The sequence below is a fragment of the Amblyomma americanum genome, chromosome 1, assembly GCF_052857255.1.
Source record: "Amblyomma americanum isolate KBUSLIRL-KWMA chromosome 1, ASM5285725v1, whole genome shotgun sequence".
Taxonomy (NCBI): domain Eukaryota; kingdom Metazoa; phylum Arthropoda; class Arachnida; order Ixodida; family Ixodidae; genus Amblyomma; species Amblyomma americanum.
The window spans coordinates 404,792,591-404,936,769 of NC_135497.1; the positions used below are offsets into that span (position 1 = coordinate 404,792,591).

A 144,179-nucleotide genomic window follows, 5' to 3' on the forward strand; every position below is an offset into this window, starting at 1 on the left:
TACCCGCTTCGCCGTCTGTGGCACTACACCCTTTACACTCCACGAACTAACTACGGGATACAGATGCTTAAATATTATCTTCCCGCACTACTCAATCGTCTCTTTGATGCAGGCATTGACAATAATAAATGCAGCAATGCTGACCTCCTGGCGTTCTTTCACTAAATAATTATCTTTTTTATGGTTTGTGGTTCTTACGTATGCGGTAAAAATATGCAGGCTCGTTGAATGCATATCGTAGCCCGTCAGCACGCCAATATCATGCTGTCTTCATACATGTATTTTGAAAATTGTTCTTTTATGCGCTCTCAATGTGTTCGCTGCTGTGAAATTCAGTGCTATAATCTGTGCGCAAATAGAATGTTTAAATATAGCTTTCAGTGCATGCTTTGAATTTTATATATTACTTGTTCTTTATGTTATATTGCGCGCTTAGTTTGTGTTTCCGCTGTTCGTTCGCAGACTGTGAATCATGCCTTAGGTTGATATATGCCTTTCTTGTTTGCACGTGACTAATGGCGCCACTGTTGCTGGATGTCGTGGGCCTCGGGAGCTTGTCAAGCTACGGCTCTTTTTCCCGGGGCCCACTGCTCTCTGGAGCAAGAAATGAATAAACTGAACTGAACTGAACATGTGACCAGCGGACACTGTGTTTGCAAAAAATTTCGTGCGCTCTTCAGGTGCTCAGTTGCTCAGAAATCGCATCTTCTCTCGCTGCTAGGTTTTAGAGGACGGACTTTTCCTGTTTAAGAAACAGGTATAGATTGCATCGGTTTGTCTGCGTCTGGAAGCTCGCCATTAGCTGTAAGCACCAGTGTGTGCTAATTGAAAATTAATAAATGATATTTATTAGCTTGCTAATAACCACTATTTTCTAAACTGGCGCGTTGCGCGGCTTTCTTTCTTTCTGATCACACTGTTTCTTTTTCACCACCCTGTATATGAGAAGTTTTAAAGATGTTCTGTGAAACACACGCTGTATTGACACATGTCCGAAACTATTCCGCAGCGAAAATTATTTTTTCAGAGGTTATAAAAATAAACCCTTCTGTCCTCAGTATCAAGGAGCTTTATTCGGGGTCATACTTTCACCTGACACGATCACCTCCCAATTCTAGAGGCACTGTAAGCGGTCGCGTAGAATCCTTCAAACGGTGGCTTCAAGAAAACCATTGCCAAAAGGCTCTCCCTGGCTCGTAAAACACATATTACCCATGCCCGCCTTGAAGGAACGACTCTAGTGAGGAGTGGGAGCCTTGCGGTTGACAAATTTGCCACCACATGATGGACACGTGGGTCTGCTGTTTGAAGGGATAACCTTTTTCCTTGCGCTGCTTACGCAACGGAGGCTCCGCAGCATCTGCTTGGCGTACGGCCGCCGGACACGAGACCGACCTCTGCTTGAAGGGTAGGGAGGAAGCGCCATATCCATGTTTACAAATGGTTATGTGTTCAGCAGATATGTCTCCTATTATAGCTTTTGGACCATGACCTAGCTTTATCACAGAAACTTGCGGATTAAATGTTCATAACACTCTACAAAGCAGTCCCAGCCATTCAAAACCTCTCTATTTCTTTCCATTACGTATTCCCCCCCCCCCCCCCATTATTTCATAACCAAGCGTCGCTGCTGTTCACTTGAAGCGTCCTCTTTTTTCAGATATAAGATTGCCAAATTTTCTATTGCCAGTTTAAAGGATGAGGTTGCGATTGCTGTGGACAAGTGTGTGATGGTAATTGAAGTTCGTTTTATAGTTCGTTGATGATATATGAGGCGAAATAAAATGTAAACATTTACAGAGCTCTCATGAAATATGCTGCCCATGTAGAAAGAACGCGAACTGGAGCTATGCGTTAGTTTCAGCTGATATGTATTGTTCAAAAAGGTTCACTCGGGTGGATATGGACTGCTGCTCAACTGCTTATAATTCACACCAAAAGATGTGCCCCAGTTAATAAATTTGCCATATTTTTTGGTACGGTGCGTTTTTGCTGCGCCCAAGCCTCAAATGCAACTTCCGCAGCGATAGTCCTTGTCCATAATACCTCTTTTTTTTACCCTATGTATACTTGAAGGCAGTGAGCAGTTGCTGCTGAACTCGGTGACTTGGGTCTGCACAGCGATGACAATAATAATAACCAGCCAAACTTATCCCACTATATTACAAACGTCACTACCTCATATCTAATTATTCCTGCCCTGTGCCAGGCGCGGGCTATTTATCTACAAAAACTGCCTAATATATTCCGCCGTCCTAACCTTCTGCCACAGTCTGCACTTGATATCTAGTCCGTTACACTTAACGATCATCGGTTATCTTGCATTCGCATTAGGTATCCCCGCAAATGCACATTTCTGGATTTCGACTGGAATACTGTAAATTCGAGTCAGCACAGTGACCCACTCTTTCGCTTTCTCTTAATGTTACACCTTTCATTTTCCACTCCTTAGCTCACTCTATGACATGAGTTTAGATTCAACCCTATTCGTTAGCTTCTAGATTTCTTACCCATAAATTCCTGTACCGGTAAGATGCACTTCTTATATACTTCCTTCATGAGGGATGCTGGTAAGCTGCCATTCATTACCTGAGAGTTCCTGCCGAGTAAATTGCGCCCTATTCCTAATCTCCTAATTTCACATCACCACCACCTAAAATAGGTATATACCTTTACTACCCCGACGCTTTGCTTCCTTTCGTTATCTGCAGCGCCCTTTTGAGGCAGATGAACATTAATTTCAACATATTACTTTTGACCCACCTTTTTCTTTTTTGCTGTTTGCTGCCAGGCGTCATCATTCATCTCGTAATTTACTTATTGGAGCAGTGCCATCAGCGAATCGAGCATTGTTAAGCAATTCTCCATTAACCTCAATCCTCACCATTTTTTCAGATGTATCTCAAAGCCGGACACTCTTCTTGATTCAGACTTTATTACTTTTCGGAAGTGCACTTCCTGTAGCTGTTAAAGAGAGCGAAAATAAGATTCTAATCCCGATTTTCATAACAATTTACCATCTCCAGGTTTATAGAGAACGTTTCCAGCCGCAGTTAAAACAAAGTTATGTTTGGATGCACACTGTGGCCCCCGCCTCGGAACTGTCATAGGCATTCAATAAAAAGGACTACACAACTTTGGAGAACAGTTTTTATAGCTAACGCATTAAACGGACAAGAAGGGCAAGATTTCTTCGTTAGCTATTCAATTCAGTTTTATTACTGCTTTTGCATATCAAGCCCCACCACTCAGGATCACGTTAGGCAGTAAAGAATAAAAATTAATGAATGGAACAAACATAATACATACACATTCATACACAATTGGTCGCTTCGGGCGCTGAAATAGAAGTCGAAGAAAGCGGGAATTCGAATGGAGGTGTCATTGGACAGCTCCCGCAGCGTATTTGGATCGCGGCATGGCTCCTTAAGATTCTCCGCGAGGACAGTCGGGCAAAAATATCGCATCTTGGGCGTCCACTCATCTGGGACGTTGTCCAGCGAATTGGGAGAGTCGAGGCTGAAGCACATGAGGATCACGCTTGCGTCCGAACAGGAACGCCTCCACTGCCGATCACTAGCTGCCATCATGCCCCGATGTGTCGAAAAATTCAAGCTCAACCTTTTTACCGTCGACGTCATCTGCGACAATGTGTTCACGGACGGTTTACTCGAAGAAATCAGAAAATTGATCGTTACTAAAAACTATCAGAAGACGCCCTTTTGGGCAGGCACCGTCCCTAGTTTTGTCTCGGATCGCCGCCTGCAGTGGTCGTTTTACAGAAAGAACAACGAACGGCACGGAGAGGCTCGGCTTTGAGGCTGAAATTCCGAACCGACTGGCGTGTTCCGAGCAAGCCCATAAGCTCCACGGAGGCGCCTGGAGTGAAGCAGCATGCGTTGAGTACGCTGCTTGCGAGGTGTCCTTCGCTGCATGCTTGTGAACCAGCGCACTGATCCCTGCACTTTTAAGGACGCCTTCGAGGATGTTATTCTGAATTAAAAAAAAATGACTTTTAGGCAGACTAAAGACTTTTAAGAAAATATTGATGTAATCTTTTAAATATTACCATTCAACGGACATATTTTATTCCAGGTGACATATACCACTCTCATGGCAATTTTCTTCCACGTGAGTAACGAAATGAGCTCTTTGTTTGGGTTTGACCAAGATTTCATACATCACGTGAGGCTGGAAATTTCAAGCTGCATTAGTCCCACCTATCCTCGCTTGTTGGTATTGAATACAGAAGAGTCAAACAGTCGGTTTCGGTGATGCCTTCTGGCATGCACAATACTTGTGCTCCTTACCTCGAGAGCCTACATTAAGGCGCCCGTCGTTTTTACAATGCGTAATAAGAATCAGAATACATGCTGATTTCCTTTGTCACCAAAGTTCTCCAAGCCTAGGTTCATCCTAAATTACAGATTCGGCGCTGTAGTTTTGAAATCGTTCCTAGGCCTTCAAACAGGAAGAGTAAATTTTATACACCTGGTTAGTATCAGGCTCTTTCATGGCTGCATACTACCAAGTGGTACTTGTGCGAAGTTTTGGAAAACTACCTACATCAACTTTTCAATATCTCTCCAAATAAGGTACCGCCTTTGTCAAAAATATAGAGCGCAAGGAGTTTCCTTACAAGTCGTGTAGCAATGCTCTTGAGTACTTTTCACAGACCTACGCATGCGAGGGTTCAGGACTTAAGCTATTCCTTTCATTGTGAGATTGGGACCACAAAACTTGCAAGAGAAGGAAGCAAGAAAAACGTTTATTGAGCTCTAGAGAGCAGGTGAGCAATTTGGCGGAGTCAGGTGTGTCGTCCGTCTCCTTAGTAATGGTCGTCTGGCCCTAGTCCAGGGCTCCGCTGGATGCCGCTGCCAGCTGTGCTCGCCGGATTAGCCCAAGTTGGACGTCCTGACGGTCGCTGGAGAGCATTCCTTCCCATTGCTCCGCACTAGGGTTTGGTATTTTTGGTGCCACTTCTATTTTCTGGCAGGCCCACGTTATGTGATAGAGCGTGGGTGTTTCATGGCACCATGGGCATTTGTCTGTGTATTCTTTGGGTTGTATTTTGTTGAGTGTATTTAGATTCGGGTATGAGCCCGTCTGTAGCAGCCTCCAGGCGACGGCGTCTTCCCTGGAGAGAGATTTATGTGGTGAGGGGTACCGTTTCCTGCAGCCCTTGTAGTGGTTTAAAATTGCCGAGTAATCTCTAAGGATAGGCTCGCCTTCCACGAGGTCGCTTGTGGAGGGAGCTCGGTAGAAAGTGTACCCTCGAGCTACCCTGTCGCCCGCTTGGTTGCCGTCCACTCCCGCGTGTCCCGGCGTCCATACTATAGTATGTTTTATTGGTTCTTCTTCTCTGCTTTGTTTGGGTCGGTCCCCACAGCGGAGTACGCGGAGCGCTCTGTGACCTATTCTGCCTAACATGAAGTTTCGACATGCCATTTGAGAGTCAGTTAGTATTGTTAAGGATCGCTTAGTCCCGTAGCCCTCCGCTGCCGCTAGAGCGACGGCCACTTCTTCAGCCTCGACTACCGTGCAGTCCCGTAGCGACGCGCTGATGATTTCCCGCATGTCCGAGTTTATCACAGCCGCTACCGCGTTGGGGTTGTTTTGTCCCGTCCTTCTGGGGTATGTGGCTGCGTCCACATACACCGTTGTTGTCTGGCGGGCTAGTGATTTTTGGATGTACTCGGCTCTCGCCTTTCTGCGTTCTTCGTGTAGGTTGGGGTCCATGTTCTTGGGGATGGGGGTCACTGTAATTGTGCCCCGTATGCCGTCCGGGATAGTCGCGGTTCGCTGGATTTCTTGTATTTGTTCGTTGCACCCCAACTTCTGCAGAAGCTCCCTGCCAGACGAAATCTGCTGTAGTCTCTGCAACTGGGCGACGTGTTGTGTCTCTCTCAGTTCTTCAAAGTTGTTATGAAGTCCTAGTGCTAAAAGCTTCTCTGTGGATATGCATTGTGGTAGATGGAGTGCTGTTTGGTATGCTGTTTTGTATTGGGTTGTAGTATGGAAGACTGTAGGTGACTAGGCTGATCACCAGGCTCCTGACCAGCTTTCGCGTGTCTTCTCGCATGCCCGAGCATTTATGGTAGACGCGCGTGATCATGCGGGCAACTTGTAGGGTGGAAGCTTTGAGTAGAGCAAGTGCATGTGTACACCGTTGGTTTGATTGTATCCACATGCCCAAGATTCTTATGAGTGTTTTCTCTGCTGTGGGTTTTCCCTCTAGGTAGACGTTGAGCCTAAGCTCGTCGCTGTTCGGGACTGTGAAGTTTTGTTTCCCTCTCCAGACTCTGAGCAGTTCTGATTTTTCGTTGGAACATGCTAGCCCTCTCGCGTTTACGTAGTTCTCTACGCTGGTCGCGGCCTCCTGTAGTCTTTCTACCTTTTCTTTTAGTGAGCCCGTATTTGTCCAGATGGTGATGTTGTCTGCATACATGGCATGGTGTATTCCTTCGACTTCCTTAAGTTGTTTTGCAAGGCTGATCATTGAAACGTTAAAAAGCGTAGGTGAGATGACCGAGCCCTGGGGAGTTCCCTTGTTGCTGCGCTGCGGCGCTCAGAAGCACATCTTGGAGTGTGTACTTTTCACAAAGACTGTATAGCGCCTTTAAACGGGAAACAGTTCTTTCTATTTGTCAGCTTTTGTAGGAGAGTTCTCTAGAAAAGAAGAGCTCTGTTCTGTGCAGACGCCTTTGAAAGGTCTGAAAGATGAATCAAGATCTGCGGCGTACCCCGCATACATAATTTGTTCCAGAGCGCTACGAGGAATCCACTACATAATAGAGTGAAAGTTATATTTTGAGTGGGTAAAAAGATTACAATGTCATGAAAACGAAGATACTGCGCAGGTGGAGTCGCATATTCGATAAATTTTAGGGCGCAGCTCTCAGACACCAGTTGCTGGGGTTGAACGGCGTCGGAATTGTAACGAGCTCTGCGAAAACAGAAGCAAGGCGGAAGGTGAAATTACCGCAATAGTGAATAGAACACGATAATAAAAGTAAAAAAGAAAGGTGCATCTAGAGCCAAGAAAACGTGAGGCGGAAACCAGAGAACAAAGGGACGGCGGCAGCGATGGAATATGGCATGCTCTGTTTCCGGCGGCTGCTGAGAAACCCGCCGACCGCAGACTAAGCCACTGCCAAACGCCGTCGCCGTTCGGCAGAGCGCATTCCGTGTACGTCTTCCCATGGTTAAAATACTTCACCCGTGTTTCTCAAATTTCATCGCAATCGTCCAATTAGTTTCTTCATGCGGCCGGTGTTAAATCCGGAAAAAAAAAGATGCCTGGCGGAACGACTGTACAATGTTAGCAGTGCCGTGACAGGCCATCTGCGCATCTGCTACGGAGGCTCCGGTTGTCAAGTTCAGAATAACACTTCCAAAAAAACGACCACAGAAATCACCTAGCGTAGGGAAGAAGGGAAGGAGAAAAATGAGATTTCACTCAGGAAAATACACCGCTTCTTGAATGTCGGTTAATAATAAAGAAGAAATGAAATATAGATAATTCCGGTTTGTCATGTGCTATATTTATTTTTACTTGTGTAACCTTCGGAAATTTGTTTGAGTTCCTGGAGTTTAGAGACTACGCAAATAACGGGCGTCATTTCTCATTGGCAGAAAGCCATAATTTGATCTGCATGCTTCTTTGCTATTCTGCCGTCTCTTCTCGCGTTGTTTCTTCGCTCCAGGCTATTCCCTTCCATCTGAATCAAAAGAGGAGAAAAAATGTGCAAATCTCGGGGCAGATGTCATTTCATGCTTTTCGATATCTAAAGCTTCGAGATGAGATCACAATTTTCTTTGCAAAATATTGCTATATTATATATTATCATATCTTGCCGCCCAATGAGTTTTCCGGAGTTAAAAATAATATTGAGGACGTAATTTCATAAGCTATAATGCTTGATGCACGAATTGTACCGACAATACTAATTTTATACTAAATGCCGCGATGATGGTTTGCTGTTGCTTGAATGCAAGCAATCTTTCGACGACAAGTAAATTAAGGCTAATATAATCTGATGTAGTGCTTTCATTTGGGCTAGTTGTTTCATTCTCAACCACGCAGCCTCCATCAATTTACACAGCCCGAACGGTTTGCTTCTGAATCGCGTATTAAGGCTATTGTAGGAGGCGTATATGTCTTTGGCATCAGAGGGCACTGGAGGAAAGCTCATAGAATTGCAGACGATCCTCTCATATTCAAGGCCTTTACAACGCGCCGTGTGTAAATCGAGTCCTAATACAGGGCCGAGAAGGCAACCTGGTGAGCTGTATACTTGCGACAAAGGCGGTACGTATTTCGATCAAAAGGAACGAGTCCAAAGCAGATAGGGGCTTTATGCGTGATGTGCTTTCGCATTCGTTCCCTCGTCTGTCACCATCTTTATGCGGCAAGATATGTTTCATCCAAGAATAAATATCAGGTTGTAATTGTGACAGCTGTAACTGGAAAGCTTACGTGTGCGGATATTTTGAAATGTCTGATTATAGTGAATGGTCTGTCTGAAAAACATAGCTTCCACCTAAGAGAACAGAAAAGCTTTATGCGCCTTTTTTGTGTGCCAGCATTATTTTTTATTTCTGTGTAATTATGCGATAATAAAAAAAATCAGCGCCTGGAAAGAAAAAGATATTTTCTTCCTCCTATATTACCCACTTGCCTTTATATTTATTTCGAAGTCATCGGCCCCATGCGCTTCCTGCTTTCCTAAGGAATTGAGGTCATTGATCTGTCGTTAAAGTTTTCCAGTCAATTACACAGGATATGTGGACTAAACAAGTACTGATCATTGCTCGGAAAAGCTTCCTATTTAGAGGAATTATGTATTAACCTGGTTCAGTTTATTAGTTAAAGACCCGGCTCAAGGAAGGTAATTGAGCCAGCCTTGTAATGTCAGCATTCCTACAGCATTTCATTTTATTTTACCCCCGGGCAGTTCTCGAAAAATTTCATCGGATTAAAAGGTCAGAGTGATGTTCCAGTCATTTCGGGGACTTAAATAATCGAAAACACTCAGTCGGTGGTGCGAGCATTTGGATTGCACGACGGCGTATGCAAGACACAACAGCTTTTTACGCTCTGAAATACCGCAAAATCATGCGTAGAAAAACAAATAACCTTGAATTTTTATTCATATCATTGTATTTCAACGAGACAGCTAATCAATTTTGGATACTATGATAACAGCAGGCTGACCACAGGGCCGGCCTACACTTTCCAAGGCCACTAGGAATCAATCAGCGATAAAAGCCACACCACTAATCCACGCGTGTCCGAAACGTACATCTTTGTAGAAGCAAGTCGTCCCAAATTCGCAGCGCATCAGGACGAAGCTCGCCAGAACTCTGCCTTCGTCCGCCAGCGCACATATCGCGGTGAAGGGGTCCGCATCGAAGATCCAGCAGAGCAGTTCGAGCAGCGACTTTTCGCTCACCGCGCACCTTGCAGGCAGCCCAACGGCCATCAAGTTGCGGCGGCTGAGAGAGACCATCAAGGCGACACTGGTGTATCGTGACCCTGGCGAACACTCGCGCCTTATGGGTCGGACTTACCCAGTACACCATGAGTCTTTATAGTGCCAGTGACGCGTCGCCCCCTTGAGCTTCAGACCTGCCTATCAGAAGCGTCTATACGACAGTTGTAAACGCCTAGAGCGCGAGCTGTTGCCGCCACGGCCGCACATCGAATTGGCAGTGTGCTCATGTGACTCACATCCGGGGCTTCACCTAATTGTTGTTGTTGTTGCCTCAGAAGCGATGGCACATACTCCTTTCTTTTGTTAATAATCTTTTTGTTAACTGCCGCAATCGTTATTGGTGCGAGAATTGGAGAAAGAAGAACGCGAACAAGCGTTCATTCGTGCAACCGGCAGATCTTGTTAACTGTGCTCGAAAATCTTTCAAATTGCATGGCGCTTTAATCTGTTTTTGTTTCAATAATTCCCCCAAATTTGCGTTTCAGTGCGATTACTTTGCTTTACATGTTTTAACAATGCTACGAGGGTTGCGGCCAATGCTCTAACGTTAAATTATCTGACTTTTTCACTTTTTTTATTATTTCTATCTTTGGCGTTTTTCGCTATACAGTAACAGCAGCAATGCCAACGCCGGCCTTTCTGCGCCATGGGCAATTACCTCTGTCGTCTTACTATTGGAAACTCAGTAAAATGTCTCACTGCACGCAAAAATCGATCTTATTCTTGTTATTGCGCTAACGCGTATACCCGCCGCGGTGGCTCAGTGGTTAGGGCGCTCGACTACCGATCCGGAGTTCCCAGATTCGAACCCGACCGCGGCGGCTGCGTTTTTATGGAGGCAAAATGCTAAGGCGCCGGTGTGCTGTGCGAATTCAGTGCACGTTAAAGATCCCCAGGTGGTCGAATTTATTCCGGAGCCCTCCACTACGGCACCACTTTCTTCCGTTCTTCTTTCACTCCCTCCTTTATCCCTTCCCTTACGACGCGGTTCAGGTGTCCAACGATATATGAGACAGATACTGCGCCATTTCCTTCCCCTGAAACCAATTATTATTAACGCGTATAGAGCCACCCTTGTCAGTGTCGTCACGTATGCATGTAAGCAGCGCCTGGCTGACTAGTGATGTTAATCAGTCGCTTTAGGTATAAAATGCTGCTCAAAATAAAGGATATGCTTTGCTTCAACATCTCTGTCGCTCGTAGTAGTGATTTCAATGTTTCATTTGTTTTAGAGGGGAAGCTCTACTCCTGTCATGGAAAACCTCAAGGTCATCTCGCTCCAAGAATGGCGTCCAACCGGTGGAGCGAGGTGTGGCTGTGACGTCATACCATGTGACTCGCTGCGCCTCGGTGCAGCTACGGCACGCGGGACCTTCACCTTCGCAACTGCGTTGAAACACGTGGTTGAAGGCTTCGCTCGCACTTGTGTAAAGCCACGTGACTCGACTTTCTTCCCATTAGATAATGAATAGCGCGAAGCGTTGCTTGACGTTCGCAGATAGCCATGGAGGAGTCGTTCGCTGGAACCAGCGTTTCTGCGGCGCATCGTAGACGGCTGATTGAATCTCATGATGTTATGATCAAGAACGCCGACAGGGTGAGCTGGCGAAGGCTAGAAGGAGGAAATGTTAAACCGCAGCAAAACTGTGCCTGGCCATGCTAATCGAACTGTTTAAACAAAGTTCAGCCGGGTCGAACTTCTGCCAAGCTTTTTTCGTGTCTTTAATGATAATGTTCAGCGACGACCCTCCCCGTCTGCCATTCAATATTGATATCCCCTTTGTGCCGCAATATTTTGCACCTGTGGTTGTTAGAAAGCTTCGCTATCACCAGGTACACTCCCTGATTGTACTGGGTGTTCCAACTTGCATGAAATATCACGTCGCCTTTGATTTCGCGGTGACAGTGCCCGCCGCAATTTCGACGAGAGGCGGCAGATCGAGTATTGATTGTCGCCTTGACGACCAATCCCCACAAGACAGGTGCCCGCTTTAGTGCCCGGATAACGCAGTTCGAGAAACACCGCCGCAGCGAACGCGCGGCACCAACCATGCCTCTAGCATGCACGCAATACACACTGGTTGGGCTCTCCCCGGAGCTTGACTGCAGGCCCCTGACCTTCCCTAAGCCTATTTCAGAAAATTAGATATGCACCGCTTGCGGACTGGTGCGCAAGACGACCGCTTTGCTGCCATGCCTGTGCGTGCTATGCGAGCCTTGCTACGACCATAGCGTCCAGCACGGTTCGCACTTGTGTCCACTCGACGGCAACAGCTACGAGAAGGGAGACGTCGACTTCAAACAGCTCCCTTCAGGCGAGCTGCTTTGCAAAGAGGAGGGAGAGAATGGAGACGAGAAAATTTATTGGCTGCTACCGTTATTGCCTGTTTTTTTTTTCTTGTGCCTCAGTGTTTGTCGTATAAAAAGCCACAGCATGCCTATGTTAGACGTACAAAAATGACAGCCGTTTAGCCCTGTTACCCTGAATCGCCGAGCGATAGCTATTCTTGCTTCTGCTGAGAGTTTGTCATCTCTTGGCTTAACTTCTTCCTCATGGCTGCTATGTGCACTCGGATTAAGTACTCATTTTGAGGTTGTAACCTTTTTGGAAAGATATGCTTCTTTTGGCAAACACCATGTTTTGGTCAGAGAAGTAATTAACTATGGTTTGCAGTCCGACTATGGTAATCTTTTCAGGGATCACTCGCAAGGATAAGATCATCTTGTCCAAGTGTTCAAATGAGCCTGTACATCGATTTATTTTATAAATCCGAGAAAATGAATTATCGGGGTCGGGGTCGGCCATGTTTGGTCGTCAGGATTTTTTGGGCACATTCAAAAAAATAAACCAGGGTATCAAATTCGTTCCAAATATGATTTGAAAATTTAGTACTGAACTTGCAGCTTATTTAACTTATCTCTAATGCATACAAAGCCAAAAGTGATTTGTGCTGCTCCATATTCGTGGTTAATGCAAATATGAACCTTATTAGCTTGCAAATACCATTTGACCTCCTATCTTGTCGTCCAAGCTTTCCGTCTTCGCAAGCTGGAATTGTTCAAGCTGCCGACGCGCGTGGTCTCCGTGGCCATTATCGCGCCTTCAGGAGCCTGCTGCATCAGTCGCTTTCCTTAGCTCGGAAGCGCGCTCGGCTAAATTCGCTGATTTCGTGGCGTTATGTACCGCTTCTTGACGCCATTTCTGTACTCAGTGTTGTGTAACGCACTCGGGGTGTCTTTAGTGCTCTCTGTGCCTGTTGTGGACGGTACCGACAGGATAGGGCAAGGTTTTTATTTTCAGAGCCCAACCTAAGGAATGTCGCTTACTTGTAAGACGTCGTTAGCGCTCTATTGTCTTAGCAAAAATGCGCTTCGAAGAATGTACGAACATTCACGAAAAGGCCGCTGTCAACACGAGAATCTATCCGTTATATCACGCAGCTGTAAACGCTGCAGCAATGACCGAGTGCTGTGAAGACATCGGAAAGACAAGCTGCGCTGATTGCGACACTTTTCTTTTTTTTCGAATCCTGCTCGGGCATTATTACGGTGAGGTGTTTTCTGCTTGATACTGTTGAGTGATGAGTTTCATATTTTCCGGAATAATTTGGCTTGATGGTGGCCTCCAAGTTTCGCCACAATTTTTTGACAGCGTTCGCTTTTCTGTGCTGAGAAGGGGCATTTCATTCAATTCATGCTTTAAAAGTCGCACTAATCAAGAATGAATTTATGGAAGCCGCGGCGGTGGCTGAGTGGTTACTGTGTTCGAATGCTGACCAAAAAGACGCGGGTTCGATTCCGGCCACGGCAGTCGCATTTAGATGTAGGCGAAATGCTACAGGTCCGTGTACTTGGTGATGTCGATGCATGTTAAAGAACCCCAGTCAGTAGAAATTTTCCGCAGCCCTCAACTACGGCGTTCCTCGTAGCGTTATAGCATAGAGAAAGTGCAAATAAGAGAGAACACTCCCATAGAACCCAGTGGCCCAATCGATTGTAGAGCTCATAGCGGATGGTGACAGAACTGGAACCATACTTCCTGTTTCAGTTTCACTGTTGCGAATTTCGAATTGCTTGCGGGCCGCTTAAAACGATTTCAAGGCACATAGCGACTGGTGAAGCTAAAGCCGCTAGATTAAGCAGCTGGCCCATATTTCTTGCTTAGGTTTCACTGCAGCGAATTTGAAACTGCTTACGCGTGACCCAATCGATTCTAGCGCACCGAGATTCTGGTGAAAAGAACTGGCACACTCTTCTTGCTTCGGTTTCACTGGCGCAAATTTCGAATTGCTTTCCGCGTTACCCACGTTTGGCTGTGGCCGGAGGTGTTCAGATTGTCTCGTTGAATCCCTTGTGCGAATTTCACCGTACAGAGGTTATTTGAGTGTAAGTTGTACAGACAACTGAACTGTAAAACAGGCAAGTTTGGATTCATGAATAAACAAGAGCTCGTTCTGTCTGGCGCGCTTGTCTCCTGTTGAGAGCAAGTGGTCAATCAACATTTTGTATTTAATAAACAGACGGAGTGTCGAAGAAACTGTTTATTCCTGGGCAATGAAAAGAATGAGCACATAAAGCCTGGACACAAACTGAGGCCAGGATGGTACAGAAAGGCTAGATAGAAATGTAACCCCGTTCCTTAATATAGGCAAATCTAAAGGTATTAACAGGGAGGACGAAAAAATGGCGTTGGTTTAGCACTTGTTAAACCTGGAGCAACGCCATAGCTACAGCTGGCCGAGTGGAACTTGGCCTCGTGACCAACCACGTCGCGAACCTCGTGATCAGCCACTGCGCAGCCCTGCTGGCAGCTGCTCTGCATCACGTGACCAACCACGTGGCAGCCTGGTGGCGCAGCCACAGGGTGGCAACGCCGCCACCGCCACGGCCCGGCCACGCCGAAGGCTCGGAATGCTGCCGCATTGTAGCTATCGCTACAAAAAAATGGTAGCCAACACAGCGAGAGAAAAAAAAAGGACAGGTAGTCAAAACATCGCTAGTGCTTCCAGCAAAAAAAAAACGATGTCCTCAAATCGTAGTGCATTGCAACTGGTTCACAAAGTGAAAAATAAACCGTGTCACAATGTCGGCATGGCGTTTTCCTTTATTATGTGCTGGCTTATCAGCAGTTTAGAGTATTGTTTGGCTTGACAGTCATTTTCTGCGAAGCAAAAGTCATGAACGAGAAAGGAACTGCAGTTCTCACACCTACTGAAAGTTAGTACCTTAAATAATGCAACCAGAAGAAGAAAGCGAACAGTTTGGGGTCTTTACTTCTTATTAAGGCTGTGCATAATGTGTTCTCTTTCATAAGCAGTGAGTAATACCAGGGAACCGCCTCCAGTGCCACACCGTAGGCTGCAAGTTTGAGGATTATTACAAAAAGTTTGACGACGGGTTACGTGGTCGATGCAAAGCTCGACCATGAGAAGAGCAACGAGATTAAACCTGTCCACATTAAAGTATGATGCTTAGACGATGTTTATAATCAATCAAAAACATTCCAACTTTCGAATTGATCTTGATGTCAATGTGTGTCTTGAACTGAAGCGCACATAGCGATCAACCTAAGCGCACCAGGTACCCACAGTTCACCCGTAAATACTTGAGATTAAAAGCAGGCACATAAGATATGCATTGCAATATGTTTTAAATGTAATGCAAAATGTTTTCAAGGTAACTAAGTGCTCTCGTCCTTTGGAGAAGGTACTACACCTTTGTGCAGAGCAATTTCTACCCTTTAAACTTGAGGAGTTGCACACCAGAGACCGAAGATACTCTATGCAGCAAAACCGATAGAGCCGACGCCCACAATTATTGCCGAAAAAAAGAAAACTCCGGAGCGTTTTTCAATAAATTGCCTGTTATTATATATGTTAATGCAGTGGCGCACAGGCATAACATAATTATTTAGCAGCAAGAATTTTTTATTCTTCAATATAAGAACATTTATTTTCGGGATTGCGTCCTCTGGCGTTCCGTGGGAATACTAGAAGCTTGCGTAGTGATGACGTACTTGTTGAGGCCAGTTTCTTTCGAGCGTCCTCTCTATTTTTTCTTTCTCTATGTTTCTAGCTTGAGTCAGTTTTGGACGCAAAGCACCATAAACTAAACCAAACAATGCATTTGTAAAGAAGACTGAAAAAAAACCGCAAAGATATCCCTTCTTTTCTTGGGGCCTGAACCGAGGAGTTGTATCATTCGTAGCTTTCGCTGTGGCACTTTGAAATGCTGCACCGACTAAAGTCATTGCAGCATCTCTCAGCACAAAATAATTACTCTTCTGAAGCAAATAACGTTTAGATTTGAAGGTGAAGTGCTGGAACGAAGGAAATGGCTGCCAGTACGCGACAGCTGCTTCGGGTATCACCCAGAAATTCCTGCGTGAATGTCAACACCACTCCGTCCTCTGTTTTAAGTTCTCGGCCACCGTTATTTTCCCAGACGTGTGCGTTCATCTGAGATCTGATCTCTGCAGCCCTTCCACGCCTCTTCCATCCGCAAGCAACTTTCCGTAATCAAACGCAAGAGGCTACGATTACGTCTTTCACATATGTGTTTTAGAGGGAGGCTGATGAAATCGCAGCGTATGTGAAGGCAATACTGCTTCATATATGCACACATGGGGATAGATTCAATGAAATTTCTCACGACGGGAACACACTCCAGAAGAACCTAAGACAAGGGTTCGAAATTTCAACACGAAATTCTGAGAGTGTGACAAGAATTTGAAATGAAATGGCCGCGTCCAATCTGGAAGTAAAACAGTCCTTTGCAACAAGCAGCGCTACTACAAGTAATAATTTTTCGAAGATTATGGGAAATTTACAGAAAACACTGCAAGATGAATTAAGCAAAAATAGAAGCAAGTTCTGACATGTTATGGCTGCCACAATGCAGATGAAAGCTCAGGTGGTGGATAAAGGTGAAAGGGTACTGAAGTGCGTCACCAGTGTGCTATGGTAGTGTGAACTTCTAGGTGCCCACCGCGGTTTTCTTCCACCAGACACTAACATTATTGAAGACACTGAGGAGGAGACGGCAAGCGCTGATTCTTACGGCAAGCCTGCATACCTTCACGGCTACTGCATGTCTCCCGGTGAATTCAATTTCAGTCAGCCTCAGAAAGCAGAATGGAGTTCTGGAACTTCACGGTGCGTACCTCATGCACAAAGTTGATATGGACGATGTTCTTCAATGGCCATTGAAGCCAATTGTAACGCTGACTGTGATTCACCCGACCGGAGGCGAGCACCGAGTGCTGGCTTGTGGAACAAATTCTCCCCACGTACTGGAGAGGCACAGATGGCAAGACAAACTAATGTGCTGTGAGGATAGTTTTCTTGCCTGGCAGGAACTCAACAACGGCGGATACTCAGAATATCACAAGCTTTGTGTGAAATGGGAGATAAGTCTTTGAATTACAACTGAGTGGGAGCAGTGATCCGTCTGATAATTTGCTTCCGTTGAGTACTACTTCTTTGTACAGTTTGGTCTTTCGTTCGGCTGGTACCAATATACAGCGTTATAACTTCTCAGTCCCTATCTTCTTCACAGTAGCGTCACAGTAGCTGTTTATAGTGGTCTATCGTTTTATCCAATATTTTTTTTTCATTACTTCAGCTCTCGCACCAATATGCATATGTATTTTCCAACCTGTTAAAAAACTACTTTTTTTTCTTTCGCTACAAAGATCGCAAGTCTTTCCTCTTCGATTTGGCAAAATGATACCCTATTCTTGAATCGGGATGTGGGTCAGTGGGAGTTTTTTCCTTTCTATCAACCGATTAGGCCTATTGCAAGTAACGGGGACACGAAAGAGAGCGCACAATACGTTGCGTGATACTTGTGTTCACCGACGTGGATGTGAGTTCGGCATAGAAAGAGCTCCCCAAGAAAGGTCTGCTATCGTTCTATAGTGCGCATATGGTACTGGTTAAGCGGGTTATTTGGGACTGGTGCCTTCAGGCTTTCGTAAGAGAGGAGCAACGCCAGGCTTTATCTACCTTTGATGGCCATGTATAACGCCTTTATTCCGCCGGCTGCTCACCTTGCCTCCTTTCTGGCCTGTGGAAAATTTTACTCCGGAAATTGAAGGAACGTAAAAGTAGCAGAAGAAAAAGAAACGTGTCGTAATCTTTCAGTGCTTCCAAAAACTGTCCCACAACAACAGAAAGGTAGCTGCATAGTGTGAAGTAAATGTAAATTGGACGGGCTGAAGTACGCTTACTATATGAATTTAATCGTATAACAGTCTCATGAAAAATAAACACTAATTCGATTTTTAAAATTCCAACTGAACACCACCACAGATTTTTAAATATAACTCTATGGTCCTTGGCTTCGGTGAGTGTCGACTTCCGTCAAGCATAATAAGGGTAAACAATAGAATACAAAGATAAACAATGCAAAACAGTCCATTACACAGTGCAACGCACCTAATTCGCATATGGCCTGACTGCGCAAATTGAATACCATATTTTTTCTTTAAGGTTTTTTTTAGCTTAAGCTTTGCATCGTGCATATCAATAACCAGCCAGAAGCAAAAACACACCTCGGCGGTATGAATTAGCGGTGGTTTTCAAGAATGATTTGTAACAGAGTGCAAAAGTTAACTATCTGATTTTTGGCCTACATGGCCCAAGAATAGTTTAAGAAAATGCTTATTTTCTACTTATTTAAATCCAACTTCTCTCTGCATACTGTCTAATGAAGACCTTTAATCAAGAATATTTGGTGATGAATTTTTTTTTTGCGCAAAGGCATCTTTGGCCAAAGAGAGCCATGGCACAAGGTTGTTTCTTCGACTCAAGCTGGGGGCAAGACTCGTTTACTAAACATTTCGCCTTAAAGAAGCCGAGCACCAGGCCGGGAAAAGCTTGTACGCATCGAATCACCGGTGGGTACCGGGCGCCACTGGGGATCGAAATCAGCACCGCCTGCATGCGAGGCGGATGTTCAGAATACTAGTTCACCGCATTGGTCTGAACAGCTTCAAAATTTATTGAACGCGTTTATAGCAGTTTTGAAAACATGTAAACGCCGTCGTGGTATCTCAGTGGTTACGGCGCTCGGCTGCTGACCAGAAAGACGCGGCTTCAATTTGGGCCGTGGCGGTAGAATTTCGATGGAGGCAAAATTCTAGACGCTCCTGTACTGTGCGATGTCAGTGTGCGTTACAGAACCCCATGTGGTCGATATTTCCGCAGCCCTTAACTACCGCGTCACTCAAAGCTTTAGTCACTTTGTGACATTATACCTCATAAAGCAATTAATTAGCGACCTAATAAACTTATTCTGACCTTTACTTCGTGCCAGCCGTATAGCCTGCAATACGACTCCGGTGCTAAAATGAATGTAAAGCAAGTAGCCTTTTGCTAAAATATATGAAGCCTCCAAAAGAACGCCGGGTATAGTTTAAGTAGTAAAAGAGAATATTCGGTGGCGGGTGGCACTCAGCCGTCCTCCAGCGCCTGTACGCCTCCCATGGGAAAATGTTAGAGCCGGAGGGTGCAACTGAGCTTCCCCCATGACTAATGCCCATTTTCGTAGCATCTTGCTAGAGCATGACGCTAACGCGACGCCAAATCTAAAGACGCCTCAAAAAGGTGATATATTGAAACGAACGATTCTAGTTTTAGCCAGCGCTCTCGGCCAGAATTATTCGTATCACTGTGCTTATATATAGCCTTGCCTAGTGTGCCGAAAGCGCGCGCATATTCAGTATTGTTAGATTTGAGATCGCTGAAGATGGCTAAGGCAGAGAGACATGCCTATGACTGCGCTATTCAGGGCTAGAGTCATCACACACCACTAGCTTCTTGACCTCATGAGGCCGTACCAATGCAGGTTCGATTGAAAAGGGACGCCGATTGTGCAGTAAATGTGAATTTTATTCGCAGGGTGCTCGGAAGGGTAGCAACACAAGGAATAAAATCGGTCACTCCTAAAAGTCTAAAGGACCAAAAGAAAAAACATTGAAAGCAAACACTTGCGCCAGACAGCACTGTGCATCGTCTCGAGGTTACATCATCTTAGTGCCGGTGCGCCGCAGTTCTTCCCGCAGCATTTCCCAGTAAATACCGAGCGGACAGGGAGGGATCTTGACGGGCGCCACCTCCGGTGGAATGTCGGCCACGTCCAGTTCACTCGGAGGCCCCCCTGGCAGCCCCGCATTTTTCATGGTTGGAGGATCCATCTGGCGGATGGGCACGCCGCCTTCCACCATGGTGGAGTTGAACGGACCGATGGCCTCTGGAACCGCACCACTGTTTTCGTTCGTAGCAGTACCTTCGCTGCAAGGTTCCTGCCGGCTGAACAGGAAGCACCCCATGCTCTCCTCCACCTTGACTGCCCCGCGTGGTCGCAATATCTTCTGTCACCGAGCTGCAGGGCGCAGAAAAAGTAGTTGGCTCGGAAAACGTCGGACAAGCCGTAGCTGCTGAGCCCTCACTTGGTGACGACAGCTCACTCGATGTCGACGCATAGGGTTCCGGCGGCGGTACAACGGAAGAGTGCGCTGCAGTTCCGAGACGAAGGCGCGGAGCTGGCGAAGACAGTCCCGGATGAAGACGTCCCCGAGTTCCTCTGGCTGCGGGCCCAAGTTTCGGTGCGGTGTACTTCGCAGCTGGTCCGAGGCGTGAGCGTTTCGGAGCCATCTTGTTCGCCGAGTGGGCTAGCGTTCTTCGTTTTCTTCGTTTTAAAGATGTGAGCTTGGTGAAGATGTGCCGGCACGCTTCCAAATAGAATGCGTTATCCTGCGGGTAACTTGAAAACTGCGGATTGCTTGGTGAACGCATGAGAACCACACAAAATGTCACGCAGAAAGAATTCGTGGTAGAAGCCGCTACCACTTCACTAGGAACTTTTAGTTGGTTCAGCAATCTGCCAACAATAAATGCTTGTCGCGCTGATGCGGGTAACATATTTTGGAAACATTGAGCAGTAACAGGTTTTTCGCAAGACTCTAGTCATAATTTCTGGCGTTGACGTATCGTCTGTTTTCGCTTGCCTCCAGCGGAAGTTACAGTACAGTCTGTGTGAAGACAGCGTGATGATCGAAGCGGTCTGTTTGTTTTTCTCAACGTCGTCTCCCTTTATTAAAAGAACAAAAATATTGAGACGGAAACAAAGTAGGTACAGCAGCCTGTATTCTATTTCTTTATTCACAATAATGCACTTCTCATAAGTGGTCGAAGGGTTGAAATTCTGAGTGCTCAAGGACACTTGAGTGACATATAGGCTTCCTCTGTCCCTATTTCAGTTACAGCCAAGCTGCATCTTGTATTGTGTGCCAGTTAACTGACAGGAGGAAGAATCTCTCTGCTCATTTTGGCCATAAATGTTTTTGCTATTGCCATGCAGCAAGCAGAGATATGAAAATGAAGACAGGAAAGGGGCATGCGTTACTGCGTTGAGGCTGGCGCAAGGTTGCACAGACCATTGTTCGAATCTTTCCTTTTCTCGTCACTTGAAGGTGGCTTGCTGGTGCTGCATACTTGAGGGCGATAACCATGGCCTGCAAGAGCAAGAGCAATTTTCGAGGAGCAAGGCGAACCAGCGGCGGCAGCAATCCTTACCCTAAATCGTGGCCTCCGCGATCAGCTCCGGCGGCGCGCCGTTGCTCCGGCCATTCCATTCGCACGGAAAGAGCGTAATCGGAGAAAGCGGTGTGACTGCTCCTCTCGCCGCACCGTGGCGCGCAACCCAAGGCTCGCTTTTCCTGATGCGGACGGGCGCAGAGGACGAAAACGCAGTTTTCGCAGTCATTGCGCGACGCCCACTAGAATATTATCCCAAAGCACAAGTAGCTGACTGGTGCAATTAGGCAATTGCTTTTTCAAATTATGACGCAGACTTAGGACCGGGGTGAGGCAAATCGTCATGAGAGCGTTCGCTTCACAACACACAGGCAATTTTCTTTATTTCTGTAGCCGTGCATGGTTTCAAAACACGGAACATTTTACAGTTGAGGGGAGAGGATTATTTTAATTCTTCAGTTCTTTTGCATATTCGTTTAGAATCTGAAATTATTTTTGATATATAGAGATCAAGGAGTTCTGTCACTTTTCTTCTTGAAATGGTACATATGTGATTTGTACTTACATGCGTGTAATATATTTAGCTTCCAATGCTTGCAGATGCCACTGAATGAATTGCCCCACTCAAATGTTGGGCTTCCTTTTTGTGGATGGCTCTTTTGTGACGTGTTCAAATGTATCATATTATACCCCAATCCTGCTACAGCCTCCAATAGAGGCTAGCAGTATCCACAAATAAATATAATCCTGCAATGCATATGTTTTTTTTACGTTTTGTATGGTTGAAATTGAGGCGAATTTAGTCTCATTTTTTTCTTTCGTGCGCGGCAAGCAAAAAAGAGGATTTAAAGCACCGAAACTACAGCTTGGCAGGAGGACAGATAAAACCATTTGAGGATAAGTGGCATTTTATTTACAAAGACAAAATCGGAGCCATATTGGTCAACATCCGTTTTTACATTTTTTTTTATTTTAAACACGGAGCACTTTCCTGTGCAGTGGCTTGCAGGCCAGCTTTTTGCGTTAAGCAGCCCTGTCTATCACAGTAACTGTGACGTTGGCTAAGAGTGGCCTCTTGAAATTATCAAACACTACAGATAGTGTGCTTGCGGCGTGGTCATCCCTTGCTGGGCAAACGAAAAGGGGGCACTGCTCTAGTCGAGGCAATAACTCTTCAGCCAGCTGCTGACGCATGTTGCTCTTTTTTATGTGCAGCAGGGCAATGTCAACAGCCTTCTTAACGATCACCAGGACCGTGACAAATTCTGACTTTGGGAATGTTAGCCCACCCCTTGATTGCAGATCAATACGCGCCATCAGCACGGGGCTGGGTCCATCCGACTGGTGGAGGGGCGGGCAGAAGCTGCATGTTCCCCGCTCTTCAACTGATCTCGCCATGAACCCTGCTATATAAGCGATGCTGGCATTTGCTATGGTTGATGGGGGCCGCTGTACTGAAATAGAGCATACCCATATTAGTGTATAGAGCTAGACATTCTGCAATGTATTCCCATTTGTGAGAGCACAAAAAAAACAGCTTTTGGCACTAACCTATGTAAAAGTTCCGCAGAGCAAAATTTAGACAGCATGTAGACACAAAGCTTGTGCATGAACCAAATATGACATATATCATGTCGCCACTCAACGTGCATTCCCTCAAAATTTTCAAATTTTCCGCATTGATACCACTCAGTTGTTATAGCCTTGACATAACGCGAAAAGATCGCATTTTGGTGGCACTTCACATGGGTGGAGTAGGTGAACGAGTGTGCACTCACGAGGAATCGCTTTCAGGGATGTGAAGAGCTCGTCAATGTGCATCACAAAATCTTCAGTTCCCGTGAACCTGAAACAAAAATATGCACACTATTCACATCAGCCAAATATATGTATTAGACAAATTGCTGTTGGCTGCAAAAGAACAGCGCTACTAGTCCAGCGAGCCAGCCAAGCGTAAGCTCTTGAGAAACATTTGCTGCAAGATATACCTGGCTGCGGCAACTTGCGCTGTCTCGGTCGAATCATGCGTGGTTGGCTGTGCTGTTGCTTCAGCTGGAACATCAAGTTCGGAGGACGTCACATTCATGGAGGCGCCATGCATACTACAATACGTGTAAAACAGTTTCCACCACTACTAAGCAGCAGCCACATAAAAGCAAAAGTGCTTGTAACACATTCCCCATCGGCACAGCAAGATATGCGTGCTCGTGTGTTCTGAACTGTAAAAAATTCGTTAGAAGGCAGGCTACAACACTAGTAGCTGCTCGCATCGTGAAATCTTAGTTGTGCAAAGGCCTGAAATGTGATAAGCTTTCTATTTTGAAATAAGAGACAACCTGTTCACAACTATGAGTACTCGTCCCGGAGCTCAAATAACATGCACCAACCTCAAAACGGTCTGTCAGTTTTCAACCTCTGAAGCTTGGGATGGAACAGGCTGCCAGTCCGCAAGATCCTCTCCTGGCTAAATGTCACGACTCTTGCATCCAGACAGTCGTTGCCGCCAGCCATTTGCCGCAAGGAACTGAAGAGGAGCTCGACGGGGTAGCTCGAGAAGTTCCTTATTAAAACATAAAAGAAGCCGCTCTCGAGGAGGTACTTAGTGCATAGTACCGTAGATTTGCTTGTCAGCAAGATAGCTTCGTAGGTTTCAGCACTAAGAAACTTTTTCCCGCTCCTTTTACAGGCATTGTAGAGAGTTTCGAGGTAGTCTGGGAACTCCTTCTCCAGCCATTGTAGGCGTTCGTCGGTAGCGCAAAAAAATGTGCATTTGGTCAGCCTTTCTCATATGCACACGTGCTGTTCGGTTGGCCACATTGTGGCTGGCAAACCACTTCTGCATCATCTTCATAAACAATATTGTTGCGTCTGCGTTCGTGAACTGTTCTGCCTGAGGGTGGTCACTGGGGTATTCTTTCAAAAAATAAAGCGCCGAGATAACTTCATCTGAAAAGAGCTGCACTGCTCTGTCCACATGCATCTTCTCAAAATTAGTTGGCTCTATGTGCTTCTGTGTCAGGAATCGAACTGGTTTCACAATCTCGTTTTTTGATGGACATAGAGCTGCTTCACAAACTCTCCAGTTATTGGCTGACTGCCATCGGTCATTTCCCCGTCCAGAAGAAGGCTTCGGACGTTTTTTTAAATATGACACTGGTCAAAGGACAAGAATAGGCTCCTTTCTGGATCACATGGATGACTGACCGGGAGCCATTTCCCAGGTGGCGCATCATTGTGACATTAATCTTGTGGTTATCCGTGATGATCCGGAAGGCGTAGAGGACACGCTTTTCAACTTCAGCGATCACTTATTTTGTCAGCTGATACAGGAGCTTGCCACTTAATCGCTTAGTGATGAAAAAGCCGCAAGGAATTTTGTACGACGTGGACAGGCCTGTTTCAACGAAACACAGCACTTTGTTGGCAAGCACGATGTTGTTTACATTCTCTCCTGTCCCAGCGTCTTCCCTCACAGTTTGCTGACCAAAAAAGCAGTCCATTTTACGATCGTAGATGTATTTGGAGCTTATAGCCATTTCATCCACAATTATTGAGGAAAACCGCGCATGCTCTTTCAGCTGCCCCATCTCTTGCTTTAGGCGTTCTTTCATTAATGGTGCGATCCCACTTTCACTGTGGTGGGCTTTGCCAAGATAGCGAAGTAGCGTGTTTTCTGGAGGCAATTTCCAGTCCTCTGTACCGTAAGCAACGGTATGCCTTAAGGGACAGGTAGTACAAAACTACACATTCCCGGACACAGTCTGGAGACCACACGGGCCGTTGCCTTGACGCATTGGCGATCTGTTCCGCTATGCAGTCTTCCAAGCAGAACTGTGATGTGCCGACCTTGTCCAAGCACTTTCTCAACGCCGAGTGGAGAGTGGTTTTCAAAACTACTGAGCTTCTTTTTTAGGCGGCTGTTTTCTCGCTGCAGTTTCCCGATTACATCTGCTTTCCTGAACAATCGCACTCTCATTCGGTTTATATTCCTTGAATCCGACTGCTTGCGCGGATGAAGGTCATCAGTAGTTTGCGTTGCGCAATCAAGCGCCTCACTAGACTGCTGTAATTCACCGACTGCATCTTGTGCACTTGGTTTCTCATATCATGCACCTTTAGGACTTGCTTCTTCATCTCCTAACAAGGGTGCATGAATCAGGCTATTTCATACACTACAGGAAACGAGCAGGCAGAAGTTGCCGAATGGCCCGTGCTTTTTTCGCGGCCACAGGTTGAACCAGCAGCTTCATCAGGGCCCCTCGATAAATTTGATGCCCTTTCTTGGTTTGGAGTAGAATTCTGCGTCAAGCTGTCCTACTTACGTCTTTTATGTGGCTGTTGTGGCTGCATGTAGCTTGGGTAACCCGCGAACACGCTCGGAACAGCATCCCGTTTCATGCACCGCAGCTTTGTGGACCGCAAAGTATAATCCGAATCTAAAAGTGAAGGCCGCAGACAACACTCCTAGCAGACTTTTCATTTGTGACAAACTCGTTTCTTGATATGGCCTTCAGCCGTGCTTGGCGGCGATAATCATTCGCGGGAAATTCGTGAAAACTTATTCCAAGTTTTTTTTGTTCTGTCAGAGTGGCAGAAAGGTACGCAGCAGTACATTTCTCTGAAAAATACAGAAGCAGATAGGATTGTGGTGCTATGCTCATGACAGAGAACCGATACAATTTTCATCACACAGCATATAATTTAATTGCGGGATCACATTAGCTACACGAAACCACTCGCACCTACCAGGAACACATGCAACATATCAAAACGAAGCCCAGCAAAAAGTTCTCGCTTGAAGAGAAAAAAGCAGAGCTCAGAACTTCTGTCTCTCGTGGTGGCGTATAAACAATGCACGAGCACTTATCGTAATTAATTCTGTTGTTCGAGCCAGAGAGAGCTTCGCTGTAAAGTAGCTGCAGAGTACATGAAAAATCGAGTGAAAGGCACAAAAAGCATACCTGAGTTTTGTCATACAGCGCGGCAACTTTTGCAACTCACAAAAAAGAACATCCAGAACGATGGTACACACTAAACACAAATCAACCCAGATGGGTGGTTTTGGCTTGTCCTCTAGCGTCCTCCCAAATCGAGGTTCGATATACACCGTTAGACTCGGGGTAGGTTTCAGCGCCAAAAAATACGGAGGACTTCCGGTTGGCGAAGGAAGCAGATTGGGTGTAAATATTTACACCAAAAAATGCGAAGCACTTGCGGTTGACTATGGGAGTATATTTGGTGTAGATTTTTAAACCAAAAATAAGATGCACTTCCGGTTTGCATTGGGAGGTTTCAACCACGGCGATACGCTGAGCGGTGGCTGCGGTGTCGTGTTTATGCAGGCGCCGATTTTGCAATGCCGACATCTAGGAGGAGGTGATGACAGCGGTCCGTTTTTCTATATTGCATTTTCGCTCTTTTTTACAGGGCTACTAGAACTGCTAACTATTTAGGCGGAACGGTGCTAGTTAGTTAATCACAATAATCAGGTTCGAATGCCCTTTGTAATCATGAACAAAGCCCAATCGAACTTCAATTTTGAGATATAACAACCAGCCTCGTTCCGTCCATGCCGTTACGAAGTAGTACTGTAAGGAACAGGGCAAGAACGCTGGATACAAAGTGCATCGGACCGCTGCCTTCACCTCCTCCTGGATGCCTGTGTTGCACGATCGTGGCGCCATGCATACACACGACGTCCCAGTCACGTCGCAGCGTACTGCCGTACATCGCGGAAACAAAACGAGACCAGCGGTGGCGGCAAGGAAACGTCTTTAATCTGATTCCGCTGAGTATACGGCACTTTTGTAACAAAATACACAAACCATGGCTCCGGCGCTAGCCGAAAGTATCTTGACGGGGTGGTTCGCAATGGGCAAGAAAAGCCGAGCTGGGGAGACGACAGGCAATTAAACTGAAAACAAGACCGTGGTAACGGGTCTACGTGCAAAATTCCTGCAACACATTTTTTTCTCGTAAAAGTATGCCATCTCTTCACTGTGGTCCAAAAACCGAATTCCTGAAGTTAAAGAACCTGAATGGTGCACAAGCCACTTGCGGGCAGCTCTACATTGGACAAATAGTGTTTGCCATCTCTCTGCCTTTAGAAGTTTTTAAAAGGAATGCATTTGTATATTGTATCCTTAAATTCCGTTCATTACTGTACTTACTTGTGCAGTCCATAATGGACCTTTTTAAAGAAAATTTTGAATCCCGTGCCCCACTCGCGCATTGAAAATATTTTTCGAGCACTATTTTCATCCAGTCTATAAGTCCTCAAAGGCGATAAAAGCAGGATTCGCCGTAAGGATTACACAAAAACATTGCATATAGCTTGTGCTCCGTGGTTTTATTTTCGAACAAAAATGTAGTTCTTGGATTTTACCTTCATAGTGCAAGGTAGCTGTGTAAGTTTGTAAAGACATTTTATTTCGAGACTGCAGTTTTAAGCACTTTACAGAACATTGTTACTAGCACGTCCTCAAAACCCTGTTCGCAATTTAACTTGTACATGCAACTTACATTCATTGCATTGGTTTTCGAAAATACTGAATTACAGAGACCACCGCTAGAAATAGCACTGGATTATCACAAATGTCAGTTACTAACCTACACACATCTGAAATATTAACACCAGCAGCATTAAAAGGCTGCTTCACGTGTCAAGCTTATTCAATTGAAAAGAAATTGAAAAGCCTGCGTAAAGTAAAGGTCACAAAGACCTGTAGATTACAATTTTATTTTTTTAAATGGAGGACAATAAACAACATTTCAAACCACAATTCTTCGACAGGTATTAGAGATGGGGACTAACTTGAAATCAGCACCTAAAAGCAATCAAAACGATACAATAGCAAATCTTGAAAAACAATGCAGAGTTGACTTGAAAACTTCTTCGCTACACTTCAGGCTAATTGGTGCTGTCAGATAAGATTTGCTAAAAAATGTTATGCACCAGACAATTCCCAGTGGCTAATTCCAAGTGGCTAACTTCAAGATGCAGATTACAAACTACAGTAAAAGAAATACTAAACAGACATCCTAAAGCAGCCCACTAAATCTACAGTGAAATATCACAGGTATCCAACCTCTAATGTTTGTTTGTTCTTGAGAAACACATAGGACGAACATAACCTTAGAAAACTTATACAATACATTCAAATTAACACAATAACATAAAAAGAACACAAAACAAAACTTTACACTCAATATATGGAGGCCTATGCTCTAGAGAAAGTTTATGTCCCCCGAAAGATATGTTAGTCACCCATTTGATGGAGCCTGCATTAAATAAAATGCAGCACTAATAACATATATAAAAAAAATTAGAATACAGAAACACATGCACACATGCTTTTCAATCTAGCTAACAAGTAATGACTAATGCTGAAACACAAGGAATTACTCAACCTGGTATTACGTGACTGTGCACACTACAAGCAAAGCAAAAACACATGGGCTAAGGTATAGCGCTCAGGGCACAGGCACTCTTTGATCGCGAGAAAGGCATTCATCGCCTTCACTTTAGGACGAAGTGAAGAAAAATTCCAGAAAAGTTCCCATGGCAACTGATCAGACTAAGGACTAGTAACTTTGTGATTATAAAAGTAATTGAATTTCTGAAGACCTGTGTCTAAGCACATATTTGCTTGAAATCTTAATTGTTCACGAAATCCATTATCACCATTATTATTTTCTAATTAAAGGATATGTATAAATGCTAGCAAATGTGTCATGTTGCAGAACAGGAAGTCTATTAAAAACAAAAAAATTACAAAATGCTGACAGTGCTCCCAGGAAGCTGTCCGAGCTAGATGCAAAATGATAAAAACCATGACTAGCCTATGCAGGGACAAGAAACCAGTAGGGTGATGATTCTTAGGGTCAACGAAATGTTGCTGTTCCTGTTTGTCATGTCTTTCCATGCTGTCACAAAATGCGAGTACAGCATTTGTCGAAGTTTAGAGGAATTCACTTCTGAGCCTTGTTGTGCATCGCTAGCATTCCAGATCTCTTGAAGGTACAGAAACTCTTGCCCTGGCCACCGTGAATGTTGGACATCTATGGATGCTCAGAGGCCTTATTACACGGCTTAGAAGCCAAACCCTTTGGCTCTGTACTTTTTGACAAAGGCTATACATCAGTTTTCTCAGATTCATGCTGATATTGTTTTCCTTTTTCTTCGCTCTGGCCAACTGTATCATGTTAACATTGATAAGTTAGAGCAGCACAGTTTGTGTTCCACTACCAGTATTCCAAGCAGTACTAAAAAACTAGACATGTAAACCATGCACAGGCAGATAGAAGAGGCAGCTGTGAAGGAAAGACGAAGTGGTTTTTAAAAACTGATGAGCTCAAAACCATCGAAGCGTGGTTTATTTTAAGCCAAATATCTAAAAGCACTCTCAAGAAAGGTCAGCAGACAGAGTGCCTTCTTTTGAGTTTCCAAACGGAACACCCAGAAGGCTGCAAACAGCAGAATCCCCACAGAAGCGATGAGGTTTTCACTACAGGGTGATGGCCCGTGAATAGGAAAACTGCGCCTTGATAGGTGAGGAGGCATGCTGTAAGTGCTTGGTCCTGCAAAATTAAAAACTAAATATCACTGACATTTTAAACACTTGTAGAAGTGCAAAAAATACTGTCGCATTTTATTATAATGCATATTATGACTACACTATCCTAGGGATGAATTCATGAGGGGGTGGTCTCCCCTCTTCAAAGTTAGAAATTTTACATAGAAAAACCATGCTCAACCCAATTTTGTCAAGAATAAAGTCAAATAAATGCGAGGTTCAAACATGTGACTGACCGATTTTTAAAGATTATATTAACCAGGCTAATGTACTTGGAGCTGTCAACACTGTCTAGCTTCAACTTAATTGCCCACCACTATGTGCAGGAAACCTTGGCGACAAGTTTTGTATCAAAACTTTTTCCTTCATGATTCGTTAGTATGGATGAATCACTTTGCGAGAATTTTGCTCGGAAACCAAAGTGTCCATATTGCAGAGGTGCAACTGTACATATGATTTGTCCATTAGAGCCATGATCACATTTAGTGGGCCACCACAACTATGCAAAAGTTAAACAAAATGCTGCAATGGCCTCCCTGCCAAAGATTTGAAAACCATATTCTAGCTAGACGATAACTGAGCTGCTCAATCTCATTTAATTGCAACCAGTGCAGCAACAGCCTAACTGTAATCTAACTAGAGCCTAAAGAAACAATGTGAGCCACTGCTCATAAGGGAGCGTGATACAAAGTGCGTATTCGAAAGGTACAGCTGCACACGAAATCTACCACTCTTGCTTTATCCCTGACATTTGATACATATGGCGACTACAGGAATTTTTGCTTAGCATTGAAGGAGCAAATGTTTTCTAGGGAATCACATTTTGAGCACCTATAACGGCCCAGGATGCAACAATCAGTACTCCCCATGAATCATATTTGTGTGTGTATAATGAAGACCTAAAAATACAAAACCGGTATGGTGTTGTTCAAGATGTATATCACCATTATACACAGCTTGTGAAGTAGCACTCCACAATGATTGGATGTCATCGAAGACTACAACACAAAACACTATTTTCCAACTGAAAATAAAAAATAGCTGCACCATATCCAGACCTCATTACCATTTGTCAATAAAATGAAAAAAATCCCAGTCACAAAAGCAAATAATGGTGATCGCCTCTCCATAATTTTGTGAAAGTCTAAAGAAACCACATCCGTCTCAACATTGGGTTATTGGTTAGTTGAAAAGAGTGGTAGTGAACAGGCGTGAAAATGAGACAGTCGCAATGCAAATCCCAAAATAGCAGCGTGTCAGTACACTGTATCTGGTTTAGTCATGAAATTACTCTATTCTCGGAACTGAGCATAGTTGCAGCAGTTACACTGGCTCCTTATTCCTACTATTGTCTTTTTTTTTAATTGCACAAGTAACTATGCCTGAATTTTAACGTAATTCCCTTGGTGGTCAGCAGCTCCTTACTGTCACTGTTTGCATCCCGCCTCTTTGCAAGATAACGAAACACCAGGGCTTTGTGTCAGCCCCATTCTAAAATAATCACAAAACCCAAGCTCTGCTAAGGCTCATGACATCAATGACTAAATTTGAGTAAATTCTGTGCCTAAAAAGGTAGTCATCAGATGCTCAGATAAATACTGAGCTGCTGTTTTCGTACAATAATTTCAGTTCCTGCCTATGTCCACCCAATAATTTGCACAAAAATACCTACAAGTGTTGCAGGGGGCATCTTTCTTTGCGACTTAACTCTGAACTGATGGTACTGCTTGTAGATTAAACTGGTGCAACCTTAGAGTTCTTCATAGATTAGAACCTGTATAGAACAATGCCCAGTCAGGTTTTATACCAAGCAAGTCATTATGAATAAAATGTATGTCGTTCGAATTACTGACTCCAATAATGATAGCTGAGCAAGGCAGTGAAGTATGTGATGCTTTGAAATTAAAGCAGCTGTTATATTTTCACAAATAGTGACAGCACGTTTATACTGCATCCATCGAAGTTATGCCGCAACGAACCGCAGAACATAAGGCAAGAACTGACAGCCGTTGTTTTCTCGCTTTCACTTGTGTTCCAGTGACAAAGAGATTGCACCATTGACTGAAAGCAACAAATAATCAGCCTGGAATTCTAAATGTGGCGGCCGAATCTATGACGGCAGAATACAAGTATGCACTTCACAAGCTTTGAGCACATTCATAAATTTGCTGCGACGCGCACGATAAGCAAATGTATGTTTTTTTGTGGGGAACCATGGCATTTTAGAAAAAGCGACCTGATTTTTTTTATGTTAATAGCGATGCCGCATACCTCGTTCTGCGAACATGCAAGAAATTAAGAGTGGCCAAAAATGCTGCACATATCCAAACTAAAATGACACAATTGCTTCGGAGGGCACTAAAATAACAATTCCGAAAACATACAGCCACTTGCAAGGTGTAATTCAGTGCAGACGCAAGCAGACGTACTACGGAGCGCTCGTGCGGTGCTTTGGGGAATGAAGGCGAACTTATAACGCAGGCAGTGGGATTGACTGACAATGCAGGTGCTCAAGCGCTGGCGCATAGTCATATAAAACAACCCATACACTGGCAGCGCGTCGTTTAAAAAACTGCGCTAATGTTTTGCTCCATTCCGCAGCACAGTGCTTCAGCGCTCCACACAAGCCAGCTCACGTCTTTATCGTACAACGATATTTAAGACGCAAAATCACTTACCATGACGGCGAGACGGATGTGAGACGGCAGGGATTCAAAAATATCCTTCCTGGCAGCAGTGTCGAAGTAGAAATTTCCCTCCCGCTGGCCAAGGGCGCGGCAAAGCCAGCGCTTGTCTCAATTCGCTCACAACGGCGCCATACTGCCATTCGCAAACCAGAGCGAGGGGCAAGCTCAGCCGTCGTTTACGATATCCACTTCAGTGAACTCGGTTAAGCTTCCATCTTAAGCAGCAGCGGCAAACGCACAGTCGCCGCTCACGATATCTGTTCCAAGGGAGGCTTCAGACAACCCGCCACGCTCAATTCTGCGACGCAATCCGAGACGGCCCCGCTGGCGCTGCTAGACCTAGCACTATACGTCGCTCACAGACTCAGCGTCCGCACTCGCGACTCTCTCGCCGTCATGCGTCATCTGAACCTTTGCGCCGCCTGCTGTCGATTGCATCTCGACCGAAACCAAAACTTGCTGCTTCGTTCCGGAACTAAGCGAAACCGATAAAAGCACTGTGAGCCGCCGCTTGCACAGGCGTCTTTTATTCGGGAACAGCCGGGCACACAGCGCGCGCTCCCCGGAGCCCAGGCAAGCGACGACGATGATGATGGGAATATACAGATGAAAAAGGTGAAAGTTCGCGCAAAGTGCTCACAGCGAGCACGGGCCTAGTAGAAAGAGCCCTCGCCCGCGCTGCCGATCGCGATCGAAGTGCCGGTCTCCAGTGGCTAAAATCGTTGCTCTGCTGGGAACGATCGGCTAAGTTTCGGGTGGCTGGTTGTGGCATTTTTTCTCTGCGTCTTTGCGCGGTAAGGCAGTAAGCCCGGACTATGTCCACCCAGTCTCCCGGCCAGGGGAGTTCCCTCTGGTCAGCTTCTATGTCCACTGATCTCCTACCGTTGGAAGCTTTTTTGCGCAGTGGTGTCGGCAGTATCCCTGCCGCGCTGGTGCCTAAGGATGGTGGTGCAATCAAGATGAACAACCCTGGTGCTGTTCCGGCTGCTCTCCTGTCGGCGACTTCTCATTATGAGTCAATCTCAGAGGTTCGCCAGTTTGGACGCGGCGGGATTCTGTGCAGATCGCCAGACATCGCCAGTGTAAGAGATTTACTAAACTCCTCATCCTTTTCCTCCCTTCGGGTAAGTTCCTTCATCCCTTCACATCTGGCGTGCACGAAAGGTATTGTACGAGGCGTAGACTCTTCCCTGTCTCCGGCAGAGACTCTTTAGCTTCTGTCGGCTGCAGGTGTTGTTTGCTGTGCACCGCTGTAGCCGGGATGTAAACAACTTGCGGATGCCCACTGAATCAGTGATTGCTACCTTTGCCGGCACTTCCTGCCCCTCTGAAATCAAGGCATGGCCTCTAATTTTTCGGGTAGACCCATTATCATCTCGGCCTCTTCAGTGTAACAACTGCTGGCGCTATGGACATAGCGCCGGCGGTTGCAAATCCAACTTGAGGTGTTGCAACTGTGGGGATGGTCATTCAACGAGCACCTGCACTGAGAAGAATGAGAAGTGTTGCCTTTGCGGTGGTGCTCACTCTGCAAACTACTCAAATTGTCCCTCTCGAGCTCAGGAAATTCAAATTCTGGAAATAATTGACAAGAAACGCTGTTCGCGCCGTGACGCTATTTCAGAGGTCAAAGAACGTGCCCACGGTTATGCCGGTGTGACCGCTCGGCAAGGTGTCATGTTAGACTCAACGCTGTCCCAGGCAATTGCGGCTGCTGTGGAGGCTTCGATGTCTAAAATGGTAGAAAAGATTGTCGCAAGTGTGTCGGAGTGCCTTACAAATGCTCTAGCGACTCAGCGCCTTTGGGACTGGGTTTCTGATCACAACCTGATGTGCTTAAATTCAGGATCGGCCACTTATCTTCGCTCACACACTCAATCTGTTTTAGATCTCACGTTCATTAGTCCTGGAATTGGCGTAACGAATTGGTCGACAGTTGATAGCGGCACCTCAAGTGACATATACCCATTCATTTTGATATCATATGTCGTGTTACTCCGGCGTCTTCTCAGTTGCGGTCACATGTAAAGTATGACAGATTTCAGACAGCGTTGCGCTCTGCTCTTGCTTCAGTGTCTAACATCGCCGAGGTCCACCAGTCAGCAAGCATATGTCTGGCTATAGAGGAAAGCCGTAAAAAGTCGGAGTTCCTGGTGAGGCCAACAAAAGGGAATTCTTCTAACTGGTGGAATGCGGACTGTACAATAGATTACAGGCGGAGGAAGGCAGCATGGAAAAAGCTTCTTCATAACCAATGTCCGAATAACTGGAGTGATTATAAATTTATGGCAGCCGCCTTTAAACGCGCAGTTTCTCGCGCGAAGGAAAAATATGACTCAGAACACTTCGATTATCTTTCAAAGGCGGGCAACCGACGTGCACTATTCGGTTTTCTCCGGTCTAGGAAACAGCTCATGTCCTCTCATAATTTTCAGACATTAGTTATGTCACCTGTAGAAGCTATCCAGGCGGTTGAATCAATAGCCACAGGCCTGCAAAAGCGGTTCTCGTCTTTACTACATTTGCGACCATTGTTGTTGGCACCAGTCGTGCCAAATGATAATGCCTCACAAGTAAATCTATCAGAGCTTTCACAAGTTGTCCAGAGATTGCCAGCTGCTGCTCCTGGTCCTGATGGTGTTACTACAAAGATGCTCAAGATTCTATTTGAAGAGTCTCCCAACTCCTTATTGCACCTAATAAGCTACTCTCTCAAACACGCTTGGATACCTTCTGAATGGAAGCTGTCCAAGGTGATCCCTTTACTTAAAAATCAGGGTGGAGGCTATGAATTGGATAATATTAGTCCAATTTCTTTAACATCAAACGTGGTAAAATTGATAGAAAGGGTGTTACTGATTCGGGTGTCAGCCATTGTGGACCGCAAAAGTATACTCAGCCCGTGCCAACTCGGTTTCCGGCCACGGTGTTCGATATGGAATGTACATGCTGATCTTGAGAGCAGAATCCGCCTTTTTCATTTTGCTGTACTGCCACCTCGCGTACAACGCTGGAAGCTCACTGGTAGGGTACTGCGCGCCCAACCCGGCCGGACTGAGTGCCGCTCTGGAGCACGTTTTGTTAGAATCTGTCGACGATGGCGTGTCCTGGGCAGCACCTGGTACCTGGAGGATTTCTAAGATAGACTGATGGCTGGGTGCGAAGTCCGAGGCAGGCTGCAGTGCCCACCGAAGAGCAAATTCTTCCGTATCTTCGATCATCCGGCATTCGATGCAAACACCAGCTGAGCAAGGGCCGCCACTTCAGAGATGAAGGCTACATTCGGAACATAATGTTCAATGAAATATCCCCAATCAGTGAGGCTGGCGTTTTCCGCTGTATATGCCCTCCATCCATGAAAGGTGGATACTACATCGTGCACGCCGTAGTACAGAAAACGACTGGGGACAATAGTTTCCTCAAGCAATCGTTTGTGCTCAAGCGCTGTAGAATAGCTACACGAGCTATAAAAGCACAAGCGTACTCGCAAAAAAGCAGCTCTGTTAGCATTTCACTGTATTTTCCCACAGCACACCGCTGCATAGGTTAAACAAGCATGCGCGTCCATAAAGACGAGCGTGAGAAGCGCACATTGATCCATTCCGGTGATACCTCGCAGAGCTTTTCATCATGGATATGATTGGAACACACGAACAACGCACCTTCTTCTGCCTCTTAATACATGGCCCATACCCACACGGGGGGATTGGCCGGGGTGTAGTGGCATAAACAAGGAAATTTCCATAGGAGATTATGGCAAAATTTTAGCACCATGCGTGCATGCTCTGGTAGCTTCTTTTTCGTTGCTCGCTCCATCGCGCGTTGAAAGCGGCTCACAGCACTTGCCCATTTGGCCTTCTTGCTTGAGAAAGCAAAAAACGTAACGAAGTCTGGGTGCCGCGGTGACATTCGAGGCCTTCCTGCCCATGAATAAAACACTTCGTGATAGGCTGCACATGCATTTAAACACAGTACCTCGTCCGTATCTGTCACAAAGTGATTCCCGCACAGTCTTGACGTGCTTGACAGTGCCTAAGGGCGGCCACAATCGTAGAGCCGGCAAATTGCTTTTATCCACGCTTCGCGTCGAAGGCTGTCCCGGGAAGCGCTCGGAAAGCGAAAAAATTTGAGTTTGCTTCCCTTTACATATTGGGCATTGCAGCCGCATGCAACATATTTCGTAGGTATAGCCAAATGCGTCGCGCTGAACGCCCGACGGCGGCAGCAACGCACCCCGCGTAGGAAGCCGGTTTATTTACATTTCCACAGCCGGTCTCGAGTGGAGCGCGCGACCCTTCCAATATGTTTCGCGACACCGCCGCCAGGAGATGGACGCATGCGCAGTCGCGTCGTGAAAAAGGCGGATTCTCCTTGCTCGTCGTCAACGCCTGGTCGCGGCTTTGGTTGCGTTAGACGTCGCCAAAGCTTACGACAGTGTAGAACACTCCATCCTGATACATAGGCTACAGTCTCTTCAATTTCCAGATTATATAGTTGCATGGATATCTGCATTTCTTCATAACAGGGAATTCTTTTGCGTCCATAATGGTGTTCATTCAGAGAGGTATAGACAAACGCGAGGTGTACCGCAAGGAGCTGTTCTTTCTCCTGTGCTCTTTAATATTCTGTTGAGCTCAATTCCTCTCTACCCCCATGTACGCACTTACGTCTATGCGGACGACATTGCGTTATTTGTTGCTGCGCCGGATTTACATTCTCTGTATGGTCTGTTGCAGTCATATTTGAATACACTTGAGCACTGGTTGAGCGCATTACACCTGAAGTTAAATGTTGGCAAGTGCGCCACTCTTGTTTTCCATCTATTCACTCCTGTAGTGGTCTCTCTCACTTGCCAGTTAAAAATAATACCGCAGGTTCAATCCCTAAAATACCTAGGGGTTATTTATGACAACAAACTCACCTGGCGACCTCACATTGACCATGTCGCGGCGAAAGGGGCTCATGCCGTGGGCATGTTACGGAGATTATGTCATCACCGGTACGGCATGCGCAGAGATGCGCTATTATTGATCTACATAAAGTATGTCAGGCCAATTTTAGAATTTGGATCAGTGTTGTTTTCAGGCTCGGCTACATATAAACTTCGCCCTCTCGTCCTTTTAGAGAGGGAAGCACTTCGCATGTGCCTCGGCCTTCCAAAATTTGTGGCTATCAATGTGCTGTACCTTGAAGCCCGCATTCCGTCTCTCTTATCACGACCTCGATTTTTAACTGTGCAAACTTACCTCAGGATCTATGATTCCCATTTCCACCGTTCCCAAAGCATTTTCTGTTCTCAGCCGACCTCCTTTTTTGGTGTCCCCTGGTCTCGTTTTAATTCCCCTCAGTTAGTGTTTGTGCAAAGATTGCTTCAGCCTTTAGATGTAAACATTTATGATATCCTTCCTGCGCTTCGCAATGGACCCGCTATCCACATTGTTTTCGACGACATATTCCCAAAAAATGCAAAACTTTTGCCACCGAGTATTCTAAATGGTCTTCTAGAAGATCATCTGAGGACCCTACCTACAGATATAGGAATAGCCACTGATACATCGCAATGCAATGAAAAAGCAGGTGTGGGAATCTTTTGCTCGCATTTAGACTGGTCCTCTTCTCTGCGCCTTCCAGATTTCACCCCTATTTTTCAAGCAGAGTTTCTAGCAGTTGTACTTGCTCTACGTAAGCTAGACCCCTCTATTACAGCAGTTGCAGTAATTACTGATTCTTTATCTTTGTGTTCGTCCCTCGCTGCACATGTTGACGGTACCATTTTAACAACTTTCTTATCCCTACTTCCTCCGCATTTGAGCCTTGTTCATTTAGTGTGGGTTCCCGGTCACAGCAGTGTGACAGTAAATGAGACTGCTGATAATCTCGCAAAGGCTTCCCTCAGCGGCCCCGTGTTGCCAATCATCCCGGCTACAGCCTATATTACAGCATCTAGATTTCGGCGACGTGCGTTTTTAAGCACGCAAGACACATCACTTTTAACATCGGCGGATTATGAGCACCTTAAATATTATTGGAACAGGAAAATTTGTTGCTCTCGGCAGCTTGAAGTATCACTGACGAGGCTGCGCTGCCGCATCCCCCCTCTAAATTTCTATTTACACCAGTCGGGTTTGGCGCTCTCTCCCCTTTGTGCATTTTGCCGTGAGCCTGAATCTATTGAACATTTTTGGCTGTATTGTCGCCGATTCAACTCTCTGAGAAAAAGGTTGCTGGATGAGCCCTTGCAGCATCTTGGCCTTAGTTTGAGCAGCCCGCTCTTGCTATCATTTGGCGCCGCCACATTTGGGTTCAGCCACAGATCTGTTTGTACCGCTGTTCTAAATTTCCTGATAGAATCTCACCGACTGCCTTGCTAAGTGTTCTAACCTTTTCTTTTCTATCAATTATTACATTTTGACTAAATTATTATTATTTAATCCCTCACTTTATTTTTATTCTTAAAATTTTAAAACCAAAACACTCATCCCTTTTCTGTTCATGACGAAAAATTCACCGGTGTTGCGCTCCCACGTGCTTTTCCTTTTTGTTAACTGCGTTCAGGTGAATAGCCACCCGATTCTTGGCCGATCCCTCAGTGTGGGTATGTGCCATCTTTTGATAGGCTAACAACAAGAACAAATAGTTCCCCGGCAGGAAAGCGGCCATCCTGGCCGCGGATTAAATAGAAGAGGGGCGACGGGTGGAGAGTTTCATCCGCGATACATGAACCACTTCTTGAGAGTGGCGACGGCGGTCGATGACGGGGTGCGAGAGAGCAACGGCATAGTTGACCGGAGATGTTTATTGGACGACAAGATGAGGTCCGATAAAGCGCTGGAGAAACTTTGCGCACAGTCCAGGCGTGCGGACGGGTGTCCAGAGGAGGACCTCATCTCCGGGTCGGAAGGAGACCGTACGGTGGTGCAGGTCATAGCGATGTTTGCGGTCTTGCTGAGTGGCTTCGGTGTTGACGAGGGCGAGGTGGCGACAATAGGCCATCCGAGAAGTGAACTCTTCGCCCAGAGACGCAGACGGAGATGCGGGAGCAGAAAAGAATGCGGTATCGAATAATGAGGATGGAACACGGCCATAAACCAAGAATAAAGGGCTGTGGCCAGTGGTGCGTTGAACTGCGGAATTTTAGGCAAAGGTGACAAAGGGCAAAAAGTTGTCGCAGTTCTTATGGTCAGGCGGAATGTACATAGATATCATGTCAGATCGGGTACGGTGAAATCGCTTGATGAGACCGTTGGTTTGAGGATGGTAGCTAGAACATGTCTTGTGGACAGTGTTGGTGGCGCGGAGGACCTCTTCGAGCACATGGGACAAAAATGTCTTCCCACGGTCGCTGATCAGGACACGAGGAGCACCATGGCGCAACACTATCGCATGCAAGAAAAAGTCGGCGACTTCCGAAGCGGCACCGGAGTGAAGCGGGGCTGTTTCAGCATACCGCGTGAGGTGGTCAATGGCGGTGACAACCCAACGGTGGCCAGCTGGCGTAAAGGGAAAGGGACCAAACAAGTCGATGGCGACGGTGACGAAAGGCACGGATGGGCAAGGAAGTGGCTCTAGGAGGCCGGCAGGAACGGATGTTGACCGCTTGCGACGCTGGCAAGACACACAGGAGGATATGTATTTGGCGACGCTAGTAAAGAGCCCAGGACAGAAGTATCGGCTCTTGATGCGGTCATACGTCTTCAGGTGACCCAAATGACCGGCAGAGTCGTCGTCGTGGTAAGCCTGGAAAACTTGAAGACGAAGGAAGCGAGGCACAACGGGAACCCACCGGTGACCCGTAGGGTGGTAGTTGCAGCGGTAGAGTGTGCCGTGCTGAAATCTGAACTGGCGAAGCTGGTGGCGCGAGCGACTGTTGGGTGCCGCTGATTGGCCTCGGAGACAATCGATGTTAGTGCGGCAGTATGAATCAGCCAGCTGATGGGAGGGCAAATCGGCGTGGACGTCGTCTGGTGCAACAACAATGGGTACACAATCCAGAGGGAGGTCCGACGCCTGAGATGAAGGGCACGTTGTTGAGGGGGCCACAGCGTGAGTCCGGGAGTCAGGCAACTGGCATCGAGACAGGGCGTCAGCGTCGAGGTGTTTTCTCCGAGATTTGTAGGTGATATTGAAGGTGTACTCCTGAAGACGTAGCACCCAGCGACCCAAACGGCCGGACAAGGTCTTCAGTGTCGACAGCCAACAGAGCGCGTGATGATCGGTGACAATGGTGAAGCGACGGCCGTACAAGTAGGGGCGAAATTTCTGGATTGCTTAAACAACGGCAAGACACTCTTGCTCTGTTATGGTGTAGTTACGCTCAGCTGTAATAAGAGAACGGCTGGCGTACGCTACAACCTACTCTTGGTTGGCATCATTGCGTTGTAAGAGAACAGCGCCAAGGCCTTGTCCACTGGCGTCGGTATGGAGAACGGGGGGGGGGCTGCCTCATCAAAATGGCGAAGCACAGGCGTTGAAGTGAGCGCCTGCTTGAGGGCTTGGAAGGCCTCTTCGCATTCAGTGGACCACAGATAAAGCGTCTCAGAAGTCAATAGTTTATGGAGGGGGGACGCTATGGATGCAAAATTACGTATGAAACGGCGGAAGTAGGACGCTCAGCCCAGGAAGCTGCGAAGTTCTATCAGGCGCTGGGGGCGAGGAAAACTGAGGACAGCGGCAATTTTTTCAGGATCAGGTCGGATTCCGGCCTTACTAACGATGTGGCCGAGTACTTTGATGCTTTTGGTGGAAAAGTGGCACTTTTTGGTATTTCATTGAAGACCGGCTTCCGCAAGGCACGTGAGAACTGCGTTGAGACGGTGCAAGTGCTGGGAGAAGTCGGACAAAAGATGATAATGTCGTCCAGATAGCAAAGGAAGGTTTTCCATTTCATGCCCCGTAGCACGGTGTCAATCATGCGCTCAAATGTGGCCGGGGCATTGCACAGTCCGAATGGCATCACATTGAATTCGTAAAGACCGTCCGGGGTAACAAATGCGGTCTTCTCCTTGTCTGATTCGTGCATGGGGATTTGCCAATAGTCCGAGCGGAGGTCGAGGCTTGAAAAGTACTCAGCGCCTTGGAGGCAGTCCAACGCGTCGTCGATGCGAGGGAGCGGGTAGACATCTTTATGGGTTATCTTGTTAAGGGCACGGTAATCCACGCAGAAACGAATTGAGCCATCTTTTTTACGGGCGAGAACGACAGGAGATGACCAGGAGCTTGTAGACGGTCGAATGGTGTGGCGCGAAAGCATGTCTGCAACCTGGTCCTCAATGATCTTGCGCTCAGATGCGGAAACGCGGTACGGACGGCGCCGTACAATAGCTGAGCCGTCCGTCTCTATGCGATGGGACGTTACAGAAGTCTGGCCTAAAGCGGACGTGCACACATCAAAGGAGTTATGGTGGGTCACAAGAACTTCTAGTAAGGCTGTCGACTTCTCAGACGTAAGGTCAGCGCTGATGGCGGCTGCGAGCGCAGATGAAGAACACGGAGCGGGAGTATAAGCTGGTAGCACAGCACATGAAATCGGGTCGGTGTCGAGAGGGACAGGTTTACCCTCAAACAGGAAACCAATATTAGCGCCTTTGGGTAATAACATGGACTGGCTGGTAGTGTTCAGCGCCGTGATGACCGCGTAACCACGGACGAAAGATGTGAGGCAAGCGGCAAGAGCGATGCCTTGGGAGGTCCAGCGTGGCGAAGGCATGACTAAGGCATCGCCGTCAAAAGCGAAGTCTAAAGTTGCAAGGATGAGCTGTTCACGGCCAGGGGGCAGGGCGAAGTCGACAGCAGCGACCCCACGTGGTGGCGAACAGTCAGAACAGGGTGCCAAGTCTGGATCTGCTATGTGGATGAGGCGGTCGTTGGAAGAGATGAGGGCAGAAGACGACGACAAAAAGTCCCACCCCAGGATAATCGGATGAACGCAGGATGGGAGGATAACGAATGCAATATGATAGCGCTGGTTAGCGGTGAAAACACGCACAGTGCATTGGCCAGTGGGGTGGATGAGCGTGCCGTTGGCTCCACGAAGAGGCGAACCGGTGTATGGAGTTGTGACTTTGCGCAGACGGGAACACAGGGCAAGGTGAATGACGGAGAAAGCGGCACCCGTGTCTATGAGAGCTTGAGTCTACACCCCTTCAACACACACTGTCAACATATTAGACGGGCGGTCAGGAGGAATTTTAGAGTTCGCACGGCAGGCAGCTTTCCCTCCAAAAACTGCTTCGTTTAGTTTTCCGGGCTAGGAGCGAAGGGCTGCGAGGCGAGACAACTAGGTGATGAGCGGCGAAAAGGTGAAGGGGAGCGGCGGCGAGTAGAACTGGAGGACCGAGTGATATCCTGGGAGTTTGGAGGTGAGGGGGAGCGACAAAAAATTTGGGAGAACGGCGAGGTGGAAGTATCAGGCTGGCGCACAGGTGCACGTTCGAAAGCAGCATAACCGCGTCGTTCATCTTGCTGTCGCCGGCGACAGACGCGTGAGACATGACTGCGGATCCCACAGTAGTAGCAAGTAGGACGGGGAGTACGCCAGGCTGGAACATAAGGCGTTGCTGGAGGACACGGAGCCACGGCAGCCACGTGACCGCAGACAGGCGTTGGAGTAGACGTAGGGACCAGGGCGGGTGGCCTCGAGGCAATGTCGGCATAGGTGGGCGGGCGAGAAGGTGTCTGAGGGGTGGCAGGGGCTACGGCGCAGGTGAAAGCGGCCAGCTCATCTTTGATGACGCTCCGCAAGTCAGGTGTAGCAGGCGGGATATTAAAGGTGGGAGGGCCGAGAGTGGTGGACTGCCCGTAGAGTTCCTCGCGTATCAGGGCACGGATGACGGAACGGAGGTTCGCTTCGACGAGGACGCTGCCATCACTGGGGTCTGGCTGAAGGCGGCATGACTGCAGCTCATCCAAGCGCTGGCATGTGGAGGTAATGGCAGATGCGCTGGAGGGGTTCTGGGCTGTCAACGCGTTGAAAGCAACGGTCCCAATGCCCATAAGAATGTGGCGAACGCGCTCCGACTCAGGCATGCCAGCACTAACGCGGCGGCAAAAAGTAAGAACGTCCTCGATGTAAGAGGTGTAGGACTCCCCAGGCTGCTGAAGCCGCGCGGCAAGCTTCTTCTTGGCTAGCTCAGAGCGGCCTGTCGGCGTGCCAAAAATTTGCCGCAGCTGCTGTGTGAATGTTGGCCAGTCGGCGATGTCATCTTCGTGATTAAGAAACCACGTCTTTGCGACGTCAGTCAAGCAAAATACGACATTCAGCAGCTTGTGAGAGTCATCCCACTGGTTGAACGTACTAACCCTGGTGTAGTTGTCGAGCCAGTCGTCGACGTCGTCGCCACGAACTCCGGCGAAGACCTGAGGGTCGCGTTGACGGCACGTGATGGTCCAGGCTGGGGCAGCCGCAGCAGCCGGGGAAGGCGACAGGGGTTAGCGCGTTCCGTTGCGTTCCTCCATACCTAAGAGCTGCAGACGCAAAAGACGGCCTGATCGGAGCTCCAGGAAGAGCGAAAGGCGGGTCCGAAGCAAGAGGTAGGGGATACGAATAGCACCTCCGCCACTTGTGAGCCACCTCTTGCACAGGCGTCTTTAATTGGGGAACAGCCGGGCACACAGCGCACGCTCCCGGAGCCCAGGAAAGCGACGATGATGATGATGGGGATATATACAGAAGAAAGAGGTTTAAGTTCGCGCAAAGCGCTCACAGTACACAGTTCCACTGGCGCGTTCTTTTGAACAGCATGAGGAATTCGACCTCGCTCCGTCTCAGTTGCCGTACGGTATTTTTTTCTACACCGTTCGGAAGGTTCCGAATGGCGACAACCACTCCGTTAGAGACGGCTGATGAACAATTGCGGACCTCGTTAGCACACCGTCAGTTCTAGCTGGTGTTGCTTCGGTGTTTATGATATCATGTGCACCGTTTTAGCGGTGTTCTCGTCTGGCGATGCGGTGTTTTAAAGCGGACGAACACGGATAAACCTCTCATCTCGTGTCATTCGTGTTTAGTGTGTATGCAATCTGGACGAAATGTTGCGCGGTAAAAGCCTCGGTTGCCCCAGTCGGCTTTTAGACGACCACTAAAGCGGCATGCAAAAGCAATCCGTAAATGTTTAACAACGTACCTCGACTTCGTTGTAGCCGCAAGAAGGAGTCGAAAGAAATTGACTTCGTATTCACTGTTCTTCTGCGTGAAAACGTGCCAACAGGGTTGATGTCGCCACTGAAATCGAAGGCAGTGCCGGCCAGGCCAGCGCCGCTTGAGCCTTGCGCTAAGGTCGCCACCTCGCGGCGTGTTACGAAGATAGAAAATTACACTGCTCCGCTGCGCTACGCGCCGAATGGGACGGCCTGAGCAACGCCGCGCCGCCGGAGCTGATCGCGGATGCCACGCCCTAAATACATCAGCTTCCCTGCGCTCTCGGCAGGTGACGCACCTTTTGGTTTCTGCTCCTATCATTTCTTTTCAGCTGTTGCCCGCATGACCTCAAATAGATTTTTGAAGAGGTACAACCGCATTAGACAAGTAATACACCCAGGTTACCTAGATACAATCGAAATATCTCGCCAGGCCGAAAAGGCAGCGAATTTCGTTCTTGTAAGCGTCAGTTATGTTTGCGGAAGTATTTTCAGACCTAATCATTTATGTGCCGCAGGAAATTCTGCGCTTTGCAAGTCAAGTTTCAGCTATAGGTCCAGGTTTCTCGGCAGAAGCTCGGTGTAAGTAGAACAGGTAAGTGCCGGCAGTGCGCATGGCCACGCTGCATGGCTTCCTCGACACAAATTTTCTACTTACTGCGTCCCATTTGCAGAAGGACTCTGGGATTTTAAACGATATCATAGACAACATTGAAAACTTGAAAGGCGGGAACTAAAAGAGTTAAAATCTTGTAAGGCGCTGCGGAGGATGAAACACGACGAAGGGAGTACCAACGAGGGATGAGTGAAATATTGAACTGTGTGACGCGCGCCGGATACAAAAAGGAGAGGATACGGGACCGGGAGATAGCATTATCGGCATTATTTAGCATTATTAGCATTATTTACACATCAATTCACCAGAATAACATTTAGTTAAGAGCAAGCGCCAATGTGTGCCGTTTCTTTATGCGTACTTGTTACATCGCGTTGTTTATTCCTTTTAAATTAACAATTGCTTAACTGAATCAACGCACTGAAAGCCTAATATGACCGCGTGAATATTAACGGTGTCAGTTTTTTACCAAATCAGAAAGGCGTTTGTGCCAGTGACTCCGAAATAAAGGCGAAACAAAGTGCGTATTATATATCACCAAGAACACATTTTTTTCGTTGGAGATGCTCGCTATGATCAAATTATCGCAACGTTGAAAAAAATGAACATGACAGGCGCACATAAGGAAGTCCGGTATACAGCTTCTCAGTACAGTTATCCAGAAGATATTTCTTTCCAACAAACTACTCAATATGAGTTGGCCTTTCAAAATTTTCCGCAAGTTTAAGACTTCTAGTTACGGTTGTCACAATTACAATTTTACATGTCATTCCTGAAATCACGTACCTTGCCGTAGAATGACTAGGACAGACTGAACAACGAAATTTATTTGCAAGACACGCATGCAGTTCCTGTTTGGCTTGGCCTCATATTTTTGTGTGAAATACGTACAGTCTTTGTCATAAAATACCCAGCTGACCAGGTTTCTTGTCGGCCCTGTAGTATGGCTCGGATTGCGACGTGGGTGGTTTCTATGCCGCGAATATGAGAACATCTGCAATTCCCTGAGCTGCTCTCCAGTGACCTCTGAGTCCAATGACGTGTACGAGGCTAGATTAGCACCACTACGGGACTTGGATGCGCACTGTAACGGCTATGTATTTAGCTACAGGCTGCAGAAGCCAGAATGAAACAACTAGCCTAAACAAAAATGTCACACCAATTTGTATTTTGCTTAATTTACTTCTCGTCCACAGGTTACTTACATTCAAGCTATAAGAAATGATCAACGCGGTATTTAGTGACATTCGTTTTGTCAGCACAAATCATGCACCGAACATAACAGCTTATGAAATTACTGCGGGCGGCGTCTTTCTGAGCAGGCGCCGGAAACTAAGCATGACACAAACCACCGCTCTCTTCGTACCCCAGTCATTCGGATTCCTCCTCGCCTTCTCTTGGCTCTAGCTGCAGCTTTCTTTTTTTCGTTTATTCTCGTGTCCTCTTCGCTATCACCGTACTTTCATCATAAACGTTGCTCCTTGTTCGCACAGCCTGTTACAAAGCCGAAGCCGCTCAACCATAGCAGCGGGTGTTTAAGTCGTCGGATATTCATAACCAACTGCGCATTATCTTGCTGTTCTTGTGATGCTGAGCAATATCTAAAAAATTGCCTCCTTTTTACGCAGTGAGACCACAACGTTCATTTCGGTATGTATTGGATTCCTTCTCGCGTTGATGGACAAATTATGTATGGGCGGTAAAACCGTGACCTTGATTTCTCAGTAAGATCATTCAATGGCTTGTGCGCAGAGCAGATATCCTCTTTTGCAGACAACTCTCCTAGAAAAACCGACAAATAGGCAGAACTGCTCCCCATTTCAAGGCGTTGTACGCTACTTGTAAATATATTAAAAAATTTCATGAAGATGGCGTTCCAAACCTTCGCGCAAGCACAACTTTGTAGTAGGCGGCTGCGAAAGAGCCAGATACTAATGAGCTATATAAGAATTTGTCTTCCACTTAAAAGGCCTAGGAACATTCGTAAAACAACGGCGCCGCTTGAATTCACCAGGACTAAAGGAAGCTTGGAGAGCTGTGGGGACAGCGTGGAATTGAGCACGTATTCTGCTTTTTATTGTGCGTTGTAATCTCGACGGCTGCCTTAATGTAGGCTGTGGAGGTTAAGCGCACAAGTGTAGTTCATGCCAGAAGGCCTAACCAAACCCTAGTTTTTCACTCTTGTTTCACAGCGAACAAGCGAAGAAAGGTGGAACCAGAGCACCTTGAGATTTTCAGGCTTACGTCATGTGCAAAAACATGCTGAATTCGTTACAAAAAAGCACATTATGTTACTCACGTGAATGATAATTCCCATGGGTGCGGACTGTGTCACCTGGACAAAAATATATCCGTTGAAAGGTTACACTTGAATGGTTACGCTAAGATTTCCTTGTATTCCTTTCCACCACTTAAAAGACCATTTTTGATTCAGGATGCCCTCTTGGAAAACGTTGTGGAATGCCCACGGATTAGTGCGCTGGATCAAAAGATGGCCCAGCAGGATGCCTCTCAGGAACCGAAACGCGCGAGTTGCTTCGAAACAGCCAAAAACCCCAGCTAGTCCGGGCAGCTCGTCCTTTTTATTGTATTAACGACAACTCGTGGCGGCAATTCGGAACAGAATAGTGCACGGAATCCTGTAGACAACCCCCCCATTACAGGGCACAAAAGGGCTCTTATGGTTGGTCTGACAACCCCCAATCTTTTTCTTCGCGGTTGTTGCCTTAGCCTTCTCTTCCACCTTACACACACACACACACACACACACACACACACCCACACACACACACACACACACACACACACACACACACACACACACACACACACACACACACACACACACACACACACACACACACACACACACACACACACACACACACACACACACACACACACACACACACACACACACACACACACACACACACACACACACACACACACACACACACACACACACACACACACACACACACACACACACACACACACACACACACACACACACACACACACACACACACACACACACACACACACACACACACACACACACACACACACACACACACACACACACACACACACACACACACACACACACACACACACACACACACACACACACACACACACACACACACACACACACACACACACACACACACACACACACACACACACACACACACACACACACACACACACACACACACACACACACACACACACACACACACACACACACACACACACACACACACACACACACACACACACACACACACACACACACACACACACACACACACACACACACACACACACACACACACACACACACACACACACACACACACACACACACACACACACACACACACACACACACACACACACACACACACACACACACACACACACACACACACACACACACACACACACACACACACACACACACACACACACACACACACACACACACACACACACACACACACGCGCGCGCGCGCACGCGCACGCGCACACACTATAGAATGTTGTGGGTGGTGTCATACTATTGAACGTTTTGTACAGCATAAACTTACTATAGTCGGGTACAACTTAAGAAGGCAGCGGCATTTGCCCCTCAAAGGCGGATGCACACGAGCCTCCGCCAACAGGCGCGCACTTTAGATGACGTCATGAGCCGGACGGCCGGTGACCCCGCCGACGGAGAACATGCCTAACATGGCCGCCCTCGCTTCGAACTGTGGCCGGGCCGCGTCAGCTGTGTGCGTCTCCCTTCGTCAGAGCGACATCGAATTGTTTGTGGGCGTCTGTCATGCCGGAAATATTGCAAGCTTACGATGCACAACTTGTGCCGCGTGCGTTTGTTCTGAGCCGTGAGGCGGAAAAAAGGTTACAGCGAACATCGGTGACTGCGCTTCGTCTGGAAACAGGATCCCCCAGCGGCACACCGCTGCAAACAAATATCGTGCTTGTTTGTTCTATGGTGTTTGTTTTGCTCCTAAGTGAAGTTACGACGAGGAGAATTTGCCAAAGTCCGGTACCAACTGTGAGCGGCGGGTGTGTTTGTGTACTGTGCTCCTGGGTTTCTCGTCGGACGTGGCGAAGTGATGGAGCAAAACCATTCTCAGGATAAACGAGAAAAGCGTGCGCGGATGAAACCAACCTACGAGTTCCTCAACCGAAAAGATTTGCGGAAGCAACCTCCAACGCAAAGATTTGTTGCTGTTAGCTCAGCGCACAAACGATCGATGGTTGGCAGCAGTATGATAAGGTTGCCGAGCATCTATCAGGGCGTCGTTCGAGTGTAGTGTAGCACCGTCGATTGATCACTTTCCACCAGTACTAACAATCAGTGACTAAACGGGCTGCTTGGGCGAAAGTCATTGGATTATTACCAGGCGTGTAGGAGCAGTGTTTGTTTCCTTAATGTCATCCTTAGTACTAATATAAAATTATGACCGATACACTGGCGCCTTTACAAGGGAGCTTGGCATGAATTCGCGTCTCTGTATGGCTTAGAATTCTTCGCTCACTGCACGCGCCAGCTGTAGAATGCCTGCTGTGACACAATCGCACATCAGTTGTGCTGCCAGTGCTCGACTTGCTTTCCCACAACATAGCTTTGCGCTGCTTTTCGATTGTTATGATATGTTGCTACTAAAAATATTCGAAGACAGTGAAGACACAGAGCCAATATGTACATCAAATAAAAGTACGACAAAGTAGGAACAGCTGTTTGTGAACTGACTCCTAATACCTCTACTCGCGTCGGCGTTAAATGTGTGTGCATGCTTTCTTGCGTGATAGTATATATTTGTTATTTTCCCCTTTTTTGCATTTTAGATCTTAGTTTTCGCGCTCGCGTTTGTGAGCATGTGTGTGAATATGTGAGTGCTTGTGTGCGTGTATGTGTTTATTATTCCTATTGGTGTCCTTTTATTTTTGTGTTTGTTCTTCTAAGCATGCTGCATCCACCTCTTCCTTTACAATCTCATTAACTCGTCTCATTCAAAGCACCAAGTCCTGTGAATAGCAGGGCTGGCCTCATCGATGTCATTAAATCCTTACACTCTTGTATACCTTGACTCCTGCGATTTTCAGTGCATACTGCTTACAGAGCCATAAAGCGTACTCTGACTACTGTTATTTCAACATGGGGCCCGTCAAACTCGACGATGGCTGCCTGAATGAGCATTTTGGGCCTCAGTAAGCTAATGATGCTTTATATTTATTCTTTTATTCTCATTACTTGTGTGACCCAGATAACCAAAATAAACAATGCAACCACATGAATATGCTTTGGCGTGCAAGCTGCTAACAGTGGCTGTCAGTTTCGTGTTGACTACTGGTGTCGCAGCTTCATTGGCTATGAGATGACCGCGATTTTCAGTGCATACTGCTTACAGAGCCATAAAGCGTCCTCTGACTACTGTTATTTCAACATAGGGCCCGTCAAACTCGACGATGGCTGCCTGAATGAGCATTTTGGGCCTCAATAAGCTAATGATGCTTTATATTTATTCTTTTATTCTCATTACTTGTGTGACCCAGATAACAAAAATAAACAATGCAATCACATGGATGTGCATTGGCGTGCAAGCTGCTAACAGTGGCTGTCAGTTTCGTGTTGACTACTGCTATCGCAGCTTCATTGGCTATGAGATGACCGCGATTTTCAGTGCATACTGCTTACAAAGCCATAAAGCGTGCTCTGACTACTGTTATTTCAACATGGGGCCCGTCAAACTCGACGATGGCTGCCTGAATGAGCATTTTGGGCCTCAGTAAGCTAATGATGCTTTATATTTATTCTCTTATTCTCATTACTTGTGTGACCCAGATAATCGAAATAAACGATGCAACCACATGAATGTGATTTGGTGTGCAAGCTGCTAACAGTGGCTGTCAGGTTCGTGTTGACTACTGGTATCGCAGCTTCATTGGCTATGAGATGACTGCGATTTTCAGTGCATACTGCTTACAGAGCCATAAAGCGTGCTCTGACTACTGTTATTTCAACATGGGGCCCGTCAAACCCGACGATGGCTGCCTGAATGAGCATTTTGGGCCTCAATAAGATAATGATGCTGTATATTTATTCTCTTATTCTCATTACTTGTGTGAGACAGATAACCAAAATAAACAATGCAACCACATGAATGTGCATTGGCGTGCAAGCTGCTAACAGTGGCTGTCAGTTTCGTGTTGATTACTGGTATCGCAGCTTCATTGACTATGAAATGACCGCGATTTCCAGTGCGGACTGCTAGCAGAGCTATAAAGCGTGCCTTGAATACTGGTATTTCAACGTGGGGCCTGTAAAACTCGACGATGGCTGCCTGAATGACCATTTTGGGCCTCAGTAAGCTAATGATGCTTTATATTTATTCTCTTATTCTCATTACTTGTGTGACCCAGATAACCAAAATAAACAATGCAACCACATGAATGTGCTTTGGCGTGCAAGCTGCTAACAGTGGCTGTCAGTTTCGTGTTGACTACTGGTATCGCAGCTTCATTGGCTATGAGATGACCGCGATTTTCAGTGCATACTGCTTACAGAGCCATAAAGCGTCCTCTGACTACTGTTATTTCAACATAGGGCCCGTCAAACTCGACGATGGCTGCCTGAATGAGCATTTTGGGCCTCAATAAGCTAATGATGCTTTATATTTATTCTTTTATTCTCATTACTTGTGTGACCCAGATAACAAAAATAAACAATGCAACCACATGAATGTGCATTGGCGTGCAAGCTGCTAACAGTGGCTGTCAGTTTCGTGTTGACTACTGCTATCGCAGCTTCATTGGCTATGAGATGACCGCGATTTTCAGTGCATACTGCTTACAAATCCATAAAGCGTGCTCTGACTACTGTTATTTCAACATGGGGCCCATCAAACTCGACGATGGCTGCCTGAATGAGCATTTTGGCCCTCAGTAAGCTAATGATGCTTTATATTTATTCTCTTATTCTCATTACTTGTGTGACCCAGATAACCAAAATAAACAATGCAACCACATGAATGTGATTTGGTGTGCAAGCTGCTAACAGTGGCTGTCAGTTTCGTGTTGACTACTGGTATCGCAGCTTCATTGGCTATGAGATGACTGCGATTTTGAGTGCATACTGCTTACAGAGCCATAAAGCGTGCTCTGACTACTGTTATTTCAACATGGGGCCCGTCAAACCCGACGATGGCTGCCTGAATGAGCATTTTGGGCCTCAATAAGATAATGATGCTGTATATTTATTCTCTTATTCTCATTACTTGTGTGAGACAGATAAACAAAATAAACAATGCAACCACATGAATGTGCATTGGCGTGCAAGCTGCTAACAGTGGCTGTCAGTTTCGTGTTGATTACTGGTATCGCAGCTTCATTGACTATGAGATGACCGCGATTTCCAGTGGAGACTGCTAGCAGAGCTATAAAGCGTGCCTTGAATACTGTTATTTCAACGTGGGGCCTCTAAAACTCGATAGTGGCTGCCTGAATGAGCATTTTGAGTCGGCCAAAGGTAATAAGAGTTAACAGTTGTGTTTCAATTCAGATATACCAGCATTTAAACATGTTTATATGCCACTTCTTAAATCGAGCACAATGTGTGCAGGACGTTGCTTATCAGAATTGAGCTTCTATTGTAAGGAATACACCATAAATGGAACTGTTTATTTATTTCAGAGGTCACGGAATGGATGGCTGTCTGTTGCGAACCAACCGGAAAAATTTTGGTAGCCTTAATAAAGGCTGTTCTTTTGTTAAAATAAGCCGTTATGCTTCGTCGAGTGGCTCAATGCCAGACAGCTAGCAGTCGGAGTCGCTTTCTTCAGTGTCATCTTCACCCAGCTGGGTGATGATGGGTTGAATGTGCCCACTCCCAGACGTGTCAAGTGTGAACTTTGCCTCCAAGTCCATCACGTGCTGAATGCTCTTCGCCCAGTCTTCCTCCGCTACGTGCTTGATTTTCTCCCTCAAGATGGCGTCGACCGTGGACAGCATGAAGTCTCTGTTGTCCGCAGCGATGCCATTTTTGACCTTGGCCCACACAAGCTCAATTGAATTAAATTCGCAGTGGTACGGCGAGAGCCTGAGTACAATGCAACCGGCGCTTACAGCTGCATTGTCTACGATGTAGCTCAGAAAGCGTGACTTTACAGATGCCACCAGCTCAAGCAGCTGCTTCTTTATCATCCTTTCAGCGTAGGTGATGTTCTTGCTTGTGAGCCACTCCTGTATCTTCTCTTTCTTCCAGGCCGTCGTTGGCAATTTCTCTTCTCTCCGGCTATGGTAATAATAATAATAATAATAATAATAATAATAATAATAATAATAATAATAATAATAATAATAATAATAATAATAATAATAATAATAATAATAATAATAATAATAATTGGTTTTGGGGGAAAGGAAATGGCGCAGTATCTGTCTCATATATCGTTGGACACCTGAACTGCGCCGTAAGGGAAGGGTTAAGGAGGGAGTGAAAGAAGAAAGTAAGAGAGAGGTGCCTTAGTGGAGGGCTCCGGAATAATTTCGACCACCTGGAGATCTTTGCCGTGCACTGACATCGCACAGCACACGGGCGTCTTAGCGCTTTTTCTCCATAAAAACGCAGCCGCCGCGGTCGGGTTCGATAACGCTCGAGGCGTCTCGTCTATCCCACGCACACTGGGCACCTGTCATCCTATGGTAAGGTGCATTATCTAAAACAATGACGCTACCAGCTGGCAACTTCTGCAGAACGCCATTAAACCAGCCCTAAAAGCGATTGCCGTCCATTTCCTCGTGGTAGTCGCCTGTCTTTTGGCCTCGGAATGCCTCCAAGCAGCCGTCGATGAACCCATCCTCGCTGCCGATGTGCGTGACGATCAGTCGCTGACCTTTCCCAGAAGGTTGTTTTAGACCCGTCGTTAGGCCATTTGCTCGAGCAAACAGGCGTCCGCGCTTCTGCAACACGGTGTCTGTCCACACGATCGACTGAGTGTGTCCCGCCGTCACCCATGTCTCGTCCAGGTTGATCTTTCGGCCTTCCGCTGGGTAGCGCTCCAGGTCACGGAGGTAGCGATTCCGTCAATCGGTTGTCATCCCGGTCGATAAGCAGCGAGTTGCGGCTTCTCTTTTCGTGCTTGAAGCTGATCTCGGCAAGCAGGCGACGCACAGTACACCGCCTTAGTGATGGGAGTTCCATACGCTCCGAGAACCCGATAGTGATCTTCTCGACCTTCGGTATCTCGTTGCGGCGAAAGAAATCGTGCACACATGACCTCAGCGAGCAAAACGTGAAGCTGTCAAACTTCGCGCTGCGTCTTCTTTTTCCGCATTGCGTGGGCGCTTTTGCGACGGCGTCGTCAGTTTGCCACCCGAAAAATGCGAAACTTTAACTTCCTCCCTCACCCTGAACACAGTCCTTTCGCTGACACCGAGCATGTCAGCGACAAGCTTGCTCGTCTCCTCTACGCTGCGTTCAGGCTCCCTGTTACGCCAAAACGTGTAGCAGTGGAAGATCATGTTGCGTGAATCGCTGTTCAGGATGCGGCCGCTCTTGCTCTTGCCGAGGCTCCTTGGTGGTGTGATCATCGATGCGAAACAAGGCTCGTTCGGCAACAAAGGCTCGCGTTCCCATGCCACCTCGCTGGGCTCCATGGCGGAAAAGAGGTACGGAAGGCCGTGCGCGAGCGTGCGTGAACTCACGAGATTGTAGGTTCGCAACCGCAAAAAAAGAAACAAGTAGCAATTGAAAAATAGGGCTCAAACATTAAAAAAATAAGGCTGTGAAAACACACAAAAAGTACATATGAATCCTACGCTATTGAGCCAGACTGTTTTGTAATAACACGCCCGGTGCCGTCGATCTCGCTCCGTAGCAGACGACGCACAGCGTTGTAGAAGGCATGGAGTTATTCTCTCGTGATCCGGCATGTCCTGAAGCATCTGCATCATGATAGTTTTACAAAACCACTCATCAAGATACACAAATCTTATTTATACCGAGAAATAAGCGTTTTAGAAGCAGTCACAATTTTTTGAGCGGGACTATTACTTTAGTCGCGGAGGCAATTGGCTGCTGCGCTTCGGTCATCTGGGCGGGGCTTCTCCTGTCTTCTAAAGTTGTGCCCGACTATAGTTAAGAGAGAGCCTATCTCACGGCAGGGATTCTAACTGGCGACCTATGTAATCCCAATTGCACGTCTTTGCTCATCATCGTATGAACATTATTGTTCAACCGTTTGCCGCCGAGAGTTCGGGGGGGGGGGGGGGGGGAGCTATGGCAAACAGTTCCGCGTTTCGTGTCCAGTTGTTAGGGTCCACCTGGCGTCAGGGATTCAATCCGGCGACCTATGTTAGGTGTGTTAACGCTCGAAGTCCGATTGCTGCCTCAGCGTTGGCTCATTTTTTTGCGATGTGTTACATTTTGTTTCCTTAAAGCTTTGTAAATAATTTAGTTAATGTAAATAGAATATATTATCAATGTAATAAATACCTTTCCTAAATAAAGCTGCGGCGACGGTACAGATGTCGAAGCAGCAGCCAGCGGAACTGATCTTCTAGCGCCGCCGTGACTTCGGATCGCGCTCCCTGAGCTATGACGTTTTTTATTTCTTTAGTGTCTTCCCCAGACCGATGCGGCTTTACGCTGCTGTCGGGATCTTATGTTGTTGCTTAAAATCAAGAATTGTTCACGCCTCTTGAAACAGGTAGCTAAAATGCAGCATTTGGGCTGAATAACGGTAATCACTAACTCCCAGAGTCTGTAGTAAACGATTCCTGTGGTTGCCATTTCAGTGCCCTAGCGCTTCCACTCCGCCGCAAAGCGGTTGTCTCTCAGACGCCTGCTTCTAGCACGTGGGCAACGTTGTTCACGAGACGTTGTGACGTCATCAAACACATCCCAGCAGATTGTGAGCAAACTGCCCACTGTGGCAGTTCAATTAATGATAAGTCGCGAGAGATTCCTCGGAAACATCATGGGTCTCACAAGCCCCACCGATGGCACCACCTGCCATCGCAGGGTAGTGGCGCGTAGCTTAAGCGCTGCACATCTGCGCCATGAGAGGAATCAAGACTCCCATGGACCTGTGAATGTAGAGAATAACGAATTCTACCACTGCGCATGTCTAAAAAGATGCAATATCACGCAAACTTACATCGTAAAATATATGGATCAAAATAAGCCAGTTCAGGTCAAACAAAAGCATAGAAAGTCAAAATAAACCGTGAAAAACCGTGGCTAATGGTGCTAGCATACGATAATTCGTGGTTAACCCCAAGCTAATCTATCCGTGATTTTTTTGCTTGCACCTCTATGCATTAACCAAGCGTTGAGGGTCAATTCCCTACCATGCCTGCAAGAAATTTACTTCATAAAATCAGGCGCGCGATTACGTGTTCACACGTCTCACCAGGGACAGAAATAAACCAAGAGATGTTCCTGTTATTTGGAGAGCAGTAAAACTTTTTCTCTTTTACCACATCGTACAATGCGATTATTCAGACCAAGGCGGTTAAGCTGCTGCTTTATTTTCATGGTAAGACTACAGTGGTTGGCTTCGTCAACCAGACATTGTAGCACCGCTTTCCTATGCTGCAATTCCAGCGAAAATAAAAAAAAAGATACGACTGTACTGAACTACTCACAGTGTGAATAAATACATTCCCCACATACGCCGCCAACAGGCTTTGATTTGACAGTGGAATTTCGTAGAAGCAATTTTTGCGCCGCAGTCCGTTCTTTGAAACCTCACTGAGCTGAAATCGAACTTCGTTCCGGGAAACAAGGCTTAGAACTTAGAAATTCACCAACGTTAATAGGCGTAATTTCTACATGTTTTACTCTACACCCTGCTCATCTGGCAGACTCGGAGCTGTTAATGAAAATGTTGACTGCGGTACCACGGTTCCCGTTGGACCAGCGGCCACCCGCACGGCACGGTCACTGCTCCGTTGTTAGCGCACTATAACGACAGTTTCACCTAAGACTTTACACAGTTTTTTAAAAATAGGCTTTTCGAGTTAGAAGAGCGCTTTTTTCGGCGAAGCTTGTCAGCGGTGCATACATCGCGCTGACGGAGAAGGCGTGCGGCTCTCCGCCTTTCGTGTTGACCTCGTATACCTCCAGACTGCAGAACCTACGTCTTCCCCGCGAACCTTCACCCTAAGAACTATTGTTTTAAAATGGGAATTCATAACAGGCTGCACAGACAAAAAAAAAACGTTAGTCCGGAGTACGGTTCGTGCCACCACCTTCCCCCTCAGACAGTGTATCTTGCCCTGCGTCACTCTCACCTCATCACATCTTTTCTCCCTCGCCTTCGCCTCATCATGTCTTCTCTCCCTCGCCCTCAACTTGCCTTGTTTTTCCAGCCTCTCCCTCGTCCTCGCGAATTTTCTGGCTCCCGTCCTTCCTCACTCTCACATCACCGAGTGAAATCCTCATGATGTGAGGGTAAGGACGCCTTCATGAGGGCTCGTCCTCGTGAGGGTGCCCGTCTCTGCTCAGAACACCTCTGTTATGAGGTCAAAGCTGCCAGTGCGAGTGCATCGTCATCCCGAGGCCTATAGAAACCATTCTGCTGGGTGGCACAGCGATATGGACAATGCTGAATTTTACTTTCCATCGGGCAAACTTGCCGTGCCGCTATTTTATTGTCAGGTTCTCTCTCGCCTCCGCCACTTTTGAATAGAGCGGCGGATATGTGGCCTGACTACCGGTGTATGTGTTTGCTGTGGCCAAAAGCTATGTGGAAGCTAAGGTGTCATCGGTTCTCTCGAGGTAGTTGGCCTCACCAGCCAAGACAATAGCGATTCCAGGAAACATCACCGCTACTGCGTCGTAATCCTCGAAGATTCCTGCCACCGTGCTGATAATTCCGCAGATGTGCAGGTTCTGACAATGCTGCATGCGATACAGCGCCAACTGAACCGGATAGGCCCTCTCCGCCACCACAGGGATTGTGTGTCATCTCATGTATTCCCCCGCTATGCATGTCACCAGCAATGACGTGATAAAGTGCTGAAACCATGCCCTGAGGCTATTTTTCTGTTAGCTACTGTTCGCCTCCGCCAGTTTTAATTAGCTGGGTAGATATCGCCTCTTTCTACAACTGATGTTCCAGCAGTGGCCTGAGTACCATTGTATGTGTTTGGTGTGTCCACGTGATCTTGAACATTTCTCAACAACTATGCGGAAGATAAGGCGCTATCGGTTCCCTTGAGGGTGTTGGCGGCACCCGCCACAACAGCAATTCCAGGTACCATCACCGCTGCTGCGTCGTTATCTTCGATGATTCGTGCCACCGTACTTAAAATTCTACACATTCGCAGGTTCTGACCAGCGCCCAGCGATGCAGCGCCACCTGAACCAGATTGGCCCTCACCGCCACCACAGGTATTGCGTGGTATCCCATGTTTTTGCCAGCGACATCCTGGCAAGATGTGAGGTCGTGGTAAACTGCGGAAGTCGTAAATGCACAAGTTTTGCAACTCTGAAATTTCTGCCCATGAAAGATGCTTTCACAGATGTCGCTAAGTGCTACTCGTGACTGCACAAAGATATATCAGATATGGAACAAATAACAAGTACAATCGGGCAGCCAGTGTTTCGCGTACCGACAGCCGTGGGAAAAATCCTGATGTGGCTGCGGTTGAAACCACACAATGAAACGTGTAGACACTTCTCGCTATTTTCGAAGTAGTTCAGGCAGAATCCGCAAGCACGCTGTAAGTATTCACCAGCGGGGACGTAATTGACGCGTTAATGTGCATTGGTCGACATGAGACGCAAATAATATATATTGGGGGTCGAGGTAGCTCTACGCACAGTTTCGCACATTGATTCCGATGTGGTCACCACGGGTGTATCCATCTCTACGGCATGGATGTAACGTGGCCGCCTTGGCGCCATCCGATGTTCCCTGGACTGGCACAGAAGGCGCCAGCGATGATTGCGTTACTTTGCTTTGAGTAATTTTGGGTAAATTTTGCGCAAGCTGTGTGAAAATGGTGACATGCACGGTGTTTCACGAAACTTGAACATGGGATATGAAATACAAGCGGCACACCGAAGCTGGTGGGGCCAAAGAAATATTGTCTCCCGTCATGTGGCGCTCCTCGGGGTATGTTTGAATTCCACTTAATTGGTTAATTAGCTAACAATAACTATGGATTGTTTCTAATATTCGTATTAGGACCACGTGAATTTAGTTAAGTTGTACAGGGGTTAAGAAACAACCAATTCATTTTGTGTGTATGTGCAAGATCGTGCGGGTGCGCGCGCGCGTGTCTGTGTGTATGGTGTGTGTACCTAAATGTGGCACCAGTTGACCCGTCAACATTCGCAGCAAAATTGTTAGCAACCGCTTGTCGTTCAGCGGTCCGTGTGTTGCCATACAGTTTGCCGTGCTATAGCCCACATGAGCTAGTCAAGTTGGAGGCCAGCTTGCGACAAGTATCCGAACCGACGACATATGAACCTTCACTTTTATGCCTTTCCAGACTCTTCGCCTCTCGCCTTAAGGTGTGGCTGAGGTGTCCACCAATTTTTGAGACAGTTATTCTGCCATTTCCTTTCCTTTAAAAACAATTTTCATATCAAATTGTGACAGAACCGTTCATCGTACACTCTTGCGGGTGGTATCATACGATTTATCGTTGCATAAATGAACATCTCTTAGTCAGGTAGGAGGCTAGCTCGTGTCAGCTATTCGAACCGAGGGTCAGAGTGCTTCACTGCTACCTTTGTGCATTCAGCGTTTGTGGAATCAGCGTTCGCAGGCGCGTCTTCGTTTCATGTCTGAGTGCGCAACCTGCGACAAGGTCGAACGCTCACGATGACTCACTAATGCTCTCTTCGCAGCACGCAAGCAGCCTTAAGTTGCCCTTTGTAATTATTCTAATCTAATTTGCTAACTGAAAGTAACTTTGAAAAGCTATAGGAGGCGCCACACGCCGGCAGACAAATGTCGGCCTGAGCACCGCTTTTATTATTCCTTGGTTAAAGTTATGCGAAACACTGTGTATATCTCCTTAAAATAAACTGAACATAGATTTGTTTTTAGGATTTGATCATTACCTGGTGTGAGTTGGTTTTTTGCCATCAGCTGGCAGACAAATGTCAAAACAAGTAATCACTGTGTGTACTTGTTCAGGCACTTCCATGAAGGTAAATACTAGGTGTTGCTTTGTTATCTTTTGTGGTGAACTTGAATACGTCATATGACATGTAGAGCGCGCTTAGAGTTTCCACCAAAATTTGGGATTTGAAAGAATGCCGAAGAGAACACTCTTAATTTTGATAGCGCATGCCCCATGGTATATGTTGCGTCATTTACAACAACGGCAAAACACACTTAGCCGATGTCATCTATTGTATGGATTTGCAAGAATATGTAACAGTTTCCTGATGACTGCAATATTTATCCTTCTATTATTTCCTCGGCTGATCACCTTGCTTTCCAAAGTAACGCTAACGTTAACTCTAATAAAGCAAGCTTATCTCTTTCCTAGCCTGGCATTTAACGACTCCTTGTTCATTGCGAATTCCGCTGAGTGAATCGGGCGCGCTTGTGGCCACTTGGCCCGGGCCAAGGGATTCACATACTTGCCTCGACTTTCCGGATTAACCGGCGTCTGAATCCCAACATGAAGCGAGTGTTGCATACCGCCTGCTTACGGCATATCAGTGCACCATCTTCCACGTTGCAGTGACTGAAATGTCTTGTTGTTTGTTTAAATTAACATGCACCGGATGTCAAATGTTCACCGCTTGAATTGAAACCCTTCCTTGCTGTGAATAACTGAACGCAGCTTGAGAAGAATCGATGCTCCTTTCGGTGGCTAAGAGAGCAAGTTCCAGCGGTGCCGAGCCACTGCTTTCTATGGGAGGAGGAAGGCAGCGGTAATGACTGTGCAGTTCGCCCGAAGCACGCCGTGCATGAACCGGCATCTAACGTGAAGTGGTGACGCCGATGTTGAGGGGGGGGGGGGGGGAGATTCTACACTAATGGACAAGCAGGGAAGTCGTTCCAAGGTACCTTACAGTGAAGGCATCAACTTTTAAAATTAAATGAGAAGAAAGAGAAATTCAGTTTTAATAATAATAATTTGTTTTTTGGGGAAGGAAATGCCGCAGTATCTGTCTCATTTATTGTTGGACACTTGAACTGCGCTGTAAGGTCAAGGGTAAAGGAGGGAGTGAAAGAAGAAAGGAATAGAGGTGGCGTAGTGGAGGGGTCGGGAATAATTTCGACCACCTGGGGATCTTTAACGTGCACTGACATCGCACAGCACACGGGCGCCTTAGCGTTTTGCCTCCATAAAAACACAGCCGCCGCGGTCGGGTTCGAGCCCGGTAACTCCGGATCAGTAGCCGAGCGTTCTAACCACTGAGCCACCGCAGCGGGTGGAAATTCAGTTTTGGTGTTTTTTTAGCATCTATTTTGGTTCAGCTTCATAACGCTTCTGATTGCGCAAAACACTTTTCCATCTCTCGCTGCTGGGTAATTGATAGGTGTGTTGATTTTTCGTTAGGGAGGGATAGAGAATAACTTTTAACACCGAAGATCAAAACTTTCCCTATGGCCCTCAGTTCTTCCCGTCCAGCTTAGACAGGTCAATCGGGTCGATTTGTTTGCTGGCTCGTGTTGCCAGAAGGGCGGTCGCCCAGTAAGTTGGGGTGGTTGAGTGACGGGGCCGGACACATGTGGGGTGTGTGCATTCCCAAATATCTTCATCACGATATTTGGCATTTCGCTCATATGATTCTCACTGGTGAAATTGGGCCAAATGCATTGCATTTCAATTGCGAATGGTTCGCTCCCTTAACAGCTGCTGGCCTAAAAACTAATCCACGTTTCACTAGTTGGCTGCGCGTCTGAACAGCTGGTCTGACCTCCATTATATTCCAGTCCTCCTTCGAAACATATCGAACACTCCTTCGCTCCACAAATCGTTTGTGGCCACTCTTGTCCCTTAGGCCACCAATGACAACTTACCATCATGCAAGAATAACGCTGCCTTTGCACAGCGGGGTGTAGCTTGGAGCGCAGTATGTGCTAACCCTCTGCTTAAAATGCTTACCCGAATAGGCACAAAATTAACGAATGACTCACGATGAACTCGGTGCTTCAATAAGCGTTTAAATAGGTTCTTTTTAAGTGGCCGATCTGAAAGGCGTTACTGGAATGCTGTGCAAGCATTTCTCTATGGTAAAAGCAGCACGAAGAAACGAAAACGCAAGATAGAGCGCCATGAGACACTATCTGAGCTTAGTCAGGCAATATAAAGGCCAGAAAGTAGGCCATACGTGACGCCTGCTCGTCCTTATATTGGCCAGGGCCGAAGCAGGCGTGGCCGGAGGAAGAGAAAAGGGAACGGCCTCAGGTGAGCTTGGCTTGGGTTGGTTGGCTATATGATGCCACGATCTTTACTTAGTCCCTTATCTTTCCTCCATGCAAGATGCAATCACATGATCTGACCACATTGATGTCGCCAGACTATTTTCTTCTACTAGTGTGCGTGTTTAGACTAGTGTGCGTGTTTGTTCCTCCCGTCCTGTGTTATTCTGCGCAAAGTTTTCCTGAATATGTCGATACACCAACTGGCCCAACGTAATACCCTATTAAGCCTTTTTGCAACTAGGTTATTCACATCGTCGTTCCAAGAACAGTCGATCGAAAAAGCCGCATCCCAATAATTATACGCGGATTGGTGGTTAACGACATAAGTATTCAAAAAATAACGCTTGTCTGTTCTAACTGCATCTACCACATCTCACAGAATAAAACAATGTTAGTAAGATGGGTCTGCATATTAATAGAATGCTGTTCATTTTTAGTTTTTTATAAATAACACAGTCGTTGGCGAACAAATGTAAAACTGAGGATATGCCGGCATAAACATCGTTCATATAACTGTCAGGCGGGGGTTTATTCAAAGGAGCTGGGAGGACGGGAGAAGCAGCGAAAACAGCCCAAGGGCAGCCAAGCCGGGCGCAGACATTCGTGGAGATCGCAATACGGCTGAGGCGCAGGGCCATCTTCTTCTTTCTCATTTGTCATCTGCTTTGTCTGTCATCTTCTTCTTTACAATAACCTAAACATAATAGCGAAGCTAAAACGGAGCTCTGCGGAACACCGACGTCACGTCAAACCAAGGTGAAGTAGTACCGTTCGCCATGACTCACTGTCCGTGCTGGGAGAGGTTACTGGCGATCCAGTTTATAATTGCCTCATGAAGTTTGTGACGCGGCAGCGGATGAGAAACCGAGTCGAAGGCCTTTCGAAAAACCAAATAAACATTGTCTGTTAGACATTTTTAATCCAATTAGGATAATAAGTCGCGGTAGAACTCAGTGAGTTGTGTTGTGCAGGACAGGCCCTTCTGAAAACCATGTTGATCCTCTACTAATAATCTGTGTTTTTATGAATGTTTCATTATTTCCTTGTCACACAAGGAAAATAAAATTGTGCTGGGTTCCCAGTCACGTTGGCATTCAGGACAATGAGAGAGCCGGCATGTGTGCTGCACAAACCAGAACCATGGAAATAAAACATGTGAATTTGCCTCCTAGGGATTACATGAAGTTAGTGCATAGCAGACTAAGAGACAAGTGGCAAGCTTCTTGGGAAAATGAAGGACACAACAAGCTGCATACCATAAAGCCCATTATAAAAGAATGGAAATCATGCCACCATAAAGAGCGTTTTATCGAAGTAATTTTATGTCGTTTACGCATAGGTCAAACACACATCACCCATAACTTCTTATTAACAAAAAAAGACAAACCTGTGTGTGAAATGTGTGGTGAAGAGCTCACAGTAAATCACATTTTAATTTCTTGTTCGCATCTCGAAGAACTTAGACAAAAAGTTTTTACGGTATTTTACAATGAACACATTCCATTTCATCCCGCATTGCTTTTAGGCGAGCAAACACTCGTCGAATTTTCACTTGTTTGTAAGTTTCTAAAGAAAGCCAGTGTTTTAAATCTATTATAATATAACCTCTGTACACTTGACATAGCATCATCTAACCTTGTGTTTGGCGCATGATAGCCATAGTTGCTTATGCGCCATAAAACCCCATACAACCCATACAACATTATTTCCTTGTACAAAATATGCTCCAATATTTTGAACAAGATAGATGTTAATGAAACAGCCCTATGATTGTTTACGTCTTTTTTTGGACCACCCTTGTGAACTGGAGCGACATGTGCCATTTTCCAGTCACCCAGTAGCACACAAGTAGAAATAGATTTCGTGTATATCAAATATAGTTAGGATATAATCGGCGAGACACAGCACTTCAATGTGCAGGCAAAATTACCATCTCGACCGGGCGCTTTGGTTTTATCTGTATTTTTAACCGACAGCCATTACCACTCACACTGAGCTTGACAGGCGGCATTAAAGGTCCAGTAATCATCATAATCATCAGTTGCTTGTTGTTCTTCATCATCATCATTATCATCCCGACTACACACACCGCAGGGCAAAGGCCTCTCCTATGTTTCCCCAATTAACCCCGTCCAATTAACAGCTGCGCCCACCCTATGCCTGTACCTTTCTAATCTCATCCGCCCACCTAACCTTCTGCCGCCCCCTACGACGCTTGCCTTCTCTCCAAATCCACTCCGTTACCCTTAAATACCAGCGGTTGTCTTGCCTTCGTATTACATGCCCTGCCCGAGCCTATTTATTCCCCTTGATTTCGACTAGGATGTCATTAAAACACCTTTGTTCCCTCACCCACTCTGCCCGCTTCCGGTCTCTTAACGTTACACCTATTTTTTTTTCTTTTCTGTGGCTCGCTGTGTTGTCCTTAACTTAAGCTGAACCCTTTTCTTTAGCCTCCACGGTTCTTCCCCGTAGGTGAGTACCAGTAAGATTTAGCTGCTGTACACTGTTCTCTTGAGGGATATTGGTAACCTGTTATTCATAATCTGAGACAGCCTGCCATATGCGCACCACCCTATTCTTATCTTTCTAGTTATGTATTTACCTTTCATGATCCGGATCAGCTGTGACTGCCTGCCCTAAGTAGGCGTATTCATTTACCACTTCCAGCACGTCGTTCCCAATTGTGAACAGCTGTTTCCTTGCTAGACTATTGAACATTACTTAGGTTTTCTGCATGTTAATTTTTAAATCCGCTTACTTATCAGCCTGTCTAACTCACTGATCATGATTTGCAGTTCATCTCCTTAGTGAATCAGCAAGGCAATGTCATCAGCGAATCACAGATTATATAGGTATTCTTCATTAACTCTTATCCTTAACTGTTCCCATTTCAGGCCGCTGAATACCTCCTGTATAGCATCGGCGAGATCGTGTTTCCTTGCCTGACACCCTTCCTTATTGGAATTTTATTGCTGGCTTCATAGAGGAATATGGTAGCTGTAAAGATTACATATATATCTTTCAGTGTTTTGACATAAGGCTCATCTACACCCTGATTCCGCAATGCTTGTATGGCTGCTGAGGTTTCCACTGTGTCAAATGCTTTCTCATAACCACTGAAGGCTATATGTATAGGGGTTGACTATATTCTGCGCGTTTGTCTATCACCTGATTGATAGTGTGAATATGATGTTTTGTAGAATATTCTTTACGAAAGCCTACCTGATCATTTTCTTTATTAAAGTCTAAGGTTGACATGACTCTATTAGCGATTACCTTAGAGAATACCTTGTAGGCAACGGACAGTAAGCTGATCGGTCTGTAATTTTTTCAATTCGCTAGAGTCTCCTTTCTTATGAATTAAGATTATATTCGCTTTCTTCCAAGCATCTGGTACGGTAGAGGTCATAAGGCATTGCGTATACAGGGTGGCAAGTTTTCCTACCAGAATCTCCCATCCGTCTTTCAACAGATCTGCTGTCATCTGATCCTCACCATCTGTTTTTCACCTTTGCATTGCTCCTTAGTCTTTCTTTACTTCGTCTTTCTTTATTAGCGGGATGACGCATTGGTGTGCCCTACTGTCTCTATCATTAACGTTCTGATTACATTGGCTACTGTATAGATTTGTGTAGAACTCTTCGGCTACAGTAACTACCTTATCCATATAGTTCATGACATTGCCGTCCTTGTGTCTTAACGCATACATCTGGTTTTTACCTATGCCTAGTTTCCTCTTCCCCGCTTTTAGGCTACCTCTGTTCTTTAGAGCACGCTCGATTCTCTCCATATTAAACTTCCTTATGTCGGCTACCTTGCGCTTATTTATTAACTTGGATAGCTCAGCTAGTTCTATTCTGTCTGTAATGTTAGACGTCCTCATGCTTTGACGTTTCTTAATCGGATCTTTCGTGTCCTGATATAGCTTGGCGGTATCCTGTCAAACCGTCCTACCGCCTACTTATACTGCGCACTCGGTAGTGATAGCTGTGAGATTATTGTTTGTTGTATCAACATGAAGACCGTCTTCCTCAGTTAAAGCTGAATATCAGTTCTGCAGCGATATCCTGAATTCCTCTATTTTTCCTCTTACCGCTAACTCGTTAATGGTCTTCCTCTTCACTAGCTTCTTCCGTTCCCTCTTCTCGTCTAAGCTAATTCGAGACCTTACCATTCTGTAGTCGCTACAACGCGCCTTTCCGAGGCACTGCACATCCTTCACGAAAGCAAGGTGAGCGCCTAGTATGAAGTAAATTTCATGTTTTTTCTCGCCATTAGGGCTCTTCCAGGTCCGCTTCCTGTTCTCTCATTTTCGGAAGAAGGTATTCGTGATGCGTAAATAATTTCTGTCTGCAAACTCTACTAATAGCTCTCCCTTGCTATTTCCAGAACCTATCCCATAGTCGCCCACCGCCAGGTCGCTAGCCGTCTTCTTGCCACTTTCGCAGTGAAGTCGTCCATCAGTACAGTGTACTGTGTTTTTAATTTGTTGATTGCCGATTCCACGCCTTGATAGAAACTTTCGACGCTCTGACACTTAATAATTTCCTAAAGTTTGGTTTGAGCAAAAATACAGCATGAAAAAAATTAAGACAAATTGTATTAGCTGTATCGTCAGATATGACCTTTTTAATTTGAACAATTTTATTTATTATAATTTAGTCAAATCCTTATTCTTTTTATGTATTTTCAGAAAAGCTTCGAATTCATTTCCATAGTATCAGTGAGTCGACAGAAGCACTCATCCTTCCGACAGTTTACTTTAGTTCTACTGTAAAGACGAAGATGTGACAACGAGGTAGCGGCAGTGCTATCGCTGAGCGCGTGTTGCTGCCGGGCTCTAGAACAACCGCGGACGCCTAGAAGGCCTCTTTCTGCGCCTGGTTCTGCCTTCCTGGTTCTGGTAGTGGCTGAGCTATTAAACCCCCTTTCAAGTGGTGGAGGTTGCTCCTGATCCCGTCCTGGAGTTCCGCAGCGGCACTGTAACGCCAGCAATGCCGAATAACGCCCCCTGGCTCCCCAGCCACCGGCTGCTCCGCTTGTCTGCTCCGGCACACCTCGACAACGGGACCCGGCTGTCTTCAGTGGGCTCGGCGACTCTGGCGTCGAGGACTGGCTGGCTTCCTACGAGCGTGTCAGTACGCACAACCGCTGGGACGACGCCATGAAACTAAACAACGTCATCTTTTACCTGGCTGATGTCGCCAACCTCTGGTTCCGTAACCACGAAGCCGATATCGCCACATGGTCCACGTTCAAGACGAGCTTCACTGAGGTATTTGGCCTTCCTGGTGTGCGCAAACTTCGCGCCGAACAGCGCTTACGCGAACGGGCTCAGCAGCCTGGCGAGACATTTACTAGTTATATTGAGGACGTGGTGGATATTTGCAAGCGCGTGAACAGCGATATGACCGAGGCTGATAAGATCCAAAATATCATGAAGGGTATCGATGAAGATGCGTTCCAAATGTTTCTATCCAAGCAGCCGGCCACTCTGGCCTCCGTCATCAGCTTGTGCCAGAGCTACGAGGAGCTCCGCAAGCAACGCGTCCCACTCGTCGCACCGTACAGCCTACCGACGTCCTGTCCGCTGATGTCGAGACCGCAGGAGGGCAGCAGCTCAGGCATGACATTCAGAAGTTCATTCGACAGGAGATCGCACGCCAACTAGTGCTCATCTCCGGAGTTCGGAACCCCCCGCCAGCGCTGTCTCCCACCCTTCAGCAGACGATCCGAGCCCAAGTCGCGGAGGCCCTGCCACCCCTGCCCCAGCAACCTGTGGCTGCCCCTCTTAGGTACGCCGCCGTTCTTGCCAGACCACCATCCCATCCCTTGAGCCCTTTTCAAGACGCCACTAAAGCGCCGCCACCTTCGACGCCCCCGCCTGATTTCTCGTATCGGGCTCAGGTGGCACAACCGTCGCCTCGCTTCACGCCGGCAGTCTCGCACTACGGTCGTTTGTGGCGTACTCGCGACAATAGGCCTATTTGCTTTGCCTGGGGCTTCGCTGGCCATGTAGCCCGCTACTGCCCCAGACGTCCTTCTTCGCCTGCTGACGTCCTGCCACCATCTGCGTATGGGTCTTACATACAGCCGCCCCGCGTGCAAGCGGACCCATTGCCTCCTGCCTTCTCCACCAACCGCCAGGCTGCCACCTCTCATCGTTCCGCTTCTCCGCGGCGCCGTTCCTTATCTCCTATGCGCCGTCGGGCCAGCCCTTCCGCTGCGGAGAACTAATGAGCGCAGTTCCCGAGGCAAGAGCTGCGTCCCCTGGGAACTCTACAAGAGAACTCAGCAACAAACGTTATTGATGTTTTTGTCGAAGGTGTTGCAACCTGTGCTCTCGTGGACACCGGAGCTGCTGTCTCAATTATGGACGCGAAATTTTGTCGAAAACTGAAGAAACTCATGACTTCGTTTTCGGGAGTTTCTGTTCGCACTGCTACCGCCGAACAGGTCGAGCCGCTCGCAACCTGCACCGCGCGAGTCGTTATTCAAGACGTCTTGTACATCATTCAATTCCTGATCCTCTCCTCTTGCTCCCATTACGTAATTCTAGGATGGGACTTTCTTAGCACTCCGCCGTCGTCGATTGTGCTCGCGCCGAAGTTACTTTCTCTGCCCTGCCCAACGCCTACCCGGCCGCACCGTCACCTGAATATCCGGCCAAAGTACACCTGTCTCACGATGTCGAGCTCCCGGCAAATTCCTCTGTCCTTGTATCCCTCTCGTGCACCTCACCACGCAACCAACCTGCTGTAGCTCTACTCTTTACCCCCTCGGAGTTATTTCTTCGGCGCAAGAACATGCCGCTACCCTTCGCTGTCCTCACGGTGACCTCCGGAACGACATCCATGCTCGTCAGCAACCCTCTCTCATCTCCAGTGACCCTGATTCATGGTGAATGCCTTGGGTGCGTCGAACCGGCTGAACTTCTGCAACTTGACGATGACCGAGAAACTGCTCTCCCGCCATCGCTGGACTCTCTTACTCCTGTTCCCCTGTCACCCCCACCGCCCTCTGACATTCTGTATAGCGCCATCGATCAAGATCTCACTTCTGCCTACCGTGACCAGCTGTGCCACCTGTTACACCAATTTCGTTCATCGTTTGACGCGTGCCAGTCTCACCTCGGGCGTTCTTCACATGTCCACCATACCATCGATACCGTCTCCCATCCACCTCTGCGACAGCGCCCATATCGCGTGTCAGCGACAGAGCGTCGAGTCCTCAACGAGCAAGTGGACGACATGCTCGAGCGTGGGATTATACAGCCGTCGCACAGCCCTTGGTGATCCCCGGTCGTGCTGGTTCGAAAGAAAGATGGCTCCATAAGATTCTGTGTGGATTATCGCCGCCTAAACACAATAACTAGGAAAGACGTTTATCCTTTACCACGCATCGATGACGCCCTCGATTGTCTGCAAGGTGCGGAATTCTTTTCGTCCCTGGATCTGCGTTCTGGATACTGACAAATCCCCATGTCCAAATGCGATCGTGAAAAAACTGCTTTCGTCACGCCCAACGAACTATACGAATTTAACGTCATGCAATTTGGTCTTTGCAATGCCCCCGCAACATTCGAACGCATGATGGATAACGTATTGCGCGGCTTGCGCTGGAAGACGTGTCTTTGCTACCTCGACGACATCGTTGTTTTCTCGGCCGACTTCTCCACACATCTGACTCGTCTGCGCCAAGTGTTGACCTGCCTCACCGCCGCCGGCCTGCAACTAAATTTGAAGAAATGCCACTTCGGCGCACGCCAACTGACCGTACTCGGCCATGTCGTATCCAAAGCGGGCATCCTTCCGGATCCGGCAAAGCTTCGCGCTGTTGCCGACGTTCCAAAGCCCTCTACTCTCAAAAAACTGCGGAGTTTCATTGGCCTCTGTTCCTACTTTCGGCGCTTCATCCGAAATTTCGCTACAATCATTTCGCCTTTGACGCGGCTTCAAGCCAGAACTCCTTGTCGTCATGGTCCTCTGAGTGCGATGAAGCTTTTGTTACCCTACGTCGACTCCTTACTTCACCTCCCATTCCCTCGCCATTACGACCCTAACGTCCCGACAGAAGTACACACGGATGCTAGTGGCGTGGGAATTGGTGCTGTGCTCGCCCAGCGAATACCTGTATTTCCAGAATACGTTGTCGCCTATGCGAACCGCACGCTGTCCAAGGCCGAGATCAATTACTCCGTCACAGAAAAAGAATGCTTGGCCATTTTGTGGGCGATAACCAAATTCCGACCATACCTCTACGGCCGCCCCTTTGACGTAATCACCGATCATCACGCTTTGTGCTGGCTGTCATCGTTGAAGGATCGATCGGGACGCCTTGGCCGCTGGGCTCTGCGCCTCCAGGAGTACGACATTCGAGTCGTCTATTGCTCTGGCCGTAAGCACTCTGACGCTGACGCCTTCTCCCGGTCTCCGCTGCCTTCCGACACTGCGACGATCTCGAGCATTGACTCCGAGCTGTCCTCGTTGCGCCCGGTAAACATGCTTGTGGAACAGCGCAAGGACCCCTGGATTACATCTCTCGTGCACCATCTGTCTGGGCCCCCTACGGCAGCTGCCTCTCGCTCACTTCGGCGACAAGACCGCCACTTAACTCTGCATGACGGTCTCCTCTATCGTCGCAATTACATGCCCGACGGTCGAAAATGGCTCCTCGTCATCCCTCGCCAACTAAGAGCTGAAGTCTGCGCCTCTGTCCATGCCGACCCCCAGACTGCTCATGCTGGTGTTTTGAAAACCTACACTCGACTTCGGCCCCGGTACTACTGGCGTGGAATGTACAGCTTTTTACGCAAGTACATTCACTCATGCATTGCGTGCCAACGCCGCAAGTCTCCGTCACAACGCTTTTCTGGCCCATCGCAGCAATTACCTTGCCCTGCCCGTCGCTTTGATCGCGTCGGCATCGACCTTTACGGGCCCCTGCCCTCTACCCCTTCGGGTCACCGTTGGGTTATAGTCGCCATAGACCATCTCACGCGCTATGCTGAAACGGCGGCTCTTCCTGCGGCTATAGCGCGAGACGTGACCTTCTTCTTTCTCCGCCACGGCGCCCCTCGTGAGCTTCCGAGCGACCGCGACCATGTGTTTTTATCCGAGGTTGTCCAGGCGCATCTGCACTCACAGAACCTGCACAGCGTACCATCCTCAGACCAACGGCCTCACTGAACGGTTTAACCGGAAACTCGGTGACATGCTAACCATGTATATCAGTCCCGACCAGTCCGTTCGTCACCTACGCATATAATACCGCCGTCCAGTCCACCACAGGCTATTCTCCGTTCTTTCTTCTTTACGGCCGCGAACCTACAAGCATGCTTCACACCATTCTTCCCTACCATCTTGATGCATCTGACTGCGCAACTGCTTCTGAAATTGACAAGTATGCCGAGGAATGCCGCCAGCTCGCCCGTTCTCTCACGTCCGCTGACCAGAATCGACAAAAATAGCGTCGGGATTCCGGTAGTCAAACTCACGTACCCCTTTCCCCCGGCTCACTTGTCTGGCTCTGGATCCCTGTTGGCTCTCCTGGCCTGTCGTCCAAATTCCAAGCCAAATATCAAGGCCCTTACCGTGTTCTTTCTCAACCTTTCCCGTGTGAACTATGTCGTCGAACCACTGACACCCTCCTCTGACCTTCGCCGTCGTGGCCGTGAAACGGTGCATGTCAGTCGCCTCAAGCCTTACCATGACCCCTTGATCTGCACTACGCCTTGAGTCGCCAGGGTGGCTCCTTTCATCCCCGGGGGCCATTGTAAAGACGAAGATGTGACAACGAGGTAGCGGCAGTGCTATCGCTGAGCGCGTGCTGCTGCCGAGCTCTAGAATAACCGCGGACGCCTAGAAGGCCTCGTTCTGCGCCTGGTTCTGCCTTCTTAGTTCTGGTGGTGCCTGAGCTATTAAACCCCCTTTCATTACATTTATTAGTTTATTCGACTAACCCGTCGAGCTAGTAACTACTTTGTGTTCTTGCAAATGGGAGATATAAAAGTTTTCATTTCCTTATTACTCACATAATATTAGGCATTACACATGGATTTTTGTAATTTTCAGCCTATCTGAATGAACACTTTCCGTCAGTTCAATCTTTTATTCTTTGAAAAAGAGACCACAGTTTTACATCAGCATTTTTGCAAATAGAAAACAGAAAAATTAGTAAATAGTTGCTGAGAAACTGCAGACTAGTAACCCTTATTAAACAAAATATCTTCCTCTATTCGCGTGTCTTATTTCGTTTGAGCGCATAGTTAATGCTAGCCACGACAACAAGATGGTCACTTACACCCGGGACACAATCGAGAGCATCGAAAAAAACAGGTGAGTCACGAATTGCATGTAGGCGAAAGTGTCAACAATGTTTTTCATTTCCAAATTTTCACGGCAGTCAGTTATAGTTACACAGGTTCATTACAGCAGTTCAAGCTCGGTAGGTTTAAATCGCTGGCAGCAATTATCTGATCCTATGTTCCGTACATCCTGTGTTCCGATGATCCGATATTCCGATGATTCGATGATCCCGTACAGCCGCTGCAAAGCAGTCGCATCAGATTGTGATGTGCGATGTAATGCTTCAACAATAAATGTTATATTATTAGCAAGGGTCTCATTGCTCCAGGCTAATCAAACGGTATCTTGTCCAATATTTAATGAAGTTGATCGTTAAGATGAATCAACTAAGAAAAAACCCTGCACCAATACGTGCCCTATTGTTTTGATAAGCGCGGAAGTGATTATGAAACACTTCATTATCAGTGATAAACGGGTCCAGCCACAATTATGCCCCATACTGTGTGCGGCGTATTACGTCCGATAGCTGCGCAGGGGCTAAGAGACGCCTTAGTGGAAGGCTCCGCACAAATTTCGACCACACGCGGTTCCTTAATGTGCTTTGGCATCGCACAGCACACATATGCGTTTTATATTACGCCCTCATTTGAACACCGCCGCCGCGGCGCTACACGTTGCGAGGGAGAAGTTAGGAGAAAAAGTCGTAAATATTCGCGCAGTATAGTCTCACTGAGGAGTGCAAAACGTCCTGTCACTGAGTGCCACACTAGAAACATATATAGTAAACATATCTTGATAAATGCAATGTCGAAATTAAGTTAGGTGCGTGTGCGTGATTGTTATTGTCGTCGTTGGGGTTGGTGGTAAACGCCCATTTAAATAAACGTGCGGCAAAGTTGTAGACGCGAGCGATTCAACGTCGGACGATGAACACTGCATAATCCGCGTTTGCACAAATACGACAGTGGGCATCGCGTTTCCTGCCTGACACACCTCTCGAAGCCGACATGCCACAGTGTACATATTCTATATCAAGTCGGTCGGGACGGCGACCCGTCGCCCAGTCATCGCGAGGGAGTGCTCCAGCCGCCCCAATCTTGACCGCAATCTGATTTGTTATCCAGTTAAGAGGGTGTTGTATAACCACTGCAGTGAGGAGGAAGGGGCCCCCCAAGCCTGCAGTTCTATTCACCGCGAAAGACCTGCCGTTCTATATCTACCCTTGCGCTTTGACGGCCTATTGCTCCAGAAGGGGTGATGACATCATTCACGGGCCGCGTTTCTGCCACGGGTTTCTGACGACGGCAGGTTTTCGCACAATAAGCAAAGTAATGCACTCGCAGTAAGAAATTACCCCTAAAGAGATACAAAACAAACCAAACTCTACTCACCGGAGACTAATTGTTAACGCGCCCTACAATCTCGCGGAAAAGTTAACGAGTTCTTGCCCGAGAATTTTCCATGCTCGCGCCACCCTCCGTCGCACGTTCCTGCATAATTCTGTTCAGAGATGGTGACTTGTTAGATTTCAGGCGTCGCACAGCTAGGATTACCGCGGCTAGTCGCGGCCCGTCAGCAGCATCGCTCCGGTCGGTCAGGAAGCTCCGCTCCACGGTGTGTTCCCGTGCGCGTCCGTCGCTGCTGAGACCCACGGAGGAGCGCCGACCTTAGAGCGTCCAAAAAGTGACAATATGAGAAGGAATGGCGCGAACACGCAGAAATTTTAATTTGACAACAGATAACCAAGATTCTACAGAACGTACTGAAAAACTTTTGCTGGAGGATATTCATGAAGAGCCGTACCTCATCATCCCAGAAACGCTGCACCTTTATTGAGAGCCCCTATCAGAGGACGCGGCGCGTAGTTCGATGTTCGGAAAGTTTCACTGAACGCGAGTCCGATATACGCGAACAGTAGCGCCATACTTCTGTATGGGATTTTCACTGTGGATGTTCTGACTGTTGGATATAAACAATAATACCATATATCTGGGCTCGACTGTGCTTGTTAGATGTGTTTTCAGCAGTAACAGTAAATTTCGGTCAAGAAGGCACTTAACCACCCTCTGTGTCAGTAGTTAAAAAAAAAGGTTGAAATTTTTGTCTACCCACTTTGCAATCTTAAGAAGCGACATTGTTAAGAAGCGCCCTTCATGAATAGAACATTAAAAACAGTAAATACTTTATACTTTACAAAACAGCTGCAAAGATGCAAAACTTCTGCTGTAAATATATTTCCCTGCTAGGCCTGGGCATCTACCAAACGAAAACGGTTTGGACTGGTTTATGGGTGTTTAACGTCCCAAAGCAACTCAGGCTATGAGGGACACTGTAGTGAAGGGCTCCGGAAATTTCGACCACCTGGGGTTTTTTAACGTGCACTGACATCGCACAGTGTACGGGCTTATAGAATTTTGCCTCCACCATAATTTCATCACGCGGCCAGGATAGAGCCCTCGTCTTTCGGGACAGCAGCCGGGAAGCCTCAGTCACTGAGACACCGCAGCGGCCAAACGAAAAAACTATCAACAAGTTACGGGCGCTTAACCCTATAGTTAGGCTTCTGATCAGTGTTACCTATAGTTCACAAACTGAATGACAAAATGACGTTATGCATAACAAGTTTGGTCATGTTTTCTGTGGTGGTGGGTGCATGGTGTTGTGGGGACCATTACACTACGAGAAAGCCTACTATTTCGCCCGACTGCTTCGTTTGGTGATTAAGTGTTACTTCCGTTTCTTTTAACCTGATAGTATGCTTGCCTTGCAGTCAGCGAAATGCGTGCAAGTGAACGTAATAGCTTTTGCACTTTCCTGCCTGCTGATTTCAGAAGATGGTAGCGCGCACTGACAAGATACACACAGATACGTAAGAACCACATTTTACAAGCGCTTACTGTCATTTTGAATTCCTTGCGGGCCAGGCCAGCAGATATAAGCAGGAGATAAAAACGCTTCATGCTCGAAAAACATTCCCGGAATCAAAACACTTTCACGCGAACCATTCCAGATCCGTCAGTCCAGACCTTAAGAGAGCCGTCGACATGCCGTTGATACGTTCACTTGCTCTCCTTTTTTTTTAACAGGCTGTCGGCAGCTCCCGTGCTCTTGCGTCATAGTTTCTAACTACGATCGTTATCAACGGTTACCATGGTTCACATCTTCTCCAGTGGGCGGAATGACGTGATAATGGCGCTTCTTGGCCACTCTGTGCCGAGTGTAACGTGCGCGATCATTAATGCACCGTCCAATGCGGCGTGCATGGGCCTCCTGCATGCAAGTCAACGAAATTTCATACACGACCTCAGTGGAAGAAATTCAAAAACTGCATAGCGAGTTTGTTTTTTTCTGGCATCCACCCTATCTTTCATCGCTTGAGATGGGTAAGCAAAGTTCGGAAACTTTTGAGAAGCAGAAAACACGGCAGCTATGCCACGTCTGTTCCCCACTTTCATTACGTGACGGGCGATCTTGTGCTCATAAGGAACCACTTAGATTTGGTTTGGTTTGGTTTAATATAGTGTATACGGTTTAAAATCGCAAATCGACTGAAGCTATGTAGGACGCCGTAGTGAAAGACTCCGCATAATTCGGGACGCCTGGGGTTCGTTATCGTGCGTTAACATCGCACACTCTACGAACATCAAGCATTTCATCTCCATCGAAATGCGACCGCCGCTACCGAGATCGACCCCGCGTCTTTCGGGTCAACAGACGAGCACCATAACGACTGAGCCACCGCGGTGGCTGAGCCACTTCAAGTTCAACCGCATTCTTCTGCACGCATTGGTTCTTTCACGTGTGTTTTCGTTTCCCGAAGCAGCGCTTCATCAACTGACGTGATAACGGCGCAGAGCAACCCGGCTGAAAGTAACTGTTTAACTCCCTTTTTTTAATTTTCAATGTATGTCACCGTGGCACGATTCTCGAGAATGGAGTCAAGGCGATGACTTATGATGACTAACTTCACTACGTGATGAACTCTACACCCCTGCGCGTTTCGTGATGTTGTCGACTGCACTGGATTTGTTGAAAAGTTGTTGTCACTTCAAGAGAGGTCAAAGACGACTTGCGCTTCTTAACGATCGCCAGAGAAGAAAACTGGGATGTAAACCTTCGAGGGTGGGGTTGACGAACTTTGCGGTATGTTCCTGAAAGGAGTTAAGAGGCTTTCGGCGGCGTCTTGTTCCGCGCCCTACCTTGACGATAAAGCCTTGACGAGGCGCGAGGCCGGAGCTGCGCGCACAAGGTAGTCACGTGACCGTAGGCAAGCACGCTCCATTAGACGTCGATAAAGAAAGCGGGAGGGACAAGAAGGGGGGGATGGCTGCACGAGAGTTGAGAACGAAGACGACAGCTAGCGCTGAAATAGGACATTCGCTCTAGGCGGCGGCGTCCGCAGTCCAGGAGGCGGTGGGCCCTGACCTTTCGCCGCGCCCAGCCCACCAGCATGGGCTGAACCTCGGGGTCGGGGTTGTTTGGCCGAACCTCCCAATGCTCGTCAAATTGTTCTTGTTCGAGTGGTACCTCGGTGCGGTCGCGCGCCCACATCATGTGGCGCACGGTGTTGGGCACCTTACGGTGCTTGGAGTTAAATTCGTGGCATGTGAGGTACCTCCTGTTGAGTATGATGGAGTTGATGAAGGATTTGGTCTGAGCTCTAGTTCTTTAGTGGGCGAAGGGAATTAGGCGCGCAAAATGAAATAAAGCCAGACGCGTGCAGATGACGTCAACGGCGCTTGCCCCAGTGGCCACCTAAGGAAACCTTGCTGAACACTGACAACAGTGCAAGCCAGGTGTATGCAGTGTGATGCTCGGTGAATGCAAAGTTGTAAACAGGAGTTAGAAACAGCTAACACGGGAAGCAAAGAAGCTAGACAAATAATAAAACTAGAAAAAGGATTGTGTGAAGCGCTCATTCTCTTTCGCTATCAAGGAAGGAGATTGTCTTTCTGGATGCTGCGAACAAAACGTAGAAGGTGCGGCAGAGAGTGACTTGCTGTAAGATACGATTGTGGGCTGTTCACGTTCTCGTAGTGTACAAAAACTTGCATATGCCTTGAATAGAAATCATTTGAGTTTGCGCATGCGGTGTCCTCTTCGTTTTGTCCTCTGTTTCGAGTGCTGCAGTTTTCGTCATGGTATACCAACGCGTCCAATCAGCTACGCTTGCCGCATATAAGGGCCCGTGTGGTAGGGAGATTTTCCACGCATGAGACGGCCCCTATTGCATCCCCGGTATCCTTTACATTTTATTGACTGCGGCAACTGAGCGTTCTTTGTCAGAAGTCACAACTGCACATAGCTCGCGAAAAACAAGCGTTCGCCGATTTAAGCATTAATAAATTTCTACGCATTCGCGCAGAAACACGCACCACGGCCGGTCTCAAGGGGAGCGCGCGCGCGCTCTAAGAATAAGGCCTTCGCATTCGCCGCGAAAGCAATGGGTGTTTTGTCCGGGAGGTACGCCGCCCACCACCGCTAGAGGCGCAACGACCCTACCGCTGGCTCCACGCCTGCATCTGCGGCGGCGGGTGGCTTTTTCCTGGTTTTGTGGTGTAGCCCGCTGGTTCATGGCGCGCAGCACCGAAATCAAAGAAAACAAAATGCAGATGCTTAAGCTGCGTATCTTCAACACGGTACGATGTGCACAGATTCTTCATCTCAAACTTTGCTCGATGAAAACATTTGAAATGAGGAATCACTCTCCCAATCCTCAGAAATATATCGAGCATTTATGGTTTTAAATCTTAAAGGAAATACTCTGATAACTTTCTCTCCTATGTCTCCTGGTACGTGATTAACTGACACGTTAATGCTGTGGGGAATAGAGTGAAAACTCAGAGAACGAAATTTCGCGCTCGTCCCATATAAATCCACTATATCGCAGAGAAAATTCTCAACGACGCGTGAGCCGTAAATCTGATACCGCCGTAGCTGGTGGTTTGAGACGATACTGGTAGAGTTGAAAGTCAGACTCATGTGTACTAACGTTGAAGTGTCAAAAAGATTGATTGCTGACAAATATATATAGTACTTAATTACGAAGGTATCGCTTTCCGCAAGTCATGAATGTACTTATTTTCATCCTCATATACGTCACAACTTCCTTAAACGAGACGCGTGTGTCGCTACCTCAAAATAATTCTTACTATTGTGCACGCAAGTGTCAAGAAACATAGTAATGCATTTTTCTCTGCTCTAAGACAATGGCACGCGGCCTTTCCTTCTTTGTTTGTCAAACGGTAGGCCACCAGATTTCTCCGGAATGACTGTAGCCGCGAGCAAGTCTGTCTTCATGTTCAATATTGTCGTATCCGCATTAGGCGTCTAATATTTCACGTTCCTTGTCACCATTAAATTTTCAAGGCCGAGGGAGATCATCCAACTCCTCTCACCGAGCACTTGTTTTATCGCTGCGGCGCCGAACTGCGTGCTTTCTGTTTGAGGACACAAGTTCGCCCCATAAACAGTTTTCGAGTTGGGCGCAAGCTTTCTGGTCGTCATTCTGGAATTACTAACGTTAACAGAAGCAACCAATACAAGCAGCGTATGATACCACAGATATTGACGTGTACTAAGTATTGCAATTTCAGAAATTATGCATTTCCCATGAGTGACATCAGCTACCATAAAGAGCGCAATTTTTTTTTGGTCCACGTATATTCAACCGGTGGCGTGTCCTGAATATACCTAAAATATTTTGTTTAAGTATACTTGTAAAAGATCTCAGATAAGCCATTTTTGGATGTCCAATGCCCTCTTTTTTTTTAAAATTCAGGGACTTTTATTAATAGGTAATCATCGCAAATCTTAATGTTTAGTTCCTTACATTCTAATCTAAGCCAGCTTGTATAACGCAGATTACTGTGACGTTTTATCGGTGAAACTCTGTTAGGTTGCGGAAAACTTCTTTATGTGGTGCTACTACGTTTCTTGAATCACGTGAGGAAAGTTCATGCTCTCGGGAGGTTTATTGAAAGCGATGACGACGCTGTGAAATGCAGGAAAATAATGAAAAGCTGCTGGTATAGTCATGGCCTGTCAGATAAGTATGTTCGCTCGTGAAATCCAATTTTATAGACAGAGCGCAGTTCCGAACTAATTTTGCTTTGTTGGCAGCTAGTTCGTGCTTGCAGTTACTGTCAACATCTGACTTAATATTTGCGTTGTCATCGGGTGGGAGGGGCAGTCGTCAGACGCTGCAAATTTCAAAATGCCTTTCCAAAAAGGATATCTTGGACGTCGCCTGCGTGCAACGTCCTCCTCTGCGGCCAGGGTTGGGTTCCGTCTATACCAGTTTCTTTTGCGACTGACATGATGCGTTTTCCTGAGGAGCGCCATGAATTCTAGCTAATTCCGCTGCTGTGCAAAATTAAAGCAGCTGCGCTTGAGATTTTAGGAGCTAGAGTTACGCCGCAGAATCCTTCATTCTTTGAAACTTGCATTCCCAGTGTTACACGTCGCATATCATTCTATACACTCATTCAGAACTGCCGGAAGACAAACTAGAGAGACTGATAGCCTTGATTTTTAGCCAAATATAAGGGTAGAACATGTTGACGTCTGAGCTCGAAGGATACTTTCGGCCATACACAGTCGGGCTAAAGGAGAGAGCGCGCAAACGTTAATCTGTTGTTTCTGATTTCTCATATGGCAAAGGGGCTGACTACCCGGTCTTTGCGCGTAACCGGTGAAATATAAAGGCTTGACGGTCACCACTGACACGGGCTGAACTGAGAGCGAGCGCGGGCGTTCTACTTCCGCGTGAACGGCGGTCGCAGCCGCGGTAGCCGCGGAGCGGTTACGGAGCGGCCACCAGTGGCGGCCCCTCCGAGGCGCTGAGGGAGGCGGAAACCGACCCCAATGCGAAGGTGATTCGCTGCGACGAGCGCTGTGTAGCTCCGGTGTTGCTTTCCGGCGTGCATTTCATATTAATTAGCTGAGTACAGGCGATTAGCCGCCCGATTGACTAGCATGTTATTCGAGGAAATAGCGGGCATTTAAATGGGATGTCGGAGGACTTAGTGAAGTTAGACGGATAGGTGAGGCGCATATATAGCACTAAAGGACGGGCACATACTGTGCTATCGCGGATTAGCGGATATACGAGAACTTCGTGGGGGATTCCTCATTTGTCAGGATATAGCTGGCATCGTAGAGCAGCTCTATAGAATCAACGAAAGGGTGGCAGCTATCGTAACTAGCCTTAATATGAGGTACAAGCTGAACGTGATGCAGGCCTACGCGCCTACATCCAGTCATGATGACCAGACCGCTGAAAGCTGCTATCAAGACGCGGAATCGGCAATTAGCAAACTAAAATCACAGTACACTGCACTGATGGGCGACTTCAATGCGAAGGTGGGCAAGAAGCAGGCTAGCGACCAGGCGGTAGGCGACTATGGGTGAACAGAGAAGAGCTATTAGTAGAGTTCGCAGATAAAAATAATTTACGGACCATGACTACCTTCTTCCGCAAACGAGAGAACAGGAAATGTACCTTGAAGAGCCCCATTGATGAGACTAAAAATGAAATTGACTTCATACTATGCACTCAACCTGGAATCGCTGAGGATGTGGACGTCCTCGGAAAGGTTCATTGTAGCCACCGCAGAATGGTAAAGTCTCGAATTAGCTTACACTTCAAGAAGGAACGGAAGAAGCTAGTGAAGAGGAAGTTCATTAACGAGCTAGCGGTAAGAGCAAAATAAAGGAATCCATCATATCGCTGCAGGACATATTCAGCTTTAAATGAGGGAGACGACCTTAATGTTCATACAATGAACGATAATCTGACAGCTATCATTACGGAGTGCGCATTGCAAGTAGGCGGTAGGACGGTTCGACAGGATAGTTGCAAGCTATCTCATGAGACGAAACTTCCCATTAAGAAGCGTCAAATCATGACGGCGTCTAACCCTGCAGATAGAATGCAACTGGCAGAGGTATCGAAGTTATTAAATAAACGGAAGGGTAGCCGACATAGGGAAGTTTAATAAGGAGAGAATCGAGCATGCTCCAAAGAACGGAGGTAGCCTAAAATCGATGCAGGGGAAACTAAGCATAAGCAGAAACCAGATGTATGCGTTAAGAGACAAGGGGGGCAATGTCATTCGAAATATGGATAAGATAGTTAATGTAGCCGAAGAGTTCAACACAAATCTATACAGTAACCAATGTAATCAGAACGTTAATGATAGAGACAGTAGCGCACAGCAATGCGTCATTTCTTCACTAACGAGAGAAGAAGTAAAGAAATCCTTAGGAGCAATGAAAAGGGGGAAAAGAGCTCGAGAGGATGAGGTAACAGCAGATCTGTTGAAGGACGGAGCGGAGATTCTCCAAGAAAAACTTGCCACCCTGTATATGCAATGCCTAATCCCTTTGACCGTACCAGAAGCTTGGAAGAACGCAAATATAACCTTAATTCATAAGAAAGGAGACGGCAACGACTTGAAAAATTACAGACCAATCAGTCTAATGTGCGTGGCCTACAACGTATTTACGAAAGCAATCCCTAATAGAGTCAGGGCAGCCTTAGAATTTAATAACAATGAGGCTGGCTTTGGTAAAGGATATTCCACAATAGATCATATTCACACTATCATTCAAGTTATTGAGAAATGCGCATTATGTAACCAACACCTATATATAGCGTTCTTTGATTACGAGAAATCATTTGACTCAGTGGAGCCGCCGCGGTGGTCCAGTGGTTCTGGCGCTCGGCTGCTGACCCGAAAGACACGGGTTCGATCACGGCCGCGGCGGTCGTATTTCGATGGACGCGAAATTCTAGAGGCCCGTGTACTGTGCAATGTCAGTGCACGTTAAAGAACCCCAGGTGGTCGAAATTTCCGGAGCCCTTCACTACGGCGTCCCTCATAGCCTGAGTCGATATGGGACGTTAAGCCCTCACACATCATCATCATTTGACTCAGTGGAAACCTCAGCAGTCATACAGGCATTGCGGGATCATTGTGTAGAAAAGCATTATGTCAAAATACTGGAAGATATATATAGGAACTCCACTCATAGTCCTCTACAAAGTCAGCAATAAAATTCCAATGAGAAATGCCGTCAGTCAAGGAGACACGATCTCGCCAATGCAATTAAACGCCTGTTTACAGGAGGTATTCTTTGACCTGAATTGAGAACAGTTGGGGATAAGAGTTAACGGAAAATACCTAAACAATCGACGGTTCGCTGATGACATCGCCTTGCTGAGTCACTCATGACATGAACTGCAAATCGTAATCAATGAGTTAGACAGCAGAACAGTGGGTCTAAAAATTAGCATGCAGAAAACCAAAGTTATATTCTGGAGTCTGGAACAGCAGCTCACAATTGACAACGAGGCGCTGGAAGTGGTAACGGAATACGTCTACTTAGGGCAGGTAGTGACAGCTGATCCGGATCATGAGAGAGAACTAACTAGTAGGATAAGAATGGGGTGGAGCGCATATGGGATGTTTTCTCAGATCATGAATAGCAGGTTACCAATATCCCTAAAGAGAAAAGTGTACAACACCTCTATTATACTGGTACTCACCTACCGGGCAGAAACATGGAGGCTAGCGAAGAGGGTTCAGCTTGAGTTAATGACTACGCAGCGAGCCATAATAATAAAAATGATAGGCGTAACGTTAAGATACCGGAAGCGGGAGGAGTCGGTGAGGGAACAAACGCATGGTAATGACGTCCTAGTCGAAATCAAAAGGAAGAAATGGGCTTTAGCAGGGCATGTAACGCGAAGGCAAGATAACCGCTGGTCCTTAAGGGGAACGGAGTGAAGTCCAAGAGAAGGCAAGCGTAGCAGGGGGCCACAGAAGTTTAGATGCGCTGCTGTGATAAGGAAGTTTGCAGGCATAGGGTGGGCGTAGCAGGCAAAGGACATGTTTAATTGGAGAGACATGGGAGATGCCTTTACCCTGCATAGTCAGGGTGTAGTCAGGCTGATGATGATGATGATGGCTATGATGATGACGATGTATAACGCTGAGACCCGAAACGCGAGATGTTGAGGCTAACGCTCCAACAGTATGCAGCATGCAGTTTTTGTGACTGGAGCATTGTTACTACGCTGCCAGATTTGCGCGCGTAGCTCCAACGAACGGGATCTGGACCGCGATTCTCGTGGCATTGGCCTGTTAGTAAATTGCCAACGTTGTTACTTTCTGGTGGTCTCGCGCATGTGCGAATAACCTTTCGTACATTTTCGTACATTTGCGCATGCTTGCATGAAAAAACTATTACACGATTTATTTATTTTTCTGCCCGTTCAAGCATGCATATATATTGACTTCCGGCGGCTTCTTTGGTGAATGTACTGCAAATTCGGAATAATGGAGACGAGGGCGTTTACAATGTGCATTTCTGTTCCGCCTCAATTCCGAGAGGATTTTCTATCGGAGGTTGAATCAGCGAAAAAGCTGGAACCAGTGGAAATATTTCCGGACTGTCTCTTGACAGGGAAGTTACACCTGGAACAAATGCTGCCATGTTTAACCTTCATATTTTCTGCATTTATGTGCACTAATATGTGCTACAGAGTCAAAGGTTTGCAGTAAACAGTGCTCTTCATAAGTTGCCTGTAATTTTGGCTTAGTTTAGGTCCCTTTTTCACTAAAGCGTGGCGGTCATGCTTTTGGTTTTGCGCTTTCTAGGGAATATTGCCACCTTGTATTGCTAGGCGTCGCACAGCTGACCTGCAAGAAGATGATGTAGCGCTTGCGCACTTAAGCTATAGCTTATCGACCGCCATGACCGCGATATTGAGGACAGCAACAGCAGCAATAACCGCTTCTTCCTGCCTGGCTTCAGGTCTTCGAGAACGTCTCCCTCACAAATATACGCAAATATCTTCATTTTTAGTTTTCTCCCCTTACCCTCTATTTTCAATTTATGTCTCTCCCTCTCCCGCGCCTTCATTTTCAAAAGTTATCCAGGCCTTTCTCACCCTCACCCTCAATTCGAAAAATTTGCTTGCCCTCCCTCGCCCTCGCCCTCACATCATCGGCGCTCCCTCACCCTCACACTCACTAACAGTCGATTTAAAATTCGAGTTATATTTTCTAGTCTGTTACTTCTAGCGATATTACCGAGTTAACATACAAGACAAGGCTAGTTGCTTATACAGTTGTGTGTGTGCGGGTACGTGCGTGTGAGCTGTTTGAACTATTACGTGACACAAAACCGAGACTGTTGCGAGTAGAGACCTAAAATGTCACTCTGGCTTTACTTCTGGCACGCACTGCATGCATACATGTGAGATGCACTTGTAACATTTCATTGTTATCTATATTTATTTTTCTTATAATGCAAAGACCACTGGGGATTTTAACAGGGTTGGATACAGACTAGAAAACACATCGTAATAACACAGGCAATCAACACAAGAACAAAGAATAACGTAGCTTAAAAATTTTGGAAAATAAGCATTTAGAACACAATTACAAAAAAATACCCAAAAGAAATGTCGTCATAGATGATACTGAAAGTTGGTCATTGGTTAGGAGATTCGATTCAATTACTGTTCGTGGAAGCAAAGAATACAATAAAACGTTTATTACGCCTGGTAAATGTCGTTATTTTGCGGATATGCATTTGCCCAGTGGTGTAGCCAGAAGAAAAAGAAATTCTCGTGAGATCTGTCTTATAGTCGCCTTTAATAAGTTGAAAGAGGAATTGTAGTCGTGACACACCGTTTCTTTGCTTTAATGGTGGCAATCCGCTTTAGTTAAGAGTTCTGTCACTGACTTACATCCAACTCTATTATAAATAAAGCGAGCTGCTCTTCATTGCACCATTTTAATTTATTAGCGTACGTTTTCATGAAAGGGTCCCAAATAAAGCATGCATAATCTAGTATCGGCAGAATTTCGCTTCTGTATGCGAGTAGTGAGACAGAATGAGTTGAATGTCTCAAAGACCTCCTCAGAAGGAACAACTTGCAATTAACGTAGCCATTAAGTAGAAAACCTGCTTAGTCCAAGTGAGATCATTAGTGATCAAGAGTCCGAGATACTTGTAATGTATCACGAGAAACGCTCGAAAAAGGTTTCGATAGGATGAATGTTTAGGCTTCTTATCTAAAGCGGCGTCTGCAGTGGCGAGTAGTACAGCTTTGTGGTCCGATGTTCCATCTACCATCTGGATATTTGTTTTGGCAGTAATAGATCCTTTAACAAAAAAGAGGTCGAGCGTTGTTGAACTGCCCTGAAATATGGTATTTTCTTCTACACTTAGCAATAAGTCGAAGGCAAAAGCAATGCCCGACATAGCTTCACCTTGGGGGTTAAGCCTTTTAACTGAAAAATTTGAGGTGTCTACTTCGGCAAATTAAAATATCTTGACAGCATAATACGATTATCGGTTTTACCAGTCGTGCAAAAATATTTTTTCAGTTCGTTTAATCCGGCAACGGTAGCGTTGCGGGGCCTCTACATTGCTCCAATAAATCTAACATTTCCATAGTACGCTGTACAAAAAAATGCACTCTACATTGGGTACACCAGGTAATGATAAAATTCGCAGGAAGGATTTAAACCGAATGCCGGCACTTTCCCCTTCACCATCACGGTCTTTTCGGTACGAATTTTAGCCAGTGGGGACGAATTCACTGTAAAACACTGTAGTGTTAAGCAATTTTCTGTCAAAACCTCTATTTCATGGTATTGAAAACGCAGAAGAGCCTCCAACTCAGTTTTCTTGTTTAGGACACTTCTGCAAATGATATTTAGTATTTCCAGGGTCTGAGATATCTTAGTCTGGAGCCGGTTTGATTTCTTGCAAAGCCTAAAGCGAGGAGCTTTCGTTTCATCCCAACCATACAGTACGCTATCAAAGTTTAGCCTATCAAAAATTAGCGTTAAAGCTTGGCGCGCTCTTTCCTCTCTCCCTGAGAGCTTTTCCACAGTTGTTTCTGTATTCCCCTAACTCGTTTATAAAAGGCCTCAGCTAATAATTTTGAGATTTTTTTGTTTGGCTTTTGAGCTGATTTTGGCGTTTTTGAGTTACTGGCGTGATCGTATTGATATATTTTCACGGAATTCAAGCAATTTAGAAATGACTTGTCGCGCTTCATTTCTTTCCTTTTTATCCACACTGTGGCACCTTAAGACACCACTCACTGTTAAACCTAGTTGTTCCAGAAAAACGCCAATAACTTCCTCTTACAGTTCATCGCTAGTCGCCTCTCTAACCTTTTTATTCCGTAAACGGTTAGGCGATTTTTCCTCCCTCTATTTTTAAATCGTCTATCTGGTTCTAACTGTACTAAGCTGCTCCTGAAGTTCGGTAATTGCCGATTCCATGTCTTTTACCTTCGTGGCTAAGACATTTAGGCCTGACAACTGTTTCCCGATACCATAAATTCGCTGAGTTAAACCGGAAAGATTATTCTCAGCTATGTTTTGAGACGCCTGCAGGCCCTCCATTGCTGAATTAACCTTGCTCTGGCCTTCTAGCAATTCTGATTGCATTTGTATTTCAATCGGACCAGGATTTGTGTCAACACCGCCACAATTAAGACAACACATCTTTTGATAATACAATCACACAAAAAAGGAAATGCTGAACACACGGTGGGCAGGCCAGCACCACTAGAAAGCTATCGTCACTGTAGCAATGTGCAGATTTGAATAACTAACCTGGAGAACAAAGCACAATGGATTCTTCAGCATGGCGCCTCGTCTGCTGCTGTCATGCCCACTGTGCTAAAAGGACCTGTTTAAATAAATGAGCGTTGTTGTCGTACGGCAAGAATATTTAGAAAACTATTCAGTGGCGTTTCCCACGACAGTTACAATAAGTGCTAAGCACAGAATAGACACCGAACAAAGAAGTTTTGTAGGTCCCTTAATTACCATTACCCAATGACATTGTCATGGCGCTGGGTCTTCTGAATTTCACTGCTTCGAATCTCCCACCATTTCGTCCGGTTTGCTGCATGCGCGTCTGATGACGATTCGACGCGCACAGATAGAAGATGATGAAGAACACGCATTCAGACTCCAGCATGAGACACTGGCACTTTCAAAAACAACACGCGTGAACGCGGATACGTGACGAAGTCCGCGACATTGCAAGCACCGCACTACAGCTTTGCGGTTCGTACAGGCAGGGTGTTAAGATTTCTCCCAACTGATTGTTCATCTCGGGGATGTGTATGAACCAACCGACTCAAAACCGGAGAGGTACTTCTTCTTGGCGATGCGCTCAGCCTTACCTCGTGACTACTGCCCTTCTGCTGTGTCTCTTTGCGATGTGTTTCGTGGCGTGTCCTAAAATCTTTGTAAATAATTTAGTCAATGTAAATAAAATATATTTTCAATGTAATAAACATCACCCTTAAAAAGCTGTGGCGCCGGCGTAGGGGTCTAATGCTGCGGCCAGCGGAACTGAATTTTAGCGCCGCCGTGGGTTCGGATCCCGTTCCCACAGCTTTAATTTTTCTTTTATTTCTTTAGTGTCTACCTCCAGTGCAATGCCGGCTTTCCGCCGCAGTGGGGCTCTTATGTTGTTGCTTGAAATAAAACATTATCGCGGCAACTTGAAACTCGAAGGGCTCGCTAAAATGCAGCATTTGGACTGAATAATTGTAATCAATAATTTCTCGAGTCTGGAATGAAAGCTACGTGTGATTGCCATTTTTGCGCTCTAGCTAGCGCTTCCGATCCGCTGAAAAGTGGTTGTCTGTCTCCGAAGCCTGCTTCTAGCCCTTCGGCCACCTGGTCACGAAACGTTGTGACGTCATCACAAGCTTCCCATCGGTTTGTGAGCAAACTGCCCTCCGTGGCAGTGCAATTTAATGATTAGTCGCGAGTGATTCCTCAGGAACAACAAAGGTCTCACAAGCACCACCGATGGCAGCACCTGCCATAGCAAGGAAGTGACGCGTAGGTTTTCCGCTGCACCTCTGTGCTTGGAACCGAATCAGGACTCCCAGGTGTCTGTGAATGCAGAGAATAACCAATTCTAAAGCAGTACACGTCTAAAATGATGAAATATCACGCAAACTTACATCATAAGATATATCAACCAAAGTAAGCACGTTAAGGCCAAGCAACAGCATAGAAAGTCAAGAGAAACCATTTGAAACAGGACTGAAACCCCAAGCTAAAGCGCCCGTCATTTTTTTCTTGCACGTCTGCTCCTTAAACAAACTCTGATTGCCAGTTTCCTACCAAACCTGCTAGAACTTTGGTTCATGAAATCGAGCGCGCGATTACGCAGTCACAGGTCTTAAACAAACGCTGAGTGCCGGTTGCCAACCATCCCTGCTAGAACTTTGGTTCATGAAATCGAGCGCGCGATTACGGAGCCACAGGTCTTACCAGGGAAAGAAATAAAGAAGATATGAGCGGTACTGAACCACTCTAGCGTGAATGAAAAAAATCTAACCTAACGCTGCCAACAAACATTGACTTAACAGTGGAATTTCGAAGAAGCTTTTTTTTTCGGTGCAGCGAATTCGGTGAAATCTCACTGAACTGAAATATATGACTTCGTTCCGGCAAAGAAAGCCTAGAACTTGGGAATTAAACAGCCTTACTATGTATAATTTCTACGTGTTTTACTCTACACTCTGTTCAATCGGCAGACTCGGAGCAGATAATGAAAATATTGACTCCGGTACCATGGTTCCGGTTGAAACTGGAGCCACCCGCACGGCCCGGCCAGTGGCCCCTTGTTCGCGCACTACACAGGGCGTTTCGCCGGATACTTTACGCAGTCTGCAAAAATAGGGTTTTTGAGTTCGAAGAGCGCTTTCTTCGGCTATGTAGTACATCGCGACGACGGATACGGCGTCCGGCACCCACGGTTTGTGTTCGCCTCATGTACCTCCACATTGCAGAAACTACGTTTTCCCCGGGAATCTTCACCTTTAAAAGTAGCGCTTTAAAACGGGAATTCATAACAGGCTGCACACACAAAAGCGTTAGCCCGGAGTATAGTTCGGGGTACCGCCCTCGCACTCAAACAGTGAATTTCGCCCTCCTTAACTCAAACCTCATCATAGCTGCCAACCCTCGCCCTCACCTCACCATGGCTTTACTCCCTCACCCTCGCCCTCACGAATTTTCGTCCGCCCAACTCTGTACGTGACATTATGTACCGCAGAGCGTCAGATTTGAGGCACTGTCGTTTCAGTGGCATGATGAAGATTCGCAACAGAGAAAAATTTATGGCGCAGTAGCTGTCGATTAAATTGCCGCAATAAACGTTCGAACCTAGAAGGTTTCTCGCGAAGGCTAGGTGCGCCCCCCGGATCCATTCTTTAGAGCCTAGAATCCTTCGGGAAGGCATGACAAGGCGCATCCCTTCCCCTGCCGCACTATTGTTACAACCCTTAGCGGAATAATACTTCAGCACCCTCACACTAAATTGGTCTGGCAGCCGCGTGGAACAAATTGGAGCTCGAAGGACTCCGGAGACGCTCATCCTGATTATCCTGACGGTCCCGACGGTTCTGGCCAAGCAGCTTCTGGCGCAGGCATGACCAGGATGTGTGTGATGCCATTAGCGGTCGCCTTGGGCGAAGCTACCCTGGACGCCCTGCGGCCGCCCATTCATGACCCAGTGAAGGCAGCTGGGACAGAAGATGGTGATGGCACAATCAGAGCGTGCGAAGTTTCTGGCGTCGCTCGTGGCTGTCGGTACTGCCGTGGCTGCTCAACACTGGGACAGTAATGACGTCATGCACGTTACACGCGCTGCAAACTGACATTTACGATCCACGACGAGTATGTGCGTACTCTGCTTGTGCCCCACTGGTCTTCCGAGAAGCTTTGGCAAGCCTAATAATTTCCGTGGCCGAATTTGGCTCGTGTGCTGTGCGTTTATGGTTTTTGGGGTTTTTGAGATGTTCGGTATTTCGGACAATTGCGTTATAGATTGTTGGTGTATACGTTCTGATTTGATAAACGTTCTATTTGTTGACAAAGCTTTTTGTGTGGGTGTCGGTTTCTTTTTAGATCTCTTATTTTTTAGCTGTAATAGCTTTGTCATTGCCACGCACCAGCTTAAAACATACCGTGTTGTGCCCCTCATGAATGATTCCTCTGTCAGAGGAGTGAGTGAGTGAGTGAGTGAGTGAGTGAGTGAGTGAGTGAGTGAGTGAGGATAAGTGTGTCCCATGATGGAAGAGCGGTATACTCCTCAACTTGAGTCGCCGCGGTTGCCCGCCTACATCTGGTGTCTTCCAGATGGTGTGATGCTGGGCAAGCCATTTTAAAGGGGCAGGTTCCGCTAAGTGCATTGATGGCGAAGGTGGTGTATAATCCTAACGTGTCTGAGACTTCAAGGTCGTGCAAGCCGATGCGTCGGACTGCAGCAGCAGCCCCCGAAAACCGGTGAGCTTCTCACGGCTCAGACACCGCCAAAGGAGAGACTGCGAAATCCATTTGGAGCTAGTTTGGCATACTTTTCTTCAGTGCGTCATTTCCTCTGTATTCACGGGCAGAAACCATGTTGCTCTCTGCGAAGAATTGTTCCACGGCGCAAGAATGCTTTCTTTTTCAGCCAGTTTCTGGCTGACCCCGTTTTTGCCATTGACGGCCGAATGACGGTCGCTTCCGCCATCTTTGTGGGCGGCCAAACAATAGCTCGCGCCTGCTGCACAATGCCATGGCTGTAGTCCGGCTTGCAGTCCCTACTGGCAATGGCGGCAGCGGCGTCCAGCGATGACAGAAAGGCCTGCAAGGCCTTTACAGGAAGGCGTGCAACTTCGCTGCACGCAGTGCCAGGGCTTAGTCGGTTTACTTGCACCAAGCTGAAACTTTAACTGCGACAGGTGCGAATTGTAGCGTGGCGCACAAATGACCGAGCCTTAAATATCACTACTTAAAAAGGCATGGCGATTAGAAAAACGATATTACTGACCTCCACGGCCTGGGTGCGTATTTCGAGCGTATCCAGTTTAACCTGGGTGTGTTGAGCGTCTTACATCTTACTTAATTTTTCTGCCGCTTTAACAAAGTCTAATTATTGTCTCGTGGGGATAAGTTGTGAGGAAATGCTGGCGGCCGAGAGCGATCTGTACAGCAGCTGTATCCGGGGTAAAGACTGCCGACCCCGCTTATTCACCTGAGCCAATCAAAACTGATGGCTGCGTTGGAGGTGCTGCTAGTCGCCCTCAGAACTGCAATACCAGTAAGCCACCTTGAAAAGGCGGGTAAATGAAAGAATCCAGTAATGGTTAGTGTAACCTTGAGCCACCCTTTAATTTGTTGTTGTTGCTTTGAAAGAATGGCACATGCCAATGGTGGGAGACAGGCCAGAGCTTTTTCTTCCTGTAACCCGCCCAATCTCTGTCTCAACTGCCTGATTACATCCTCCTGTACTAGCCAAAAAACACAGCGGCAGTGCGCACATTATAGAAATGAATGAAATAAAATTTGTTGGTAAGTCTCCATGACCGAGAGATTTAAGGCATTTTCTAAGCGCGAAATCTAGTCCCATGAGATTCTTTCTTGCTGTATCTGTGTTAGCCTGGCGCATCATTCCGTTCGCCCGCGTGCGTCTGAGAGACACTTAGGGTGGTTTGTCGCCCTCAAAATATCGGCAGCAGCCACTCTCTGCTCATGTCTAGTGTGCGGTTCACTTTGCGGTTTCCCCCTCCTCGGTTAACCTGGGCTTCGAAAGGCGGTGAACAATAGCTTTCTTCTGCTTGCGGGTGACCGATTTCTCCGCAATCATAAATTGTTTAGGTTGCAATTTCATGCACATAGCGCCTTCATTGTTTGTAAACTGATCAATACACACGGGATGCGACGCTGAACACAACCGTGACTCAGCTCTTCTGCTTTGACACCAAGGCTAAGCGCGGCCAAATACGCCGCGGTCGTGTTTGGGCATTGCTTAATAAATCAATATCTCGAAGCAGTAGTTCAGAACAGATCCGTTCACACAAGCTGGAAAGGCTGTCACTCACGCTGGTGCTCTTGTGGTTGTTGAATGCCTCTTAAGATATGGCACATGCCGATGAAGAAGTACTGGGCGGAGTTTGGTGAGGAATTCCGGAGGGAATTATTGAAGTGATCGCAAGGAAAAATCTCCAATTATGCGTATATAAACGAGGGTGAAATGAAGGAGAAAAACTTACTGAAACAGGAACGACACAGAATGGATTTCGTTTGATAAAACAAAAACACAGAAAAGCGCGACACTGAATAAATGATTTTGAGCACAGTTAACACCGGAATCTCAAGGTTGTAATAACGAATTAGTGTTCGTGTTTTTCGTCCTTCTTCACTTCTCGCTCCAATAATGATTGTGGCCTTGAAAGAAAAAGATCATCAACAGTAATAGGCGCAGCCCCGAATGTGAGTAACGTGAACACACTACCAGTCCGATTCGCGTCCGTGGCAGCAATGGCTGTCGCCCATGACGTCTACCACTCTTTCGAATAGGTGCTTCTTATCCGCAGGTCTGAAGCTGAAGGGAGACGACGCGTCACTGGCGCTACGACAAATCTACCCGGACTGGATAAGCCCGACCATTACGCGCAAGGGTTCGGCTCAGCCGCGAGACACTCGAGTCGCCATGCAGTTCTCGCTCAGCCGCCGCTACATGGTGGGCGTTGGGCTCCACTCCACCAAGATGCTGTTTAGGCTGCTCTGCTGGATCCTCGATGCGGACTCCTCTGCCGCGGTTTGTGCGCTGATGGACGAAATCAGCGTCCTGACGAGCTTCGGCCTGATGCGCTGCGAGTTTGAGACGACTTGCTCCTACAAACAGGTACGCGTCAGACACGCCTGGATTATTTCTGAGGCTTTTATCGCTTCGGTTTGACCTGTGATAAACCTGAAGTGGTTATGGTCGCTGGAAATTGATTAGCGGGCGCGTTCCTGTACAAGGATAAGAAGAAAAAGACAAGGTTATTTGCATTTTTGACCATGATTTCGATGTATGACAGAGCGTTTAAGGATGTAACATCGTGCATACGCTGCCATGCAATTCGAATGTTGACACTGCTTGCTGAGGGTTTCCTATTACCTAAAATTATACACTTACATTGAAAGGACTGGAACATCATCCTTAAGTTTAAGGAGAATAAATGATTCTCGACGACTGCCCGCGGACAGTTGAAATGATACAGGAATCTTGATTAGCAAAGGCTGGCTCATATAGCCTGTTTGAACCGGTTTGATACAAAAAGGCCAGTGTACGGGACCGGCAGATAGAATTATCGTTATTAATTAGCATTATTAGCATTATTTACACATCTTTTCAACAGACTAACATTTCAGTTATGAGAGAGCGCTCATGTGTGCCGTTTCTTAATGCGTCCTTGTTTCATCGCGTTGTTTATTCCTTTTAAATTAACAATAGCATAACTGAATCAACAGTCTGAAAACTTAATATGACTGCGTGATTATTAACGGCGTCAATTTTTTACCAAATCAGAAAGGCATTTGGACCAGTGACTCCGAAATAAAGCCGAAGGTAGGTGCGTAATATATCTCCAAGAAAATATATTTTCTTTGGAGAGGCTCGTGATATTCTTTTTATCGCAACGTGGAAAAAAAATGAACATGACAGTGGCACGTAAGGAAATCCGGTATAGAGCTTCTCAATAGAGTTATCAAGAAGATATTTCTTTACAACACACTCCTCAATATAAGCTGACCTTTTAAATTTTCAGCAACGTTAAGACATTTAGTTATGGTTGTCACAATTAACAGTTTTACATGTCATTCCTGGATTCAAGTACCTTGCCGCAGAATGACTGGGACAGACGAAACGACGAAAGTTATTTGCAATACAGGCATGCAGTTCCTGTTTGGCTTGACCTCATTCCTTTTGTGTGAAATACGTTCCGTCTTTCCCATAAAACATACAGCTTCCAGGTTTCTTCTCGACCCTGTAGTATGGCTGGGATTGCGACGTGGGTGGTTTATATGTTTCGATTATGAGAACATCTGCAATTTCCTAAGCTGTTCGCCAGTAACCTCTGAGTCCAATGACTTGTACGAGGTTAGATTAGCACCACTACGGGACTTGGATGAAAACTGTTAAGGCTGTGTATTTAGCTACAGGCTGCTGAAGTCAGAATGAAACAACTAGTCTAAAAAAAACGTCACACCAATTTGTATTGTGCTTAATTTACTCCTCGTCCAATGGTTACTTACATTCATGCTATAAGAAATGATCATCGCGGGGTTTAGTAACATTCCTTTTGTCAGCACAAATCATACACCGAACATAACAGCTTATGAAATTACAGCGGGCTGCGTCTTTCTAAGGAGGCGCCGGAAACTAAGCATGCCATAAACAACCGCTCTATTCGTACTCCAGTCCTTCGGATTCCTCCTCGCGTTCTCATGGCTCTAGGTGCAGCTTTCTTTTTTTCGTTTATTCTCGTGTCCTCTTCGCTATCAGCGAACTTTCATCATAAACGTTGCTCCTTGTTCGCACAGCCTGTTACAAAGCCGAAGCCGCTCAACCATAGCAGCGGGTGTTTAAGTTGTCGGATATTCATAACCAACTGCGCAGAATCTTGCTGTTCTTGCGATGCTTAGCAAAATCTAAAAAAATTGCCTACTTTTTACGCAGGGAGACCACAACGTTCATTTCGGTATGTAGTGGATCCCTTCTCCAGTAGTTGGACAAATAATGTATGGGGGTAAAACCGTGACCTTGATTTTGTGTGACTTGAGCTGAAGCGCACATAGCGATCAAGCTACCTCCACCAATTACCCACAGTTCACCCGTAAATACTTCAGATTAAAAGCATGCACATGAGCTATGAATCGCAATACGTTTTAAAGGTAATGGAAATGTTTCCAAGGTAATTAAGTGTTCTGGTTCTTTGAAGAATGTACTACACCTTTGTGCAAAGCACTTTCTAACATTTAAACTTGAGGAGTTGTACACAAGAGACCGAAGATTCTCTCTCTATGCAGCAACACTGACACAGCCGAAGCCCACATTCAGGTGTCGAAAAAAACAAAACTCCGGAACGTTTTTCAATAAATTGCATGTTCATATATATGTTAAAGCCGTGGCGCACAGGCATAAAATAATTATTTAGCAACAAGAAGTTTGTATGCTTTTATAAAAGAACATTTATTTTTGCGTTTGCGTCCTCTGGCTTTCTGCGGGAATACTATACGCTTGAGTAGTGATGAAGTAATGTTCAGGCCAGTTTCTTCCGAGTGTCCTCTCTGTTTTTCTTTCTCTATGCTTATAGCCTGAGTCAGTTTTGGACGCTAAGCACCATAAACTAAACGAAACAATGCATTTGAAAAGAAAACTGAAAAAAACACTTAAGATATCACTTCTTTTCTTGGGCCCTGAACCGAGGAGTTATATCATACGTACCTTTCGGTGTAGCGTTGGCGTTGCTGCTGTTGCTGTAGCACGAAAATCGCCAGAGATGTAAATAATAAAAAGTGAAAATTTTGGATAATGTAGCGTGAGAGCATTGGCCGCAACCGTCGTAAAATTTTTAGAACATGCAAAGCAAAGAAATCGCACTGAAACGAAAATTTGGGGGAAATATTAAAACACAAACAGAGAAATGCGCCATGCAATGTGCAAGATTTCCGAGCACAGTTAACAAGGAGATCTGCCGGTTGCACGAACGAATGCTTGTTCGTGTTCTTCTTTCTCCTATTCTCGCGCCAATAACGGTTGCGGCCGTTAAAAAAAAAGAAAATTAACAAAAGGAAGGAGTATGCGCAATCGCTTCTGAGGCAACAACTACAACAACAATTAGGCGAAGCCCCGGATGTGAGTCACCTGAGCACACTGCCAATCCGATGTGCGGCCGTGGCAGCAACGGCTCGCGCCCATGGTGTCTTGAACTTTCGAATAGGCGGTTCTTATACGCAGGTCTGAAGCTTCAGGGGGCGACGCGTCACTGACGCTACGAAGACTCATGGTAGACTGGGTAAGTCCGACCCATAAGACGCAAGTGTTCGCCAGGGTCACGATACACCAGTGTCGCCATGACGCGCTCTCCCAGCCGCCGCAACTTGATGGCCGTTGGGCTGCCTGCAAGGTGCGCGACGAGTGAAAATGCGCTTCTCGCACTGCTCTGCTGGATCTTCGATGCGGACCCTTCTCGGCGGTGTGTGCGCTGACGGACGAAAGCAGCGTCCTGGCGAGCTTCGTCCTGTATGCGCTGCGAATTTGGGACGACTTGCTCCTACAAAGATGTACTTTTCGGACACGCGTGGATTAGTGGTGTGTCTTTTAGCGCTGATTGATTCCTAGTGACCTTGGAAAGTGTAGGCAGGCCCTGTGGTCAGCCTGCTGTTCTAATAGACACTAAAATTGATTAGCGGTCAGGTTTAAATACAATGATATGAATAAAAAGTCAAGGTTATTTGGTTTTCTACGCGTGACATTTGCTGTAAATCAGAGCATATAAGGCTGTTCCGTCGTGCATACGCGTTGTGCAATCCAAATGTTGGCACCACTGACTGAGTGTTTTCGATTATTTAGGTCCTTGAAAGGACTGGAACATCATTCTGACATTTTAGCAGATCAAATTTTCTCGCGAACTGCCCGGGGGTAAAGGAAAATGAAATGCTGTAGGAATGCTAACATTACAAGGCTGGCTCATTTAGCTTGCTCGAACCGGCTTGTTAACTATTAAACTGAACCAGGTTAATACATAATTCCACTAAATTGGAAGCTTTTTCGAGCAATGATCAGCACTTGTTTAGTCCACATATCCTGTGTAATAAATTGGAAAATTTTAACGACAGCTAATCTCAATCAAAACTCTGAAATCCTGATATGGCTGTATGATTATTAACGACCCCATTTTCTTAGGAAAACAGGAAGCGCATGTGGCCGATGACTTAGAAATAAATATGAAGGCAAGTGCGTAATATATCAGGAAGAAAACAATTTTTTCCTTCCAAATGTTGATTTTTTTGTTATCGCAAAATTGCACACAAATCAAAAATAATTCTAGCACGCAAAAAAGGGCGCATAAAGCAATTCAGTTCTGTTATGCGGAAGCTATGCCTTTCCAACAGAACATCTAATATCATAAGACATTTCAAAATGTCCCCAAGCTTAAGCTTTCCAGTTACAGCTGTCACAATTACCACCTGATATTTATTCTTGCACAAAACATATCTTGCCGCATAAAGACGGCGACAGAAGAGGGAACGAATGCGAAAGCACATCACGCATAAGGCCCCTATCTGCTTTGGACTCGTTCCTTTTGATCGAAATACGTACCGCCTTTGTCGCAAGTATACAGCTCACCAGGTTGCCTTCTCGGCCCTGTATTGGGACTCGATTTACACACGGGGCGTTGTAAAGGCCTTGAATATGAGAGGATCGTCTGCAATTCTATGAGCTTTCCTCCAGTGCCCTCTGATGCCAAAGACATATACGCCTCCTACAATAGCCTTAATACGCGATTCAGAAGCAAACCGTTCGGGCTGTGTAAATTGATGGAGAATGCGTGCTTGAGAATGAAACAACTAGCCCAAATGAAAACACTACATCAGATTATATTAGCCTTAATTTACTTGTCCTCGAAAGATTGCTTACATTCAAGCAACAGCAAACCATCATCGCGGCAAGTAGTATAACATTAGTATTGTAGGTACAATTCTTGCATCAAGCATTAAAGCTTGTGAAGTTACGTCCTCAATATTAATTTTAACTCCGGAAAACGCATTGGGCGGCAAAATATGATAATTTATAATATAGCAATATTTTGCAATGAAAAATGTGATCTCATCTCGAAGCTTTAGATATCGAAAACCATGAAATGACAGCTACCCCGAGATTTGCATATTTTTTCTCCTCTTTTGATACAGATGGAAGGGAATAGGCTAGAGCGAAGAAACAACGCGAGAAGAGATGGCAGAATAGCAAAGCAGCATGCAGATCAAATTATGGCTTTCTGCCAATGAGAAATGACCCCCGTTATTTGCGTAGTCTCTAAACTCCAGGAACTCAAAGAAATTTCCGAAGGTTACTCATGTAAAAATAAATATAGCACATGACAAACCGGAATTATCTATATTTCATTTCTTCTATATTATTAACCGTACTACAAGAAGCGGTGCATTTTCCTGAGTGAAATCTCATTTTTCGCCTTCCCTTCTTCCCTACGCTAGGTGATTTCCGTGGTCGTTTTTTTTGGAAGTGTTGTTCCGAATTTAACAACCGGAGCCTCCGAAGCAGATGCGCAGATGACCAGTTACGGCACTGCTAACATTGTACAGTCGTTCCGCCAGGCATCTTTTCGTTTGCCCAATTTAACACCGGCCGCATGAAGAAACTAATCGGACGATTGCGATGAAATTTGAGAAACACGGGTGAAGTATTTTAACCATGGAAAGACGTACACAGAATGCGCTCAGGCAAACGGCGACGGCGTTTGGCAGTGGCTTAGTCTGCGGTCGGCGTGTTTCTCAGCAGCCGCCGGAAACAGAGCATGCCATATTCCATCACTCTCGCCGTCCCTTCGTCCTCTGGTTTCCACCTCACGTTCTCTTGGCTGTAGATGCACCTTTCTTTTTTCCTTTTATTATTGTGTTCTCTTCGCTATCGCGGTAAATTTATATTCCGCCTTGCTCCTGTTTTCGCGCAGCTCGTTACCATTCCGACGCCGTTCAACCCCAGCAACTGGTGTCTAAGAGCTGCGCTCTAAATATTACCGGTAATACGAAACCACCTCCGCAGTATCTTGGTTTTCTTGTCATAGCTAACATTGTCTCAAAACAGTGTCATCTTTTTACGCACTGAAAACATAACTTTCACTCTAGTACGTAGTGGATTCCTTGTAGCGTTCTGGAACAAATTAAATATGCGGGGTACGCCGGAGATCTTGATTAATCTTTCAGATCTTTCAAAAGCGTCTGCACAGAACAGAGCTCCTCTTTTCTAGAGAAATCTTCTAGAGAAGCCGAGAAAGAGAAAGAATTGTTTCCCGTTTCCAGGCGTTATACAGTCTTTGTCAAAAGTGCTCACCCCAAGATGTGCTTCTGAGCCCCGCAGCGCCACACCTCTTGCAAATTATGTAGTCTCAATCTCACAATGGCAGACATAATTTAGGTCCTGAACCCTCGCATGCGTAGGTCTGTGAAAATTACTCAAGAGCATCCCTACACGAATTGGAAGGAAACTCCTTGCGCTCTATATTTTTGACAAAGGCGGTACCTTATTTGTAGAGATATTTAAAAGTTTATGTAGGTAGTTTTCCAAAGCTTCACAGAAGCACCACTTGGTAGTATGCAGCCCTGAAAGAGCCAGATATTAACCAAATATATAAAATTTATTCTTCCTGTTTGAAGGCCTAGGAACGATTTCAAAACTACAGCGCCGAATCTGTAATTTAGGATGAACCTAGGCTTGGAGAACTTTGGTGACATCACGGAAATCAGCATGTATTCTGATTCTTATTACGCGTTGTAGAAACGACGGGCGCCTTAATGTAGGCTCTCGAGGTAAGGAGCACAAGTATTGTGCATGCCAGAAGGGATCACCGAAACCGACTGTTGGACTCTTCTGGATTCAATACCAACAAGCGAGGAGAGGTGGGACTAATGCAGCTTGAAATTTCCAGCCTCACGTGATGTATGAAATCTTGGTGAACCCCAAACAAAGAGCACATTTTGTTACTCACGTGGAAGAAAATTGCCATGAGAGTGGTATATGTCACCTGGAATAAAATATGTCCGTTGAATGGTAACATTTAAATGGTTACATCAATATTTTCTTAAATGTCTTTAGTCTGCCTAAAATTCATTTTTTTATTCAGGATAACCTCCTGGAATGCGTCTTGGAGAGTCCAGGGAACAGTGCGCTTTTTCACCAGCATGCAGCGAAGGACACTTCGCAAGCAGCATACCCAACGCATGCTTCTTCACTCCTGGCGCCATCGTGGAGCGCTCAGAACACGCCTGTCGGTTCAGAATTTCAGCCTCAAACCCGAGCCCCTCAGTGCCGCTCGTGTTCCTCTCTGTAATAACGGCCACTGCAGGCGGCGATCCGGGACAGAAATCTGTTGACGGTGCCTGCCCGAAAGGGCGTCCTCTGGTAGTTTTCAGTAGCGATCAGTTTCCTGAATTATTCAAGTAAACCGTCCGTGATCACATTGTCTCAGATGTCAACGTCATCGGTAAAAAAGTTGAGCTTGAATTGTGCCAAACATCGGGGCATGATGGCAGCTAGTGATCAGCAGTGGAGGCGTTCCTGTCCGGACGCAAGCGTGATCCTTATGTGCTTCAGCATCGACTCTACCGACTCGCTGGACAACGCCCAAGAGGAGTGGACGCCGAAGATACGACATTTTTACCCCTCTCTCCTCGGGGAGAATCCTAAGGAGCCATGCCGCGAACCAAATGCGCTGCGGGAGCAGTCCAATGATACCTCCATTCGAATGCCCGCTTTCGCCGACTTTTATTTCAGCGCCCCAAGGGATGAATTGTGTATGAACGTGTATGTATTATGTGTGTTTCATTTATTAATTTTCATTCTTTACTACCTGAAGAGCTCTTGAGTGGTTGTGCTTGAAAAGCAACAGCAGTAATAAAATTGAATTGAATAGCTAACGAATAAATCTTGCCTCTCTTGCCCGTTTAATGCGTCAGCTATAAAAAGTGTTCTGGAAAGCTATGTCGTCCCGTTTATTGAATGCATATGACAGTTCCAAGGCGAGGGCACCAGTGTGCATCGAAGCATACCTTTGTTTTAAGTGCGGCTGGAAACGTTCTCTATAAACTTGGAGTTGGCAAATTTTTATGAAAATCGGGATTGGATTCATATTATCGCTCTCTTTAAAAAGCTACATGAAACGCACTTCTGAAAATTAAATCTGAATCAAGAAGATCGTCACGCTTTGAAATACATCTGAAAAATGGTGAGTATTGAGGTTAATGAAGAATAGCTTAGCAATACTCGATTCGCTGATGGCACGACTCCAATAAGTAAATTACGAGATGAATGATGGTGCCTGGCAGCAAACAAGAAATGAGAAAGGGTGGGTCAACATTAATATGCTGAAATCAATGTTCATCAGCCTCGGAAGGGCGCTGCAGTTAACGAAAGGAAGCAAAGCGTCAGGGTAGTAAAGGTATACACCTAATTTAGGGGCTGGTGACCGCAGATCTGAAGCACGATGCGAAATTACGAGAATAGGAATACGGTGCAGTTTACTCGGCAGGAACTCTCAGGTAATGAATGGCAGCTTACCTGCATCCCTCATGAAGGAAGTATATAAGAAGTGCATCTTACCGGTACAGGAATTTATGGGGAAGAAATCTGGAAGCTAACGAATAGGGTTGAACCTAAACTCAGGTCATAGAGTTAGCTAAGGAGTGAAAAATGAAAGGCGTAACATTAACAGAAAGCAAAAGAGTGGGTCACTGTGCTGACTCAAATTTACGGTATGATAGTCGAAATCCAGAAATGTACAATGGCGGAAATCCTAATGCGAATGCAAGATAACCGATGGCCTAAGTGTAACGGACTAGATATCAAGTGCAGACTGCGGCAGAAGGTAAGGACGGCGGATTATATTAGGCAGTTTTTGGGGATAAATAGCCCGCGCCTGGCACAGGACCGGAATAATTAGATAAAGAATAGTGATCTTTGTAATCTAGTGGGATTAGTTTGGCTGGTTATTATTATTTGTCATGGCTGTACAGACCCAAGTCACCGAGTTCAGCAGCAACTGCTCACTGCCTTCAAGTAAACATGGGGTAAAAAGAGTAATTGTGTACAAGGGCTATCGCGACGGAAGTTGCATTTGCGGCTTGGGTGCACCAAAAACGAACCGTACTAAAAAATGTGGCAAATTTATGAACAGGATCACATCTTCCGTTGTGAATTATAAGCAGCTGAGCAGCAGTCCTAATGCACCCGAGTGAAACTTCTTGAACAATACACATCAGCTGAAACTAACGCATAGCTCCAGTTCCCGTTATTTCTACATGGGCAGCATATTTCATGTGAGCTCTGTAAATGTTTACATTTCATTTCGACTCATATATAATCTACGAACCATAAAACGAACTTCAATTACCAGCGCACACTTGGCCTCTGAAATCGCGACCTCAACCTTTAAATTGGCAATAGAAAATTTGGCAATCTTATAGCTGAAAAAAGAGGTTGCGTCAAGTGAACAGCAGCGACTCTTGGTTACGAAATAATGGGGGGAATATGTAATGGAAATAAATACGGAGCTTTCGGATGGCTGAGACTGCTTTGTAGAGCGTTACGAATATTTAATCCGCAAGTTTCTTTGAATCAAAACTAGGTCATGGTCCAAAAGCTATAATAGGAGACATGTTTGCTAAACACATATATCCATTTGTAAACATGGATCTGGCGCTTCCTCCCTACCCTTCAAGCAGAGGTGGGCCTGGCGTCCGGCCGCCCTACGCTAAGCAGGTGCTGCGGAGCCTCCGTTGCGTAAGCAGTGCAAGGAAAAAAGTTATCCCTTCAAATAGCAGGCCCACGTGTCCACCATCTGGTGGCAAATTTGTCAACCGCGAGGCTCCCACTCCTCTCTAGCTTCGTTCCTTCAAGGCGGTCACGGGTCATATGTGTTTTACGAGCCAGGGCGAGCCTGGTGGCAATTGTTTTCTTGAAGCCACTGTTTGAAGGATTCTACGCGACCGCTGCACAAACCTCCTCTCTGTAATATTTTCCTTTGTATGTGCCGACACCTTTTGTGGGTTATTCCAAAAATAAGGCAGTAAAGCCTTAGTCTCAAACGCTTTATTTCAATTTTTTGGCGCCTGACGCATAAAATGTTTCGACACTTTGTCTTGCATGTTTGCAGTTTTAGGACAGGAGGGTTTATTTTTTATATCCTCTAAAAAATAGTTTTCACTGCAGAATAATTTCCGACATGTGTCAATACAGCGTGCGTTTCACTGAACATCTTTAAAACTTCTCATAGAGTGGTGAAGAGCAAACAGTGTGATCAGAAGGAAAGGAAGCTGTGCAACGCGCCAGTTTAGAAAATAATGATTATTAGCAAGCTAATTAAATCTCAGTCACTAATTTTCATTTAGCACACACTGGTGCTTACGGCTGATGGCGAGCTTCCAGACGCAGACAAACCGATGCAATCTATAACTGTTTCTTAACCAGTAAAAGTCCGTCCTCTAAAGCCTAGCAATGCGAGAAGATGCGATTTCTGAGCAACTGAGCACCTGAGGAACGCAGGAAATGTTTTGCAAACACAGTGTCCGCTGGTCACATGTTGCATTGGATAGCTGCCAATTTAGACATTTCTGCGTTGTTGCACCACGGCTTGCATGTTCTTTGCTTCATCGTTTGGTGAAGTAAAGGCGTTGTCCTACCCGTCTGCATCACCGTCCTTTTTTTGAGCCATAAATCAAATTAAACATATGCCGTGGCATCAATAGCATAGGCACTTTGAATTTGGCCCAGTAGTACCGCAACCTGTCGAGCAGACGTTCCTTTTGCTTTGAACAATCTGGGAACTCGAGGTGCCTCGATTCGGTTCAATGTGGAACAAGCTTCAGATTTTGCCACCCTCCATGGCGTTTGACTAGTTATTTATGTTACTTCGAGGGAATATTATGCCAGGTGTTGACGTGGATATGAACTCGGAATTGAGTCTTGGCACCGGAGTGTGCTGAGTAAACAGTTCATTATAAATAAAATTTGAAAGAGGCTCAGCATTTATTGGTGGAAATATCTCCCTGATGCCATATATGGTGGGTTTACATATGAGTATGCGTTCAGCAAATATGCTGCTATTAATGCTTTTAGAGAAATCGCTAGTTTTCATTCCAAAGAATCCTAGCGATTAAATGATCATAATGCTCTAAAAGCACTCTCAGCCGTTCAAAAACTTCGTAATTCTTCCCATTACATATTGCGCACATTATTTCGAAACCAAGCATCGCTGGTGTTCACTTAACGCTCCCTTGTTTTTTACGGATAAACAACTGCCAAATTTTGCGTTGTCAGTTCAAGGGATGAGGGTGCGATTGCTGATGACACGACAGCACTGGCAACCGTAGTTTATTTTGTGGTTCATGCGAAACAAAATGTAAATAGGTTCAGGGTTCAGAAGCAATACGCCACCCAAATAGAAAGAACAGGAACTGCAGCGATGTCTTAGTTTAAGCTGCAATGTATAGTTCAAGAATTGTCAGTCTGGTGCAGCTGGCGTGCTCCTCAGCTGCTTATACTTTCCACCAGGTGATGTGCCCCTCTTCATCAAATTGCCACCTGTTTGGTATAGCACATTTTCGGTGCTCCCAAGCCACAAATGCAACTTCTTCGCGATAGTCCTTGTAACCAATTTCTCAAGTATTTTTACCCTATGCATCGCTAAGAGCAGTAAGCAGTTTGCTGCGGATGTCGGTGACATAGATCAGTACTGCCATGGCAATAATAATGATCCGCCAAACTAAGTCCACTGCAGTACAAACGTAAAGCTCCCATATCTAATTAACCTTTCCTTTTGGGAGCTACACCTGATTTATTTCCAGAAACTGTCTAATCTCATCCGCCCTCCTTACCGAGGAGAGGGTGTATATCTCTGAATATACGCCATTTTAGCATGGTGAAGAGAGCCGGAGATATAGCATCTCCCAGCGTGACGCGCTTCATAATTCGAATTTATTATTTCAGACATTCTCTTCCTGAACCATTTACAGAGAGAGAGAATATAAGATTTCAATCCTCATTCTCTAACCGATTAACAAATCTAATTCATAAATGCAGTTTCCAAACGCATCCCAAACAAAGAGATGTTTGGTTCTATAAAGCTTCCCTCGCTTCGGAACTGGCAAATAGATTCAATAAAAAGATTACATCACTTTAGTGTTGCTTGTTAGGAGAGTTGGTGATCCATAATAATAGAGCAGCGCGTAACAAAACAGGACAACAGGAGGAGCTCGTGTCGTTCTGTGTTCCTCCTGTTGTCGTGTTTTGTTGCGCGCTACTCTATTATTATACATCGCTTTGGCGACGAGTATTCATAGTCAAGGCTATAAAGGTGGGAAAGGGGCATGATCTCTCTGGTAGCATCGACGTCCATTTTATTACTGTTGTTGCCTATCAGGTGCAGTCGCTCAAGTGGTCATTAACTAGAAAATAGAAAGTAATAAACCAAAGAGATATATATATATATATATATATATATATATATATATATATATATATATATATATATATATATATATATATAGACATGCTCACACACACAAGCGCTGCCTGCGTTCGCCAAATACACGTCAAAGGAATTGAACATTCGAAGATATCTCATTGGACAGGTCCCCCAAAGCATTTGCATATTGGCGTAGGTACCAGTGAGTCTCCGCGAGGACAGTGGAGACGCTTGGGCAAAAGTGGTGCAAATTAGGGGTCCACTTCTCTGGGAAGCTCTCCAGCGAATCGGGCGAGTCGATGTTGAAGCCCATGAGGACGACGCTTTCGTACAGGTGGGAACGTCCCCGCTGCCGATCGCTCGCTGTCATCCTGCCCGCTGTGTCCCACAAATCCAGCTCAACCTGTTTACCATTGGCCTCGATGTCGGTGACTTTGTGTTCACGGATGGCATGCTCGCAGAAATCAGGAAACTGATCTATACTGCAAAATCTGAGGAGACACCCTTTTCAGAAGGCACCGTCACCACTATTCTGTTCCTAATCGCCGTCACCAGTTGTCGTTAATACAATAAAAAGGACGAGCTGCCCGGAGTAGCTGGGGTTTGAGGCTGTTGTTTCGAAGCAACTCGCGCGTTTCGGTTCCTGAGAGGCATCGTGCTCTGCCCTCTCTTGAACCAACGCACTTATCCGTGGACATTCCTCGACGTCTTCCAAGTGGGCATCCTGAATCAAAAATGGTCTTTTAAGTGGGGGAAAGGGATATAAGGAAATTTTTGCGTAATCATTCAAGTGTAGCCATTCAACGGACATATTTTAGTCCAGGTGACACATGCCGCACACAAGGAATTTATCATTCACGTGAGTAACATAATATGCTTTTTGTAACGAATTAAGCATGCTTTTGCACATCACGTCAGCCTGGAAATCTCAAGAGGTTCTGGTTCTACCTTTCCTCACTTGTTGGCTGTAAAACAGGAGTGAAACATTCGGGTTCGGTGAAGCCTTCTTGCATGAACTACACTTGAGCGCTTAACCTCTACAGCCTACATTACGGCGGCCGTCGAGAATACAACGGGTAATAAAAAGCAGAATACGTGTTCAATTCTACGTTGTCACCACATCTCTCCAAATTTCCTTTAGTCGAGATTAATTGAAGCGGCGCCGTTGTTTTACGAGTGTTCCTAGGCCTTTTAAGTGAGAGACAAATACTTATATAGCTCATTAATATTCGGCTCTTTCAGAGCCGAGTACAACCAAGTTGTGCTTACGCGAAGATTTGGAAAACCACCTTGATGAACTTTTGAATATATTTACAAGTAGCGTACAACGCCTTGAAATGGTGAGAAGTTCTATCTATATGTCGGTTTTTCTAGGATACTTGTCGGCAAAAGAGGAGCTCTGCTCTGCGCACAAGCCATAGAAAGATCTTATTGAGAAATCAAGGGCACGGTTTTACCGCCCATACATAATTTGTCCAACAACGCGAAAAGGGATCCACTACATACTGAAATTAACGGTGCGGTATCACTGGGTAAAAGTAGGCAATTTTTTTTAGATATTGCTAAGCATCACAAGAACAGCAAGATACTGCGCAGTGCTTATGAATATCCGAAACCTTAAACACTCGTTGCTGTGGTTCAGCGGCTTCGGCTTTGTATCAGGCTTTGCGAACAAGGAGCAACGTTTATGATGAAAGTACGGTGATAGCGAAGAGGACACGAGAATAAACGAAAAAAAGCAAGCTGCATCTAGAGCCAAGAGAACGCGAGGAGGAATCCGAATGACTGGGGTACAAAGAGAGCGGTGGTTTATGGCATGCTTAGTTTCCGGCGCCTGCTCAGAAAGACGCCGCCCGCAGTAATTTCATAAGCTCTTATGTTCGGTGTATGATTTGTGCTGACAAAACGAACGTTACTAAATGCCGCGATGATCATTTCTTATAGCTTGAATGTAAGTAACCTCTAGACGAGAAGTAAATTAACGATAATAGAAATTGGTGTAACGTTTTTGTATAGGCTAGTTGTTTCATTCTGTCACCAGAAGCCTGTAGCTAAATACACAGCCTTAACACTTCGCATCCAAGTCCCGTATGGGTGCAAATCTAGCCTCGTACACCTCATTGGACTCATAGGTCACTGGAGAGCAGCTCAGGGAAATGCAGATGTTCTCATATTCGAAACATATAAACCACCCACGTCGCAATCCGAGCCATACTACCGGACCGACAAGAAACCTGGTGAGCTGGGTATTTTATGATAAAGACGGTACATATTTCACAAAAAGAGAATGAGGCCATACCAGACAATACCTTCATGCGTGTCGTGCAAATAACTTTCGTTGTTCCGTCTGTCCCAGTCTTTCTGCGGCAAGGAACATGATTCCAGGAACGACATGTAAAATTGTAATTGCGACAACCGTAACTAAATGTATTAACTTTACGGAAAATTTTAAAAGGCCAACTTATATAGAGTAGTGGGGTGTAAAGAAATATATTCTGGATAACTTTACTGGATGCTCTATACCGAGATTTCCTTATGTGCACCTGTCATGTTCATTTTTTTTTCAAATTTCGATAATCAGAACATAGCGAGCATCTCCAAAGAAAAAGTTTTCTTGGTGATATATTACGCACTTTATTTCGCCTTTATTTCGGAGTCACTGGCCCAAACGCCTTTCTGATTTGGTAAAAAAATTGACGCCGTTAATAATCACGCGGCAAAATTAAGCTTTCAGAGTCTATATTCAGTTGAGCTATTGTTAATTTAAAAGGAATAAACAACGCGACGAAACAAGGACGCATTAAGAAACGGCACACGAGCGCTTGCTCATGACAGAAATGTTATTCTGGTCAAAAGATGTGTATATAATGCTAACAATGTTAAATAATGCCGATAATGCTATCTCCCTGTCCCGTACCTTCTGCTTTTTGTATCCAGCGTGCGTCACACAGCTGAATATTTCACTCATCCCTCGTTGGTACTCCCTTAATCTTGTTTCATCCTCCGCAGCGCCTTACAAGATTTTAACTCTTTTAGTTCCCACATTTCGGGGTAGAGTGCTCATCGCCCAAGCGTTCAACGTCGTCCATTATATCGTCTAAAATCTCAGAGCCGTTCTGCAAATGCGACGAAGTAAATAGAAAATTGGTGTCGAAGAAGGCATTGAGCATCGTTTACGCATTGCCGGCGCTTACCTGTTCTACTTACACCGAGCTTCTGAGGAGAAACATGGAACTATAGCCGAAACTTGAACTGCAAAGCACAGGTTTTCCTGCGCAACACAAATGACTAGGTCTTAAAATACTTCCTCAACCATAACAGACGCTTACAAGAACGAAATTCTCTGCGTTTTTTGCCTGGCGACATATTTAGCGTGTATAGAGTTATCCTGGATGTATTACTTGCCTAATGTGGTTCTAGGTCTCCAAAAATCTATTTGAGGTCTTGCGGGCAAGAGCGCAAAAGAAATTAGAGGAGCAGAAACCAGCAAGGTGCGGCACCTGACGAGAGCTGAGGGCAGCAGATGTATTCAGGGTAACGATTGCTGCCGCCGCTGGTTCGCCTTACTCCACGAAAATTGCTCTTGCTGTTGCAGGCCGTGGTTATCACCCTCAGGGATGCAGCACCAGCAAGCCACCTTCAAGTGACGACAAAAGGAAAGATTCGAACAATGGTCTGTGCAACTTTGCGCCAGCCTCAACGCTGTAGCGCATGCCCCTTTCTTGTCTTCATTTTCTTATCTCTGCTCGCTGCATGGCAATAGCAAAAAAAATTATGGCCAAAATGAGCAGGCGAGAGCCTTCTTCCGATCAGTTAACTGACACAAAATAGAAGAGGCAGCTTGGCTGTACCTGAAATTAAGACGGAGGAAGCCTATATGTCACTCAACTAATTGCTTGAGCACTCAGAATTTCTACCCTTCGACCACTTATGACAAATGTATTACTCTGATTAAAGAAATAGCCTACAGGCTGCTGTACCTACTTTGTTTCCATGTCAATATTTTTTTTCTTTAATAAAGAGAGACAACCTTGAGAAAAACAAAAAGACCGCATCGATCATCACGCTGTCTTCAGATAGAGAGTATTTTATCTTCCGCTGAAGGAAAGCGAAAACAGCTGATACGTCACCGCCAGAAATTACGACTAGAGTCTAGCGAAAAACCTGTTACTGCTCAATGTTTCCAAAAAATGTTACCCGCATCAGCACGACAAGCATTAATTGTTGGCAGAGTGCTGAACCAATTACATGTCCCTAGTGATGTGCTCGCGGCTTCTACCACGAATTCTTTGTTGGCGATATTTTGTGTGGTTCTCATGTGTTGACCAAGCAATCCGCAGTTTTCAAGTTACCCGAAGGATAACGCGTTTCATTTGGAAGCGTGCCGGTACATCTTCACCAAGCTCACATCTTTAAAACGAAGAAAACGAAGAACGCTAGTCCACTCGGCGAACAAGATGGCTCCGAAACGCTCACGCCTCGGACCAGCTGCGAAGTGCACCGCCCAGAAACTTGGGCACGCAGCCAGAGGAACTCGGGGACGTCTTCATCCGGGCTTGTCCTCGCCAGCTCCGCGCCTTCACCTCGAGACTGCAGCGAACTCTTCCGTCGCCCCGCCGCCGGAACCCTATGCGTCAACATCGAGTGAGCTGTCGTCACCAAGTGAGGGCTCAGCAGCTACGGCTTGGACGACGTTTCCCGAGCCAACTACTTTTTCTGCGCCTTGGAGCTCGGGGACAGAAGAGATTGAGACCACGCGGGGCAGTCAAGGTGACAGTGGCGACAGATTGGAGGAGAGCATGGGGTGCTTCCTGTTCAGCCGGCAGGAACCTAGCAGCGAAGGTACTGCTACGAACGAGGACAGTTTTGTGAATGCGGAGGCCGTCGGTCCGTTCAACTCCACCATGGTGGAAGGCGGCGTGCCCATCCGCCAGATGGATCCACCGACCATGAAAAATGCAGAGCTGACAGGGGGGTCTCCGGGTGAGCTGGACGTGGCCGGCATTTCATCGGAGGTGGCGCCCGTCGAGATCCCGCCCTGTCCGCTTGGCATTCACTGGGAAATGCTGCGGGCAGAAATGCGGCGCACCGGGGCTCAGATGATGCAACCTTGAGACGATGCACAGTGCAGCCTGGTGCAAGTGTTTGTTTTCAATTTTTTTTGTTTTGGTCCTTTAAGCTTTTAGGAGTGCCTGCTTTTATACCCTATGTTGCTACCCTTCTGAGCGCCCTCCGAATAAAATTCACTTTTACCGCTCAATCGGCGTCCCTTTTCAGTCGAACCTGCATTGGTACGGCCTCATGAGGTAAAGACGCTAGTGGTGTGTGATGACTCTAGCGCTGAATAGCGCGGTCATAGGCATGTCTATTTGCTTTAGCTATCTTCAGCGATCTCAAATCTAACAATACTGAACATGCGCGTGCTTTCGGAACACTAAGCTAGGCTATATTTAAGCACAGTGACACGAATAATTCCGGGCCAGAGCGCTGGCTAATATCGTTCGTTTCAAAATATTACTTTTTTGAGGCGTCTTTTGATTGGGTGTCGCGTTAGCGTCATGCACTAGCAAGATGCTACGGAAATGGGCATTAGTCATAGGGGAAGCTCAGTTGCACCCTCCGGCTCTAACATTTTTTCATGGGAGGCGTACAGGCGCTGGAGGGCGGCTGAGTGCCACCCGCCACCGAATATCCTCTTTTACGACTTAAACTATACCGGGCGTTATTTTAGAGGCTTCATAGTTTTTAGCAAAAGGCTACTTGCTTTAGATTCATTTTAGCACCGGAGTCATATTGGAGGCTATACGGCTGGCACGAGGTGAGAGTCAGAATAATTTATTAGGTCGCTAATTAATTGATTTATGAGGTGTAACGTCCTATAGCGACTAAGGCTATGAGTGACGCCGTAGTGAAGGGCTCCGGAATTTTTGACCACCTGGGGTTCTGTAACGCGCACTGATGTCGCACAGTACAGGAGCGTCTAGAATTTCACCTCCATCGAAATTATACCGTCGCGGTCAAGATTGAACCTGCCTCTTTCTGGTAAGCAGCCGAGCGCCATAACCACTGAGATACCACGGCGGCCTATACAAGTGGCCTTAACTGCTATAAATGCATTCAATAAATATTAAAACTGTTGAGACCAATGCGGTGGACTGGTGGTCTGAACATCCGCCTCGCATGCGGGAGGTGCTGATTTCGATCCCCAGCGGCGCCCGGTACCCACCGGTGATACGATGCGGACAAGCTTTTCCCGGCCTGGTGCTCGGCTTCTTTAGGGCGAAATGTTTAGTAAATGTGTCTTGTCCCCACCTTGAGTAGAAGAAACAAACTTGTGCCTTGGCTCTCTTTGGCCACAGATGCCTTTGCGCCAATAAAATTCATCTCATTAATTCTTGCTTAAAGCTCTAATTTAAAGAGTATGCAGAGAGAAGTTAGATTAAAATAAGTAGAAAATAAGCATTTTCTTCAACTATTCGTGAGCCATGCGCACTAAAAAGCAGATAGTTAACTTCTGCACTTCGTTACAAATCATTCTTGAAAACCAGCGCTAATTCATAACGCTGGATTGTGTTTTTGCTTCGGGCTGGTTACTGATATGCACGATGCAAAGCTTAAGCAAACCGAAACCTAAAAGAAAAAAAATTGGCATGCAATTTGCGCAGTCAGGCCATATGCGAATTAGGTGCGTTTGCACAGTGTAATACACTGTTTTGCATTGTTTATCTTTATATCGTATTGTTTACCATGATTATATTTGAAGGAAGTTGACACTCAGCGAAGCCAAGCACCATAGCGGTTTATTTTTTTTTAAGTCGGGGGGGTGGCTCAGTTCGAAATAAAAAAAGAATTATTTCTTGTTTGTTTTTCTTGATGTTGTTAAGCGATTAAATTCATACATTAAGCGTACTTCAGCAAGTCCCATTTATATTTACTTCACATCATGCCGCTACCTTTTTGTCTGGGACAGTTTAGGGAAGCCCTGAAAGATTACCACAAGTTTCTTTTTCTCCTGCTTCGTTTACCTTCCTTCATTTTCCAGAGTAAAATTTTGCACAGGCCAGAAAGGAGGGAAGGTGAGCAGCTGGCGGAATAAAGGCGTTAAACATGGCCATCAAAGGTAGATTAAGCCAGGTGTTGCTTCTCTGTTAGCCAAGCATGAAGGCACGAGTCGCAGCTACCCGCTTTAACAGTACGGAATGCGCACTATAGATCGATATCATACCTTTCTTGGAGAGCTCTTTCTATGCCGAACTCCTTTCCACGTCGGTAAACACAAGTATCACGTAAGAAATTGTGCGTTCTCTTTCATGTCCCCGTTTCCTCCTATAGGGATAATCTGTCGATAGAAAGGAACGAACTCCCGCAGACCGAAATCCTGATTGAAGAATAGGGTATCATTCTGCGAAAACCAACAGGACAGACTTGCGATGTTCGCAGCGGATGAAAAAAAGTAGTTTATAAGCAAGTTGCAAAATACACATGCATATTTGTCCGAGAGCAGAAGTAATGAAACAAAAAGATTGGATAAAACGATACACCGCTATAAATAACTACTGTGACAAAGATAGGAACTGAGAAGCAATAATGCTGTATATTGGCACCAGCCGAACGAAAGACAAAACGGAACCAAGAAGAAGTACTCAGCGTAAGCAAATTATCAGACACACCACTGCTCCCGCTCAGTTGTAATTCAAAGACGTATCTCCCAATTCACATGAAGCTTGCGATATTCTGTGTATTGGCCGTTGTTGCGTTGCTGCCAGGCAAGAAAACTATCCTCACAGCGCATTATTTTGTGTTGCCTTCTGGGCCTCTGTACGATGCGGAGAAAATTTGTTCCACAAGCCAGCACTCGGTCCTCGCCTCCTCTCGGGTGAACCACAGACAGCGTTACAATAGGCTTCAATGGTCATTGAAGAACATCGTCCATTTCACCTTTGTGCATGATGTGCGTACCGTTAAGTACAAGAACTCCATTCTGCTTTCTGAGGCTGACACCGGGAGGCATGCAGTACCCGTGAAGGTGTGCCGGCTTGCCGTAAGAATCAGCGCTTCCCGTCTTCTCAACATTGTCTTCAAGGATGTTAGTGCCTGGTAGAAGAAAACCGCAGTGGGCCCCTTGCAGTACACATTACGAAAGCACACTGGTGATGCACTTCACTGCCTTTTCAGCTTTATCCACAACCTCAGCTTTTATCTGCCTTTGGGCAGCTATATCATGACAGAACTTGGTTCTATTTTTGCTTAATTCATCTTGCAGTGTTTTCTGTAAATCTCCCATAGTCCTGGAAAAAGTATTACTTGTAGTAGCGCTGCTTGTGGCAAAAGACTGTCTTACTTCCACATTGGACGCGGCCATTTCATTTAAAATTTTTGTCACACTCTCAGAATTTCCTGAGGAAATCTCGAGCCCTTGTCTTAGGGTCTTCTGGAGTGTGTTCCCGGCGTGAGAAATTTTGTTTAATCTATCCCCACGTGTGCATATATCAAGCCCCATTGCCTTCACATACGCTGCGATTTCATCCGCCTGCCTCTAAAACACAGCTGTGAAAGACGCAATCTCAGCCTCTTGTGTTTGATTACGGAACGTTGCTTGCGGGTGGGAGAGGCTTGGAAGGGTTGCAGAAATCGGATCTCAGATGAGCACACTCGTCTCGGAAAAGAATGGTGGCCGAGCACTTAAAACAACGGACGGAGTTGTGTTGACATTCACGCAGGAATTGCTGCGTGATTCCCGAAGCAGCTGTCGCGTACTGGCAGCCATTTCTTTCGTTCCAGCACCTCACCTCCAAGGCTAAAGATTATTCACTTCAGAAGCGAAATCATTTAGTGCAGAGAGATACTGCAATGACTTTAGTCAGTGTGGCATTTCAAATTGCTCCACCGAAAGCTACGTAGGATAAAACTCCTCGGTTCAGGCCCCAAGAAAAGAAGGGATATCCTACGTGTTTTTTTTTTCAGATTTCATTACAAATGCATTGTTTGGTTTAGTTTGCGGTGCTTAGCATCCAAAACTGACTCAGGGTATAAGCATAGAGAAATAAAAAAAAACAGAGAGCACACTCGGAAGAAACTGAACTCATAAAGTACGTCATTCTACGCAAGCTTCTAGGATTCCCACGGAACGCCAGAGGACGCAAACGCGAAAATAAATGTTCTTATATTAAAGCATACAAACTTCTTGTTGCTAAATAATAATGTTATGCCGGTGCGCCACTGCTTAAACATATTACTACGCTACTAACTAGTTTAGTGGCGCCATACAGCGGCTAAACTACATTTCCTGGCAGTTGGCAAGCCTTGAGCCATCTCGAGGCTAGATGCTTCGTCTTCATCATTTCTCGTGCTGCCTGCTGACTTGCGCGTCCCAACGTCTTGCGCGTCTAATTAAAGCAAGTAAACCAGCCCTGCTTACGTCAACCGTTTCTCGGTGACATATTTTGTGGAGGTTCTGGGTTACGGCCCATGTACGCTCACCTCGAGGACACTTTTGACGTCAGCTCTCAACGCGTGGCTACAACTCCAGTCCACAAGGCGAGCCGCCGCCTGCGAGGCCTACAGCCAGAGTTCGGCCAACTGACAGCGCCGCTAAGGACCATGGCATCCACCGCGGCTAGCCAGACAAGTCAGCACTCCGGGAATGCCCCGCCATTTGTCCTTCACGCACATAGATCGCCGCCACCGTTCCACGAGGACAGGTTCGAGGACGTCGAAGACTGCTTGGCCAGCTTTAACGGAGTGGCGGGTTTTAACGAGTGGGACGGCGAGCGCAAGCTGCGCAACGTCTACTTTGCGCTGCAGGACTCGCCAAAACGTGGTTTGAGAACCATGAAGCTTCCTTTACCACCTGGGAGGCTTTTCGTCGAGAGCTGCTAGCGACATTTACCAGCAGCGAAAGAAAAGAGAAACCTCAAATCGCCCTGCGCTCGAGGTCACAGCAGCCGAACGAGGGCGTCGCGATGTTCATCGAGGACATGACCCGACTGTTCAATCGGGCCGACCCTGCTATGCCCGAAGCCAAGAAGGTACGCCACTTAATGCGTGGCGTAAAAGAGCAGCTGTTTGCCGGATTGGTCCGTGATCTGCCACGAACAGTGTGCGACTTCACCAAGGAGGCAATGGGTACCGAGCGCTCTCTACAGGAACGGGGCGCCCACTACGGAACTCAGGCTACTGTAGCAGCCGCTTCCCAGTCCCAGTACACACCTACGTCGCTGCCCGCCGAGGAGTTTCGGGAGCTTGTGAGAAGCCTTGTGCGCGAGGAACTGGCGAACTTCGCTTTGAAGCTCAACAGGTCAGCGTCGCTGCCGTGACGGACGTGGTCCGCGAAGAAATCCGACGAGTTATGCAGCCACCCCCAGCTCCACACCTGGCGCCCTCCGTTATGACGTGTGGAATTTTCGGGGGAGACAAAGCCTTCCGCTCCTCCCGCACTCCCTCTCCCACGGATGCAGCGTTCCCGCTCGCTAACCGCGGATGGGGTTCGTGCTCGAAAGACAAAGGGAAGGGACGACACAGCGTGAACATTCACATGCTATTTATTACACTTGCAATTAATACACAGAGCGGGCCAGCTAGCTACAAAACATCAACGAGGAATTCTTTGGAAATAGAAGGCTACGTAAGAAGGGCTTCCGACTTACCGGCTACGGCAGGGGCGCGACTTCGGAAGTATCGGCGGCGAACATTTGTATGCGCCGACAATGGCGGCCAGGTTTTCCCGTGCGCGCCGCATTCTTGAGTCAAAGCCATTCCTTAGCGTTTGCTGGGGAAGGCAACCAGAGCGCGCGTTTGCTGCGCTCGCTTCGCTGCCTGGAACCAGAGGTCCAGCGGCAAGGCACACCGGATCCCCGTGCGCCTGACGCGGAAGGTAACGAGAGCGTGCGGCTGCAACCGGTCAAGACGCTGGCCGGATCCCGAAGAGTGTCTGTCCGGTCCCGCAGAATTCCGCGTAACCTATGAGGTGGCGCTCCCGTCGTCGTTCCCTTTCCCCCATGAGGGAGATCCCGCCTCGCCCAGCCGGGGGCTGTCCGTCCCGACGGCCGACGATGAAGTTGGGCCGCATAGAAATGGAGGGGGGGAACAGGTTTCCACAGACGTAGAGCGAGGCGCTACGAAGTCCCAGGCCAGCGATGCGAGCCTTTCCCCCCATCGCTCCTGTGCCATACCTGCAGGAGCCAATCGCAGCAGCATTCTCCGTGCCGCAGGAGTTCAGGACCCCCGTGAGCACAGCGCACGTTTGGCGTACGCCAAACAATCGGCCGCTTTGTTGCCACTGCGGAGAGCCCGGCCACATCCTCCGCCACTGCCCCTACCGCAGGGTGGGTTTAAGGGGGTTTTCACCTAACGCACCTAGACCACGCTACGGTGAAAGACCATGGGATATCGAGCAGTACTTGGCTGATAATGTGCAATCTTCGACCTCGCAGCGACGCCAGTCCCGATCGCCATCCCCAAGGCGGTTCTGTTCGCCCGGCCGCCCGTCATCCTCTGGCCAGTTCAGAGGTACGTCCCCACGTCGGGAAAACTGAAGACGGCGTCCTGCCACTACTAGACCGAGTCAAAAGCCTCCACCCGACGATTCGCCGCCACGCTCCGACCAATGACGACCTGACCTGACTACCTCGAGGACGCGCTGCGACCGACTGGCCTCCGCCGAAATGACGGTATCCGGCGACAACCACGACGTTACCGCACTCGTGGATACCGGCGCCGATATTTCGGTAATGAGCAGACGGTTAGCCACGGCTTTGAGGAAGGTTCTTACCCCTTGGTCTGTGCCGCAGATCCGGACATCTGGTGGCCACGTGGTAACTCCGATCGGTGTCTGCAATTCGTGAATCCAGATCCGCGGTGTTACTTTGCCTGGTTGTTTTGCTGTGTTACCCGAGTGCCCCAAAGACCTCATACTCAGTTTGGAATTCCTTCAAGAGTACGGTGCCGTTATCAACCTCCTGGAGCTAATTGTGTCGTTTTCCACCCAAGGCCCTGTCGACGACGATACGGAACCACGCAGGGCTAACTTATGCGTCTGTGACGAACACGTTTTGATCCCATCCACATCCGGCATGTTTGTTACTGTAGAGTGCGATAACAGCACTAAAATTCGTGGCATCGCTGGAACCAACATGTCGCTGCTCCATTGTTGGCAAGTCTGTGTTGCTAGAGGAATTCTTTAACTGAACAATTGTCGAACCGAACTCTTGGTGACCAATTTTGGTTGTTAACCTCAGAGTTTGCCTTGCAGAACAGCTATTGCGTATTTCGAGGAACTCAGCGAATTCGCGGGACAGCACGCTTTGTCCGGAGCCCCGGCATCAGTGGAGGAACCGACCACTCCCATAAACACTGACGTGAACCCAAACCTGCCAACTAACCAGAAACGCTGCTTGGAAAGCGTTATCCAGTCTTTTTGCGACTGCTTTGCCTCGACCTCCAAGGTTGGGCAGACACCGCTCACAAAGCACCTAAATATAGGTGACGCCAACCAACGGCCGTCATGTCAGCCGCGTTACCGGATCTCTTCGAAGGAGCGCGATGCCATTCGCCGCCAAGTTCAAGAAATGCACAAGGGCGACGTGAGACAGCCGTCGACGAGCCCGTGGGCGTCGCCTGTTGTTCTAGTGGCAATGAAAGACGGAACCCTACGGTTCTGCGTTGATTACAGACGTTTAAACAAAGTCACTAAAAAGGATGTTTATCCTCTCCCGTGTAATGATGACTCCCTGGACCGGCTGCGCAACGCCAAGTACTTCTCATCGCTAGATTTACGAAGCGGATAGTGGCAAATCGAGGTGGACGAACGCGACCGGGAAAAGACCGCCTTTATTACACCGGACGGTCTGTACGAATTCCGGGTACTCCCTTTCGGCCTGTGCTCGGCTCCTGCAACCTTCCAGAGTATGATGGACACCGTTCTTGCCAATCTCAAATGGCAGTCCTGTCTGGTGTACTTGGATGACGTTGTCATCTTCTCTGACACGTTCGAAGAGCACCTGAGACGCCTGCGTGATGTGTTCGAAGCAATTCGGTCTGCCGGTCTTTCCCTGAAGCCTGAAAAGTGTCACTTCGCTTTCGAACAGTTGAAGTTTCTGGACCACATCGTGAGCGCTAAAGCGGTTAGTCCAGACCCCGATAAGAGTGCGGCCGTGGCTGCTTTTCTTGTGCCCACCGATAAGCGCAGTGTGCGCCACTTTCTAGGTCTCTGCGCCTATTATCGGCGTTTTGTGCAGAACTTCTCCCAGATCGCTGAGCCCCTCACGCGACTCACGAAAGATTCCGAACCATTCTTCTGAGGCCTGGAGCAACAGCAAGCCTTTGAAGACTTCCACACTCGTCTCCAAAGTACGCCTATCCTTGGACACTTCGACGAGTCAGTCGACACGGAACTACACACAGACGCCAGCAACATCGGCCTCGGTGCGGTCCTTGTGCAAAGGCAGGATGGTCTCAAACGCGTAATCGCATATGCGAGCCGCACCTTGTCACGATCTGAGGCGAACTATTCCACCACTGAAAAAGAATGCCTGGCAATTGTGTGGGCAGTAACAAAATTTCACCCGTACCAATATGTCCGCCCTTTCAGGGTCGTTAGCGATCACCACTCGCTGCGTTGGCTGGCGAACCTCAAAGATCCCTCGGGACGGCTTGCACGCTGGAGCCTTCGACTTCGGTAATTCGATGTCACCATCGTCTATAAGTCTGGTAGGAAGCACAGTGATGCTGACTGTCTCGTGCTCCTAACAATGACAACCGAGCTGACCCCGACGACGATTCTGTTTTTCTTGGTGCCATCTCCACGTCCATTCTCATTCAACACCAAAGGAACGACAGCGAACGACGGCCCTCATTGAGTATCTAGAAGGAAGCGCTCAGTCTCCCCCGGGAATCTTTTCGCGCGGGCTGTCGTCGTTCTGTTTAAGTGATGGCGTCCTGTATAAGAAAAACTACAGTCCAACAGAAGCTGTCTATCTACTCGTCGTGCCTACGGCCCTTCGCGACGAAGTCCTGCACGCGAGCCATGATGACCCATCTTCTGGTCACCTGGGTTTTTGTCGAACTTTGCCACGAATACGGCAAAATTACTACTGGGCAAGGGTTACTGCAGTTGTGAAGGGTTACGTAAGAACTTGCCGCGAGTGCCAGCGTCACAAGACGCCGCCGACTAAGCCAGCCGGCCTACTCCAGCCTATTGATCCGCCTCAGGTCCCCTTCCACTAAGTTGGCATGGACATACTCGGCCCATTACCGGAGTCCTCTCTGGGTAACCGCTACATTGTGGTCGCCACCGACTACTTCAGCCGATACTGTGAGACTAAACCTCTTCCCCGTGGTGCTGCTGACGAAATTGCGAACTTTTTCATTCAAAACATTGTGCTTCGTCACGGTGTACCCCCCATCGTTTTAACTGACAAAAAAACGGCATTCACCTCGGCCCTTACGCAGGAGGTTATGCGCCTAAGCGGCACCAGTCACCGCAAAACACCCGCTTACCACCCTCAAACGAACGGCTTCACCGAACAGCTCAACAAGACGATCGTCGACATGATTTCTATGTATGTCGACGCGGACCACCGGAACTGGGACGCCATACTCCCTTACGTCACCTTTGCTTATAACACTGCGGTCCAGGAAACGACACGCCCCACTCAATTTCGTTTAGTACATGGTCGCGAAGCCACAACCATGCTGGATGCAGTGCTGCTTCCAGCTAGCGCTACCCCTCTATTATGGGTGCTGCCCAATTTGTTCGTTACGCTGAGGCCACCCGCCAACTTGCTCGACAGCGCATCCGGTACCGGCAAGTTCACGACGCTCGGCGATATAACCTCCACCACCGGAATGTGCGTTACCTGCCCGGCGAACAAGTTTGGGTGTGGAGCCCAATCCGCATGCGGGGACGCTCTGAGAAGCTTCTACGCAGATACTTTGGCCCCTACGAGGTGCTCCGCCAGCTCAGTCAAGTTACCTACGAAGTTCTCCCCCAAGGAACAGTTCGCTCTTCTAGATGACCTACCTCCGAATTTGTCCACGTCGCTCGGATGAAGCCGTACCACGCCTGCTAGCCCCTCCCGCGTGTCTACACCACACGCCAGACACGTGCGACTACCCTTGTGATCCTGCCTGCAATTGCTACCACACCGAGTCACTGTCTTCTAGACAGGGGGAGCAATGCTACGCTACTAACTACTCTAGTGGCGCCATACAGCGGCTAAACTGCATTTCCTGGCAGTTGGCAAGCCTTGAGCCATCTCGGGGCTAGAGGCTTCGTCTTCAATATCTCTCGTGCTGCCTGCTGCCTTGCGCGTCCCAACGTCTTGCGCGTCTAGTTAAAACAAGTAAACCAGCCCTGCTTCCGTCAACCGTTTCTCGGTGACAATATATATGAGCATGCAATTTAATTGAAAAACGTTCCGGAGTTTTTTTTTCGGCACGTGATGGTGGGCGTTGGCTGCGTCAGTGTTGCTGCATAGAGAAAGAATCTTTGGTCTCTGGTGTGCAACTCCTCAAGCTAAAGGTTAGAAAGTGCTTTGCACAAAGGAGTAGTACCTTCTCCAAAGAACCAGAACACGAAATTACCTTGAAAACATTTTCATTACCTTTAAAACATATTGCAATGCATATCTTATGTACACGTTTTTAATCTAAAGTATTTACGGTTGAACTCTGGGTACTTGGTGCAGGTAGGTTGATCGCTATGTGCGCTTCAGCTAAAGTCGCACATTGATAGCAAGATCATTTCCAATGCTGAAATGTTTTTAGATTGATAATAAACATAGTCGTCAGCGTCATACTTTAATGTGGACACGTTCATCTCTTTGCTCTTCTCATTGTCGACCTTTGCATCGAACACGTAACCCGTCGTCAAACTTTTGTTATAATCCTCAAACTTGCAACCTATGGTGGGGCACTGGAGGCTGTCCACTAGCATTACTCACTGCTTATAAAAGAGAACACAGTATGCACAGAAATAATGTAAATAACCCAAATTGTTGGCTTCTCAACCGTTAAATAGCGTTCTTGTAGCATTAATTAAGGTACTAACTTTCAGGAAGTGTGAGAACTGTAGTTCCTTTCGCCTTCATGATATGTGCATCAGCGAAAATGACTGTCAAGCCACACAGTACTCTAAACTTCTGATAAGGCAGTACATAAGAAAGCAAAACGCCATGCCGACGTTGTAGCACCGTTTATTTTTCACTTTGTGAGCCACTTGCAAAGCACTACGATTTGAGGACATCCGGTATTTTTTTTTTGCTGGAAGCACTACCGATGTGTTGACTACCTGTCTTTTTTTTTCTCTCGCTGTGTTGGCTACCCTTTTTTTGTGGCGATAGCTATATTACGGTAGCATTCCGAGCCTTCGGCGTGGCGGGGCCGTGGCGGTGGGGGCGCCGTCACCCTGTGGCTGCGCTGCCACCCTGTGGCTGCGCCGCCAGGCTGCCACGTGGTTGGTCACGTGATGCAGAGGAGCTGCCTGCAGGGCTTCGTTGTGGCTGATCACGAGGTTCGACACGTGGTTGGTCACGTGACCAAGTTCCACTCGGCCAGCTGTAGCTATCGTGTCGCTCCAGGTTTAACAAGTGCTGAACCACTGCCAATTTTTTTGTCCTTCCTGTTAATACTTCTAGATTTGCCTATATTAAGGAACGGGGTTTTATTGCTATCTAGCCTTTCCTTACAATCCTGGCCTCAGTTTGTGTCCAGGATTTATGTGCTCATTATTTACATTGCACCGGAATAAACAGTTTCTTCGACACTCCGTCTGTTTATTAAATTCAAAATGTTGATGGACCACTTCCTCTCAACAGCAGACAAGCGCGCCAGACAGAACGAGCCCTTGTTCATTCATGCATCCATAGCTGCCTGTTTTACAGTTCAGTTGTCTGCACAACTTACACTCCAATAATTTCGGTACGACGAAATTCGCACAAGGGATTCAACGAGACATTCGGCCCTCCTCCGGCCACAGTCAAACGTGGGTAACTCTCAAGCAAATCGAAATTTGCGCCAGTGAAACCGAAACAAGAAGTGTGTGCCAGTTTCTTTCACCAACCTCTTGGTGCACTAGAATCGATTGGGTCACGCATTAGCAGTTTGAAATTCGCTGCAGTGAAACCGAAGCAAGAAATGTGGGCAAGCTGCTTCATCTAGCGGATTTAGCTTCACCAGTCGTTACCTGTCTTGAAATCGTTTTAAGCAGCCCGCAAGCAATTCGAAATTCGCAACAGTGAAACTGAAACAGGAAGTGTGGGGCCAATTCTGCCACCATCCGCTAGGTGTGCTACAATCGATTGGGCTGCTGGGGTCTATGGGAGTGTCTCTCTTATTCGCACTTTCTCTATGTTATAACGCTACGAGGAACGCCGTAGTTGAGTGCTCGGGAAAATTTCAACTGCCTGGAGTTCATTAACATACATCGAAATCACCCAGTACAGGAGCCTGTAGCATTTTGCGTACATCTAAATGCGACTGCCGCGGCCGGAATCGAACCCGCGTCTTTTGGGTCAGCATTCGAACACCGTAACCACTCAGCCACCACCGTGGCTCCCACAAATGCATTGTTGTATAGTGGCGACATTTAAAGCATGAAATGGATGAAAAGCCCGTTCTCAGCACAGAAAAGCGAACGCTGTCAAAAAATTGGTGTTGAAACTGGAGGCTGCCATCAAGCCGAGTTATTCCGGAAAATTTGAAGATCATCACTCAACAGTATCAAGCAGAAAACACCTCACCGTAATAATGCCCGAGCAGGATTCGAAAAAAAAGAAAGTGTCGCAATCAGCGCAGCTTGGCTTTCCGATGTCTTCAGAGCACTCGGCCATTGCTGCAGCGTTTACAGCTGCGTGATATAACGGATAGATTCCCGTGTTGACAGCGGCCTTTTCGTGAACGTTCGTCCATTCTTCGAAGCGCATATTTACTAAGACAATAGAGCGCTAACGAGTCCTTACAAGTAAGCGACACTCCTTAGGTTGGGCTGTGAAAATAAGTAAAAACCTTGTCCTGTCCTGTCGGTACTGGCCACAACAGGCACAGAGAGCACTAAAGACACCCCGAGTGCGTTACACAACACTGAGTACAGAAACGGCGTCAAGAAGCGGTACATAACGCCACGAAATCAGCGAATTTAGCCAAGCGCGCTTCCGAGCTAAGTAAAGCTACTGATGCAGCAGGCTCCTCAAGGCGCGATATTGGCCACGGAGACCACGCGCATCGGCAGCTAGAACAATTCCAGCTGGCGAAGACGGAAAGCTGGGACGACAAGATAGGAGATAAAACTATATATGCAAGATAAAAAGGTTCATATTTGTAGTAACCGCGAATATGGAGGAGCACGAATCACTTTTGGCTTTGTATGCATTAGAGATACGTTAAATAGGCTGCATATTCAGCAATAAATTTTGAAATCATATTTGGAACGACTTTGATATTCTGGCTAATTTGAATGTGCCCGAAAAGATCCTGAAGACCAAACATGGCCGACCCCGACCCCTGTAATTGAAATTCTCGGATTTATAAAAACAAAATGATGTTCAGGCTCATTTGAACACATGGAAAAGATGATCTTATCCTTGAGAGTGATCCCTGAAAAGATAAGCATAGCCGGACTGCAAACCATAGTCAACTACTTCACGGACTAAAACATGGTGTTTGCCAGAAGAAGCATATCTTTCTAAAATTGTTAAAACCTCAAAATAGAGCACTTAATCCGAGTGCATATAGCAGCCGCAAGCAAGAAGTTAAGTCATGAGATAACGAACTCTCAGGAGAAACAAGAATATCTATCGCTCGGCCATTCAGTGTAACAGAGCTAAACGCTCTCATTTTTTGTACGTCTAACATAGGCATGCTGTGGCATAGCGTCCAGGACGGTTCGCATTTGGGTCCACTCGACGGCCACAGCTACGAGAAAGAAGACGTCGACATCAAACAGCTCCCTGCAGGTGAGATGCTTTGCAAAGAGGAGGGCGAGAATGGAGAAGAGAAGCTTTTTTGGCTGCTACAGTTTTTGGTTGTTTTTTTTCTTCTCCCTCAGTGTCTGTCGTATAAAAAAAGCCACAGCTTGCCTATGTTAGACGTACAAAAAATGACAGCCGTTTACCTCTGTTACACTGAATGTCCGCGCGACAGCTATTCTTGTTTATGCTGATTTTGTTATCTCTTGGCTTAATGTTTTGCTTGCGGCTGCGGGAAATATGAACCTTTTTATCTTGCAAATATAATTTTATCTCCTATCTTCTCGTCCCGGCTTTCCGTCTTCGCCAGCTGAAATTGTTCGAGATGGCGGACGAGCGTGGTCTCCGTGGCCATTATCGCGCCTTCAGGAGCCTGCTGTATCAGTCGCTTTCCTTATCTAGGAAGCGCACTTGGCTAACTTCGCTGATTTCGTGGCGGTATGTACCGCGTCTTGACGCCATTTCTGTACTCAGTGTTGTGTAACGCACTCGGGGTGTCTTTAGTGCTCTCTGTGCCTGTTGTGGACGGTACCGACAGGATAGGGCAACGTTTTTATTTTCAGAGCCCAACCTAAGGAATGTCGCTTACTAGTAAGACGTCGTTAGCGCTCTATTGTCTTAGCAAAAATGCGCTTCGAAGAATGTACGAACGTTCACGAAAAGGCCGCTGTCAACACGAGAATCTATCCGTTATATCACGCAGCTGTAAACGCTGCAGCAATGGTCGAGTGCTGTGAAGACATCGGAAAGACAAGCTGCGCTGATTGCGACACTTTTCTTTTTATTTTTCGAATCCTGCTCGGGCATTATTACGGTGAGGTGTTTTGTGCTTGATACTGTCGAGTGATGAGTTTCAAATTTTCCGGAATAATTTGGCTTGATGGTGGCCTCCAAGTTTCGCCACGATTTTTTGACAGCGTTCGCTTTTCTGTGCTGAGAACGGGCATTTCATCCATTTCATGATTTAAATGTCGCCACTATACAACAAAGCATTTGTGGAACCCGCGGTGGTGGCTGAGTGGTTACGGTGTTCGAATGCTGACCCAAAAGACGCGGGTTCGATTCCGGCCGCGGCAGTCTATTTATACACATGCCTCACAGGCTCCAACTGGAGTATTGCATGAGGGGGGTAAGACAAACAACATATAGCGAAAACAGGAGCAAAAAACATAGCTAACAACAAATCAATGAATCAAAAGAAACAGAAAATTGAATCGAAAGACGCCGAACAACATCAAGCAAACGAAGAAGAACAACAACACTCTGGACGATCAGAAACGCGCATGGCTCATCGAATTCCTGCAAAGAACTGGAAACGCATGTATATTTATAAACTGCTTGCAAGGATAGAGAATGACAGCCAAGTCGCATGGTGCAAATGAAACGTGTGCGCATAAGTACGGAATCAATTTTTTTAATGTTTCTCTAAACGTGTCTAGATTATTAATTTCAACAATGTGGCTTGGAAGATCGTTCCAAGCTGCTATTGCCAGAGGCAATGCAGATTTGTTAAATGCATTTGTGTGGCCAAAAACACGCGTGAAACTGTGTGCGTTATATAAGCGGCGAGATGTGCGAAATGGGCGGGAAAGGGGTAATGTAGTTGCGTGTTCACTGTGAGTGATTTTGTGCAGTAAGCAAAGCAGAGCTATTGTCCTTGTAGAATCAAGAGATGGGAGTGATAGTGATTTCTTTATAGCAGTTACGCTAGAATGCCTACTGTAATCTTTCGCGATGAAACGCGCAGCACGGTTTTGAACAGATTCGAGAGAATTTATTAAATATTCCTGATGTGGCGACCAGATGGCGGAAGCGAATTCGAGCTGAGGACGAACAAACGTTCTGTACGCTATTTCACGAGTGGCTGAAGGGGCTTCACGTAGGTTTCGTTTTAGGTAACCAAGTGTGCTAGATGCTTTTGCTGTAACATGTTTTATATGCGCCTTACATGATAAGTTTGTTGTAATATGAATACCGAGATATTTGTACAAGAGGGTGACAGTGACAGCACTGTTATTAAGCGAGTAAGTGTAAAGAGAGTTAGTTTTCTTTCGGCTGACAGTCATTAATTTGCATTTTTCTGCATTTAGTGACATTTGCCATAGCGTGCACCAGTTTGTAATCTTATCTAGATCTTTTTGAAGAACGATGTGGTCGTCGGGTGTCTTAATTTGGCGATAATTTCGCAATCGTCACCAAATAATCTGATTGCTGATGTATTGTTGGATGGCAAATCATTTATGTAGATGAGAAACAATAGCGGACCCAACACGCTACCTTGAGGTGCACCGGATGAGACATCGGCCAAGGAAGAAGAATGATTGTCAGTAAACGTAAACTGTTTGCGGAATGTGAGGAAGTTCCTTATCCACGATATTGTAAGGCTGTCTAAATGTAATGATGTCGCATTTAGATGTAGGCAAAATGCTGCAGGCCCCAGTACTGGGTGATTTCGATGTATGTTAATGAACTCCAGGCAGTTGAAATTTTCCCGAGCACTCAACTACGGCGTTCCTCTTAGCGTTATAACATAGAGAAAGTGCGAATAAGAGAGACACTCCCATAGACCCTAGCAGCCCAATCGATTGTAGCGCACCTAGCGGATGGTGGCAGAACTGGCCCCACACTTCATGTTTCAGTTTCACTGTTGCGAATTTCGAATTGCTTGCGGGCTGCTTAAAACGATGTCAAGGCACGTAGCGACTGGTGAAGCTAAATCCGCTAGATGAAGCAGCTGGCCCACATTTCTTGCTTCGGTTTCACTGCAGCGAATTTCAAACTGCTAACGCGTGACCCAATTGATTCTAGCGCACCAAGAGGTTGGTGAAAGAAACTGGCACACACTTCTTGTTACGGTTTCACTGGCGCAAATTTCGAATTGCTTGCGGGTTACCCACGTTTGACTGTGGCCGGAGGTGTTCGGAATGTCTCGTTGAATCCCTTCTGCGAATTTCGTCGTATCGAAGTTATTTGAGTGAAAGTTGTACAGAAAACTGAACTGTAAAACAGGCAGCGATTGATTCATGAATCAACAAGGGCTCGTTCTGTCTGGCGCGCTTGTCTCCTCTTGAGAGCAAGTGGTCAGTCATACATTCAGTATTTAATAAACAGACGGAGTGTCGAAGAAACTGTTTATTCCAGGGCAATGTAAAGAATGAGCACATGTAACCTGGACACAAACTGAGGGCAGCATGGTAAAGAAAGGCTAGAAAGAAATATAACCCCGTTCCTTAATATAGGCAAATCTAAAGGTATTAACAGGGAGGACAAAAAAATTGGCGGTGGTTCAGCACTTGTTAAACCTGCAGCGACGCGATAGCTACAGCTTGCCGAGTGGAACTTGGTCACGTGACCAACCACGTGTCGAACCTCGTGATCAGCCACGGCGAAGCCCTGCAGGCAGCTCCTCTGCATCACGTGACCAACCACGTGGCAGCCTGGCGGCGCAGCCACAGGGTGGCGGCGCAGCCACAGGGTGACGGCGCCCCCACCGCCACGGCCCCGCCACGCCGAAGGCTCGGAATGCTACCGTAATATAGCTATCGCCACAAAAAAAGGGTAGCCAACACAGCGAGAGAAAAAAAAAGAGAGGTAGTCAACACATCGCTAGTGCTTCCAGCAAAAAAAAAAAAAAAATACCGGATGTCCTCAAATCGTAGTGCTTTGCAACTGGCTCACAAAGTGAAAAATAAACAGTGCTGCAACGTCGACATGGCGTTTTCCTTTCTTATGTGTTGGCTTATCAGAAGTTTAAAGTATTGTGTAGCCTGACAGTCATTTTCGGCTATGCAAATATTATGAAGGCGAAAGAAACTGCTGTTCTCACCCCTCCTGAAATTTAGTACCTTAATTAATGCCACTAGAACGCTTATTCACGGTTGAGAGCCAACTGTTTGGGTTCTTTACTTCTTATTAAGGCCGTGCATACATTTTTCTCTTTCATAAACAGTGAGTAATAATAGGGCCTCCAGTGCCGTACCATAGGCTGCTAGTTTGAGGATTATTACAAATAAGTTTGACGACGGGTTACGTGGTCGATGCAAAGCTCGACAATGAGAAGAGCAACCAGATGAAACATGTCCAAATTAAAGTATGATGCTTACGACGATATTATATAATCAATGAAAAACATTCCAACTTTCGAAGTGATCTTGATATCAATGTGTGACTTGAGCTGAAGCGCAGATAGCGATCAACCTATGTGTACCAGGTACCCACAGTTCACCCGTAAATACTTCAGATTAAAAGCAGGCACACAAGATATGCATTGCAATACGTTTTGAAGGTAATGGAAATGTTTTCAAGGTAACTTAGTGCTCTGGTCCTTTAGAGAATGTACTACACCTTTCTGCAATGTAATTTCTAACCTTTAGATTGAGGAGTTGCACACCAGAAACTGAAGATTCTCTATGTAGCAACACCGATGCAGCCGACGGCCACAATTAGTGCCAAAAAAAAGAAAACTCCGGAACGTTTTTCAATAAATTGCATGTTCATATATATGTTAGTACAGTGGCACACAGGCATAACATAATTAATTAGAAACAACAATTTTGTATTCTTTAATATAAGAACATTTATTTTCGCGTTTGCGTCCTCTGGCGTTCCGTGGGAATACTAGAAGCTTGTGTAGTGATGACGTACTTGTTGAGGCCAGCTTCTTTCGAGTGTCCTCTCTATTTTTTCTTCCTCTATGCTTATAGCCTAAGTCAGTTTTGGACGCTAAGCACCATAAACTAAACCAAACAATGCATTTGTAAAGAAAACTGAAAAAAACACTAGGATATCCCTTCTTTTGTTGGGGCCAGAACCGAGGAGTTGTATCATGCGTAGCTTTCGGTGTGGTACTTTCAAATGCCACACCGACGAAAGTCATTGCATCATCTCTCAGCACTAAATGATTAGTCTTCTGAAGGAAATAATGTTTCGCCTTGGAGGTGAAGTTCAGGAACGAACGAAATGGCTGCCAGTACGCGACAGCTGCTTCGGGTATCACCCAGCAATTCCTGCGTGATTGTCAACACCACTCCGTCCGCAAGACTAAGTGCTCGGCCACCGTTATTTTCCCAGACGTGTGCGCTCATCTGAGATCCGATGTCTGCACCCCTTCCAAGCCTCTCACATCCGCAAGCAACGTTCCGTAATCAAACGCAAGAGGCTGCGATTACGTCTTTCACAACTGTGTTTTAGAGGCAGGCGGATGAAATCGCAGCGTATGTGAAGGCAATGGTGCTTGATATATGCACACACGGGGATAGATGAAACGAAATTGCTCACGCCGAGAACACACTCCAGAAGACCCTAAGACAAGGACTCGAAATTTCAACACGAAATTCTGAGAGTGTGATAAAAATTTTAAATGAAATGGCCGCGTCTAATGTGGTAGTAAGACAGTCCTTTGCCACAAGCAGCGCTACTACAAGTAATACTTTTTCGACGACTATGGGAAATTTAGAGAAAACACTAAAAGACGAATTAAGCAAATATAGAAGCCAGTTCTGACATGTTATAGATGCCACAATGTAGATGAAAGCTCAGATGGTGGATAAAGGAGAAAAGGCACTGAAGTTCGTCACCAGTGTGCTTTGGTAGTGTGAACTGCAAGGGGCCCACTGCGGTTTTCTTATACCAGGCACTAACATTCTTGAGGACACTGTGGAGGAGACGGGAAGCGCTGATTCTTACGGCAGCCGGCACACCCTCACGGCTACTGCATGTCTCCCGGTGTCCGCCTCAGAAAGCAGAATGGAGTTGTGGTACTTCACGGTGCGTACCTCATGCACAATGTTGAAATGGACGATGTTCTTGAATGGCCATTGAAGCCCATTGTAACGGTGACTGTGATTCACCCGACAGGAGGCGAGGACCGAGTGCTGGCTTGTGGAACAAATTTTCCCCGCATCGTACAGAGGCCCAGAAGGCAAGACAAAATAATGGGCTGTGAGGATAGTTTCCTTGCCTGGCAGGAACTCAACAACGACGGATACAGAGAATATCGCAAGCTTCATGTGAATAGGGAGATACGTCTTTGAATTAGAACTCAGCGGGAGCAGTGGTCCGTCTGATAATTTGCTTCCGTTTGTACTTCTTCTTGGCACAGTTTGGTCTTTCGTTCGGCTGGTACCAATATACAGCGTTATTGCTTCTCAGTCACTATCTTTGTCGCAGTAGCTGTTTATAACGGTCAATCGTTTTATCCAATATTTTTGTTTCATTAATTCAGCTCTCGCACCAATATGCATATGTATTATCCAACCTGATAAAAAACTACTTTTTTTTTCTTCCTCTACGAAGATCGCACTCTGTCGTGTTCGTCTTGGCAAAATTATACCCTATTCTTGAATCAGGATTTCGGTCTGTGGGAGTTCGTTCCTTTCTATCGACAGATTAGCCCTATAGCAAGTAACGGGGACACGAAAGAGAACGCACAATATGTTACGTGATACTTTTGTTTACCGACGTGGATCAGAGTTCGGCATAGAAAGAGCTGTCTATGAAAGGTCTGCTATCGTTCTATAGTGCGCATTTCGTACTGGTTAAGAGGGTTATTTTTGCTGGTGCCTTCAGGCTTGCCTAGCAGAGGAGCAACACCTGGCCTAATCTACCTTTGATGGCCATGTTTAACGCCTCTATTCCGCCTGCTGCTCACCTTCCCTCCTTTCTGGCCTGTGAAAAATTTTACTCCGGGTATTGAAGGAACGTAAAAGTAGCAGAAGAAAAGAAACGTGTCGTAATCTTTCAGTGCTTCCAAAAACTGTCCCACAACAACAAAAGGTAGCTGCATGGTGTGAAGTAATTGTAAATTGGGCGGGTTGAAGTGCGCTTAGTATATGAATTTAATCGTATAACAATCTCATGAAAAACAAACAAAAATTCGATTTTGAAATTCCAACTGAACACCACCACCGATTTAAAAAAAATATATAACCCTATGGTCCTTGGCTTCGGTGAGTGTCGACTTCCTTCAAGGATAATCATGGTAAACAATACGATATAATGATAAACAATGCAAAGCAGTCCATTACAAAGTGCAAACGCAACTAATTCGCATATGGCCTGACAGCGCAAATTGAATTCCTTTTTACTTTTAGGTTTTTTTAGCTTAAGCTTTGCATCGTGCATATCAGTAACTAGCCCGAAGCAAGAACACACTTCTTTTTATGAATTAGAGCTGGTTTTAAAGAATGATTTGTAACGAAGTGCAAAAGTTAACTATCCGCTTTATAGCCCACATGGCTTACGAATAGTTGAAGAAAATGCTTATTTTCTACTTATTTTAATCCAATTTCTCTCTTCATACTGTCTAATCAAGACATTTAATCAAGAATAATTGGTGATGAATTTTTTTTGGCGCAAAGGCATCTATGGCCAAAGTGAGCCATGGCACAAGGTTGTTTCGTCTACTCAAGCTGAGGACAAGACTCATTTACTAAACATTTCGCCCTAAAGAAGCCGATCAACAGGCCGGGAAAAGCTTGTACGCATCGAATCACCGGTGGGTACCGGGCGCCACTGCGGATCGATATCATCACCTCCTGCATGCGAGGCGGATGTTCAGACGACTAGTCTACCGCATTGGTCTCAACAGCTTCAATATTTATTGAACGCGTTTATCGCAGTTATGACCACTTGTATAGGCCGCCGTGGTATCTCAGTGGTTACGGCGCTCGGCTGCTGACCAGAAAGACGCGGCTTCAATCTTGGCTGCGGCGGTAGAATTTCGATGGAGGCAAAATTCTAGACGCTCCTGTACTGTGCGATGTCAGTGCGCGGTAAAGAACCCAATGTGGTCGATATTTCCGCAGCCATTCACTACGGCGTCACCCATAGCCTTAGTCGCTTTGGGACATTATACCTCATAAAACATTTAATTAGCGACCTAATAAAATTATTCTGACCCTTACCTCGTGCCAGCCGTATAGCCTCCAATACGACTCTGGTGCTAAAATGAATGTAAAGCAAGTTGCCTTTTGCTAAAATCTCTGAAGCCTCCAAAAGAACGCCTGGTGTAGTTTAAGTGGTAAAAGAGAATATTGGGTGGCGGATGGCACTCAGCCGTCCTATAGCGCCTGTACGCCTCCCATGGAAAAATGTTAGATCCGGAGGCTGCAACTGAGCTTCCCCTATGACTAATGCCCATTTTCGTAGCATCTTTCAAGAGCCTGACGCTAACGCGACGCCAAATCAAAAGACGCCTCAAAAAGGTAATATTTTGAAACGAGCGATTGGAGTTTTAGCGAGCGCTCTCGGCCAGAATTATTCGTATCACTGTGCTTATATATAGCCTTGCTTAGTGTGCCGAAAGCACGCGCATATTCAGTATTGTTAGATTTGAGATCGCTGAAGATGGCTAAGGCAGATAGACATGCCTATGACTGCGCTATTCAGCGATATAGTCATCACACACCACTAGCTTTTTGACCTCATGTGACCGTACCAATGCAGCTTCGACTGAAAAGGGACGCCGATTGAGCGGTAAAAGTGAATTTTATTCGCAGGGTGCTCGGAAGGGTAGCAACACAAGGAATAAAAGCTGTCACTCCTAAATGGCTAAAGGACCAAAACAAAAAAATACATTTAAAACAAACACTTTCATCAGACCGCACTGTGCATCGTCATGAGGTTACATCATTTTAGTGCCGGTGCGCCGCAGTTATTCCCGGAGCATTTCCCAGTAAATTCCAAGCGGACAGGGCGGGATCTCGACTGGCACCCCCTCCGGTGGAATGTCGGCCACGTCAAGTTCACTCGGAGGGCCCCCGGGCAGCCCCGCATTTTTCATTGTCGGAGAAAACATCTGTCAGATGGGCACGCCGCCTTTTTCACCATGGTGGACTTGAACGGACCGATGGGCTCCGGAACCATACCACTGTCTTCGTTCGCAGCAGTGACTTCGCTGCAAGGTTCCTGCCGGAAGAACAGGAAGCATCCCATGCTCTCCTCCAATCCGTCGCCACTGTCACCTTGACTGCACCGCGTCCTCTCAATCTCTTTTTGTCCCCGAGTTCCAAGGCGCTGAAAAAGTAGTTGGCTCGGAAAACGTCGGATAAGCCGTAGCTGCTGAGCCCTCACTTCGTGACGACAGCTCACTCGATGTCGACGCATAGGGTTCCGGCGGCGGTACAACGGAAGAGTGCGCTGCAGTTTCGAGACGAAGGCGCGGAGCTGGCGAAGGCAGTCCCGGATGAAGACGTCCTCGAGTTCCTCTGGCTGCGCGCCCAAGTTTCGGGGCGGTGCACTTTGCAGCTGGTGCGAGGCGTGAGCGTTTCGGAGCCATCTTGTTGTTTTTGTTGTTGTTGTTGTTGTTGTTGTTGTTGTTGTTGTTGTTGTTGTTGTTGTTGTTGTTGTTGTTGTTGTTGTTGTTGTTGTTGTTGTTGTTGTTGTTGTTGTTGTTGTTGTTGTTGTTGTTGACCTCACACAATGGCACATACCCACAAGGGGGATTAACCATAACCAGGCGGTGACTATTTAAATGACCAGTTGCATGTGGCAAGCATGGGATGACCTACCAAAATTTGGATCGCACAGTTTCCGTAGCCATCTTGTCCGCCGAGTGGATCAGCGTTCTTCGTTTTCGTCGTTTTCGTCGAAGTGAGCTGGGTGAAGATGTACCGGCACGCTTCCAAATGGAACGCGTTATCCCACGGGTAACTTGAAAAGTGCGGATTGCTTGGTGAACGCATGAGAACCACACAAAATGTCACGCACAAAGAATTAGTGGTAGAAGCCGCGACCACTTCACTAGAAACTTTTAGTTGGTTCAGCAATCTGCCAACAATTAATGCTTGTCGTGCTGATGAGGGTAAAATATTTTGGAAACATTGAGCAGTAACAGGTTTTTCGCAAGACTCTAGTCGTAATTTCTGGCGGTGACGTATCAGCTGTTTTCGCTTGCCTCCAGCGGAAGTTACAGTACAGTCTGTGTGAAGACAGCGTGATGATCGAAGCGGTCATTTTGTTTTTCTCAAGGTCGTCTCCCTTTATTAAGGGCACAGGGTAAGCCCTATACTTCCCATGCATTTTAGGCCATGTTGAGGTACATGTTTCTCACTAACTAATAACAGTAGCCTAATAATACATATATCATTGTTTGCCAAATTTTGTGCTCTTTTTACTGAACTAGAATATTTGAAATGTGTTGAAAATTCGATTTTTAATAAAATTTTTTCCGGTAGTACACAAATCTGGCCTTTCTTTGCGCATTTCAAAATTCATAACAGAATAACTGCTCAGTGAAATTGCTTAATTCTAGTTCAGTAGTTGGCAACACTTATGCAGATGATTGCAAAAAAAATCAGCCGTCTGTCTTGAAAGGCATTGGAAATAATGGTACCTTTGTAAGAAAAAACACTGTTTTGAGATAATAGAGTGTAAAGAGAAAAAAGATGTGAAAAACCATTTTTTATTCGCAGAAACGCCTCCATAGTAATTGGTTTAATAGCCCCCTACTTCGTAGTCACTGTCGCCGTCATTTTTTCGCTTTTCGGCTTGTCGTTTTGACTGTCGGGCCTCTTTTGTAAGCTGTCGTGTTGCTCGGTCCGCAAAGTACATGCGCTTATGGTCAGCTTCTCTCAGCCACTTGATGGTGTTGCTCCCTGGGTTCAATCCACACGCCTTCAAAACGTTGGCCCGTGCGATGCTGCCATCATTAAATGAAAGAACAGCATCCAGTGTTGCCATCCGTAGGGTCCGAAGCCTAACAAACACATTCTTTGGCGCGCGTTCCCAAACAACATGGTTGAACGACTCATTTGCACTCTCTGCACACACAAATCTGTGTAATTGCGGCACAAATGCCGTCCATGTCCATTAATCTATATTGGCTGCTGCTCTGTAGCACATCCTCTTCCTGGAAGCACAGAGAAAATCTTGAAAGCTTCGATGTCGAGGAGCTGGCGCGTTCGGCGTTCGGGATCTCATTCGGTCGTGGACATCCTTTTGCTTTTTCACGATGAGCGTAGCGGTTGCCGTGAAATTCACGGCTGACGAAGGCCTTCTTTGCCCCGGGCATCTCAACTTATCAGCAGCAACCAACACCGGCACAATTTACAATACTGATCGAAAGGGATAGCACTCGGACGCAGCAGCATGAAGGTTGCAGAAACGTGGAAAAAACGTGCAAAGCGTCTCAGGATTGTCTTGGCTAAAAAAGAGGAGCTGTACAATAGTTGGCAGACAATTTTTTATATGTAGCTGATTTTAGACAAGTTTTGAAATCAGGTGGTGGACTTTTTGATTGAAAAAATTGACGTTAATCCTGAAAGGGGGCGTGGCCGCTCACTACTTGGTTTCGGAAAAAGCGTTTTTCAGCCGTAAATATGGCTTTCTGAGGAAAGTGCGATCATGGAACATGTGTAGAAAGAATTGAACTTCTAAAATTCCAAAACAAAAAAAAAAAACGATTTTTTTCTAATTTTACCTTACCCTGTGCCCTTAAAGGAACAAAAATATTGAGACGGAAACAAAGTAGGTACAGCAGCCTGTATTCTATTTCTTTATTTACATTAATGCACATGTCATAAGTGGTCGAAGGGTTGAACTTCTGAGTGCTCAAGGAATCACTTGAGTGACATGTAGGCTTCCTCCGTCTTAATTTCAGTTACAGCCAAGCTGCCTCTTCTATGTGTGTCAGTTAACTGATAGGAAGAAGACTCTCGCCTGCTCATTTTGGCCATAAATTATTTGCCATTGCCATGCAGCAAGCAGAGATAAGAAAATGAAGACAGGAAAGGGGCATGCGCTACAGCGTTGAGGCTGGCGCAAAGTTGCACAGACCATTGTTCGAATCTTTCCTTTTGTCGTCACTTGAAGGTGGCTTGCTGGTGCTGCATCCCTGAGGGCGATCACCACGGCCTGCAAGAGCAAGAGCAATTTTCGTGGAGTAAGGCGAACCAGCGGCGGCAGCAATCCTTACCCTAAATTGTGGCCTCCGCGATCAGCTCCGGCGGCGCGCCCTTGCTCCAGCATTCCATTCGCACGGAGAGAGCATGATCAGAGAAAGCCATGTGACTGCTCCTCTCGCCGCACCGTGGCGCGCGCAACCCAAGGCTCGCTTTCCCTGATGCGGACGGGCGCAGAGGACGAAAACGCAGTTTTCGCACTCTGTGTGCGACGCCCACTAGAAAATTATCCCACAGCACAAGTAGCTGACTGGTGCAATTAGGCAACTGCTTTTTCAAATTATGACGCAGACTTAGGACTGGGGTGAGGCAGATCCTCATGAGAACGTTCGCTTCGCAACACGCAGGCAATTTTCCTTTTTTCTGTAGCCGTGCATGGTTTGAAAACACGGAACATTTTACATTTGAGCGGAGAGGATTTTTTTAATTCTGCAGTTTTTTTGCATATTAGTTTAGAACCTGAAATTACTTTTGATATATAGAGATCAAGGAGTTCTGTCAGCTTTCCTATAGAAATGGTACAAATGTGATTTGTACTTAGATGCGTGTAATATATTTAGATTTCAACGTTTGCAGATGCCACTGAATGCATTGTCCCACTCAAATGTTGGGCTTCCTTCTTGTGGGTGGCTCTTTTGTGACGTGTTCCAAATGCATCATATTATACCCCAATCCTGCTACAGCCTCAAAAGAGGCTAGCAGTATCCCCAAATAAATAAAAGCCTGCAATGCATAAGGTTTTTTTACGTTGTGTATGGTTAGAACAGAGGCGAATTTAGTCCCGTTTTTTTTCTTTGGTGCGCATCAAGCAAAAAAGAGGGTTTAAAGCGCCAACGCGAAAGCTTAGCAGGAGGACAGATAAAACCATTTGAAGGTAAATGACATTTTATTTACAATGACAAAATCGGAGCCATATTGTTCGGCATCCGTTTTTACATTTTTGTATTTTAAACACGGAGCACATTCCTGTGCAGTGGCTTGCAGGCCAGCTTTTTGCGGTGAGCAGCCCTGTCTATCACAGTAACTGTGACGTTGGCTAAGAGTGGTCTCATGAACTTATCAAACACTACAGATAGTGTGCTTGCGGCGTGGTCATCCCATGCTGGAGAAACGAAAAGGGGGCATTGCTCTAGTCGAGGCAATAACAGTTCAGCCAGCTGCTGACGCACGTTGCTCTTTTTATGTGCGGCAGGGCAATGTCAACAGCCTTCTTAACGGTCACAAGGGCCGTGACAAATTCTGACTTTTGGAATGTTAGCCCACCCCTTGATTGCAGGTCAAGAGCCCCAACAGCACGGGCCTGGGTCCATCCTACTGGTGGAGGGGCGGGCAGAAGCTGCATGTTCTCCGCTCCTCAACTGCTCTCGCCACGAACCCTGCTATATAAGCGATGCTGGCATTTGCTATGGTTGAGGGGGCCGCTGCACTGAAATAGAACATACCCATATTAGTATATGGAGCTAGACATTATGCAATGTATTCCCAGTTGTGAGAGTACAAAAAAACAGCTTTTAGCACTAACCTATATAAAAGTTCCGCAGTGCAAATTTTAGACAGCATGTAGAGACAAAGCTTGCGCATAAACAAAATATGACATTTATCATGTCACCACTCAATGTGCATTCCCTCAAAATTTTCAAATTTTCTGCATTGATACCACTCAGTTGTTATAGCCTTGACATAACGCGAAAAATCGCTTTTTGGTGGCACTTCACATGGGTGGAGTATGTGAACGAGTGTGCACACGAGGCATCGTTTTCAGGGATGTGAAGAGCTCGTCAATGTGCATCACAAAATGTTCAGTTCCCGTGAACCTGAAACAAAAATATGCACACTATTCATATCAGCCAAATATATGTATTCGCAAATCGCTGTTGGCTGCAAAACTACAGCGCTAGTAGTCCAGCGAGCCCGTCAAGCGTTAGCTCTTGAGAATCATTTGCTGCAAGATATACCTGGCTGGGACAAATTGCGCTGTCTTGGTCGAATCATCCGTGGTTGCCTGTGCTGTTGCTTCAGCCGGAACATCAAGTTCGGAGGACGTCACATTCAGGGAGGCGCCATGCATACTGCAATACGTGTAAAACAGTTTCCACCACTACTAAGCAGCAGCCACATAAAAACAAAACTGCTTGTAACACATTGCCCATGGCACAGCTGGTTTTGCGGGCTCGTAATTTCTGACCTGTAAAAGATTCCAGTCAGCAGCAGGCTACAACACTAGTAGCTGCTCGCATCGTGAAATCATAGTTGTGCAAGGGCCTGAAATGTGATACGCTTTCTATTTTGAAACAAGAGACAATCAGTTCACAACTATGAGTACTCGTCCCGGAGCTCAAATAAGATGCACCAACCTCAAAACGGTCTGTCCGTTTTCAGCCTTTGAAGCTTGGGATGGGCACAGGCTGCCAGTCCGCAAGATCCTCTCCTGGCTAAATGTCCCGGCTCTTGCATCCAGACAGACGTTGCCGCCAGCCATTTGCCGCAAGGAACTGAAGAGGAGCTCGACGGGGTCGCTCGTGAAGTTCTTTGTTAAAACATAAAAGAAGCCGCTCTCGAGGAGGTACTTAATGCATAGTACCGTGGATTTGCTTGTCAGCAAGATAGCTTCGTAGGTTTCAGCACTAAGAAACTTTTTCCCGCTCGTTTTACAGGCATCGTAGAGAGTTTCGAGGTAGTCTGGGAACTCCTTCTCCAGCCATTGTAGGCGTTCGTCGACAGCGCAAAAAAGTGCATTTGGTCAGGCTTTCTCATATGCACATGTGCTGTTCGGTTGGCCACATTGTGGATGGCAAACCACTTCTGCATCATCTACATAAACAATATTGTTGCGTCTGCGTTCCTGAACTGTTCTGCCTGAGGGTGGTCACTGGGGTATTCTTTCAAAAAAGAAAGCGTCAAGATAACTTCATCTGAAAACAGCTGCACTGCTCTGTCCACATGCATCTTCTCAAAATTAGTTGGCTCTATGTGCTTCTGTGTCAGGAATCGAACTGGTTTCACAATCTAGTTTTTTTGAAGGACATTGAGCTGCTCACAAACTCTCCAGTTATCGGCTGACTGCCATCTGTCATTTCCCCGTCCAGAAGAATGCTTCGCACGTTTTTTATAATATGACACTGGTCAAAGGACAAGAATAGGCTCCTTTCTGGTTCACATGGATGACTGACCACTAGCTTGAGGGAGCCATTGCCCAGGTGGCGCATCATTGTGACATTAATCTTGCGGTTATCCGTGACGAACCGGACGACGTAGAGGCCACACATTTCAACTTCAGCGATCACTTCTTTTGCCAGCTGGTACAGGAGCTTGCTGCTTAATCGGTTAGTGAAAAAAAGCCGCGAGGAACTTTGTACGACGTGGACAGGCCTGTTGCAACGAAACACAGCACCTTGTTGGCAAGCACGATGTTGTTTACATTCTCTCCTGTCCCAGCGTCTTCCCTCACAGTTTGCTGATCAAAAAAGCAGTCCATTTTACGATTGTAGATGTATTTGGAGCTTATAGCCAATTTATCCACAATAATTGAGGAAAGCCGCGATTGCTCTTTCAGCTGCCCCATCTCTTGCTTTAGGCTTTGTTTCATTAATGGTGCGATCCCACTTTCACTTTTGGCTTTGCCAACATAGAGAAGTAGCGTGTTGTTTGAAGGCAATTTCAACAGTCCTCTGTTGCGTATGTAACGGTATGTCTTAGGGGACAAGTAGTACAAAACTACAAATTCCCGAACAAAGTCTGGCGACCACACGGGGCGTTGCCTTGACGCATTGGCGATCTGTTCCGCTGCGCAGTCTTCCAAGCAGAACTGGGCTGTGCCGACCTTGTCCAAGCACTTTCTCAACGCCGAGTGGAGAATGGTTTTCAAAACTACTGAGCTTCTTTTTTAGGCGGCTGTTTTCTCGCTGCAGTCTCCCGATAGCATCTGCTTTCCTGAACAATCGCACTCTCATTCGGTTTATATTCCTTGAATCCGACTGCTTGCGCGGAAGAAGGTCATCAGTAGTTTGCGTTGCGCAATCAAGTTCCTCACTAGACTGCTGTAATTCACCGACTGCATCTTATGCACTTGGTTTCTCATATCGTGCACCTTTAGGACTTGCTTCTTCATCTCCTCACAAGGGTGCATGAATCAAGCTATCTTCATACACTACAGGAAACGAGCAGGGAAAAGTTGCCGAATGGCCTGTGCTTTTTTCGCGACCACAGGCTGAACCAGCAGCTTCATCAGGGCCGCTCGATAAATTTGAAGCCCTTTCTTGGTTTGGAGAATAATTCTGCATCAAGCGCTCCAACTTACGTCTTTTATGTGGCTGTTGTGGCTGCATGTAGCTTGGGTAACCCGCGAACACGCTCGGAACAGCATCCCGTTTCAGGCGCCGCAGCTTTGTGGACACCAAAGTATAATCTGAATTTAAAACGTGAAGGCTGCAGACGACACAGCTAGCAGGCTTGTCATTTGGGACAAAATCTTTTCCTGATATGGCCTTCTGCCATGCTTGGAGGCGATCGTCATTCGCGGGAAATTCGTGAAAATTTATCCGTTTTTTTTCTGTCAGAGTGGCAGAAAGGTACGCAGCAGCACATTTATCTGAAAAATACAGAAGCAGATAGGATTGTGGTGCGAAGCTCATGACAGAGAACCGATGCAATTTTCATCACACAGCATATAATTTAATTGCGGGATCACATTAGCTACACGAAACCACTCGCACCTACCAGGAACACATGCAACATAGCAAAACAAAGCCCAGCAAAAAGTTCTCGCTTCAAGAGCAAAAAAGCAGAGCTCAGAACTTCTGACTTGTGGTGGCGTATAAACAATGCACGAGCGCTTATCGTAATTATTATGTTGTTTGAGCCAGAGAGAGCTTCGCTGTAAAGTAGCTGCCCAGTACATTAAAAATCGAGTGAAAGGCACAAAAAGCATACCTGAGTTTTGTCATACAGCGCTGCAACTTTTGCAACACACACACAAAAAAACAATCAGAACGATAGCATGCAATCTGGACGAAAAGTTGCGCGGTAAAAGCCTCGGTTGCCCCATTCGGCTTTTAGACGACCACTAAAGCTGCATGCAAAAGCAATCCGTAACTGTTTAACAACGTACCTCGACTTCTTTGTAGCTGCAAGAAGTCGAAAGAAATTGACTTCGTATTCACTGTTCTTCTGCGTGAAAACGTGCCAACAGGGTTGATGTCGCCACTGAAATCGCAGGCAGTGCCGGCCAGGCGAGCGCCGCTTGAGCGTTGGGCTAAGGTCGCCACCTCGCGGCGTGTTACGGAGTTAGAAAATTAAACTTCGCTGCGCTACGCGCCGAATGGGACAGAGGCGTTTGCGGGTCGGTGGGCTGGAAACGCCGATTGGTCGGTGGGATGCGTGTCTGCGTGACGTTTTTTCGCTTCGCCCTCGTTCTCAACCGGATGTGGGGTCGCCGCGCCTCTCTCGGCCTGTCCCTAGAGTGCCTAGGGAATCGCTAGGGCCGGCCGGCCGGCCGCCGGGCGTGCGTGGTCTGCGGGCATTCTCTTCGTGAGCGTAGGGGGCGGCGCGCGCGTTTCGGAAGCTGTCCAGGTATGGCTTTTTTTTTTTCGTGGTGCGCTCTTCGGCGCAGCCAGCTGAAATTTCTGTACAGTTCTTGCTTCCACGACATTGCGACGACCCCCAAAAGGCGCTGACCCGCGAGAAATCGCCAGCGACATAAAGGTACGCATTTTATCTCAAATTTCGCTTCATGAAGTGCTGTACCGCTTACCTACATGCCTTGCGCATTCCAGGACCTCGTTTTCCTGCTGCAGGAGCACGTCGTGCTGGTGTTCAAAATTTTGCAACTCCATTACGACGACCCACATAAGGTGCGGTTTGAGGACCGCCGGCGTCGCCATCTGAACCGCCGTCTGACAGCCACGATGAAGCGCTTGTCGGGCGTGCACGTTCTCAATCACGAGGTAAGGGTTGAACAACGTTTTCACAAGTTTTCTCGTGCAGAACTTGCCAAATTGCGGCGCTTGTAACGTAACTTTTTTTGCAGCATCGTTTCCTGGATGCTTCTGGCGAGCCGATGCTGTGCTTATTTGCCGCGGTCCGATACCACGTGGCGAGACGCCAGTGCGCCGTTGTTCCTTTGCAGTGGCAAGTCCAGGGTAAAAGTGGCCACGATAATTCTGCCACTACAATCTGCCCTTTAGGATCGCTATCAGCTGTAGCGGTAAGTCCAGAAGTTCCGACTCGCGCATTGTGGAAATCGCGCCTGGCCTAAGTGTCCAGCATTCACCCAGTGCAGTGCAGCTTTGTTTAATTCCTTAGAGACTTTTCGCGCTTTGTCGAAATCGACGGCAGCCGTGAAAATTTACATATTAGACCTCGCTACAGCATTATCCCAGCGCAGTGCGCCTTTGTTTCTTTGCGTCGGCAAGCGTTAGAAGCGCGCGCCGTCTCGCGCTTTGTCCAAGTCGGATCTAAAACTCGCGCTAGGCCTCGTTGCCTGCCTGGTTAACAAAGTGCACGGCTTTGTTCCTTTCAATGGCAAGCCTCTGTCACTACAGTCGGCGGCCTTAATTTTTATGATCGCTGTCAGCTTCAACAGCAAGTCCAAGAAAATTTATGACGATCGCGCGTTGTGGAAATCGGCGGTAGAGACAAAAAACTCGTGCTTGTAGCTGCAGACTTACCCAGCTCCAGTGCGCCTTTGTTTATTTCCGTAGCGACTACCCGCGCTTTGTGTAAATCGACGCCAGCCGTGAAATTTTACATATTAGACCTCGCTACAGCATTAGCGCAGAGCGCCTTCGTTTCTTTGCGTTCTAACTTGTTTGCTCGTTACTTTTGTTCTTTTCACTCGTTTCCTGAATCTGTCCAAAGAGCCGGGGTAGGTGGATGATTGTTCGCCGTCATGTGGAACCACATGGCGATCGCACTGCATACAGCACGACTTTGGTCCATGTGTTTTTTTAAATAAAAACATCAGATGTCGAAGGTCGTGCCCGAGGATTGCTTCGGCAGCTAGGGCAAAACCATGGGGACCACACACGCTGTGTCCTCGCTGCCAAGTGAAGAGGCACAAAACGGCTGTCAACCTTAATAAAGGCCCTTCTCGGGCCGCCTCAGTGTTTCCTGGCAGATCACACGCTTTCCACCCTGTGCACGTGTTCTCATTTCCAATTAAATAGGTCCTTCAAACCCTGCAGAAGGCTTGAATTAGGAACTCCTAATATCAAGATGGTACTTGAGAAACAATAGCGGCTACAATAACAAAGATGAAGAGGGGCTGGAGTTACACGCAAATAAAAAAGGTTGGAGGTACCCAGATAGGCTGAAATGGTTTTGGGCGGGAGTCCTAGTTATTCTATATAGGACTCAAATAATGCATATTCAGCGTTTATCAAGGTTTTTGTAGAAATATATAAAGAACATTAAGCAGTCTAAACGAATAAGAGAACCATGGATCACGCCAA

The 144,179-nt window shown here is 46.6% G+C and overlaps 1 protein-coding gene and 1 pseudogene across 2 annotated transcripts; one reads left to right on the forward strand and one right to left on the reverse strand.

Moving 5' to 3' along the window:
• Positions 1-22,060: 22,060 nt before the first annotated feature.
• LOC144124035 (uncharacterized) lies at positions 22,061-89,838 on the reverse strand (annotated as a pseudogene).
• Positions 89,839-93,061: 3,223 nt separating this feature from the next.
• On the forward strand, positions 93,062-96,977 carry LOC144102563 (uncharacterized). Of its 2 annotated transcripts, XM_077635810.1 has the most exons (3): positions 93,062-93,114; positions 93,219-93,529; positions 96,629-96,977. In XM_077635810.1, the coding sequence occupies exons 2-3, from the start codon at positions 93,335-93,337 to the stop codon at positions 96,632-96,634; spliced, it is 201 nt and encodes a 66-aa protein (XP_077491936.1). In that variant the 5' UTR covers positions 93,062-93,114; positions 93,219-93,334; the 3' UTR covers positions 96,635-96,977. The 2 variants fall into 2 exon arrangements, with proteins under 2 accessions (XP_077491936.1, XP_077491930.1); XM_077635804.1 differs by lacking the exon at positions 93,062-93,114 and having other exon boundaries at positions 93,153-93,529.
• The last annotated feature ends 47,202 nt before the right edge of the window (positions 96,978-144,179 follow it).

Coding starts and splice junctions, on each gene's coding strand:
- LOC144102563 (XM_077635804.1), top strand. CDS start 93,176: ATGACGTCTACCACTCTTTCGAATAGGTGCTTCTTATCCGCAGGTCTG.